Here is a 144,179-nt window from a genome sequence, read left to right as displayed (position 1 = left end):
TGGTTGTAGAATCAAATATTTCGATCCAAATGTATTGATTGAAGAGATCAGTTTTATGAAGTAGGATGTGAGAGGAGACAATGTTCCTAATATAACAGACTATACCACCAAAACCTCTCTTGGTGGGTTTCTTATTCTAGGAAAACCAAAGAGTGAACCCGTCAAGGTGAGGGACACTAGATTCGTCATGCTCCCAAGTTTCAACTAAAATAATAAGATCTATATCACTTGAGATCCAACTTAACATAGGACCTTTACACCATGGAAAACCATGGAAATTCCAGAAGAGGATATGGAGTGATGGTATTCCCTATTTATCACTCGTGTTTAGGACTCTGTCTCTAATAATAACTTTTCTATTCCTAATGATTGCCCATTGCCCTTATTTTTTTGCTTCCTTGACCATTTGTACTTCTTTCCTAGTTCAGCTTGGACTTCTCGAATGAGATCTTCATTTATAAAGATTCTCGTTCCTTTTAGGCTAGGGGATTTCCTGAGTATATCTAATTTATGGTCATTATAATTGACCTTGACACGGATTAGTCTATGTTTATGCTCAAGTATCTTTCCTACCTGATGAGCCCCAAAAATGGATAATTATATGGGCTCATTCAACCTCCTAATTCGACTTAATCCACCATTCTCATTAGTTTATTGCATGTTTTTTATTATATTTATGCTAATAGAGTGAATTGGGTTAGTCATTATGCCAACAAGTCTAATGGGTGCTTTGTGCAGTTTTTTGGTCAATTTTGAGACAAAATTAAAGGTTTTAATGAGCACTTGGCAGCCAAATTCGTGGAAGAACAAGGGAGAGGATTTGTAGGAAGGTGTCCCCCTCATTTATGGGCCCTTACCTCGAATTCTCCACCATCAGCTCGGAGTTCAAGGGCGACCACATCAATTATCACAAGGGCAGCCGAGCAAGGGCTAGTAAAGGTGTTGTTAACTACAAGTTTTGGCAGCCGAGTTCCTAAAGTTTAGGAGGGCTGTTGGGGTCCTCAATTTGTATAAATAAGAAGGCTTAGGGCCTCATTTCAGTTAGTCACTTTGTAGGCAGAAGTTAGCTAGTTTGTAGTTCGATTTTAGTCATTTTTTAAGCAGTAGGTTAGCTCTGCATTTCAGCACATTTTCAAGCTTTTCCTTGTGGACAGTTTTTGGGATGTAGCTATTCTTTTGATCAATAAAGATGAATCCAGCTTTGCACCAGCTCTAATCTCTCTTAGGAGGCTGTAGCTCTTAGGGTTGGGCCCAACCCAAGTTCCCAGTACCTCCTTTGTTTACTTTTATGTGTTTTTGTTGCATTCTTAGAATAAAATCTGCTATTTAGATTTAAATCTTGTTTTGTTATTTAGGTTGCTTTTGATGATTAAAAAGGCTTTTCATGTTCAGATTGATTTGAAAGGTTAATAACAGAGAAGATCTTCAGAAAAAGGCTATCAAGCACCTCTGATCTCACCTCTCCCTTAGTAGGACCATGAGCTGGGACCAAGGTGTCCTTGCTGCCACCAAAAAACACTGTCTTTGCTTCATCATGCAATTATTAGTGTTAGATTCTCATTTGCAGAAGTTGATACCAGTTGTGGTTACATGCTCAGGTTCATGATTGCTTAGTTTGCATAGCTATTTCACATGATTCCGTTGCAAATAAATTGTTGTTCATTTTCTTTGCTATTATTTAGATCAGATTAGGTTAAAGTAGCTAGGTCCTTGTTTTTCTGAGTCTTTGTTTGTTCAGTTTGAGAAATAACTTGCAGAGCACCTGTATTACCTCTCTATCTACCTTTCCTCCATCAGATAATCTGCTCCAACCCTTAATCCATGATTCCTACCTTTCATTTGCCATACTTTTCCCACCTTGCCCTAATTTCTACATTCTTGTGCATCATCGCTTCCTCCATCCTCGAACAAATCCAATCACTCCTTAGCCCCATTCACCAGGTCCTAGACCCCTTAACATCATTATCCAACCTCCATTTCCACTTTCCCACCATTTTTCCTCCATCAACCCTCCAAAATCCTCTTTTCGGAACATCCTGTAGAAATTACAGAACATCTTGTAGAACCCCTGTAGACTTCCTGTAGAAGCTCACGAAAGTGATTTCTTGAGATCCGATCACTGTGAAACTCTCTGGAAGGGTGCTAGGGACCCCTTAGGCCCTCTTCTAACCTTCCCAGCCTCCTGCAAGCATTTCCTTTTGCCAATCCACCTATGCACAGTCAAAAATAGTTAAAACACATGCATAATAATTCCGCCAACTTACTCAAAAAATACAAAAAGATGTTTCTTTTCAGATTTCACTTCAGAAGTAGCTTAGTCACATGCATTTTACCTTTCTAAGATTCAATGGCATTCCTTTCTGTAGCTTTCATCATTTTTCTTGCACCAGTAGGGTTAGTCGATAAAACTATGGTTTGCTAGGGTTTGCATTTCCTTTCCGCTTTTCGCTTCTTTCTGCAAGTAGATTAGCCTCCTTTGAGTTAGCTTTCATCCATTAGTTAAAAAGATTCTTCTAAGAGCTCATAGAAGTTGGCTTAAGCTCCTAGCAGACTTGTGCCAGCTGACCAAGTGACAGTCGCGGCAAGAGCTAGTACTTGTGCATACAGCACCATCGCTTCCAAGTTTGTTACGAACTACCGGGTTGATAAAAGTAAAGAAGGGAGTCCCAGGAGTTGCAGCATTATTGCTGCAATACTAGGGCCCACCACTACCCTTATTGCTTCCGTGAAATAATTTGTTTGAATTTGAGATTTTATCTTTAATTGTTCTTTAACTAATTCTAAAGTGTCTTCATTATTTTGTTCTTCTATACCAGCAATTATAAGGTGTAAGGCTCTTTTGTGGCACTCATGATCGAGTACAATTAATTTATTAATTTCTTCTTTTATGAGTTTAATATCTAATTTATTCTATGTGTTATTTAGGGTTGAGTTATTATGGAATTGTTCTTTTAGATTTCTAATCTCACTTTTTCAAAATGTCATTATGTCATTTTCTACATTATAAATTAAATTATTTGTGATTTTACCAATAAAAATAAAATTACAATAATAAATTGAATTTAATTGTTTTAACTCTTTTTATTACTGCAATATTCCATTCATTGTTGACTATTATAACATTTCCTCCATAATATGTAATGTGAATGGAGGGGATTCTTTTTTTTTTTTAATTTAGTATTAAATATAAGATCTTAATAATTTATTTGTTTGATTGTTTTTATTTAAGTGATTGGAAAAAGGATTGGCTTAGTTTGAATGGTTGGGAAAATCGTCTATTTTCTCTTTTATCCATGATAATTTTCATGAAGAATATGTTGACCCATTGAAGTTTTGAAGAGTAACCATAATTAGCCCAATCACATAAATTAAATGTTGGCAAAAAAAGATAGGCATCAATCCATAATAATTATCAAAGCACTTACTAACATTTACTACATAATACATCTCATGTTGTTAAAATTAGAAAAAACAATAAAAACTCACTAAATTATAGTTTTATATTATTATTATAATAACCCGCAAACTAGCAACCACATAAACTAAATGTTGGTAAAAGTAGATAGGCATAAATTGATAATAACCATCAAAGCACTTACTAACATTTACTACTTAATATATCTCATGTTGTTAAAATTAGAAAAAACAATAAAAACTCACTAAATTATAGTTTTATATTATTATTATTATTATAACCCCCAAACCATACCCAACAGGGCTAGTGAGAGTTGCCTCTCATGCGTTCACGGGGTTTGAACCATACCCAAGAGGGCTAGTTAGAGTTGCCTCTCATGGGCTCACCCACTGGGTTTGAACCAATGACCTTTACAAATGAGTGCTTTAATATAATAGGCAATCACCAACAATCCTGCTCCAAATGGACTTAAATTATTATTATTATTATGATTAAACAATAACAAGAATTAATATATAAGTTAAATATATATACATTTTAATAAACACATAGAACAAGATTCTTAATCATGGAGATTCTTAATTTCTAAATAAGTTTTGTTACAATATTATGGACAATATCATGAATTATCAACACCACATGCCAAAAAAACACCATAACTCAATTCATATATCATTTTGGATAATGAATCATTTTAATTAAAAAATAAAAAATAACATAACTATTTTGAAGATAAATCTCAACTTCTGATTTGTATATATTACTATGAATATTTTGAAATATACATTATACATCAACATAATAATTATTTACATGGAAACTTTATTTCAAAATAAACCTACCTTTCATTTAATTAAAAAAATACTATATTAATTATTCATAGTGGGCTGGATCCACGAACGCAGTACTTGACCGCAAGTCATCGCTGGATTCCATCGATATATTGTCATTTGAATGTCATAGTTGTTACGCTAGATTTCGTAGACTGTCATTTGAATGTCATAGTTGTTATAATCTTTGCAACTCAGGCCTACCTCGCTCATGTTATTGCAATATCATATTAACATCAATTCTACTTCCAACCCTTTCAAGTAAAGCCCAGAGCAGGACTCTGGTTTTACCCTCGTTCATTTCTGTGTGTTCAAGAAGAGAAATGGCAACCAAACGCTCTTGTTGTTGTTGTATCCCCTTCTCCTACTTTTTTTCATCTTCATCAGATAAAGAAGAGCAAGATCATTCCACTTCAGGCGCAGGTGCTGGGAGCTCGCCTTCTGCAACTGATAATACAATAGGTACAATTTTTTGATAGCACAAAAGGTCGAACGTTTTTATTTATGTTTCTGTATATTATTATGATACCTTCGTTTCACAGAGCTCAAGCTCTAATCCCGGGATCTTCTAATGTTGTAACTTCAATGAAAAATGAGATAGAACATGTTGATGCCAATATCAATGTTTCAGGAAGCCATCCGGGCGGCAAAGCTCCAGTCTCCGAATCTCTGCGGGAATCTGAGGGAAAAAACGTGAATGTCAATCTCAATGTACCAGAAGGCCCCCAGTGCAATGAACCTTCATCGTCTGCTCCATCCTCTGGATCTCCTAATGTTCCAGGGAAATCTGAGGGAGAAGGCGTGGATGCCAATCTTAATGTTTCGACAGCCCCCTTGAGCAATGAAACTCTCCCAGGAGCTCAAGCTCCAATCCCTGGATCTTCTAATGTTGTAACTCCAACGAAAAATGAGATAGAACATGTTGATGTCAATATCAATGTTTCAGGAACCCATCCGGGCGGCAAAGCTCCAGTCTCCGAATCTCTGCGGAAATCTGAGAGAAAAAAAGTGAACGTCAATCTCAATGTACCAGAAGCCCCCCAGTGCAATGAAGCTCCATCCTCTTCCTCTTCCACTTCCACTTACACTTACAGAGTTGCAACTAAATCAGATGACATTGACACCATAATACATAAAGACATTGTTCAAACCGATGGGAAAAATGTGGATGTCAATCTCGATGACCTTATGAAGCACATATCTGAGCTTTTGAAACAGAGAGAGAAGGTACATCACAATCTTTCATATCCATCCGAATTACAACATAATTAGATTGTGAACTATATCATTAGATAGTATTATAATTATTGTGTGATATCTGATTTGAATATGGTTTCATTTCTTGTTTCTTCTTAGGAAATGCGGGAAAGGAAAGAATTATCAAATCCCAGCAGCAAATTCTCTTGGCCTAACGTTCCAGGTTTCAAGAAATTAAAAGACATATTTTCATTGGACACCGACTTGAAGAGCTTAGAGGAGTTACTGTCATCAGGATTAGAATTTGATTCTGAATTGGTATGTATTAATCTCATTATAGAGAATTTCATCACTTGCAATTAAAACTGAAAGTCCAGTATAAATATATTAAATCTGAAAATTTCTCTTCTTTTTTATGTTGTTCAGAAAGATATTATATCTGGACCTGTTACAAAACTCTTGCAATTAAAACTGAAAGTCCAGTATAAATATATTAAATCTGAAAATTTCTCCTTTTTTATGTTGTTCAGAAAGATATTATATCTGGACCTGTTACAGAAGTCCTAAAGGGTATAGGCCAGGCAAGCGTTTTTACTGCAGGACTGCTGGTGGTCGCAAATACCTTGGAAAGATTTCACGATCTTTCCACGAACAAAGAAGAGTGTTGGGATCTGTTAAAAGAAATGAGTTATTTTGCTACTATTGTTAAAAGATTCACAGAAAGGCCCAGAGAAACGCAGAATGATGTAATCCAAGATGCAGTAACATTGATTGTTGAAGGGGCGATCTTGTGCTGTACTCATATGGAGCGTTCGGCCTGGAAAAGGTAAATACTCAACATTCTGTGGTTCATCTTATTTACCACGATGTGTATAAATAAAATACAGAGCTGTTTCATAGTGATCAAATCCGCAGAAAGCCCATGCTTTATACCCAAAGATAGAAAGAAGTGTTTTTCATGGAATTTCCTTGCTTGATTGCAGCTTCTTCTTAGCGTCCAAAGAGAAAGACGATCTGAGTGACATGAGAAAGAAGTTAGATGTCAAATACAAGCAAATTGATATCGAAATCGGTCTTCGTCTTTCAACTGACATTGAGCGTGTTTTTGCTGCCATGGCGGCGAGGAATCCCCCTCTGTCTAAAAAATATCCTGAACATGCTGGTAAAAATATTGTCAAATTAATTTATATTGAAATTTAAATTATTGTGAGTTTAATTTTATTGCTCACAACTTTAAATATGGATGTGGTGTTGAATATTGTTGCAACAGTCGGCATAAAGGAGTCAATTGAAGAGGTGATGGAGCTTTTGGAATGTGACAGTGAAAAGAATGTTGTCATAGTTATCCTCCATGGTTTCGGAGGAATCGGTAAGACCACCCTCGCAGATGCGGTCTTTTCAAAAGTTGAGGGTTGTAAATATTCTAAGGTTAAACTGTTTGAAGATATAGATTCTAAACCTGATATAGTGAAGTTACAAAAAGACATATTAAACGATTTGATGGAACCTGAAGAATCTGTAAAGATTCAAGGGTATGAGGATGGACAGACTGAGCTGGGGGAAATATTAAAAAAAAGGCAGGCCTTTATATACATTGATAACGTTTTAGATCGAGTTAAGCTTGAACATCTTTTGCCGAAAAATCTGCATGAAGCAAAGAAAGTAAGGTTTCTCCTTACTGCCCGTGACACAAATGTGGAGCGAGCATTCCCAAGATCTGCGTCTCCCCAAATCTATGATATGAAGGGCATTAAGAATCTACAAGCTGCACGGAGTATTTTAGAAGAGGGAACATCGACAGGATTAGCTTCTAGTCAACTCGATCAAATAATAGAAAAATGTGATGGAGTTCCCCTCATGTTGGAATTAGTAAAACGATTCATAGATTATGCCCCCAATAAAGGGGCCGCTTATAAGCAACTGATGGAAAATGAAGAAATATGGAACAAAGACGATTTTAAGGAGATGCGCATCAGCTTTGCCTACGACGCTCTTCCTGAAGAATGCAAGGATCCATTCCTAGACATCTGTTCGTATTTCAGAAGATGGGATTGGGACACAGTGGAAAATATTGTTGGAGAAGATGAACTGCAAAAGTTAGAAAGCAGAGCACTGGTGACTAAAGACACATTTACTGGGGTTGTAAATGTGCATGATGTGATCTTAGAACTTGGTTTCCATATGTCAAAAGGAAAGGAAGTGAGATTGACATTCAGCAGTGCAAGGGAACTGATGGCGTCCCTGGAAGAGAAAAAGGAGGTAACAAATCTATGAACTCAAAAAAAGGTTATATACATGTTTGTTTATAGAGTATCTGTTTTGATTTAATTATATTTTATAATGGCATGCAGGGTGCTGAAGGGATTAAGGGCATCTGGTTAAGTGGTAATAAGGATGTGCTGCAGATATCTGCATCAACACTCGACTCAATGCATAAGTCATTGAGAGTTCTTCAACTTGGAGATCTGAAAGAAGAGGTGGAGGGCAAGTGTAGTAAAATATTTGAAGAGTTGGTATTTTTTGAAGCGAAAGTTGGGCAGCTTCCGTTTCATGATATGTCAAACTTAAAGCAATTGAAATACCTCAGTTACACACCGAATGAGTTGAAGCTATCTAAGGCAAGTGATTCTATTTCTCCATTCAGTTTTGCCGAGAAAATTGGTTCTACCTAAGGAAATGTTTTATTACGTTTAATGGTTTCTTATGATTGTGACGTACCAATTACATTATTAACTTGCAGATGCCTCCAAGTTTGAGACACATGGAGTTTGATGGAAGTTCACATTCCCATGCTTTTCAAATCTCATCCAAGGATCTTCAACACCATAAAGATTTGAGAATACTAAGATTGGTCAACTTTTCAAAGTTGACCGAGTTGCCGGTCGACTTTGGATCGTTGAGTTCTCTGCAAGAACTCAATCTGGCTGGCTGCATAGAATTAAAAGCACTTCCAGATAGTATCGATAAACTTTCATCATTGAAAGTATTGAATTTATCAGATTGCAAGAAGCTTTTAAATCTCCCCAGTGGGTTAGGAAAGTTAACCTGCCTTGTTGAATTAAATATAGATTCTTGCGAGAGCCTAGAAAATATCCCAGAAAACATTGGAGAGTTGAAGCAATTGCGGGTCATGGATATGGAATTGTGTGGCAATCTAAAAGAACTACCTGATGGCTTTTGCAACCTCTCTTTTATCACACATCTTTCATTACCAGGTTGTAGTAGCCTAGAGAAGCTTCCAGATAGGTTTGGTCAATTAAAAAGTTTAAAAGTGCTGGACATGAGACGCTGTAAAACACTAGAGAAGCTTCCGGAAGGTTTTGGTCAACTGAAAAATTTGGAGAGGTTGGATCTTGAAGATTGCAGCCAGCTTAGAGAGTTGTGCAATGACTTCCACTGTCTTTCCTCGTTGCAACAATTAGATTTGACAGACTGCAAGAGCTTAGAGAAACTTCCCGAAGACTTCCATTTCCTAACCTCATTGCAAATATTATATTTGGCTAGATGCAAGAGATTAGAGAAACTCCCTGAATATTTCCATCGCCTAAACTCATTGCAAATGCTAGTTTTGAACGAGTGCCCCAAGCTAGAAGGGAAATCAATGGACCACGTGACAAAGATGAACACATTACAAGTTGTGAGCATCATAGAAAGCGATGAGTTGGTGCAGAGATGGGCAGAAATTCAAAGGGATGGCCATGGATCATCGTCTTTGTCAGTTGTTTCAGAGGTAAGCATATCGTCTATTCACATTTAGGATTTAAAAAATGTTATTGTTTTTATTATTTATAATTATTTTTTAAAAGTAAATTTGAGATTTAAAATGGATTTAAAAATATAATTTTTAAAATAATAAAATAGGAACAAAATAAAGTAATAAAAAATTAAATACAAAGTTTTTGTAAATGTTATATTATTTATTCAAATTTTTACATTATTAATTTTTGAAAATTTTATAAATAAATTATAAATATATTTTTCATATATTTTCAAATTTCTTTTATTAAAATATGTAAAATAAATGATTATTGAATCACAATTCAATATTACATCCAAAATATATAAATTTAAAATTGAAAACTAAATACATCTATATAAAAATAACTTCAAGATATAATTAAAACATAAAATTCCCTTATTTTATAAAAATATTCATTCTTATAATTAATATTAATATTTTGAATTCTATTATTTTTCTATAATTAATATTATTAATTTTTAATGTTATTATGTAATTTATACATATAAATCTTTGTTTTTTTCAAAATTTTCCTAATATTGTTTTCCAACAAACAATTATTTTACAGGAGAATAATAAAGAGAATATGAAAAACAGTGTTTTATCGGAACTGGATCGCCTGCTTACAAATGGACGAGGAGAGGCAGTCCATCTATCTGATCTTCTACCAAACACCTCCGCCCTTCTCATATTTGATTTGTACGATGATCCAGATAAGGACCGATTCCCGTGGCCCTTAATTGAGGAGACGGTCGATGATGGAATGCAAATAAAAATAATATATATTGGTCCACACTTTGAACAGTTGCCCAAGAAAGTTAAGGATACTATCTTTAAGGTCCATCTGTCGAAAGATGGTATTCTGGAAATTATTGTAAAACTGCTCGCGGCAATAGGATTTGGGGATGATGATGATGATGATTTTTTCTATCTTCTGATGGATACGAAGATGGTGAGGGATGGCAACAGCGATAACTATCGCCCTTGTTCCGGTTGGAGGTTTTTGTCAAAAGGTGAATTGGAGGAATTTGTGGTGTGTAACTCACGGAGATACCTACGGTTGAAGCAGCTCGCAGAAACAAATCAAGAGAGTAATATGGAATTGTTAATAGAATTGTTTGCACCTGAGGGGAACGAAACCACTCCAGTCTTTCAAAAGAATGAGTCATCACAAAAGGTACGAATACCTCAAAGGCTTTAGCCTTCCTTATACAGTTCCGCACATTCAGCCGTTAACTTTGGTCACCCTTTGAATGTCTCGAACTTACAATCTATTTAATTTGATTTTTTAATTAATTCTACTCACGTCTACTGAACAAAGCAATTTTTAACTTCAAACCGAATAACGCAATTTCTTACTTCGCTTAACAATTTTCAACTTTACTTAATTCATTGCGCCCGTTTATTTTGTTGGTGTGACTATTGTAGGATCCAACTGAAAAATTAGTTACTACTGGTCTATCTATCCAAAGCAATAATATCTTTTACTTCACTTAAAAATTGATCAAACTTCATTTTACTTATTGTGCTTGTTATACTATTGGCGTTGTGCTCGTTTGTTTTGTTGGCGTGACTTTTGTAGGATCCAACGGAAAATTCAGAACGGAAAACTACTTGTGGCGTTGACAAATTGGAAGGGAAAACTATTCTTGTAGAAATGTGGCCTTACAATTCATGGAGATGTGAAATTAACTATCCTTTTTGGAAGGAAATGCATTTTATGGAGAAAGAGAAAGTTGACCTTGAAATTATATCAATTCCTATGGTGTATCCAAGCAAGGAATGTGCTGTAATCGATCTGTATAAGCAGTTTTCAAGACAAGTTCCTTGGCTTGTACTCCAAAATTCATGGACAGTAATAACAAGAGCAGTCAAGTTCTTTTTTGAGAAACACTGTGGGTGGGAAGAGCCTCATGAATGTGAAAAATGGTATCCAAGTATAAATTGGATCATAGATCCAAACGGGAGAATTAGTGTGTATAGACCTTATATATTCCTTAAAGAAGAATGGGAACAACCAAAGAATATGTCGACTTTAGAGTTCCTTTTCAACCACTCGGAAAGTGTCTCAGCGCAGGTTAATAACTTTATTTAATTTTTTATTATATATTTGACATATAAAATGATGATGAATAAATAACTGGTCATTTTTTTTAATTATATTATTTTTGTTGTTTTTGGCCAGGTGCAAAAGTTAATGCTTCCAGGAAAATTGATATGCTTATATAGAGGAGGGCATCATAATAAACAGCTCATATATTCCATGTGGAATGCACTGGACCAGCAGCAGCGGGACCGCATTCACATTATTCATTTGGGACGTAGAGGAAAGCAAAGAATTAAATTCACTAACAGTATTAAGAAGGATTATTATTATCCTTTGAAAAATACAGCTGAGATCGAGGGGATGTCTTCGCTGAATTTATCGGAGAATGAAATTGTGAGATTTTCACTACGTCTATGCCATTTGGAAGAAGAAATTAATAGAATGGAGGATAGTGAACTGAAATTTCTGTTACATTCTTTTCAACCTTTACATTCTTTTCAAGATGACGAGGACTGGATGTACGGATCCATAGCCTTCATGGACGGGGGTGGGAAAGTGGTTGCAGCTTTAGGAGGAAAAAATCTGGAGTCAATATTCGACGGGAAATATGTTGCACAGCGCTTCATAAAGTCAATAATGAATGATATCGAAGGAGGAGGAAAAGAAATGCATGATGAGGACCCCGGCGTCTTCGACAGCCTTATTCAGAACCTGCAAACAACGGCCGCTGCAGCCGTTGAGCAACAAAATGTGGATGCCTATTTCGAGAGCTTGCGAGAGTACATATCTGAGTTTTGGGGAATGGAACTTTCTCGGGCTTTTAGATTCAACAAGGTTGATCGCTTTCTTTAGTACCTATCCTGAATTTTCTGAATCATATTATTTTTTATTCACATAATGATTTTTCCATTTCTTATTTTCTAATAGGAGGGGAAAAAGCGGTCTTTGCCAAGTGTGACTTGGCCAACTTCAAGAGGCTTCTGTAGGTTAAAGAATTTCCTATCAGAGGGAATAAGCGACGATTGGGTTGTGCGTATTAAGCCTCTCCATTTTTGCGACAACCATTAATTACTTTTTTGGTTCCAACATGAAATTCATTGTTGGATCATGTCCAACTTCTATGTCAAATATTTGATCTAAATTCTGTTTTTATGGTTTTCAGAAAGAAATCATTTCTCGTCATCCTGAAAAAGAAGATAAGCCTGCGATCGTCATTCACGGTTTGCTGAAGGATATAGAGGAGGCAGAATGGGCTGTTGCAGGTCTTCTTGCGGTGGCGGATATTTTGGAGAGATTCCAAACTATTTCTGCCAACCGAATGGAGTGTATGTTTCTCTTATGGGAGATGTTTAGACTGGCGCAACGTATTAAGCAGTTTGATCCAGAGCGTATGTTCTGGAGAGGGCTGAAGCGTTTAGCAACAGCAATAATAGTGGCATACTCCTTCCACTGCTGTTCTCAAATTGATCAGTCCAAATTTGCCTTGTGAGTACTTGACACTTTAATGTTAACTAACAATAGTGATGCTTAAAAAAAAAAATTATGTCATAGGTGGCTTGTCAAACGCTTACTTTTAGATAGAAAAGCTTATGAATTATGACTGTGTGCGGAGGCGGGCCTTCTATACAATCAAATAAATGTTTAGATCAAAGAAGCCTACGCGTTGATTTGTTTTGAAGGTGGAGCCCGGTGAAAATAAATTTCGAAAACTATGATTACTAAGTGGACTTTAAAAACAAATCTTAATGCAAGTTTTTACCATTGGCAGGTTCAGCAATAGCTGGGATTACGATGAAAAGCGGATAAAGAGAATTAACCAAATAATGCTCAACGCAATCACTTATGGTCGTTTTAATGATAGGAGGTCCTTCTCAGAGGAAATGTGCGACTGCGTCCCTGGTTTCCGCTTCTTCCTGGAAAGTGGAAATGAAGGTGGGCCATCTTGTGAAGGTGAAAGCGGCGTCTCTGCCGTCGAGGCTGGTTCCACAGGTATAGATGAAGGTGGGCCATCTTGTGAAGGTGAAAGCGGCGTCTCTGCCGTCGAGGCTGGTTCCACATGTATAGATGAAGGTGGGCCATCTTGTGAAGGTGAAAGCGACGTCTCTGCCGTCGAGGCTGGTTCCACAGGTATAGATGAAGGTGGGCCATCCTGTGAAGGTGAAAGCGACGTCTCTGCCGTCGAGGCTGGTTCCACAGGTATAGATGAAGGTGGGCCATCTTGTGAAGGTGAAAGCGACGCCTCTGCCGTCGAGGCTGGTTCCACAGCTACAACCGGAGAAGAAGAATAAAACGGAACATCATCTACTTCTTGTGTGGCAGCTTTCCTAACTCCAAAAGCCAGACATGACTGACGAATTTGCTTCCTTAGCCTCTTTTTATGTGGGGATAACAAAAAATTTCAAAAACTTAGTTTTTGAAGTATTTTTAGTGAAATAAGTATAATTAGTTTCAACGTTGTCCTTTTTTTTTCAAAACAATTTCACTAAATCTTTTCTGGATCCCTAGCTGGGTTATTGTGTTTTCAGTCGATTATAGTATTTAAGCTACTACATGTACAGGTTTATCCACAAATTTATCGTTGAAACAGAGAATAAACCGTCACATGAGCAGATTTAATGAGTGGAACTGGAGCAGATCAATGAGGACTGAACTTTAGTAGCTATTATATGATGTTCAATTTACTTAAAATTGTTATTATTATTTTTATTTAATTATTACTGGTAGTTTTTGTTTTTATGGAAAAATAGCATAGTATGATATTGAAGATAATATTTTATATCATGGATATAATATGATTTGAGAGATCAAATTTCTTTATGTGCAAATTTTAAAAGTGCAAAATATAATGTGTTATTTTTCATTGTTTAAATTGTATTTTTGAATACTAAATAGAATATATATAAAACCAAATAAAATTTTTAACCATAATTTTTTATATATTTTTTTAATAAATATAAAATTGAATTAGTTAACATAGATAGTTTATTTAAATCTCTTGTTAAAATATTTTTGAAAGTTATTTTACTTTTAATTATTTTACAACATATTCATGTTTCTTTTATTATAGTGGATATTAATTTTCTGTTAATAACATATTTTTTATTTATTTATTTTTATTTTTATTTTAAAAGGACATGGACCAACAAATTTACATATCCCTTCATACTGGTCTGTAGAATTAACCTCTAGACTCGATAAACTATGACCCAATTTAACTTGTCTTCACATGGTTCTTGAATTTCTATAAAGCATGACTCGATTTAACCTGTTTTCATATGGTTCTTGAATATTTCCTTAGTTGTTCGAGGGAAATAATAGAATAAAGATTTTAGAGAATCCATCAAGCCTATAAAAAGGAATAGGAGCTAGCCATTGGATCATTGGGGTTTTATCTATCTTGTTGTATTTTGAAATTGGCTTAGCCAATTCCAATTTGATCTGGGTGTTATCTTGTCTGGTGGAATCAACGAGGGTCCACGATTGTGCTTCAGTACATTTGTCTTCTCTTGGAATTGAGATTTATTGTATGGGCATGTACCATTTACAAATATTAATATAAATAAAGGTTGCATTTTCATATATGTTTTGTTTTCAGTGTTTTTATTGCAAAATTTTTAAAACATCTAGAGTGGACCAGATCTATTAGAAATTTTGGTGTTTAGGATATTACAAATTACTTGAAAATTAAAAGTTATAATAATTAGCTTGAAATTAAAAGTTATTAAATTTTAAAATAGTTAAAAATCAACAAAGAGTTTTATGAAACCCACTAGTCAGTTTCATCATAGTTGTGCAAAACTCAAGGGTATTGTTTGGATTTAGTACCTAATATTTTTATAAATTGGAAATTCATTATAATTTAGTTGTAAAATCGATTTTTTACAAAGTGAAAATTTATTATAATTTAGTTGTTAAATCAGTGGTGGAATAGTTTTTATTAATTATTATTGACCAATGCAGGTTGACTTATCATTTTCATTTAAGAAAAATTATGCTACTAAAAATTATCTCACTGGTAATTCCTAAAGGGCAAGCTTTCACTCATGTAAAATATATTTGAGTCATAAGCCATTAACCTATTTCCCAAAGTACAAAAAAACAAACTTTTAGCCAAATATTTATTTTTTTAACAAACTTATAATTTTTTTTTAACACACCACAAATAAATTCCTTAAACCATAATGCAAAGACATTTAGATTATTAAATAATTTTGTAAAAACTATTAAATTTAATTATTTTTATTTTATATTATTAAAAAAATAAAAATAAATTATATATATATATATATATATATATATATATATATATATATATATATATTAATTTAAAGTTTCACATTTGTATAACACAATCTCAAAACTCTTTTTCTAACCATTAATATTCAACCATATTTTATATAAAATTGCAGAGTCATATAAATAAGATGTGTTTTTAGGCCTTGTATTTTAATAACATGTTTGCAATATGATTAGTATCATGCATTTTGGATGGAAAGCGCACATGTAAGCTAAGATGAAAGGACTCTCTAACCTTCCAATTTGTCAAGAAATTAATAAGTTCATTATAATGAATTTATGTTATAAATATTTTAATTGAAAAGCAAGTCATCTCTTTTTATGCCCGCTAATAACAATAATCGAAAAACCAAAGAACGGATTCTTTGCAAATTGCAATCCTATTAGTAATAGATAAACAAACTAAAAACATGCAAGGCCGCATTTATCTTTGCAATGTCTCCATCCAGCGAATAATATGCAAATTTCCCTAAACTTTTTTTCCCATAAATGAATATTTCAAAAAATTAAAAAAATAATTTATAAAAAAGAAATAAAAAACAACTTAAAATGAAATTTTTCCGAGGAAAAAAATCATAAGCTTTTATAAATATAATTATAATTTTTTAATAATTTGTAAAAAAAAAATAAAAAAACAACTTAAAATGAAATTTTTTCCAGGAAAAAAAAAATCATAAGCTTTTATAAATATCATTATAATTTTTTTATTTATATTAATCCGCAAACATGAATTTATTTTTTAATCAATCTTTAACTTTTCAGCCCATTAGTTTACCTGGTATTTATATAATTAAAGCCTCTAAATGAAGAAAAACACAAGCCATAAAACTGAGCATAATTAACACATTCCAGAGCGACATAATTAATAGTATAGGTTTGGCTATCTCTTGATTCGGTAATTATTTTAATTTTTTTTTTCAAATGGGCATACTATTTATTACTGCTTATTATTATTAGATGTTTTAAGTACTAATCTAGATTCATTTTAATTTTGGATTTACCAAAGGAGAGATAAAATCTCTTTTCATTGTAAAAAAGAATTTGCATATCAAGAGATTTGATCCTCTCTGCACTTAATAGATCTAGAATTAAAATGAATCTAGACTAGTTTAATTTCCCCCTTTAAATAAACTACATTCCACATGAATACCATAAATTCTCAATACCATAAGTAAATACCATAAACCAATTTTATTTTTATTTTTATAAGATTATTTTTATTTTATTTTAATAAAATTAAAATGTTTACATTACAATACATTAATCTTTTTATTTAATTTTATATATATTTTAATTTGTTTAATTTTTTAATTTATTTAATTTTTAATTTTATATAATTTGATTTACTCATAATATTAAACATTATATTACAACATGATTACTATATATATTTTTATTCGAAATATTAATAAATTTAAATATAAATAATGTAGATTTATTTTAAAATAATACATACATAGTAAATTCCAGATTTTTTTTTACCATTAGACACCTTTCTCTATTCTAAAAATGGTATATAAGAGAAATTGTAGAATCTTCAAGGATTAGTAAAGGCTTAAAGTAATTATAACATACTCCATCAACTAAGTCTTAAATCTTAAAGCAGTTATAACATTAGACACCTTTCTTTATTCTAAAAATGGTATAACATTAGACACCTTTCTTTATTCTTAAATCTTCGAGGGTAAATAAAGGTTTAAAGTAATTATAACATACTCCACCATAAAGAATAAAGAATAATAAAGATGTTAGGCTGAGACCAAATCAAGTCAAATTTGTTAGTGTCCATGGTATTCACAACCCATGGTATTGGGACCATGGTATTATAATGAAATATTTGTACATATAAGGGTGTGAGTAAAAAAAAGGAAATGTATGGGTGAGAAAGAATGAAGTGAGTGAAATGTATAGATATTTTCATTGTGATAATAAAAATCTACTAAACCCTTTCCCCATGGTTTTTCCCCAAAATGGGGTTTTCCATGTAAATATGGTGTTTTGTGTTTGAGTTAATTTTATAGGTTATTTCTTGTTTCAATGCATGAAATTTATTTATTTTTCGGTTAAATAATTTTTCTGTTGTTGTTTATTAACAATTGGTATCAAAACAAGGTGGTTCTATATTTTTTTTTGGTGTATGCCAGGTTACTGTTGGGAAGAATTATGAGCATGGAGATCACCATATTAAGAGATGTGGAGAAATTAAATGGGACTAATTTTTCCCTATGGAAGGCGTAGATGGAGGACATATTGATTTTAAAGGATCAGTATCAATGACAGATGAAGAATGGAATAAGCTGGATAGAAAGACCATCGCCACAATTCATCAGTATTTGGAAAAGAATGTATACTTTAATGTCGTTAGAGAAAAGACAACATAAGGGTTGTGGAAAAAGTTGCATGATTTATATGAGAAGAACAAGGCATCGAACAAAGTCTTCTTGATGAAGAAGTTCTGTAGTCTCAAGATGAAGGAAGTTGCTTCAGTGGCAGAGCATTTGAACGAGTTTAATGTAATAACAAGTCACCTTGCCTCTATCAAAATTATTTTGGATGGAGAGATTAGAGCCATATTATTATTGTGCTCTATGTCAGATAAATGAGAGAATTTGATAGTAGCTATTAACACTTCAACACCTGCAGGGACCCTAAAGTTTGATGACATCAGTAACAGTTTAATGAACGAGGAGTTTCGTCACAAATCAATTGCGGAAAACCAAGGAGGAGAAGCTCTAGTCTTAGTTGATCGTGGAAAGAAAATTGAACATGTTAGTCAGGGGCATTCAAAATCAAGAGGTAGATCGAAATCAAGAACTAGAAGACTCACTTGTTTCCATTGTGGAAGAGCAAGATACAACAGAAAGGATTGTTGGTTTTGGAAGAAGGAACAAAAGGATAATTAAGAACAAAAATCAATCAACACAAATAAAAAATATAACAACATAAAGGAAGGTGAGACTACTTTTGTAGCTTTTGAAAGTGATGTTTTGCTTATTGTTTCAGTAGAATAAGCATTCTAGTAGTAGCATTGATTTGGTACTCAACTCAAGGGCATCTCACCATGTGACCCCATGTTAAAATAATTTTGTTACATATGAATATGTTGATCATGGTAAAGTACATTTAGGAAATAATTATTTTTGTAATATTGTTGGAGTGGGGGATGTCTAAATCAAGACACAGGATGGACAGGATGGACAAGGTATCTTGCTAAAATAGGTTAGGCATGTCCCAAAGATACGTATGATTTTAATCTCTATGAGACGATTCGATGATAAAGGTTGCTCCATAACCTTTGGGAAATGTGGCTGGGAAATTACTAAGGGTTCATTGGTGTTGGCTAAAGGATCCATGACAAGAACCTTGAATAGAATGAAGGCAACAACAAAGATATCAGATACACTTTCTATTGCAAAAGAAGAAAACTCAGTGGAGTTATGGCATAAGTGCTTGGGCCACATGAATGAAAAGGGGCTAAAATTTTTGTTGTTAAAAATCTACTTCCAGATTTGAAATCTTATGAACTTGATCTTTGAGAACATTGTATTTGTGGTAAGCAAAGAAGGGCTTCTTTTATCAGAGGTGGTCATGAAAGAAAAATAAATTTGTTAGAATTAATACACTCTGATGTGTTTGGACCACTGAATATTAAGTCTTTAGGAGGAGCTTCATATTTTGTTACATTCATAGATGATGCATATAGGAAGGTTTAGGCCTACCCTATGAAAAATAAAGGTGAGGCATTTGAGATATTTCAAAATTTTCATGTTGTTTTTGAAAGGGAGACTAATAAATTGCTCAAGTGTTTGAGAACAGATAATGGTGGGGAGTATTTCTCTAATGCATTCAAGGATTATTGTAATAAGTTTGACATTAAACATGAGAAGATTGTGCATGGTACTCCACAACAAATGGTCCTACAGAAAGGATGAAATGCACTATTATGGAGAAGGTGAGGAGTTCATTATAAAATTCTAAATTGGAAAATCATTTTTGGGCAGAAGCTACAAGGACAACTTGTTACCTCATCAATCACTCACCTTCTACAGTCTTAGTTGGTGGTATTCCTAAAGAAGTTGTGACCAGTAAAAGGGTAAATTATTCTCACCAATTTTTTATGGAAGTGAAGCATTTATGCATGTTCCCAAAGAGCATAGAAGCAAATTAGAGGATAAATCAAGAAAGTGCATTTTTATGGAATATGCAGATGGTGAGTTTGGTTACTGTCTATGGGATCCAATTAATCACAAAATTGTTAGAAGCAGGGATGTAATATTTAATGAATCTAAGATGTATAAAAGGCTTGCAAGTGAAACAAAGGTCAAGAAAATTGTTGATAGGTTTATAGAAAAACAAGAAAATATCCCACCATTGGTAGAATCTGAGCAACAAACTCAAGAATAGGATGTACAACAAGGAGAAGAAAACTTTCCGCAACCATTACAAGAGATTCAAGTGGAAAAAACACCACCATAGTTGGTTTGCTAGTCTACTATGCCTCAAAAGCAATCACAAAGGTATCCATCCTCAGATTGTATTTTTCTAACTGATGAAGGTGAACCTAATTGTTTTTAGGAAGCTTGTGAAGTGGAAAGTACTGAAAATTGGAAGAAAGCAATAGAGGAAGAAATGGACTCTTTGTTGAAAAATAAAACTTGGGATCTACTGAAGCTGCCAAAAGGAAGAAATACCCTACAAAATAAATGGGTATACATGATTAAACATGATGGTGAGGAAAATAACGAAAGATACAAATCAAGGCTAATGGTGAAGGGATTTGCATAAAAAGAAGGTATTAACTTTACAAAAAAAAAATCACCTATTGTTAAAATGTCTTCCATAAGATTTATTCTTGGTCTTACTGCTGCTTTAGACTTGGAATGTGAACAATTAGATGTGAAGACAACTTTTTTTCATGGAGAATTGAAGGAAGAAATTTGTATGGAATGGTCGGAAGGATTCAAGGTAAAAGGTAAACAAGACCTTGTCTGCAGATTGATCAATACATATATTAATCAATATATATTAAATCAATACTTAATATATAATAAATCAAGATATATTAAATCAATACTTAATATATAATAAATCAATATACATATGCATATATCTTAATACATTAAAACAATAAGCTTCAATACATATGCATATATCTTAATACATTAAATCAAAAATTAGTTTAATAAATAAAACAAATTATGTTAAAACATAATAAATATAAATAAATATACAAATAAAATAAAATAATATAGCCAAAAAAGATTTAAAAACATAATTTAAAATAATTAATTAATCAAATTAAAAATTAAAATTTTACCTAAACCTAGTTAATAAACCTCTCTTATCTAAATCTTGTCGGTCCTGCACGCTCCCTTTTCTTCACCTATTTATTCACCTTATCCCATCTCTGACTTCTTCAAATAAATCTCATCCTGATGATGAACCACAGAGGCTGGTTCGAAACGTCGATGCACTTAAACAACAGATGCGATGAATCCGGAAGACACAAACACACAATGAAAAGGAGCCTTTATGGGTTGAAACAGGCACCTAGCCAATGGTGTAAGAAATTTGATTCATTTATGTTGGAGCATGGCTTCAAAGGACTAGAGGTTGATTATTGTGTCTACATAAAGAGGTATGACAAAGAAAGGTATATTATACTATTGTTGTATGTGGATGATAAGCTAGTTGTTGAACATGATAAGAACATGATTAATAAGTTGAAGAAGGACTTCAATAATAAATTTGCAATGAAATATTTAGGTCCAGCATAACAAATATTGGGCATGAGGATGATACGTGATAGAAAGAAGAAAAAGTTGTGGTTGTCACAAGAAAAATATATTAAAAAGTTGTTATATAGGTTCAATATGAAGGATGCCAAACAAGTTGGTACACCCCTATTATCAAACTTCAAACTTAGTGTTGATTTGTGCTCTTATGATGACAATAATAAAGAGGAAATGAGTAAAATCCCTTATGCTTTAACCATTGGTAGCTTGATGTATTTCATGGTATATACTCGTCCAAATATTGCACATTTAGTGGGAGTAGTGAGCAGGTTCCTTGCAAATCCAAACCAACAACATTGGCAAGAAGTAAAGTGGATTTTGAGGTATCTCAAGGGTACTAGTACTAATTATTATTTATTTTTGGGTAATAACAATGTTGTTCTTGAAGGTTACATAGATTCAAACATGGCTGGAGATGTGAATACAAGAAAGCCCACCACTGGTTATTTATGTACTTTTGCAGGAGCAACAATATCCTGGATGTCTAGATTGCAGAAAGTAGTGGCCCTCTCCACAACATAAGAAGAATACATCGCTTCCACATAACCTTGCAAAGAGATGTTGTGGATGCAATTATTTTTAGGAGAGTTGGGAATAAAACAAGATAAATATTTGTTGTATTGTGATAGTCAGAGTGTTATTCATTTAGAAAAAAAACCCAGCATGTCATTTTAAGATAAAACACATTGATGTTTGATATCATTAGATCCATGAAGTGTTAAATGATGGGCTACTACAATTGGATAAAATACACACTACATAAAATCCAACTGATATGTTAACAAATACTTTTTCAAGGGATAGACAAAATCTTTGTAGAACCTTGGTTGGAGCAATGTAAACATGATAAAAATGCATCTTGGGAAAGGGTTTGTAGTGAGAAGAGAAATCAATGTCAAAAACATTCACTGAAGCTTCTATTTGGTCTCAAGTGGGAGATTGTTAGGCGTGAGACCAAATCAAGTCAAAGTTGTTAGTGCCCATGGTATTGGGTTGATCCAGGTAGATATTGGTGGCCACCCACCTATTCCACTTGGACCCCCCACCATTGTTTCTTTGTATTTTTCAGTTTCCTTATTTGTAGTACAATTTACTATTTTTGTCATTTTTTCGGATCCTGAACTTCTGGAGCATTTTTGAGGCCCTAAATGACGTTTTTTGGGAAAACTAGGACCAAACTGCAAACCATGTTGGTCATTCAAAAGTTTTATTCCTCAGATATATATTTCTAACGAAGTATTGTGCACATCAAACGAAGATTGTATGCCAAAGTTACAACCCCGGGAAGTTGATGTACCAATTTACCAAAACGAGACCCATAGTTTGGCGCTTCATCTCCTAGGGTTAGGTTTTTGGATGTTTAGGGTTTTACATTGTTGATCAATAATAAATAGGCCTTTGAGCCTCATTGTAACATAGTTCAGAGGCATGTAGCCACCACATCTCTTCTCGGAGATAAGCCACCATCGCCTGAGCTAGTCTTATTTCCATTCTGTTTGTAAGCATATTTCAGTATTTGATATTAATGAAATGAAGTGTTATTTTTGTTGCATCTCTGTATTTATGGTTATATCTATAATTTGTTGCATTCCTATTTAAATTTGTATTAGTGGTATCAGAGTGGGTCTGCTCTTTCTCTGTTTTTCTTTGCATGTCCCCAATGAGGTTGGGATATAAGGAGTTAAGGCTAGATCTAGTTGAACCTTTGCAAGATTAACCTCACAAACCCTGACGAACGCCCATGGGGGAAGGAAAGAAAGATGAGGGAGCAGGATATCCTATGAAAATATTGCTTGAGGAGGCCCTCGAGAAACAAAGGAATGCGATGATGGATAACTTTGCCTAGATCCTTCAACGGTTACCCACCAGCGATGCATCCACATCCAGCAACCACTCTGGGGGCTCCACTCCTTTTAAGGTACAAGTAAAATTTGACATTCCCATATTTGAGGGCCAAATAGATGCATACGCCGTAGATAAATGGTTAAATCTGCTAGAAGGATATTTTTTGTTCATGATTTTTCTAGCTAGGAAAAGATTACTTTTTCTCTTCTCAAAGTTTCCCCCCACGTCAAGGAGTGGTGGGAAAACTACTGTGAGAAGAAGGATGAAAGTACAACCTCATTGTTTTCAGCCACACCCACTTGGAATTCGTTTTGGGATGCCATCAAGGAGCAGTACTACCCTGTCGGGAGCTATGAGGGTAATTGCATAAAGTGGACCATGTTGCGGTAGGGAAGGGACCAAGATGTGCCGTAGTTTACCAATGCTTTTCATACCCTTGGCACGAAGTTGGGTATCAAGGATTATGAGAAATATTTGGTACTCAAGTATCACGGCTACCTACATAGGTACATCTAGGATGAGATGGAGTTCTTGGACATCTCCTCATTCAGCACGATGTACTGATACGATATCAAGATCGAGTAGAAGTTTAAACAGAAGAAGTGAGACTTTGGATTTGCGAATCTGAAGCAAGGGAAAGGTGCGCCCAAACCAAAGAAAAAAGTAAAAAGCCAAGGCGAGGTGGACCAGGACAACCCGCCAAAGCCACAAGCAAAGAACAACACTGTGAAGCCGAAGAAGGACATGGGAGGGTGGTGTGAGTTCCATAAGAGCTACACTCACAACACAAGTGAGTGTCAGGCTAAGTAGTCACTAGTGGCCAAGCTGAAGGCTTCAGAATCAGATGCATGTTCCGACTTTGAATCAGAACCCAACAAGGAGAATGACAAAGGGAAGCATATTATTAATGCAGAGCCCAACGCCACCGTTTCCACCACGAAGATCCAGAAGGAGGAACCCGAAGATCCAAAGGAGGAGGAGCGCCTCTTCCACTCCCAGATGTGGGTAAAGGGTTCCCTACTATAGTTCATTTTCAACAACAGGAGCCAAAAGAACCTCATTTCAACAGAGGTCATGAAGTGGTTGGGTTTACCGACCACAACACACCCACAAATGTACACCATTGAGTGGCTTCACCAAGGACGGGATCTTCGCGTGAGCCAACAGTGTCGCCTTCCATACAACATCAAGCCCTTCACGAATGAGGTATTATGTGACGTTGTTCCCTTTGACGTTTGTAATGTATTATTAGGCCAACCATACTTGTGGAAGCGACATGATGTGTATGAGTGAAGGCCTCTCTCTGTTATTGTTACCTTGGGAAATAAGTTGTACATGATACCGGAGGTAGCGTCGCCTATCGCCATCTCTTTGGTTACTGCAAAACAATGTAGTAAGTTCATTTCCAAAACCAGGAAATTTATTTTCCTGATGATACGCCCTCAGGGAAAAAATAAGACAATGGCCATGACCTCTCGACAGGGCCCCTCCGCATGAAAAAAATAGAGGACAAGGTCGTGGAGGATTACATCTTCACCTCCTCCGCAGGGGTGACTCTGCACTATTAGGTCAAGCACTCCATCAATATGACCCCTAGTGCATCGTTTCCCAATGGACCAATCTATCGACACTCCGTTTTGGAGAACGACGAAATCAAGAGGCAGATTCAAGAGATGTTGCAGAAAGGTCACATCCGACCAATTTCATCACCCTGCGGGAGCCCTATTGTGTTGGTACAGAAGAACGATGGGACTTGGAGACTCTGTATTGACTATCAGGCACTAAACAAGATCACTCTTCGGAATAGGTACCCGATCCCATAGATTGATGTCCTTCTGGACCAACTCAAGGGGGGGAACATTTCAACAAGATCAACATGAAGTTTGGATATCACCGGGCACCAATCGAACCCTCCAATGTGTGGAAGACTGCCTTCAAAGCCAAGGATGGTCGTTTCGAATGGTTAGTTATGCCTTTTGGGTTGACGAATGCACCTACAACCTTCATGAGGCTGATGGATGACATCTTGTGGCCATTCACCAACTCATTTGCAGTGGTATACTTGGATGACATCCTACTTTTCATCCAGAGTTGGGAAGAGCTCTTCCACCACATCCAACAGGTTCTCCAAACACTACAACAACACAAGCTATGTGCCAATTTGGAGAAATTCACTTTTGGCATGACCCATGTTCAGTATTTGGGATACATTATTAATGAATGAGGGGTGCATGTGAATCCATCCAAGATCTAAGTCATTCGGGATTGGCCATCCGTAACCACTCTGAAAGAGCTCTGTAACTTTCTAGGTCTTGCTAATTTCTACCATAGGTTCATGTTGGGGTTCTCTCATATCACTTAGCCCTTGAGTCAAGTCACCAAGGGAGGAGTGAAAGAAAAATTATTTTGGTATGAATCTCAACAGAAGGCATTGGAAGAGTTGAAACACTGCCTCTGTAATGCACCAATACTCACATTACCAGACTTGCAACAACCATTTGAGATCGAGACAGATGCGTCTGACTATGTTATTGTGGCAGTCCTTACTCAACTGGGGCATCCAATGGAATATCACAGTGAGACACTTTCATACACAGCTCGGAAGTATCCCACTTATGACAAAGAGATGTATTCCATTGTACAGGTGTGCCGACATGTTGACAGTGTTGGACCCACAAACATGTAAGGGTATCTCCCCAGTAAGAAGTCCCCTCATACCATTTTATGTAGGAGTCCCAAGAATGGATTGTACGGTAATGCCTTGAATGAGATTTCGCACAGAGGCAAGTAATATGTCCCTGTTGGTAGCAAGGGTGTGAAAGCTGCAGTAAGTCAAGGAAGGTGCATGAGAGGTTCTAACACACTGAGGGTGAAGTGAGTGTGCCAATTGGAAGCCTATAATAGTACGCGTCTTGAAAGGGAACTAATGCAGGAGCATTCAGCCCAAGGAAAATCATTGTAATTAAGTAGACATAGAGGGGTCATGTATTTTTAGGAAATAGTTTTCCTAAGTCTCAAATTAATGTAATATCTAGGCCTTTAAGTGATTTAATTAGATATGTGAGAGGAAATTGTAAGTACCCTCGAATAAATGAGGACATGAGTGGAAATAATAACAAAAGAGCCTAAAGTCAATTAGGACTCTTAGAACAGTTCATGATTCTAGGAGTGAGAGAGAGTTTTTAGGCATTAAATGGAGAATAGACTTGGACCATTGAGCTGAACAAGGGGACTTTTCTGTTTTAAAATAGAGCGAATGATGGAATGGATAAGTCTCTTGAAGACTTGTTATAAAATGTAATATCGCCACATATGTATTATGTAGTGAGCTTTAGGGCTTTAGTTGAGTGATTCAAGGAAAGGATGTGATCGGATCCTTCATAGTGATCCAATCCAATGTTTCCATATAAATATATGTGTGATGGACCTGCACGTCCAATAGGAGATATAGAGGGACATATAGAATATATGTAAACCTACGGGTAGTGTCAAAAGGAGAGGCCACTGGTAGCAGAAGATTCGGCTTGTGCGAGACCAAGGAGTCTCAAATATAATCTTGTGTTTATATATATATATATATATATATATATATATATATATATATATATATATATATATATATATATATACAAAGTTTTATCCTGACTGTGTCAGTATGTGTTGAAGAGTATTTCATAAATGAATTACTTGTGAATTCGTAGGCTCTGTACAGGTACAGGTAGAATTCTGAAGGACGCAGAGGAATGGAGTTGATTCAGAGGAATCATAGAAGGATCCTTGAATCAAATTGAGGAAAAGAGTGAAGGACTCTAAGAGAAGGAACACAAAGGAGGCTATGTGGATTCCTATTGAAGAATCGAGGAATCAAGAGGAGAATTGGTTCACTATACCAGTGGAGAAATTGAGTACTATTCGAATAGAACAACGAAGGGAAATTGGGCCAAAACAGAACCCAAGTGGAAGTAGAAGGCAGAGTTGAAGAGCTTTGTAAGGACATAGATCAAAGGAGAGTGAGGAGTTTAAGCTCAGAAGGAAGAGCGAGTTGCGAATGGGCAGAAGGCTAAAACCTTTAAAGAAGCCAAACCATGGAAGAACTGATGACTTAGCGTAAAAACTAAGTAAAGGGACGAACAGAGAAGCGTGAAGTGTTAGCGCTCAGTAGCCGTTGGATCTAGGTGATCAATGGCTACGATTGAAATCACAATTACATTTTGGAGGTGCCAAGGGACGGCGACAACCAAAATAGTGAACTCCAATGAGCAATGTGGCAATATCGCCGATAGACTGATCGACGATTGCGCAATCGAAGGTTTAGAGTGGAAGAAGCTAGGTGCGGTTGGAGAAGCGATATCTGATAGCAATAATCGGAGTATCGGAGCTCGGACCTATCAGAGTTCGGAGGAGTGGAAGCGTGGAGTGATTAGAGACCAGACCCGACGATAATCATAGTCGCGGGTCTATAATATTTGAAGTCTGTGTATGCGGTTCGGAGCGGAGTTTCCTTTGTATTTTCCGTTTCCAATGTTTTCCGAAAGGAACGAAGGACGGGTTATTAAGCGCTCCCGATAACTTTTGAGCCGACTGTGCGATCGCACATTGGAGTCGGAGGGAGACAAAGGCCTGTATGTGTTAATGACCCGAGGAGGAGCGAAACCTGATTTGCGATAAAGGAAAATCTTGGTAAGTGTGCAGAGGCCGTATAAAGGCCCAAAGGTATGTTATGCGTGTTAATCCTTTTATAAAGGATTAAGTGCCGATAGTGAAGTGCGATAGTGTTATTCCATTTCTCATGGAATAAAACCCAGCCGATAGTGTATTTGCATTAACGCATTCCTTTGAGAAAAGCATCGATAATGTATTATGTGATCCCTATGGAAAAGAGTTCTGATAGGTGGTTTACAATGGGGTGATTAAGTTCTGATAACAAAGGAACTGCTTATAAAGGGGCCTTGACCATTTATGGTCTGAATATTTGACTCCATTGTAGAGGAAAATACCTGGGACAGTTGTGTTATGTAGATTCTTACATACTGTGGGTATGTGCGGGTATTTTACCCTGCACCATTAGTGGTATCAGAGTAGATTTGTAATCTGTAAGAGGGAACTTTGAATTTCTTGGAAGACTGTAGTAGTTCCAGTAGAGGCTTGGAGTAAACAGGAACAAAGGATTCCTTGAAGGAAAGAGAAAGAAAGATTTCTTAATGAAAGTTCTGAAGGAAAGAGGACTTGGAAACCAACCATAGGACAAACCATTCAAAGTGCAGAAGAATGGGAGAGCAAGATCATGCATAGATCTTGGAGGTAAGACAATGTATTTTATCTCAAAGTTAAATTGAATATTGTTGGTTGCAGATGAAGCATCTCAACAAAGGACAACAAGAGAACCTATGAGAGGAGAAATAGATGTGTTCTTGAAGGCAGAGTAAGGAAAATGATCTGAAGGAGAAGTGGCAATTGTTGGAAACCTAATCCTCTAAGGGTTAGTGTGGAAGCCGAATAGACTAAGGAAGTCCAAGAGACCTTGGGATGTGGAACCCAACGGTCACACCATGTACTATAAATGTATATCATTTGTTAATAATAAATGCACTCTCATGTTTTATCTTTCATACTCTTTTTGCCATGTGTGTGTTTAACATTGTATCGGAGCTGCGGGTGATCTCCTGCCCTGCTCCAGTATGGGCCACTTGTTTATGTGAGCTTGTTGTTTTGTGGCCTTCCTTACATGTCAGTCCTGTAGCCAGATTTTGGGAGGAAGCTGGAACTCACCCAGGCATCACTGAACATAAATTCAAGTTAAAGAGCAAAAATAAATTAATATTTTGGGTCAGTAGTGGTTGTTGGCAGTGGTGAGACAGAGAATGGCTGAGGGCTGAACAGTTTGTGGGTTCAATGAAACAGAGGTAATCAATAAATCAGTTTACATTTAGAATTTTGAATATGCTGGGAGCTCAATATACTCTTCTGAATCACAAAAATTGAATGGTAAAAACTGTGCCTCATGTACTTTACTAACGAAAAGCACTATTACATTTTAAAAATTTATGGGGATTATGGGGATTAGTGAGGGGAACCTGACATAATTCCTTTGTGTTGGAATAAGCGCATTGAGTCTGAATCTAGAGCTTTGCCAAAACTGCTAGGAAGCGATTTGAAGCTCACACATTTCCACATGTCGAGTTTTTGCAAAGAATAGCGCAGTGGTTCACAATCTATATGCAACCACCTTAGATTACAACAATTATCTAATTTCAATATTCTTAAACTTGTAATCTGTGAAATGGATCTTGTTAGTTGCTTCATAGCTGTGCAATGTGATAGATTTAGTTCTTTCAAATTCTCTCTTAAATAGCCACCCCACTCTTCTGGCAGTTTTTCCAAATTTTGAAAATTAATCAATCTCAGGACTTGCAAAACTCGGAGCTGCTGAATATCACTGAGAGAGATTTGACAGATAGAATAGAGGCTTCCATGCAATTCTATGTGTTTGAGATTTGAGGAGGGTATCTCTTGAAGTAGCATCAAATTTTGTGGTCGATAACTCAAGAACCTGATGTTCTTTAACCACGACCATTTGAAAGGAAATTGCAGAGTTTCTCCTTTGTAAACAAGAAGTTTATCAAATGTCTTTTCACATTGTCCCTCCTCCAACGCCATTTTATGTCCAAAAAATCCTCAATGAATTATGCATTGAGTTCAATGAATCCATGGGTATTTTGCATGCTTAATTACTAAACCAAAGACCTTTGACCAACTTAAGGTATTCCATGTCCTTCTCGAAAACATCCTCAATTTGAAACCGAGTTTAACATCAGAAGGTTCACATTCAGAGTTATGGAAAAAGACGAATCTTGTTGCATCTGTTAGAGGCCACTTCAGGAAGCCAAGATTCACTACTAAAAAGATATATCAACTGTGGGTAGATTTATCATTTTGGGCATGAGTTCTGTATGGAAATTGTCGGCTAAACGTATACATATGTATCCTCCTTCTTGTGCTTGTAAGGAAAAACTGAGAGCCTCTCCTGGACATTCGTTGAAAGGAGCACAATACAAGATTAAGCTAGCCCATGCTAGAGGTTAACCAGACTATAGCCACACTTGTTCATTTCTGGGCCAACCCAAGTCTTCTTTTACACAGAATGGTCACCTGTAGCTTAATAATGATTGTTGCCACAACTGATTATTCCTAAACAGAGCTTGAAAGATTCTAGTAAGGTCTCTCTATTCATATGTTTGATGGAAAGCTTGAGGTGAGAAAAGCATCTGACTTCATCTGCAATGAGTTCAACTCCTGAATGCATTACATCCTTGCCATTCCATTAGTCATATGTAGCAAGTCAATGCCATGAGAAGTTGAAAAGGTACGAGAAAATGTTTATTTTATAATATTCAACTACTTGAATGCCACAATATGCCCCGAGGAGAAAGCAGGGTTGTAATGATTTTGAACAAGATTTTTTATCCTCACCATGATGCTGGACCGAGGTCTATGTAACCAGATTAGATAATGGCATATCTCTTGTTTTGAGTCTCATCATTTGGGAATGCACAATATACTTTTCCTTGTATATGAATGCAACCAACCATTGTTGTGTGTTGATTTGGAGAATAATTGTAGAGTTAAAATCTTACTTTTGGTCATTCCTCAAGGAAGAATATCACTTGATTGTTTTAGTTTTCTAGGAGAACAAAGTTTGAGAATACCTTGCAGTGACATTGGTTCATTGATTCGGATTTAAATAGGAATGCAACAAATTATAAAGATAACCATAAACACAAAGATGCAGCGGAAATAATACTTCATTTCATTAATGTAAAATACTGAAATATGCTTACAAACAGAAATGGAAATAAACCAGCTAGGGTGATGGTAGCTTATCTCTGAGAAGAGATGTGGTGGCTATATGCCTCTGAACTGTCTTACAATGAGCCTCAAGGAAATTTTATTATTGAACAATAAGAGAAAACCCTAAACAACCAAAACCCTAACCCGAGGAGATGTAACACCAAGAGTTTGTGGGCCCCGTTGGGGTGAGTTGGACAGCCAACTTCCCGGGGTCGCAAATTGGTCATATTATCTCCGTTTGACACGCATGATAGCCCGTTGGAAATATCTCTTCGAGGACTACGATGGAAAAGATGATTTTAGATAGAAAATGGCCGGTAGTAAATTTCCCAAAAAATGTCGTTTAGGGCCTCAAAACGACTCCAGAAGTTTAGGACCCAAGAAATTGCTAAAAATAGTAAATTGTGCTATAATTAAGGAAACTGAAAAACTGAAAGAAGCACTGGTGGGGATCCAAGTGGAATTAGCGGGTGGCCACCAATATCCACCTAGATCATTCCTCCCCCCTTAGGAAGCAATGGTCCCCATTGCGTTGAGTTCCTCCATGAGATGAGGGAACTTTTGCTGAACTTGGTCCCTGGTGAGCCACTTGCCCTGGTGAAGGAGTTGGCCTGCTTTGACAACTCGATACAGTTGGATATTCTGCTGGTGAGGGTGCTTGATCTATGTGTCCATGATCCGATCAGTTGCAGCTTGTTCCATGCAATTTGGATTTAACTCTGTGGGTGTGAGTTGTTCTGCAATGTTGGATGTGTGTAGTAATGGTGGAAAGTATGGCCAAAGGTGGTCCACATTGAAAACTGGGTGCAGGCCAAGAAATGGGGGAATGTTGAGCTCAAATGCATTATCTCCCATAGCCATGGTAATGGTGTAAGGACCATATTGGAGTGGTCTGAGTTTCCGATAGTCTTCGGTAAGGCGTTCCTTTTGAAAATGCAACCAAACTTTGTGGCCCACCTGAAACTTCTGTGGCACCCGATGTTGATCATATCACTACTTGTACTTGGCATTTGATTTCTCCATAATGTCATGGACCTACTGGTGAATATGTTGGATGTGCTCAATGAATTTGTTTGCCTTATCTGTTTAAAACTAGACTTGAGTCGAATCTGCTTGAGTAGCTGCAAATGTAATGGCCACATCGATGGGACATAGTGGCTGGAATCCCTAGTCCACCTAAAAAGGGTTGTGGCCAGTCAAGCTATGGAGGGCCCGGTTGTAGCTGTACTAAACATAGGGGAGGCTCTCGTCCCATGTGCATGGATGCTTTGAGTTGTACATGCGCAGAATGTGTACGATCATCCTGTTGACGACCTCTGTCTGGCCATCAGTTTGAGGATGGAAGGCTGTGGACTTAGTGAGTTTGGTGTCCAGCATCGACCAGAGACTGGACCAAAATGTACTGAGGAACCTGCTATCCCGATCTGAGATGATAGATTGTGGGATCCCAAAGTGTACCCACACTTGTTCAAAGAAGAGTTTAGCAGTGGCTTCTACTGTGATATTCTTCTTGCAGGCTGCCATAATGGCCATCTTCGAGAACCTGTCGACGACCACAAAAACATAGTAATTTCCATGCTTAGTGGAAGGAAGGCCTGACATGTAATCCATGGAGATGGATTCCCAAGGTCGACTAGGGGTAGGCAGCGGGGTATAGAGGCCTTGCTTCTTGATATTCGGTTTGGCAATGATGCAAGTAGTGCATGATCTGATGTACTTCCCGACATCCTGTCGAAGATTCGGCTAATAGAAATACTTCTGCAGTACTGCCACCGTTTTTTCAACCCCGAAATGCCCAATAGCTCGACTGTAGTGTGCTTCCCAAATCATCTTGGCATGCTCGCTTAAAGGAACACAAAGGTGACCCAGGTGGCATAACAGGTCATCCTGGAGGTGAAAATCTAGAACATGTTGACCCTCCAAGAGTGTCTGGTATGTGTGGCCGAATTCCAAGTCGCTTTTGTAGAGCGGTGGCCAACCAAAAGTCTCGTGCCCACAAGAGTTGAGCACGGTGGTTAACACCATGATCGGTGGTTGACTGAGGAAATCTGCAACATTATTGGTGCAACCCTTCTTATACTTGATATTCAAATGGAACTGTTGTAGGTATGTGGACCACTTCTGATGGTGGTCATTCTGCAATTTCCCTTGGGTCTGTATGAACTGCAGGGGTCGGTGGTCTGTGTGGATGATTGTTTCCTTCCCCAAAATGTAATGCTTCCATTATCGGTAGGCCTGCACAATGGAACACATCTCTTTGTCATAAGTGGGATACTTCCGGACTGTGTTTGAAAGTGTCTCACTGTGATATGCCACTGGATGCCCGTGTTGAGTGAGGACTGCCCCAATAACATAGTCAAAGGCATCTGTCTCGACCTGAAATGGTTGTTGCAAGTCTGGTAATGCAAGAATTGGTGCCGAGCAGAGGCGATCTTTCAACTCTATGAATGCCTTCTATTGAGATTCGGACCAAAAGATTTTTTCTTTCGCTCCTCCCTTGGTGACTTGACTCAAGGGCCAAGTGATATGAGAAAATCCCAACACGAACCTGCGGTAGAAGTTGGCAAGGCCTAGAAAGCTGCGAATCTCTGTCAGAGTGGTTGGAGATGGCCAATCCCGAATGACTTGGATCTTGGCTAGATCCACATGCACCCCCCGTTCATCAATAATGTATCCCAGATACTGAACCTGGGTCATGCCAAAAGTGCATTTCTCCAAATTGGCACATAACTTGTGTTGCCGCAGTGTTTGGAGAACCTATCGGATGTGGTGGAGGTGCTCTTCCCAACTCTGGATAAAGATCAAGATGTCATCCAAGTATACCACTACAAATGAGTTGGTGAATGGTCATAAGATGTCATCCATTAGCCTCATGAAGGTTGTAGGAGCATTCGTCAATCCGAAAGGCATAACCAACCATTCGAAAAGGCCCTCCTTGGCTTTGAAGGCAACCTTCCACACATCAGAGGGTTCGATTGGTACCTGGTGATATCCTGACTTCAAATCAATCTTGCTGAAATGTTTTGCCCCCTTTAGTTGGTCCAGGAGGTCATCAATCTGTGGGATTGGGTACCTATTATGGACAGTGACCTTGTTTAACACCCGATAGTCAATACAGAGTCTCCAATTCCCTTCCTTCTTCTGTACCAACACAATCAGGCTCCCACAAGGTGATGAACTCGGATGGATGTGACCTTTTTGCAGCAAATCCTGAATCTGCCTCTTGATTTCATCATTCTCCAAAACAGAGCGCCGATAGATTGGTCCATTGGGCAGTGGCGCACCTGGGGTCAGATCAATGGTGTGCTTGACCTGACAGTGCAGAGGAGCCCCTACGGGGGAGGTGAAGATGTCCTCGTACTCCTCCATGACCTTGTCCATCTGTAGTTGTCGTGCGGAGGGACCCTGTCTGGAGGTCATGGCCACCATCTTCTTCTTTTCTTGAGGATGTATTATCAGGAAAACAAATTTCCCAGTTTTGGAGATGAGCTTACTGCATTTTTTTGCAGTAACCAAAGAGATGGCGGTAGGCAATGCTACCTTTGATATCCTGTACAATTTATTTCCCAAAGTAACCATAATAGCACGGGGCCTTGATTCATACATAGCATGTCGCTTCCACAAGTATGGTTGTCCTAATAACACATCACAAAATTCAAGGGGAGCAATGTCACATAATACCTCATCTGTGAAGGGCTTGATGTTGTATGGAAGGTGACACTGTTGGCTCACGCGAAGATCCCATCCTTGGTGCAGCCACCCGATGGTGTATGGTTGTGGATGTGCTGTGGTCGGTAAGCCCAACCGCTTCACAACCTTTGCCGAAATGAAGTTCTTTTGGCTCCCGCTACGACAATGAATTGTAGCGGGGAGCCCTTTGCCCACTTCTGGGAGTGGAAGAGATGCTCCTCCTCCTATGGATCTTTGGGTTCCTCCTTTTGGATCTTCGTGGTGGAAACGGTGGTGTTGGGCTCTACATCAATAATCTGCTTCCCTTTCTCATTCCCCTTATCAAGTTCTGACTCAGAGTTAGAACATGCATCTGATTCTGAAACCTTTAGCTCGACCACCAGTGACTGCTTGTCCCGACAGTCACTTGTGTTGTGAGTGGAGCTCTTATGGAACTCACACCACTTTCCTGTGTCCTTTTTCGGCTTCGCGGTGCTATTCTTTGTTTGCAGCTTTGACAGGTTGTCTTGGGCCACCCCGCCTTGGCTTTGTCCTTTGTTCTACAGTTTGGGGGCACCTTTTGTTATAGACATTTTTGTGCCTTACAGCATTAAGCATGAAATGTCCATAATCTAAGGGATCCAAAGTCCCTAAACATGTTGTTCCTACCCCTAGAGGAACAAGGCCAATAAACCACAGCAATTCAGAGAAGTTCTCCACCAAAAACTGCTAAAAAACAAGTCAATTCAGGATCATTTCAGTGGCTACACTAGCTGTCTGTGCTGAATGTCAAAGCCAACACTGGCTACCTGCGCTGAATGTCAAAGGCAACACTGGCTACCTGCGCTGAGCGAGATTGGACAAATGGCAAGTTCATTTCTCAAGGTGTGAGAGTCCAGGAAGCTTCCAAAATGACACTTGCCACAGGGAATTTGAATGGTGATGAGTAAGAGGTTCCAAATCTCCAAGTGGAAGCAAGAACCTCCAAGTGGAATCAAGAACTGACAGAGGGAGAGGACACTAGTCACATCTCAAGCTGACTCATCCTCTCTCCAAACATCTATATATGGATCTCTCCCCCATGAGATCTAGAGGCTGGAATTTTGTGAATACAAAGAATTGCTGTTGGTTTAAGTTTAGAGCTATTGGGTGATTTGCTTTGAAGGAGGTGAAGAGGAGATTCCTTTCTGCTGGGAAGTTGATGCTGGATTGGGCCTCATATGGTTGTATCACTTCCTGAACTTTACTTCTTCATCAATAAAGCCATTTGAGTTTCTTCTATATGCATGTATCTCAATGATGTTTTGTTGTATTTGCATATTTAGTTTATTCTAATCCTTAAACTAGTTATGAATGTATGCTTCTTGTAGTTTCCCTCTCTTGCCATTTTGCAGGAACTTGGTGTAGCTGGGCCAGTGAAGGAGCAAGGAGCTGGAAGCAAGCAGCAAGGAGTGAGATTGGATCAACAAACTAGCGGAAGACATCGGTTAGTTACATCCTTCTCCTCTATTTACATTTCATAAAGAAGAACACTTAGATAGTTTTGTCTTGTTTGTTGCTGAGGTACTATCACTCCTTAGAGTGGGATATGGTCATTCCGTTTTGGATACTTTTCCCAACAACAAATTGGCGACTCCACTGGGGATCGTATCTTGTTGGTTTGTTTGTGTTTTTGCTATTCATTTCATAAACTCAAAGAGTGTTGAATCGAACTGCATTTGGATATTTCAAATGCAAAGTAGAGGGCAGCTACTCTAGTCCAATCACTGGGCCTATTTATGATCTGAAGAGCTGATCCAAAAGTGCTCTAACAACTCTTAGTGATAGATCTTCATCCTCCTTTGAATCATCCCTTAGATTGTACTTGATTGCTAGCTTTGATTTGGCCAAAAACTGTGATTTTAACTGCAAAGGGTAGCTCAAAACCCAGAAACATTTCTCGTTTCTGCTTTAGCGCAGAGCCAGTGAAGAGGTTCTGCATTTCAACGCAGGTCCCGTGAAGGCTACCTGCGCTGAATGTCAAAACCTCTGTGTTAGACCTGCGTTGAACAGTCCTTGCCTTGTGCAGCTGTGGTTCCCTGTGTCTTTTGCTCAGTTTTTATCCCTGTTTTTTGTAGCCTGTTATCAGTCAATGTACCTATCTGAAACCACCTTTCTTTGCCTCAATTCCGCCTCAGTTGTGTAAAGAAACTGTATTTGTTCTTTGTGTATTTCTTACATCATTTGCAGTTTCCCATTACGAAAGTAAACTAGCCTTACTGTGACCCTTAGATCTAGACCTGTCATAAGTGTCGTTTTGATCTTAGGAGTGAGTTTGTTTGCTGTTCACAGTTGATTTAGCTTTTACTTTCGTCATATGGTTTGAATTTATGCATTTCTAGTGTCGAAACAAGTAAATCATAAGGTGTCTTTTGATTTTGGAAAAAGAACTTGTTTGTGTTTTCACTTGAAATCGAATTCAAAGTTATACAACATCTTTCTTTATATAAACATCAATATTAAGAAAGAGAAAAGAAATACATGCATTTGTGCATTTGCATTTTGACAGCTTGCATGTTGATTTAGGAAAAAGTGCATTACTGTGTGCTCTATGCTCTGTGAGAAAAGATGATGTCTTTCTTTTCCCCTAGTAGCTAGGATTTTCATATGTTGAAAAGATAGAAAAAGCTTGCTTATCATCTTTAAACTGCATTTAGGAGTTGTACCATACATCTCGTGGTGATCCAAAAAGGAAAACTTCTAAATAAGATCAACCTAAAAGAAATTGAATGAACATAACAACGCTTTATAACATAACGCACAACATAGAGGTCTAGGCTAGAGACATGTTCCGGCGTCGTTAAGCCTGATATCTTACCGTCGAGTGGTTGGGTGATTCCTCCATGGTGAAGCGATAAGTATCAGTACGGATTGTGCTCCCACGTACCGTCGCGTATATATTGGGAGACCCCTATAGGAATAAATCCTTTATCCATAGGAAGCCGTGTCGGCCACCCTACTGATCGCAATGCACTGAACACAGCATTCAGGAAGATCGACCGCCCGTACCTTAAAAAGTATTCTGCGGTTTTGCGAAAAGTTTGGCACACCCTCTACCTAGAACTCCAGAGCAGTTCCTTTTGGCCTTTTTCAGACTCTATAATGGAAAAAGTCCATCCGAGCATTTGTCACTTCGGGCTCGTTAAAACATCGAAGGAGACTAGAGTCATCTTTAGCTTTTTCTCGACTCTTTAAAATTGAAAAAGCAAGTTGTGTCTAAAGCGTCGCTAAAATTTATTTTAAATGGAATATTCATCACCTTTCCCTCGTTGATCTTCGAAGTTAGTCTCCCTTCATCACAAGTTCTTGTGGAATCGCTAAAGAAATCTTTTGGATAGACTAGATATGTCTGAACAACCGTCGACATCTAGGACTGTGTCATCCGACACAGCAGCAGCAGAACCTTCTGCTGCTACTCCAATAATGTACGCCGGTATACCATCTGTCCCGGCAAGTTATCAACAACAAGCCGGAGTCCAATCAGGGACGACGACATGGTTAGTTCCTATTTCTTCATCCGGATTATCATCTGGTATTTCTTATGTTGAAACTCAACAAATTGATCCAATCTGTCTTCAAAGGCCAATCTACCCTTTAAGTACTGGATTTCCACCATATGGAGGGCAATATGCTCTTTCATTGTTCCCTCCCAGAGAACAACCATATGGGAGTTTACAACAAAGTTCAGGTCAAACTGGAATTACATCCAGCGGTTGGGTACCGATACTGCCTCAACAACCAGGGGTTGTATATTCAATGCAACCAGTACACCCTGTGTCGAATATTCCCACCATACCTGCTATAGTGAATGCGTCGAAAGTACAAGCTCCACCTGTTGTATGTCAACCCAATGTTTCTCAGGTTGCAATACAACAGCCTCTTGTCTCAACGACTCAATCACAATCTCAGGGTAGTGCCTCCTTATCTGGAGCGACTCAGGCTCAAACAAGTACTGTGACTCCTCATCTTGGTCAATCATCCAGTATTGGTCAACATCAAATGGTCCAACAACCAGAGCTGGTTCAATCTCAACAACCGCCATTCCAGCATTCATATCAAGGACCTGAGCAACAAGTCTTTGTAAGTAATGGGCAACCATACTATAATGGTTATGCCCATCAACCTTGTCAAAGTTGTTAGCATTATGCTGGTTTGCAAAGACCCATTGCTCAGGCGATCCCATCTTATCCTGGATATGCTTCGCCTAACTTGAATCAACAGTTGCCCTTTGTAGCAACTCTAGAATTACCAGATCTAAACCAGCTGACGAATGATCCAATTGCTTATGCCCCTTGGTGGCTAGCGATTCCGCATAAACTTCCGTCAGATATTCCTAAATTTAATGGAAATCCGGATGAAGATCCGTCGAATCATGTGATGACATTCCATCTATGGTGTTCATCAAACACCCTGAATGATGATTCGATAAGAGTTCGCCTCTTTCAGAGGATGTTAACGGGTCCAGCGGCAAAATGGTACATTGAATTGCCTAGAGCTTCGTTCGACAACTTTAGTACCTTAGCCACGACTTTCTTAACCCATTTTCAATTACCGATAAGGTATGAAATGGGAACAGAACTCCTAACCAACTTCAAACAGAAAACGGCCACTCACATATCTAATCATATACATGAGTGGCGACGTCATCGTAGGATGGTAAAAACGTACGTTCCCGATCAGCTATTAGCTGAATGGTTTATCAAGTCGTTACTTCCCGCTATAACGGAATATGTGGCAAAGGGAGAAGTCGTAATGGAAGAGCAAGTTATCGCTCGCGCGCAATATCTAGACTTGGTCTATACTCAGTCTGGCACGCTCTACGACAAAATACCTTACGCCCCTAGACCGGAATTCTCAATTCCTCCTCCTCCTAAATCAAACAATGACTCTCATGCCGGTGATGGCGTGATTGGCAAAACAGATACGAAATTGACAAAGGCTACATCTAAAAAGGCTTGTAAGATTTCTAGTCAAAATGCAAATGAGGAACTTCTTGCCTCGGAAGTAAATGCCATGTCGACTGACAAGGGAAAACAACTGAAGCAACCAGGGGGCAAGAAGAAAAAGAAAGGGAGAAAAAGGAAACCCCCTGCAGGGTGTCATATATGCGATGAGGGTCATTGGATGAGAGATTGTCCACATATACCTGAAGTTAAGAAACTCTTTAAGAGTTCAAAAACCCCAGCAGTATTGACTGATCCGTTTCCAAGCCCAGGAACCAAACTGGTTGCTAGTCAAAATGCTTCCCAATCCCAAGTGCTTATGTTGTCTATCTCAAAGCAGCAAAATGATGCTTTGACAAGGAATAAAGATTATGGGAATCCACAGCTGTCGAATAACAAGGCTAATGAACAACCTAGTAGTTCGACGACAACTTTGACCAAAGTTGTGCCACCCATCATTCCTGAACAAATGATAAAGTCGCCAAAGGGAGTAGTACACAAATCGACATTTAATCCTCGTGCAAAATAGCACAGAATTATAATATAATAGAGGACCTGGCCCAATCGTCATCCGCTATGTCGACACTTGAGGTACCGCAAAATTGCCCCTCCCAAGAGCAAGCTTTATTATCAGCAATAGGTGGGATTGGCCCATTGGATTCCAATATTGTGGCCTTTGATCATAAAGGATATGACCCTCAGTTACTAGCTCAACTAGCTTTCCTTATTCAAGTGAAAGCCCTCAACAAAACTGTTCATCGAACAATTATTGATGAGGGGGCATCTACGTGTATTATGTCGATGAGTTGCTGGAAAAATTTAGGCTCACCACCCTTGTCGAGATCGTCAACGACGTTAAAAGCATTTGATGGACGATCATACACTCCATTCGGGATTTTAAGTAACTTTCAAGTTGAACTGGGGGGAAAAACAATAGAAGTTGATGTTGAAGTAATCGACGGAAACCTCGATTAAAACATCCTACTGGGAAGGCCCTGGATATATGCCATGGCCGTAGTCGTGTCGACCTACTTCAGGAAGATTGCATTTCCCTTTCAAGGAAGAATTACAATCGTCGACCAACAAACATTTCTCCCCAACAGTTCACAAGTTACGGGAAGCATCCCAATGATCCATGGAATCGATCATTCCCTTCAAAATATTGGGGTAGGCCTCCTAAAAGACCCTGCCTTAATGGGTACTTTTTCCCTATCGCTTGCAAGTAATCTGGCGGAAGTGGCCACAGTGGAAACCTACAATATGAAATCTTCTATATCTAATGGATTCGGAAGATTCCTAAATATTTTGTCGGCATGGATCATCGCCCTAATAGAAATACTGTAAATACAGTGGGCTCCGAGGACGGTTCTTATCTCGTGTCAACCTCGTTAAAAAATGAAACAAAGAGTCATGAGGATAGTTCTTTTACTGTGTCAACCTCATTAAAAAATGAAACAATCGCCTTTCCAAATCTCAAAGGTAAACCTTCATTCCAACCACCAAGTTGAATGCAATGAAGCTTGGGGGGGCATGCACCTCGATTTGCATTATTATGCTGGGGGCATGCAAAATTATCATCGAGTAGTTTTAGCATAGAGTTCATGCTCGTTAAAAAATAAACGCAAGATTCGAACAGTTTTAATGCGGAATTTATGCTCGTTAAAAAATAGAAAAGCGATTGTGAGCAAGCTTTCCCCTAGAGTTCAAGCTCATCCAGAAAAAATGAACCGGTAAATAACCATTGTGATCGTAAATTCATCAACCATTAAAAGCCTTGGTCGTGTTTGCACCGTCACCTCCACTTTTCATTTGGCCGATCATTCACCTCCATTTGATTGTTTACCCATTTTGAGGAACAGCTGCGAAGAGTGATTTCATCTAGCCATCCTTGTGACACTGTCGTGATTGGAAAATTCCAACCTGTACCTGGAATCAGCTGCTATCCCTGTTCATCACTCGTTCCTCAAAAGACGAGTCTTCTTTGAGCTATTTTCATCTGACTCGTAAAATATGAAAAGTTTGCCGAGTTTTGGCCTTCCAGCTCGTTAAAGCGACCGGAAGAGCTATCCCTCCTCTAGATTTTAATCTTTTTGGACCTGAGGGATTATTGCACAAAATGATCGAGCGCTTGTTTAGTTCGGATCGTTAAAACTATCGAAAATTCATCCCTTCTGTATTGTTTTATACTTTTTCGGACTTAAGGGATTAGATGACGAAAAAGGACCTTTGGAGTTAACTTTACGTACCTTTTCAGACTCTCTAAAAATGAAAAGGACCGAGTTGTCTTTGTCGCTAGACTCGTTAAATGCATTAAATAGCGACAAACTTGTCTTTAGACGAGAACGAGTTTCCCTATCGCTAGGCTCGTTAAAACATAGCGATGGGCTTGCCCGAAGGGCAGGTTATAGAACAAGCATATGTTATCCTCCTCAAGCTTGACAAAAATAAAGAGGTACTCGTCAGCAATGACTGGGGAAAAATTGGGAGAAGCTCAAAGAAATTTTGATGGTAGCAAGTCGCTCTTGAATATGAGACTTTTCCTCCGTACCACAATCGGGTTGGGTTGTTTCATTCATCGGTCACATCACCATGGTATCGCCATACCATCCATATTTGGGGTAATGCTACCAATCCATTGCATTAGTGTCGCTATATGTTCAAGAGATGTCGTTCAGAAAGAGCCAAACGTGTCCCATCCACTGCCATACCTTATCCTTCATCCTTTCATGACCGCCACCCTGAATCATATGTCACAGATCGTTTTCACCTCCATCACAATCATTAGCTCCGTTCCGTGTCACTGATGTGGGATTCATTAAGGACCTCCTTTGACGGATCGCTTCTTGTCGACATCAGCTCATTATCCAAGAAGTTGATCTAGGAACACCCCCTTCAGTAATTTGAAGCTTGCATGCCTCAATGGCAAGTTTCTCACTTCCGGTGACAGGTATACATCAATGACCTTCGACCGAAAGATTTTGCATGGTGTTCGACGCCAAGTCCTTTATTCACACCACGTGAATTGTATTGCAGTACCTTGAGGATCATCATCATTATCGGTGATTCCTCTCGCGCTTGTTAACAGTTTACATCATTGACTGGTAATCAAGCGATGTCTTTCCGTGTTTGACTTCAAAACATTCTCACATGGATCGACTTGTACTTAGAGTGAAGATCAGACGAGATTGAAGACCCCGGATCTAGTTTCATCCATCTGGACTGCGATATATATTCAGGAAATAAAGACATTGACATGTACAGCAGATGATCATCCTACCCAAAGGATGATAATTTCATCAAAAATTATCAGTCTACCATCAGACGATTGTCTGTTCTATGTACAGAAAAATGAATTTATAAAGCTGAGCATGGGAATGCCTGCCTCAGCTAGATCATGAAAGCAGTATGAAAAATAATGTATTGTATTGTATCTTATTACAGGTCTCCTCCCAGCATTGGATGAACTTCGGATCCTCCTCATAAAGCATTTCACCCGATAAACGGCCTCATACTTTAGGGGGCAACTGTTATAGACATTTTTGTGCCTTACAGCATTAAGCATGAAATGTCCATAATCTAAGAGATCCAAAGTCCCTAAACATGTTGTTCCTACCCCTAGAGGAACAAGGCCAATAAACCACAGCAATTCAGAGAAGTTCTCCACCAAAAACTGCTCAAAAACAAGTCAATTCAGGATCATTTCAGTGGCTACACTAGCTGTCTGCGCTGAATGTCAAAGCCAACACTGGCTACCTACGCTGAATGTCAAAGGAAACACTGGCTACCTGCACTGAGAGAGATTGGACAAATGGCAAGTTCATTTCTCAAGGTGTCAGAGTCCAGGAAGCTTCCAAAATGACACTTGCCTCAGGGAATTCGACTGGTGTGAGTAAGAGGTTCCAAATCTCCAAGTGGAAGCAAGAACCTCCAAGTGGAATCAAGAAATGACAGAGGGAGAGGACACTAGTCACATCTCAAGCTGACTCATCCTCTCTCCAAACATCTATATATGGATCTCTCCCCCATGAGATCTAGAGGCTGGAATTTTGTGAATGCAAAGAATTGTTGTTGGTTTGAGTTTAGAGCTATTGGGTGATTTGCTTTGAAGGAGGTGAAGAGGAGATTCCTTTCTGCTGGGAAGGTGATGCTGGATTGGGCCTCATATGGTTGTATCACTTCCTGAACTTTACTTCTTCATCAATAAAGCCATTTGAGTTTCTTCTATATGCATGTATCTCAATGATGTTTTGTTGTATTTGCATATTTAGTTTATTCTAATCCTTAAACTAGTTATGAATGTATGCTTCTTGTAGTTTCCCTCTCTTGCCATTTTGCAGGAACTTGGTGTAGCTGGGCCAGTGAAGGAGCAAGGAGCTGGAAGCAAGCAGCAAGGAGTGAGATTGGATCAACAAACTAGCGGAAGACATCGGTTAGTTACATCCTTCTCCTCTATTTACATTTCATAAAGAAGAACACTTAGATAGTTTTATCTTGTTTGTTGCTGAGGTACTATCACTCCTTAGAGTGGGATAGGGTCATTCCGTATTGGATACTTTTCCCAACAACACCTTTCCCTTGTTTCAGATTCATAGACCCAAAGTCTCGCTTCTTCTGTTTAAACTTTTTCTCGACCTTGATGGCATATCGATATGCCATGCCGAGCGAGGAGATGTTCAGGAATTCTATTTCTTCCTAGATGTACTTGTGTAGGCAACCACAATATTTGAGTACCAAATGTTGCTCTGTATCCTTAATACCCAACTTTGTGTGAAGGGTATGGAAAATATTGGTAAACTCCGGTATGTCTTGGTCCCTTCCCTGCCGCAACATGGTCCACTTTATGTATTGATCCTCATAGCTTCCGACAGGGTAGTACTACTCCTTGATGGCATCCCGGAATGAATTCCAAGTCAGTGCGACTGAAAATAGTGAGCCTGTACTTTCATCCTTCTGCTCGCAGTAGGTTTCCCACCAATCCTTGACGTGGGGGGCTGCTTTGAGAAGAGCGTAAATAATATTTTCCTGACTAGAAAAATCATGAACAAAAAAATAACCCTCTAGCACATTTAACCACTTATCGACAGCATCTGCGTCTATCTGACCCTCGAATATGGGGATTTCAAAATTAACTTGTACCTTAAATGGTGTGGCGTTTCCAGAGTTGCTATTGGAAGCCGATGCGTCGCCCCTGGGTAGCCGCTGAAAGATCTCGGCAAAGTTGTCCATCATCACATTCCTTTGTCGCTCAAGGGCTTCTTTGAGCAAGATTTTGATAAGATCTCCTGCCCCCTCATCTTTCTTTTCATCCGCCATGGGAGGTCGTCATGATTTGCGAGGCTGGTCTTGCAAAGGTTCGACCAGTTCAAGCCCTAACTCCTTATATCCCAACCTCGTTAGGGACATGCAAAGAAAAAAAGAGAAGAAAAGCAGACCCCTCTGATACCATTGATCCGGATTTAAACAGGAACACAACAAATTATAGAGATAACCATAAACACAGAGATGCATCAGAAATAATACTTCATTTCATTAATGTAAAATATTGAAATATGCTTACAAATAGGAATGGAAATAAACTAGCTATGGCGATGGTAGCTTATCTCTGAGAAGAGATGTGGTGGCTATATGCCTCTGAACTGTCTTACAATGAGCCTCAAGGGCTTTTTTATTATTGAAAAATAAGAGAAAACCCTAAACAACCAAAACTCTAACCTGAGGAGATGTAACACCAAGAGTTTGTGGGCCCCGTTGGGGTGAGTTGGACAGCCAACTTCCTGGGGTCGCGAATCGGTCATAGTATCTCCGTTTGACACGCATGATAGCCTGTTGGAAAGATCTCTCCAAGGACTACGATAAAAAAGACGGTTTTAGACACAAAATCACCGGTGGTATATTTCCCAAAGAAAACGTCATTTAGGGCCTGAAAACAACTCCAGAAGTTTAGGACCCGAAAAACTGCTAAAAATAGTAAACTATGCTATAATTAAGGAAACTAAAAAATTGAAAGAAGAGCTGGTGGGGATCCAAGTGGAATTAGCGGGTGGCCACCAATATCCACCTAGATCATTCATAGCTGTGAACAAATTTTAAAGTGTAAGTTTGACATTGGAGAAAATGACTCAAATTACTGAAGTATTAGAATTCTTGAAAACTTTGATGCATTCTACTGATCATGATACAGTGAAAATCAGCAAGAACACTCTCTGTGATATTTAAACCTATCTGTAGTATACATAAGAAAAGGTAGAATTTTTGGAGCTTGAATCTCAGCTACAACAAGAAGAATTACAACAATGGAGTCGTCATTCTGAACCTGTTTTTGTTTAGAACATTGAGACAGCAACCCATCAGTAGCAAGTCAATAATGTTACAGTTCATTCAGATTTAGTACCCAATAAGTAGCATATTGTATGCAGACACATAAATTTAGACAACACTTTCCAAGCCCATCATCAGACCTTGGGAAGAGCTCTTCCATAGCAATCACAGAACTAGTCTTGGATATGACAAGGATGTTTCCTTTCATATTCCAGATTACTCAAAGCACATCCAGTTTCAGAGTGCTGGATTCTTTCATGACAGTTCACCTCCAGTTGTTCTAGATTCTTCCCCTCTTCCATAGCAACAACAACAGATTGTGAAATGCCAACACTGTGACTGAGTTGGCCATATGAAAGATCATTGTTTTGATCTTCATCCATGTAAGCACTGTCATAAAACTAGTCATTATTCAAACAGATGCTTCAGAAAAAAACCTCTTACAAGAACAAAGATTCATCTTGGATGGATCACTTCTTGCCAATGGGCATCAATAGCCAAGAAGATATTCTAGTCACATGTCAGAACTTGTTCTAGAGTATTGAATAATCTTGTAGTTGAGTTTTCTCCATCATCTCACCTTGTATATGACAGGGGGGAAAATGATGGTCATCTACAAGCTTCAAAGCCACATCAAGTGAGTTTGAGCCACAACCTGCCATACCAAATTCAGAGTTGTAGCCAGAGACAAAGATTCCCCTGAGCATGCCTTTAGTTGATAATTTGGGACACTTCCTCTAGCAGAAGACTTCAGCGTCTTTCCACTTTCGGAAGAGTTCCAGGAATAGAATTGGTGACACTTCCTCTAGTAGAAGACTTCAGCTTCTTGCCAGTTTTGGAAGAGTTCCAGGAATTGCATTAAGCATTCTAGAGTTAGTGGTAATCCTTAAACCATCACAGGTTGGGACCTCCCTTTTTAGGTTGAGATTCTCCCTTTTATGTGGGGTGAGACCTCCCTTTCATGGTTGAAGGTTTCCCTATTCAAAACATCAAAAGCACTTTCTCTAGCAGAAGACTTGAGCTTCATGCCAGACATGGAAGAGTTTTGGGAACTGCACTAAGTGTTCCAGTGTTGGTGGTCATCCTTAAACCACCACCCTTTATACCAACATTTCAGAGAGCATATTCAGCCTAGTGCTGCCATGCATTTTTTCACATTTTGTATTACAACTCTCTTCTTGGACTCATACATAACCTTCGAATTAAGGGAGGAATGTTGGACACCTAATCCTCTAAGGGTTAGTGTGGAAGCTGAATAGACTAAGGAAGTCCAAGAGACCTTGGGATGTGGAACCCAACAGTCACACCATGTACTATAAATGTATATCATTTGTTAATAATAAATGCACTCTCATGTTTTATCTTTCTTACTCTTTTTGTCATGTGTGTGTTTAACAACAATGAACTTGAAGAATCCAAAAAGTGATTGGACAAAGAGGACAACTGAAGTGTTCTCAAGAGAGAGTGGGAGATTGCAAAAGCCCAGAAGGAGAAAAGGTGTTTCTCAAAAGGAGGTTCCAGGCAGAGGACCATGCTTACCAAAATACTGAGTGAGGAGAGCTTAGTGAGGTAAGATTATAGCGAGGAGAACTAGCTGTTGCAGAGGCTTGTTGCAAAGGGGCTCATGAAGAAAGAAGAGAAGAAGATGGCTGCTGATAGTCATAGCAGAGGTTCAAAAAGAAGCCATAGTAGAAGAAAGATGAAGAAAGGGGATGCCAAAGTAGATGGCAAGAAGATGAGTCAAGAGGAGATTGACAAAGAGATTGCAGAGTTAAAAGAACAACTCGATGCATTGAGGATAATGCTTGAGGAAAGCTAGAGACTAGGTTGGGCCTTAAGGAAGAAGCCAGTGAAATGGCATGAGATGCAGAGAAGGCTACAACAAAAGCAAGTGAAGTGGCTGATGGAAAAACTCAAGGAAGCTGAGTTGGAAATGGAAATGGAAGAGTACATTTGTGAACCAGAACAAGGAGAAATTCTGGGAGAGACTGAAGATGAAAACTTGAAGATTGAAAATTCAAGTGAGGCCAAAGGGTCACATGGGTTTAAAACTGACAATTTTTGTATGTATGCAGGTGAAACATGTAAAGAAGGAAAATTGGCTAATATTTTCATGAAGAAGGAAGAAGACTAGCAGAATCTAAATTATGTTCTAGAAAAAGATGAGATAGATAGATCTCATATACAGCTGGAGGAAGATATCAAGCAACCAAGTGAAGGGCTTGAAGAGATTGAAAAACAGACCATCGAAGAATTTCTGAATCATATGAAGGATTTATATCAACAAGGAGATATGATGGCTAAACCATCAAGTGGGACCATAGAGTCTTATGTTTCTAAAATTGATAGTTTGTGTATGATGGTAGATATTTCAGGAGAAAAGCAGCATTTTGAAGATATCTTGAGAGGAGATGAAGATATGGAAATGAAAGGTGACAAAGAAAATTTTTTAGAAGAGGAGGAATTTGACTGCATACATAAGGAAAAATCTATGGATGAGTCTATAGAAGCTGTCATGGAGGAGAATGTTAATGAAGATGACACCGGGATAACTCTGGGAGAAGAGTTACAAAGGGATAGCAAGGAAAAATGTACTGAAGAAGAAGAAACTATGTTATCTGAAAACATAGTAAAGGATCATAAATTCACCATGATGATAGTTATAGTGGAAATAGCCATGAAAGCTGTTCAGATAGTCAGTAGAAAAGAAGAACATCTACTGAAATATGTTAAGGAAGAAGAAGTCTATGGGAAATACTTAGAAAAGGGAGAAAGGACATCTAATGATCTATCCATAACAAAGGAAGGTATGGAGAACTGTGTAAAATTTCCAAAATCTACTCCAATTTAAATTGTTGAGTTATATAGAAAATTGGATTTTCAAAGAAGGGAGTTGGAAAAATAGAGAATGGATGTTCAAAACAGACTGTTGAAAAGGGAAGACAAAGGCATTGTCATGAATGTCATTGACAAGAGAAAGGAGGTGATAATGAGAATTCAGTAGATTGACACTGCAAAACAAGGAGTTCACTACAGTGGACAAAAGCAGAGAGATATCATTGAAGAAGATGGTATGGAAGAGAGACTAGTTGACAGTCTCAGGAATTCTTTTGAGAGTTCAAATCAACATACTGATGTGTTGACAGAAGAGGAAGAAACAATGCAACAAACTAAAGTGTTGCCAACGGAAAATAAGGCAAAACAACCTTGTATTTTTAATTTTAACAAGTTTTTTGAGTGTGCAGGTTTTGTTGCAGGTGCTAGAGGAGTTTTGGCACAGGTGAACAACCAAATAAAGATGAGAGAAGAAGAGAATTCTATGGAAGAACTCAATCCATGGAATAGAGAAGTTAAATTGCTGGAGAAAGTGTTGAACAGTCATGATTCAATCATGAAAGAGGGTAAGGATGATAGGTAGGCAACAAGTAAAAGAGAAGTCAACATAGGAGTCACAACAAGCGTTGAAGCAAGAGCAAGAAAACCAAAAGTTGGAGCAAGCAAAGAAAAATTCAGCATAGAAGACAACAACAACAACCTAAAACAAAGAGAAGGAGACAGAAATATGAAGCAAAAGATGGACCAGCCCAAAGATGTACTGGAGACAGAGATTGAAGAAATGTGGGAGCTGATGATGAAGCAGTCCAAATGGAGGAAAATGGTAGCAGCAGCAAGCAAGATCAATTAAAAGTTGAACCTGATTGATAAGAAGAAGAAAATGGGGCAAAAGATAGCAAAAGTGCAGTAGCAACAAGGGAACAAAGCATGTGGACAGTTACAGAATAAAGTGTGGGATACAGGAAGACAAAGATCAGAAGACACATGATCAAGAGATCATGAATATTTTCTACTTTGGGTGTCTGATACAAGAGCATTCAGCCCAAGGAAAACCATTGTAATTAAGTAGACATAGAGGGGTTATGTATTTTTAGGAAATAGTTTTCCTAAGTCTCAAATTAATGTAATATCTAGGCCTTTAAGTGATTTAATTAGATATGTGAGAGGAAATTGTAAGTACCCTCGAATAAATGAGGACATGAGTGGAAATAATAAAAAAAGAGCCTAAAGTCAATTAGGACTCTTAGAACAGTTCATGATTCTAGGAGTGAGAGAGAGTTTTTAGGCATTAAATGGAGAATAGATGTGGACCATTGAGCTGAATAAGGGGATTTTTCTGTTTTAAAATAGAGCAAATGATGGAATGGATAAGTCTCTTGAAGACTTGTTATAAAATGCAATACAGCCACATATGTATTCTGTACCGAGATTTAGGGCTTTAGATGAGTGATTCAAGGAAAGGATGTGATCAGATCCTTCACAGTGATTCGATCCAATGTTTCCATATAAATATATGTGTGATGGACGTCCAATAGGAGATATAGAGGGATAGATAGAATATATGTAGGCCTATGGGCAGTGTCAAAAGGAGAGGCCACTGATAGTAGAAGATCCGGCCTGTGTGAGACCGAGGAGTCTCGAATTTAATCTTTTGTTTATATATATATATATATATATATATATATATATATATATATATATATATATATATATATATATATATATACACACACACACACACACATAGTTTTATCCTGAATGTGTGAGTACGTGTTGAAGAGTATTTCATAAATTAATGACTTGTGAATTTGTAGGATCTGTACAGGTACAGGTAGAATTCCGAAGGATGTAGAGGAATAGAGTTGATTCAGAGGAATCGTAGAAGGATCCTTGAATCAAATTGAGGAAAAGAGTGGAGGACTCTGAGAGAAGGAACACAGAGGAGGTTGTGTGGATTCCTATTGAAGAATCGAGGAATCAAGAGGAGAATTGGTTCACTATACCAGTGGAGAAATTGAGTATTGTTCGAACAGAACAGCGAAGGGAAATTGGGCCAAAACAAAACCCAAGTGGAAGAATAAGGCAGAGTTGAAGAGCTCTGCAAGGACAGAGATCAAAGGAGAGTGAGGAGTTTAAGCTCAAAAGGAAGAGTGAGCTGCGAATGGGTTGAAGGCCAAAACCTTTAAAGAAGCCAAACCACAGAAGAACTGATGACATAGTGTAAAAACTAAGTAAAGGGATGAACAAAGAAGCGTGAAGTGTTAGTGCTCAACAGCTGTTGGATATGGGTGATCAACGGCTACGATTGAAATTGCAATCGCATTTCGGAGGTGCCAAGGGATGGCAACAACCGAAATAGTGAACTCCGACGAGCAATGTGGTAATATCACCGATAGACCGATCGACGATCATGTAATCGGAGGTTTAAAGCGGAAGAAGCCAGGTGCAGCTGGAGAAGCGATATTTGATAGCGATAATCAGAGTATCAGAGCTCGGACCTATCGGAGTTCGGAGGAGCGGATGCGTGGAGTGATTAGAGACCGGACCTGACGATAATCATAGTCGTGGGTCTATAATATTTGAAATCTGTGTATGTAGTTCGGAGCGGAGTTTCCTTTGTATTTTCCGTTTCCAATGTTTTCCAAAAGGAACGAAGGACATATGATTAAGTTCTCCTGATAACTTTTGAGCTAATTGTGCAATTGCACATCGGAGTTGGAGGGAGACAAAGGCCTGTATCTGTTAATGACCCAAGGAGGAGAAAAACTTGATTTGCGATAAAGGAAAATCTCGGTAAGTGTGCAGAGGCTGTATAAAGGCCCAAAGGTATGTTATGCATGTTAATCCTTTTATAAAGGATTAAGTACCAATAGTGAAGTGCGATAGTGTTATTCCATTTCTCATGGAATAAAACCCCGCCGATAGTGTATTTGCGTTAATGCATTCCTTTGAGAAAAGTGCTGATAATGTATTATGTGATCCCTATGGAAAAGAGTTCTGATAGGTGATTTACAGCAGGGTGATTAAGTTCCGATAACAAAGGAACTGCTTATAAAGGGGTATTAACCATTTATGGTCTGAAGATTTGACTCCATTGTAGATTCAAATACCTGGTACAGTTGTGTTATGCAGATTCTTGCATACTGTGGGTATGTGTAGGTATTTTACCCTGCACCAGGAACACACGAGCGAAGATGCATCACAAGATGGAAATCAAGTTAGCGAGCAATACAAAGTGATGGTTAAACCAACAACACATTTCAGAAAGATTCATACAGATTCATATAGAATAATCCATACATGCATGTGTAAGCAAACAAATACATATATCATTTAGAGTAAACCAGATAGCATAGAATACAATACAACATATGCATGAAATGTGATGGCTCTATTATATTAAGAAGTGTAAGTTCTAGTCATACAATACATCCATGTCCAACCACTAGTTCCAACAGCGGAACATTACAACCACAACCACCTGCTTCTCCAAAGAGATATACTAGCTCTGCACAGTGGAGAAGCCAAGGCTCATTACAATACTGTCCAAACTTTCTCTAAGATAGTCCTATCGGAAGCTTGGTTGACCAAAATCCTTTACAATGAGTTATGCAATTCTATTTATAGCAAAGGGTGGGGTGATCATTGACATTCACCTTTGTGACAGTTCATCTACCCTCATGACTCTTCATCTACTCTATGACTATTACATCCAACTATCGACACTTGAACTTCCACTTGACAAGACGTTACATTACAATGCACATGTGCCCATGTGAGACAAAATGGCTTGAGAAATCCATGCAAGATATCACTGACACTCAGTCCATTATTGTGAGATCAACTCTTTGACATGCTTGTGATGGTGAAGGTGGTGAGATGATGTCAATATTGGTCATCCATGATGGTGTGCATGTGCTCCATGGTGACATCTTACTGAAGTGAACTCTTTCCTCCGTTGCATCTGGGTGCATTGGTGTGGCTCCTCCATCTAACTTGTACGCTAGCATGTGCATGGTCTCCTTGGGTGCGGATGAACCAGAAACACATTGATGCATAATGTCCATGTTGATCTTCCAGTGTGTGCTAGTGGTCATGTGCATCAACTGTCAACTTCATGTTCAGCTCTAGTCAGACTTGCTTCTTGTCTTTGCCTCGGTGAGTGTGTTGAATGGGTGGGATCGCATGCGTGCACACAATGACATGCATGTTGCTGAATTCCTTTGCATGCGATCAACAACACTGCTCACCATGTCTACTCTGTGCCAATTGCTGGGATGGATCTATAACTTGAACGGGCGTAGTTTCATCCGTGAGTGCATGTTGCACCGGCTACTGTACCTATTCCTACTGCAACTCATTCTCTCGTCTATGCAACTCTGGTTCTTCCTTGAGTTGCTGCTTTAACACGTGGAACTCCTTCTCTGTTCTTTTCTCTGTCTTCATGTGATCTTCATGTCGCGTCGACACCTCATAGCCTGAGTCTCCGAAGTTGATTTCATCACAGGTATATCTGCTTGAGTTTACAACTTTGTTCTGCCTCTATGTTGTCAACAACCTTCCTCTTGCATTCATTGTATCCGGTGTGCTGCCTTCAACTATTGTTCATGGTGCTACAGCTATGATGTTGTTGTTGTCATATCTTGATGTCCTTGTCTACGAAGAACTTGATGTCTTCATGGGTAGGAAGTTCATAGACACTTGATTGACTGCATCCCCAAGTGTGCCCTAAATGGTGTCTTCAACTCTGCTCTCGTGGAAACCATTGTACCTGTGCTACTGAGAGGCAGATGAATGCTTGAGATACCTAGAGACATGGAAACACTCATGGCAAGAAATTTGTCAATCGAAAACCAAAACGAACTTGAGAACTGACTTGCAACATACCTGTGTGATTGATCATGAAGGTCACGCAATTTCCGCCATGAGGTTGAGAGAATGACTACCAAAACTGCGCAAGGCATAGCCCAACTATTAGGAGGTTGAATGACTACTGGAACTGCACAACTCACAGTCCAACCTAGCTTGCTAAGGACTGAAACTGTGTAATATGCAATTTCTGTCAACAATGACATGCAACCAGCAAACTGCATTGCGCAGTTTCTGGGGCCAACAAGACACTACCTCTAAGAATTGTGCAATGAAAGCCTAGAGGTTAGTGACTGGCTAGACTTGGGAAATTTCTGGAGGGAAGGCAGAGTCTTCTCTTCCGAAAATGCGTAGTGGTAGTGGGCAAGGCACGATCCAGGCCAAGGCAGCCCAGTCTAACCGACGGGTGACTGAAAACATGAGAAGTGTGAATACAACATCAAATGAGTGCAAACAAGAGTGAATGATCGTTCATGCAAACAACAAGTGTAGGATTCTAGAAACGGGAAGGCATGCATGTGTTTGAAGCAAGTCACCACAACGACGACTGTCCGTGCAAAAATAGTTTCATGCATGCGACAGCAGTGAGATGTTAACAAAAACTGAAACGATGCTAGTAGAAGCTAGTATGTATCAAAATGACAACAAGAGCTCACTGAAATCAAGAAGACAACATTCATACAAAACAAAACACAAAACAAATTCTAGAAACGTAGTGCGAGACATGAAAAGCGAGTTTACCCAAAAACAACTGAGCTAAATGTGCTGACAACTCCTAGATGCAATGTGGAATGTTAGAGATAAAAAATCGATGTGAGGAATGAGCTCTGCAACATCTAGTTGATGAGTTTTGATAAAATCGAGGTTATGACGTGCATTCCACAAATATAGGGAAAGTGACACTTGGTGGGAGTTTTCTGAAATGATCTTTGCATGTAACCTCCAACTACTAAAAATAGATCCCTGAAACAAGGGATGCCTTTGTATGTTGCCTTGGGAGGAGTAGCCCATGCATGCAAAATAGTTTTTCTCGGTCCCGGAGGGAACCGATCAACTCAACTACACATGCAACAATCTACTCAGCTGGGAGGAAAAAATGCACATTTCTGTGAGGGAGCTGGGCTGGCTTCCCAAAGGGATTGTGTAATTTTTGGGCAAAGCAGCTGACTGCTGCCCAAGATTGCGCAATTCTGGGCTGAGAAGTCCTGCTGGGAGGAATTGCACAATTTTTCCAATCAAAAGTGACAGGAAGATTTGCGCAATTCTGGAGCCCAACAGGCTGCCAGACATAATTGCACAATTTCTGGAGGGAAGGCTAGTTGCCCTCCAGAATTGCACAATTTCTTGAGGGAGCTACTCAGCCTGCAGCTAGACCAAGTTTGGTGAAATAGCCTATGAGGGGGATGCAACAAGATTTGATGGACAGGTTGTCATTTTGTAAGAAAATCACTGAAGCTTATGTACTTGACAAGACAAGACATACTGCTATGAAAGGTTGGTAGGGAGGCTCCAAAACGAAGCTAAGGCAAAATTTTGGAGGGTGGTTGTAGACGCTACAACATGACAATGGAAGAATTACATTTTTGGGAAGGAAATGGTCATCCACACAGACCACGGACCCCTGCAGTTCATACAGATGCAAGGGAAGTTGCAAAATGATTGCCATCAAAAGTGGTCCACATACCTGCAACAGTTCTATTTGAATATCAAGTAGAAGAAGGGAAGCACCAATAATGTTACAGACTATCTCAGCCGACCACCAGTCATGGTGTTAACCACCGTGCTCAACTCTTGTGGGCAAGCGACTTTAGATTGGCCACTCCTGTACAAAAGTGACCTAGAATTTGGCCACACATACCAGACACTCTTGGAGGGCCATGTTGACATGGAAAATTTTCTCTATACCAACAAGGGGAACTAACCTGATCACAGACCCCAATTAGATCTACTTTTGTTTAAAGTGGCTAGCTCCAATGGGTTTTAAAGGACCCCGTTAACTGTTAAAGGTGTTGAGAGATAGCTTCTTGGAGGAAGGCTTCAATTAAATCGACAAAAGGAAACATCTAACCTATATGTATCAAATCCTATCTAAACTACTTAAGCTAGTCCTAACTATCCTAATCGATTCTGTAGGATCAAAACAAAAGGAGGTTAAACATCATATATAAATCCCAAGTCCAAATGAATCAATTACTGGTCCACATAAGAACAAGGTTGTATTAAATCCTAATCGCAATCCAATTACTTATATGAGAATATACATTTCTTTCCATACAAATAACACTTGCAACTGATGTTTAACAATGTCATGAATCAACAACCTTTCATGAATTATCAATGCTATTGAATTACATTCGAATAACCAGGAATAACTATGAACTGCTAGTTGTCAATATGCACAAAGCAAATCACATTTGTCTTTATACTAGCAACAACACACTGATTCTAAACATATGAGAGAAAAGGGAAATAAATATGAAACAATAGGCTCCTTCTTGAACCAAACAGTATTCTTTATTCACAATAACTCAAATTTGTTCTCTTCAAACAAAAATCCCTCCTCTCATCTTCAGAGGTAATACTTATGCAACCGGGAATTATTCTCAATCTTCCCCCTATTCTTTTCAATATACAGATCAGAATACATAGATGTAGAACAATTGGTGTCACTGCTGACACGTAGAAGGCATTTCCTGTCACTGGAGTGCTTCATTTCCTGGGGAAATGAATAGGTGTTGATTAGAAGAGGATGACTGTGTGTCATCTCTTCATGATGAAACCTGGGGCAATTTCACTTTCAGAATACACAGGAAATGCATGGATCTCGACCAAAAACGCCTACGGATGCCTCTTTAAACGACACATCCGCATATATGGATTCGCCGGATCCGCTTATGCGTATTTTACTCCTTGCCTACAGAGAAAATTTTTACTTAGCTATGATTATGGGAAATATGCCAAACATACTTCTAAACAAACCTTGCATTCAACCACCATTTCTATTAATCTCACAATGCAAAGAAATCATGATTATTAAGCCATTGAACCTATTATAACCTCTATTCCCGTTGCCTATAATATTCATTATTATTCAAGAATCCATTGACAACGCTTCCATAGGCAGACCATTCACTTTACCTAATTTTCTTTTAAAAATCGGGACCATAACATTTCATCGAATATGCAGGAAAACACAGGAAAACCCTCAGTCAGGCCATAAGGCCGGACTTCAAAATTTATGAAAACGGCCCTATAATTATCGCCAGGTCCGCCATATCACTCGTTTGCATGTTGCATAACCCCAGGCTCTGCCGATTGCGATAAGTGATTGAGGAAAGCGGACCCAATATATATATATATAGATATATATGTATGTATGTATATTTGTTAATACTTCCAACGGGTCCGCCGTATCATAAATTACTTTATGTATAAACAATGAACTCTGTCAATTGTGACAAGTGATTGGGGGCAGGGGGAGTGGACCTGAAATATATGCCTTATGTTTAATGATCTCGGCGGGTCCGCAATGTAAGACTTCGCTTGAAAAACCCTGACCTCAATACTTTTCGAAAAACCCAAGAATATAAGGGAAAACCCGTGGTCGGACTTGAAATATTATATACCAAGATTCATAGTTGTCGGCAGGTCCAAAATATCATAGCGTGCCTTATATATAGCTCTTGGGTTCCGCCGATTACGACATGCGATTGGGGCTTTAGACCTATATATATATATATATATATATATATATATATATATATATATATATATATATATATATATATATATATATTGCGGTTAATAAAGTCATCAAGTCTGAAAGACAAGTGCGCTATATATATATATATAATAAAGCCATCGGGTCCGAAAGACAGGTGCGCTATATATATATATATATATAATATATATATATATATATATATATATATATATATATATATATATATATATATATATATATATATATATATATATATATATATATATATATAGCCTTGGAATCCCACTGATTGCGATATGCGATATGGTTCCGGACCCGATATATATATAAAATATGGTTAATAATGTCATCGAGTCCAGAGTATAGCGGTGAACCTCATGCCTTAGTGTTGATTGTGATATGCAAAAAGGGGTGATTTATGCATGTTTGTGAAGGATTTCCATTGTAAAGAGTTATAATGGAGATAAAGGTGTGATGGAAGGTTTTTGAGGGTTGAAAAGGTGCCAATAGAGGATGTGAATGAAGGGCTATAAAGGGTTATAAATGGATCACACGGCAGATATTTAAAGAGGGGGGCTTAACCATTAGGAATTGAAGATTTGACTCGGCAACAAGTTAAAGTCTCTGGGATAAAATAGATCATTCGGAGAGCTGAAAGATCAACTTTTAGGGGACCCATTCAAAATTGCTACCAAGGCAGGTTTTAATAGGGTGGTGGTTGTGGCCACAACAAATGGCGAACCACTGGGCGAACCAATTATCTCTGTTTCCAAATAAACCTTGGATCAATAGAACATCAGGGTGTTAAGATAAACTTGAAATGCAAACTATATAGATGAACAAGCATGGGTTCCACTTCAACATTAATTGCTTCAGGTGGGATAAAGACAAATAGCTTCTACTTACTGATAGGGTTATTGACCCTCCTTTACCTATTTTCTACCTTCAAGAATCCTTTCGGGGCCATCATTGTTCTGTCAATATCTGTTTAGGTGTGTACCTCAGCTCTTTATTGCTCATCAAACTTGATGTAGATATGTTTATCTGCACTTTATATAAGAATTTCAATGCTATATTTTCATATGATTGATTGGGGTGCAGTCATGGAGCATGCCATATTTTTAAACCACTTAAGAAAGGTTGGGCTTGCTGTATCAACCGGTACTCTGAGCCCAGAAATAGTCCCTAGTCTAATCGGCTTCCCAAACAATATGTCCTTCTAGATTGGCACAAGGACTTGATATTTCATTTTCTTTTAAATAAGTCCTTCCATTTTTAGGCACAAGGAATAGAGCACAATTGGATTTGCCATGGAGTATATGACATTGAGCTTAGCCCATGAAAGGAGGTATACTTGTAGTTGACAAGTATTGGAGAATTCAGTGTGGTGGATGGGACCAATGGAGAATAACTGCAAACCTTATAGGCAAGTATAGGCTAGGTCTAAGTGGGATTTATTTAAAATGCAACATTCCTCCATGCTAGTCCAGCTGTAGTTACACATTTTTTTGTTTTATAAAGATGCCCCTATATGCTCTAGGTATCCAAGTTATCAACAGATCTCGCCTAGTTCCCAACAGATGCTAATGAGTGGCTTCGGTTTGAATTCCACCTCTGATTTCTAGTTCTCATGGGCTCATTGAAAATTTGTTTGATTTGCAAGGTAATGATGGATTTAGGATCAACAGACTCATCAACAGGTTAATGAAGGAGGAAAAAGTTGAAGGAGGGGAATGGGGAAATCTGAAAAAGGTAAAACAAGACTAGGGGACCGAAATCAGTCGGCTGAAAAGGAGTGTAATTCAAAATAGAAGGAAAATAAACTTTGCAGAAAAACAAGAAAGGAAAAGATGGAAATGTAACTAAACTAACAACAAAAATAAAATGAATTCTAACCTACTCAGGAAGTAACCACCATGTGGTGGCTACTGGAAGTGTCTCTTAATAGGTTGGTCATTAACAGGGAGTTTCTCAGTGTCTCCCTATAAGGTTTTTGATCTGTAAGTTCCCTGACCAATTTCTTCCTCAACTTGGAACGGGCCCAGCCATAAGTGTTGAAGTTTCATGTGCTTACCCTTTGGGGTGACCCTATCAGCCTAGAGAGCATTTGTTAGAGCATTGTGCCACTTCCTCTAGTTGTCGGTGACAAATGCATGGATTACGCAGATGAGGTTTTTATTTGAGGACTTTGCAACTCCATTTTCCTGGGGGTAATAGCTTGATGCATGCCTTATGTGAATTGATTTATCAATAGCAAATTCGGTCAACTTTAGTGATGAAAAATAAGAAGCGTTATTAAACATGAGAATGTCAGGGATGCCAAACCTGTTGATGATAAATTTCTCCATGAAAGATATTACCTCGTCTTCACTCTCATTCACAAGCCTGTCATGCTCTTTTTCATCAATGAGTGCATTTTTTAATGTCCTCTTGCAATGCAGGAGCTTAAGGATTTGATCATCACCTTCGAATGTCTGCCAATTTGAGATGTTATCAGGTATGGAAGGTATGAAAATCAATTCAACATAGCATTTATTCTTCTTTAATATAAAATCAGGCAAAATTTTTGCAACCATACCATCCATCAAGTCGGCATCATGGTTTTACTCTCGAGGCATGTATGTGATATTAAAAGAATCAAAATTGTCAATTAAGCTCCACACCTCATGCTGGTACCTTACTTGGTGTGGTGCATTGCAGTGTATCTTTTTCCTTACTTGGTCCACAATTATCTATGAATCACCAAAAACTTTAAGATTTTTTACCTTCATATCAATGGCTTTTTTCAGGCTCTACAGTAAGCCTTCATATTTTTCCATGTTGTTGGTGCACGCGAGCTCCAACCAGATAGCCATCAGATGTTGGTTCCCTTGTGGATCAATAAGAATGCTCCCAACACCTACACCTTCAAGGCAGTTAGAGCCATCAAAATAGAGTGTCCAAAATATAGAGTCTAATGTTACATCAATTGAATTGCTTCCTACGAAACTAGTTCTATCATCTACTATATTACAGGGTGGTTTGCCAGTTGGACTATGGGGGAGAGCTTCCAACCATGTGTTTATTGCAGTTTCTTCAATTGTTTCTGCATGGAATTCTCCAAAATAGGTTTCCGTGGCATAAACATTGAAACTATAATTCCCAAGGATAGAGTTGGTAAACATTACAGGTTCATTGGAGCCGTTTAATTCTGTCACCACATACTTCATGTATCTTTCACGATCAACTCTTAGCATATCACCCTTTCCCTTCTAAGGCTGCAAGAGATGGGATCAATCAGTTGAGAAATATCCATTGAATTTTCCTGACCATTCCCTACTAAGTAGCATTCCATAAGCCTCAGGTATATCAACTACCACTATATCAATGAATTTTGTGTATTGTGGTTTAGCAGCCATACGAATCAACACATCTTTCAATTCTCCAATTACTTTCACATTTGTCCTGTCCAATTGCATAATTCGAGTCCCAGTTTTCTTGGGTATTGCATGCAGTCTTTTAGCAACAACATAAGGCATAATAGTGGATGAGGCACCGAAATCTACCAAGCAACTGTGTATGTTCATGTTGAGGATTTCAAATGTGATAAGGAAAGGTGGAGTCACATATTTTGATTTTCTCCCTATCATGGCTACACTGACATCTTGGGGGTTTCGATTCATTTTGGACAGAGTGGCTTCCATAGCTAATGGCATTTGGGTTGTAACGGATGTGTTGACAGGTCTAGACACTGACTTATTGGTTTGGCTATTTGGGATGGTGGGAATTTTGCAGTTCTACTCATTCATAGCTCTTAGGAGCAGATCTCTTTGCTGCGTTAATTTTAGCAAATCAAAGTATGTGATATTAGTCCTAGATTTTTTAAGATCATCCACAATATTGTAATAAATGTTATAAATAGGATAGGGTAGAGTAAACATACCAGTTTTTCTATTCTTAGGTGGGAGTTTACCATTTTGAGTCGCCTTCGTTACAGTGGGGGATGTATTATCTTTGTCTGGATGGTTTGCAACTGGGCTATTCCTGGGCTGACCACTAGGCCTACCCTTCTCAACAGGAACTTTGGGAGCGGGTGCCTTCAAAGGGTGAACATCTTTCTTTGTCTAGTCTATAGGCTTCATCACACCTGCAAGTGGCCCCTTACTTTGTGTATGTATTTCATTAGTGTGGATTTCTGCCATACTGCCTCCTTCATCATCATCATTCTCATTTTTATAGAAATACCACAATACATTGATTTGGGATTCTTCATCCAAGGGATCTTCTACTTGATATTCTTCCTTATTTTCTTGTTCTGGCTCCAGACTATAGGTTCTTCTTTGTTAAGGAGCAATCCAATAAGAGCCAGCTCTTCCATATTTAAATTCCCTTCATTGGGTGGAGCAGGTAACGCAAGTTGACCTTGACCACCTTCTGTCTTCTTATGATAGAAAGGTTTGAATGGTTTTCTATTGTAATACTCTCCTCCATTCCCACTAGTACTCTCTCCAGAATTCCTTTTCATATCGATGACTATGTTTGTCAGTTTCTAAATGATCCGATGCAAACCTTCCACATCTGTGGTGTCCCTCTCTTTTCCCTCATCCACTTTTTTATTGTTATGAAACTAGGTCACAAAAGGATGGAAAAGAAAGATAAATGCCTTAGAATTCATCCTCTTCGAGGGGGAAACCTCCTTTACATTACACAAATGAACAATCCATGGACGATACAAATGACAAAACCTCCTTTCTATATATAGGAGTCTAAGGGGTCACAATATAACCAAGTCGGCCTAAAAATAATAATATAAAGGCACAAAAATAACAATAGAGGGATTCTATGGGGCACAATAATAACAATATGGGGTCAATAGGGGCACAACAATATTAATAAGGGATACAACTACAATAGTAATGGGGGAATCACTAGTATTATAGGGACCTAACATGCCCCTCTCCTTAAAAAAAGTGTTGTCCTCAATGCTTAAGTAGTTCTGGATGCTTCTATATAAAATTTTCATCCTCCCATGTGGAATCTTTAGTGGATAAGTTCTTCCACTTGATGAGATACTTCGAAATGGATCAATTTCGTAGCTATCGAGTTCTTGTTTCTGTGACTGCTTTCAATTCCAATATAATTTTTCCTTCTCATCAAGTTCTGCCAATATTGTTTGAACTGGGAGCTTGTCACCTATAACCTTCTTTAAACATGAAACATGGAAAACTAGGTGCATTCGAGAAGCTGCAGGAAGCTCCAATTTGTATGCCATAGTACCAATCTTTTGCAACACCTTGTATGGACCATAATACTTTGGTGATAATTTATTATCCTTCTTAGCTTGCTTGAGGGACAATTGTTTATATGGTTGTAGCTGTAGGAATACCCAATCACCTACATCAAAACTTCTTTCGCTGCGATGTTGATCTACCTGTTGTTTCATTCTATTCTCTGCCAACACAAGGTTATCCTTTAAGAGTTGGAGAACTTGTTGTTGATGCTCAATGTGATGTTCCACTGCTTGAACCTTAGAATTTTCTCTTAAATATGATGTGATGGATGGTGGCTGATATCCATAAAGTGCCATAAATGGGGTCATTTTTGTTGCAGTATGGAAGGAAGTGTTATACCACCATTCAGCTAGAGGCAACCATTTGACCCATTGTGTCTGTTTATCAGATACAAAGCAACGAAGATATCCTTCCAAACATTTATTTACTCTCTCAGTTTGCCCATCAGATTGAGGATGATAAGATGAGTTATGAGCTAACTGAGTATCAAGACAAGAAAATAATTTTGACCAAAAATTTCGAGTAAAAATGAGATCTCTATCACTTACAATAATCTTTTGGTTTCCATGTAGCTTTTGAATTGCTTCCATAAATGCAGTAGAAACTGTATTGGCTTTAAATGGATGTGATAATGCACAAAAGTGTGCATACTTGGTAAGTCTGTCAACTACCACCATGATGACACTCTTTCCCTCAGACTTGGGTAAACCTGTGATAAAATCCATTGAAACCACCTCCCAATGTTGGCTTGGAATGGATAAAGGTTGTAATAGACCTGGTGTCTTAATTGTTTCAACTTTATTTTGTTGGCACACCAAATATTCCGCCACAAACTTTTGAATATTCGATTTAAGGCCATCCCAAAAAAATTCCTTCTTAAACCTATGGTAAGTTTTTAAAAATCCTGAGTGCCCTCCTAAGGGAGAAGTGTGCAATTCCAGAAGAATATTTTGTGTGAGTTGGGAATTCTTACAGAGGTATAAGTGATCTTTGTACCATAACGAATCATTTTTCCAGCTAAATGTATCAGATGTACTGGAATCTTGTTGTAAATTTCGAATAAGTGCCCACAATTCTTCGTCATTCTTCCATTCCTCCCTTATTTCATTTATCCAATCTGGTTGGATAATAGAAATGGTGCACAACAATGCTTCCACATCCTCATCCTTTCTTGAGAGTGCATATGCCACAACATTTTTCTTCCCTTTTTTGTAGATGATTTCAAAGTCATAACCCAACATCTTTGTGACCCATTTTTGTTGCTCTTCAGAGGATAATCTTTGTTCTAAAAAGTATTTAAGGCTATCATGATCTTTTTTTACCTTGAAGTGTCTTCCCATTAGGTAAGGTCGCCATTTCTTAAGTGCATGTAGTATTGCCAACATTTCCTTCTCATAAATAGCTTTGTGCACATACTTTCCCTTGATTGGACGACTTTCGAAAGCAACGAGTCTTTCATCTTGCATTAAAACAACACCAATTCCATTTCTTGAAGCATCACATTCCACAATAAAGGTTTGTGTGAAGTCCGGTGTAGCTAAGACTGGTGCTTGGCACATTGCCTCTTTAAGATGTTCAAAGGCCTTTGTTGCTTCTGGAGTCAATGAAAATGCATCTTTCTTCAATAATGTTGTTAGAGGTGCTACTATTTTCCCATAATTCTTAACAAACTTGTGATAATACCTTGTCAACTCGAGAAATCCTTGTGGATGCTTTATGGATGTGGGGATTTTCCATTCCTTAATGGCTTTAATTTTTCTAGGGTCTACCTTAACTCCTTCATGAGATACAATATGACCCAAATATTCCACCTCTTGTACTCCAAAGAAACATTTGGATCTTTTTGCATATAATTGTTTCTCCTCCAATAGTTGTAGCAACCTATCAACATGTTCAACATGATCCTTCCAAGACTAGCTGTAGATTAGTATATCATCAAAAAATACTAACACAAATTTTCTAAGGAAGGTTTTGAAAATGGAATTCATCAAACCTTGAAATGTAGAAGGTGCATTGGTAACACCAAAAGGCATGACCAAAAATTCATAGTGACCCTCATGAGTTCTAAATGCTATTTTTGAAATGTCTTCAGTCTTCATTCTGATTTGACGATATCCTAAACGAAGATCCAACTTGGTGAAGTAAATTGATCCATGCAATTCATCCAATAATTCATCAATGATAGGAATGGGAAACTTATCTTTGATAGTGAGCTTTTTGAGCTCCCTATAATCCAGACACGTGCGCCATGATCCATCCTTCTTGTGCACCAATACTACTGGAGCAGAAAAAGAACTTTGGCTAGGTTGAACTATACCAGCCTCTAGCATTTTTACAACCATACGTTTAATTTCACTCTTTTGGGCATAGGGATATCTATACGGCCTGATGTTTGGAGGAAAACTTCTTGGATCAAATGAATAGCATGATCATGATCACGAATAGGTGGGAGACCTTTGGGAGTCTCAAATACCTTGGAATGATTGTCCAAGACTTTTTGGAGATCTGGAGAAATAGATGATTTCAATGTGGAAACATCTAGTGAACATAATTTTGCAATTACACCTCGTTGTTCCTTTTTTATAAGTTTTGTCATACCGTTAGAGTTTATTATCTTTCCCGGTTTCCCTGCAATACCCCTTAATTCAACTTCATTTCCTTCCGCAGAAAATTTCATGAAACTTTCTTGAAAGCTAAAAGCTATTGTACCCAAGGATTGTAGCCATTGGACTCCTACTACAACATCAGCACCTCCCATTGGAATGGAAAGCATTGGGCTATTCAATACATATTCTCCCTTGGATAGCTTGATATTATGGCACTTTCCAGAGAAATTTATGGTTCCTCCACTTGCAACCATCACTTGACACTCTAGTGCGGAATATAGGAAGCAATTCAATTCTTTTGCTATCTTACAATGAATAAAATTGTGGGTACTTCCTGAATCAACAACACTATTACTTTTTTATTCTTGATATGTCCTTCTATCTTGATGGTTTTAGGAGTGGTAATTCCAGCCAATGCCTTACAAGATATGGTCAGATTCATTTCTTCTTTATCTAGGGTTTGTTCCTGGAGTATATCCTCTTCTTTTGACCTTTCTTATTCCTTTTCTTCCTCCTATTCACAATCTATGTAGAATAATTTCTTCTCAACACACTTATGACCTTTAGTGTATTTGTTATCACCACTGTAACAAAGCCCTTTTACTCTTTTTTCTTCGAATTGTTGTGGTGTCAACAATATAGGTTGTGGAAGGCTAGGGGCAACAACTCTTCCATCTTATAGTTGTGAGTGGTAGGCTTCCTGGTTGCAATAATTTTGCTTTCCATTTTTCTTGCTAACCTGAATGCCTTCTCCAATGAATCAGGTTTCCAAAGGCAAACCTCATGTTGGATATTATCCTTTAAATTCCATATGAACACATCAATCCTATGCTCCTTTGGATATCTTTTACCCTTATGTTCAATTTTTGGAAGTCCTCAATTTGCTCCATCATTGAACCCTTTTGTTTGAGACTTATCAATTTGCTAAAAAAAGTGTTTCTTTTTGTATCCTCATAATGTGCTGTCATTTTTTCCGTAAAAATTTCCCAAGTGACAATTTGTTTATGAGAGAAAAGCCATCGATACCATAAAAACTGATTTGGTTCCAAATATAAAGTTGCAATACGTATCTTTTGTGTGTTTTTCACATTATGGAGATCGAAAAATTGCTCCATCTATAGTATCCATGTTGCGAGATCCTTGCCATCAAACATCCTCATATCGATTTTTGGAATATAGTGGGTCTTCAATCCAACATTAGAGTCTATGAAATCATGATTAACATTTCTTTTGTTCTCATCATGAGTTCCCTTTACTACCCTTTCACCATTAGTGACCATTTCTTGTAGCAACTTATTCAAATTTATCTTCAATTCTTCCATCTTATCGTCCATACCATCCATCTTAGCGTCCATGACATTCATCTTAGCTTCCATGCCATTCATATTAGCTTCTACGCCTTTCTTTAAACCATCCATATTAGCTTCCACGCCATACATATTAGCTTCTACATCTTTCTTTAAACCATCCATCCTAGATTCTGTTACTTTTTGTGCGAGTTACATTTGTTGCACTTGGTCTCATAATTTTGATATATCATGTTGCATTTCTTCCTCTTATTCATGAGTCATGTTAGAGCTTTCAGGTTGCTTACTAGGTGTTTTCATTTTATTTCCTCGGGGCATCAATTACTGATAATAATGCTTTACTATGCCCTTTGAATTCCTTCAAACTAATTTTTCAAACCAAGCTTATGCAAAAATTTAAAAAAACTACACACCTTTTTTCACTTTGTAGGAGCTCGATATTGAATCTAATGTATCTCTGTAATTTTGGATCATCCAGTTCTGAAATTGCGACCTGCAGTAGCCCTATGTGTCCTCTTTCCAATGCCACTAGTCTGATAGAATTTAGATTCTCCAAGAAAGAGTTATGCACAATCTCCCAAGATGACCTGATTATAGACCTTTTCAAAAGAGCGAACTTGTATGAAGTTCCACGTTTCACTGTTTTGTCCTTCGGATTTGTTTGGAATGAAATTCGGGAGTCTGCAAAATAGCCAACTTCCTCAGATCATATCTCCACAAAAATAGCGCGAAAATCTCTGAAATTTGGACTCGAGGTTCACAACGATTTTGACCCAAATGGGTTTTTTGTTTAGTATCTGAAACATCATAGAAAAAAAAGTTTTAGCGAAAATTCCACGATGGCCTGTTTTGAGTAGAGAAACCCTAGAATCCAAAGCTCTAATACCAAATGTTATGAAACCAGCTCACAAAAGGATAGAAAAGAGAGATAAACACCTTAGAATTCAGCCTCTTCGAGGGGGAAACCTCCTTTACATTACACAAATGAACAATTCTTGGATGATACAAATGCCAAAACCTCCTTTCTATATATAGGAGTCTAAGGGGTCACAATATAACCAAGCCGACCTAACAATAATAATATAAAGACACAAAAATAACAATAGAGGGATTTTGTGGGGCACAGTAATAACAATATGGGGACAATAGGGGCACAACGATATTAATAAGGGATACAACTGTAATAGTAATGGGGGAATCGCTAGTATTATAGGGACCTAATAGTTATCACTCCCATTATTCTTCTTGGATGACTGAGAGACTTTCTTCCCTTCGGTTGTATGATGACATGTTGTGAGACTGATCATTTCATTCTTGACTTTTATTGCTTCATCGATAACACCTTGTAAGATTTGTGCATTACTTCTCTTGACCCACATCACAGTAGGGACAGGGAGAGTGGTGATGTATAATTCCATGAGCACCTCATCAATAGGTCTAGCGTTAGCTGAGATTCTATTGAACAAAGTGTTGAACCAAATGTTGAAATCCTTGACATTTTCTTTGGCTTCCATCTTTAAACGAGATAGTTCTAAAACTAAGGTCGCAGATGTTTTGTCATCGCCAAACTTGTCTAAGAAGGCCTGCTGAAAAGCAGCCCATGAGGTGATCGATCTTATTCTTAAGATAAAGTACCATGTGGAGGCCGCACCAATCAGAGTGAAAGGGAATAAGCGACATACCACATCCTCATCGGCTACCCCTAACATGCGCACAGCTAGGAAGAAAGAGTGAATATGGTTATCAGCAATGTCTCCTCGCTCAGGGTTGAATTTAGGCAATACTCTTTCTGCATTCTTGGGTAAGGCATGCTGCTGCCCAGGTATTGCTACGGCATCCTGTGAAAGCTAGGGAGGGAGTGAGCCTGGAGGAGGTGGGGGTTGATTCCCACCTAGAGGAGGTGGTGGAGGCTGATTCCCACCCAGAGGGGGAAGTAGAGGTTGATTCCCATCTGGAGGAGGAATGTTAGCCATGTTATGGATATGGAGGTTCTGGTTGAGGGTTTCTTTGAGGCATTCTTTGCTAGAATTTCCCAAATCTAACCAGGGATTACCTCCAGAGGGGGAATTCTCAGGAATTTCTTCCCAACGAGTGTCGATACTTTGCAAAGAGTCTAGCACAATATCTGCAAGAGAAGAGGTTACAGTTGTCTCTTCGCTTATGGGAAGGATCCTTGGCTTTCTTTTAGCTGTCAGAGGTAAATAATGGAAGATGGGAAGCTGAGATAGGGAGCGATCATAGGCATGAGTAAGCACTCTGACTGGTTGTTCTTGAGTGATAGGATACTCCCATAGTCTATCTTCTTTGGGTGACCCAGACACAGGACTGAGATTTCCTTACTCTGCTTCTTCAAAATGAGGCTTTTCCAAATGGGAGGAGGGATCTTTTAGACCTTTACGAACTATGCATTAATATTTTTGAATCCATGTGTGACATTTATAGATGAAATCTTGAAAGCTGTGGACAGCAGTTCAGGTCTTCCTTTTAGTGCCAATTTGTTGACATGGTGAATTTTTGCTATACCAACAAGGGGAACTAACCTGATCACAGACCCCAATTAAAGTTGCTTTCATTTGGGGTGACTAGCTCCAACGGGTCTTAAAGGATCCCGTTAACTATTAAAGGTGTTGAGGGATAGCTTCCTGGAGGAAGGCTTCAATTAAATAAAAAAAAGGAAACAACTAACCTATATGTATCAAATCCTATCTAAACTACTTAAGCTAGTCCTAACTATCATAATCTATCTAGCAGGAGCAAAACAAAAGGAGGTTAAACATCATATATAATTGCCAAGTACAAATGAATCAATTACTGGTCCACATAAGAACAAGGTTGTATTAAATCATAATCGCAATCCAATTACTTATACAAGAATATACATTCCTTCCCATACATATAACACTTGCAACTGATGTTTAACAAAGTCTTGAATCAACAACCTTTTTAATGAATTATCAATGCTATTGAATTACATTCAAATAACCAGGAATAACGATGAACTGCTAGTTGTCAATATGCACAAAGCAAATCACATTTGTTTTTATACCAGCAACAACACACTGATTCTAAACATATGAGAGAAAAGGGAAATAAGTTTGAAACAACAGGCTCCTTCTTGAACCAAACAGTCTTCTTTATTCACAATAAATCAAAGCTATTATCTTCAAACAAAAAGCCCTCCTCTCATCTTCGGAGGTAATACTTATGCAGGTGGGAATGACTCTCGGTTTTTCCCCCTGTTCTTTTCAATATACAGATTAGAATACACAGATGTAGAACAATCGGTGTCACTACTGACACGTTGAAGGCATTTTCTATCACTGGAGCGCTTCATTTCCTAGGGAAATGAATAGATGTTGATTAGAAGAGGATGACTGTGTGCCATCTCTTCATGATCAAACCCGGGGCAATTTCACTTTCAGAATACATAGGAAACGCATGGATCTCGACCGAAAACACCTAAGGTTACCTCTTTAAACGATACATCCGCATATATGGATTCACCAGATCTGCTTATGTGTCTTTTACTCCTTGCCTGTGGAGAAAATTCTTATTTAGCTATGATTATGGGAAATATGCCAAACATGCTTCTAAACAAACCTTGCATTCAGCCACCATTTCTATTAATCTCACAATGCAGATCAATCATGATTATTAAGCCATTGAACCTATTATAACCTCTATTCATGTTGCCCATAATATTCATTATTATTCAAGAATCCATTGACAATGCTTCCATAGGCAAACCATTCATTTTACATAATTTTCTTTTACAAATCGAGACTGCAACATTTCATTGAATACAAAAGAAAACACAGGAAAACCCCCGGTTGGGCCGTAAGGCCGAACTTCAAAATTTATGGACACAGGTGTATAATTATTGTCGAGTCTGCCATATCGCTCCTTTGCATATTGCATAACCCCCGGGCTCTGCCGATTACGATAAGCGATTGGGGAAAGCGGACCCGAAATATATATATATATATATATATATATATATATATATATATATATATATATATATATATATATATACATACATACATATACTGCTGGCAGGTCTGCCGTATCACATCGCAATGTTTAATAGCAGGTGAATGGGCCTTGGGTTTCATTTAAGCCCGATTGCGATATGTGATGGGGCTCTGGACCCGAAATATATACATGCTACACTTAATAGTCCGGACGGGTCCACAATGTATGACTTCCCTTTGAAAAACCCCGACCTCAATGCTTTTTGAAAAACCCAAGAATATACGAGAAAACTCGCATCGTGCCATAAGGCCAGACTTGAAATATTATATACCCGAATTCATAGTTGTCGGCGGGTTCGAAATATCACAGTGCGTCTTATATATAGCTCTTGGGTTCCGCCGATTGCGACATGCGATTGGGGCTCTGAACTCGATAATATATATATATATATATATATATATATATATATATATATAGATATATATATATATATATATATATATATATATATATATATATATATATCTATATCTATATATATATATATATATATATATAGATATATATATATATATATATATATATATATATATATATATATATATATATATATATATATATATAGATATTGCGGTTAATAAAGCCAAATGGTCCGGAATATAGGTGCGCTATATATATATATATAGCCTTGGAATCCCACTGATTGCGATATGCCATATGGTTCCAGACTCGATATATATCTATATATATATATATATATATATATATATATATATATATATAAAATATGGTTAATAATGTCATCAGGTCTGAAGTATAGCGGTGAACCTCATGCCTTAATGTTGATTGCGATATGTGAAAAGGGGTGATTTATGCATGTTTGTGAAGGATTTCCATTATAAAGAGTTATAATGGAGATAAAGGTGCGATGGAAGGTTTTTGAGGGTTGAAAAGGTGTCGATGGAGGATATGAATGAAGGGCTATAAAGGGTTATAAATGGATCATGCGGCAGATATTGAAAGAGGGGGGCTTAACCATTAGGAATTGAAGATTTGACTCGGCAGCAAGTTAAAGTCTCTGGCATAACACAGATCATTCAGAGAGCTGAAAGATCAAATTTTAGGGAACCCATTCAAAATTGCTACCAAGGTAGATTTTAATAGGGTGGTGGTTATTGTTATGCTCTTAACCTGCAAAGCAATACCCAAACATAGAATTTGCGAAGAAAAGATACCGAGAACACAGAATATGCGAAGAAAATATACCCAGAACACATAATAGCAATGATTTTATTATTCAGAGGGAAATGTTCACAGGCCTCTTCGAGGGGGCAACCTCCAATAGAGAAGAGCTCGATTACAAAACAAGACACGATGCTCCTCGCAGGGAGTCTCTATCCTTTATATATGACTCATACATGCAATACCACGGGCCAATATCGTGGGTTTTATTAATACCATCTATCTAATGCTACCGCCCATTTACCATCTATCTAATACTACCGCTCATTTGCAACTAACTGTGGTCCCGTCATTAATTGCGGGTTAACCACTTACAAATATTAATATGGGCTTTATTGACTCTTGACTATGACGTGATCCCCTGACATAAATAAGGGGGTTAGGGTGGGACCCTAACATGCCCTCCCCCTTAAGACTAGCCTTGTCCTCAAGGCTGAAGCTGCGGAAACTGCTGAAGAATAGTGGCTGGTTCCCAAGTTGCATCTTCCGGAGAGGTGTCTTTCCATTTGACAAGGAGCTCCTTAATCATGCGGCCGCGCAGGTGCTTGTCTCGTGTATCTAGAACCTGTTCAGGTTGAAGCCAGATTGACCCTTCTTCGTCCAATTCAGGTAGACTGGTTTGAACTCGGCAATTGTTCCCAATCACTTTCTTGAGGCACGATACATGGAAAACTGGGTGGATTTTTGCTGTAGGTGGCAAAGCCAACTTGTAAGCCACTTCTCCAATGCGCTGAAGTACTTGGTATGGTCCGTAGAATTTTGGAGAGAGCTTTTGACAACCCTTGTCTTTGAGTGATGTTTGCTTATATGGTTGCAGCCTCAAAAAGACCTGATCCCCTTCTTGAAATTGGCGCTCTGAGCGATGTTGGTCAGCCTGTTGCTTCATACAGTTCCGAGCTTGATGAAGATTCTCGCGCAGATGGGCAAGCATGGTTGCGCGGTGTTGTAGGAGTTGATCCATGGCTTGTACTTTGGAGCACCCCGTGAGATAAGAAGTAGGGGAAGGCGGAAGTTGTCCATAGACTGCTTCATAGGGAGTCATTTTGGTGGTGGCATGATAGTTTGTGTTATACCACCATTCCGCCAGAGGTAACCACTGTACCCAAAGGTGTTGCTTTTCTGAAGTGAAACACCTAAGGTAGGTTTCTAGACATTTGTTGACGGCTTCGGTTTGACCATCTGTTTGCGGATGATATGAAGTACTGAGTTTGAGTTGAGTGCCTTGTATTCTGAAGAGCTCCTGCCAAAACTTACTGGTGAAGATTGGGTCGCGGTCGGACACAATAGAAGTGGGCATGCCATGCAATTTGAAGATCTGATCCATGAAAGTTTGAGCAACCAAAGTTGGTGTGAATGGTTGGGGTAGGGCGCAGAAATGAGCATACTTCGACAGTCGGTCCACAACCACCATGATGACTGACTTGTTCCCAGACTTTGGAAGACCTGTAATGAAATCCATGGAGACCTCCGTCCAAATTGACGCCGGAATGGGCAATGGTTGTAATGTGCCTGGTGTGTTGACGGTTTCCCCTTTGTGGCGTTGACAGATGTCACATTCTGCTACGAAAGTAAGGATGTCCTGTTTCATGCCGGCCCAAAAAAATGATCTTCTGGTGCGATCATACGTCTTCTGAAAGCCCGAATGTCCTGCAATGGGAGATGAGTGCAATTCTGCCAAAATGCGACTTTTGAGGGCGGATGTTGGTGATATTACGACTCTGTCCTTGTAGCGAAGAATATCATTCTGCCACGAGTAGCCCTTGCTGGAATTAGGATCTACCTGCAATTGAGAAATGAGTTGGGAGAGCCCGGGATGTGAAAACCATTCCCTGCGAGCCTCTTCAATCCAGTCTGGAATGGGGAGGGAAATTGCGAGCAGAGTACTTTTCTCCTCAAATTGGCGCGACAATGCATCTGCTACCTTGTTGTCTTTCCCTTTCTTGTAAATGATCTCATAATCATATCCCAACATTTTGGCTAACCATTTATTTTGTTGTGGGGAAGATAGGCATTGCTCCAAAAAATATTTAAGACTGTGATGATCTGTGCGGATTTGGAAACGTCGCCCCAACAAGTAAGGTCGCCAGGTCTCGACTGCATGTAAGATGGCCATCATTTCCTTCTCGTAGGTAGATTGGCCCAGATTCCTCCCACTTAGTTGTTGGCTGGTGAAGGCCAATGGTCGCCCTTCCTGCATAAAGACCGCTCCAATACCTATTCCTGAAGCATCACATTCAATGAAAAATGATTTGGTGAAGTCCGGTAGTGCTAAGACATGAGTGGAACACATGGCGGTTTTGAGAGCGGTAAATGCCTGTTGTGCTTCCTCATTCCAGAAGAAGGAATTTTTCTTTAGGAGTTGCGTTAGGGGCTCCGCTATGTGGCCATAGTTGCAGACAAATTTATGATAATAGCCTGTGAGACCCAAAAATCCTCTCAAGCTTTTCAAGGTCTTAGGTTGAGGCCATTCTTGCATTGCCTAGATCTTTTTGGGGTCCACCTTGACACCTTCACGCCCCACAATGTGGCCCAAATACTCAAATTCTTCCATGCCCCCAAAAAAGAGTCTTCCTGTTCAAAGCGACTGCGAAGAGTTTTGGCAAATTGGTGCCCAATTCTGAAAATGTCCATTGCAACGCTGATGCCATTCCCACCATAAGCTTAGTCCCCTCATCTATGATATGATTCAATTGGAAATACTGCTCCATTTGTGCTAGCCATGCGGACGTGTGAGAACCGTCAAATTTATGCATATCCAACTTGGGAGGTCGCTGACTGGGTGGTGGATGGGTGTGCCAGAAGTGAGGAGAGTGGCTAGACTCACCCTCATGGTATTCATGGCCATTATACGCCTCCTCGTGGGTTGGCTCCTTGCCCTTTGGGAGTGCATCATGTATCACATCATGTATCTGGTTACTTATTCCTTTAAGCTCAAGTTCGATATTCTTCACTGCAATTTGGAGGGAGTGCACATGGTCTTCAATTTTTTCGATCCTTTCATTGGCCATCGCTTGAGCGCGAGTTTCTACCATACACCAACCTGATGAAAAATTGGGACCGCCTAAAATTTTTTTGCTAAGAAATTGGATGGTACCACCTTGCTCAGCTTGTCGTCCTGATTCTGATGGGCTAGGTCACAAATAAGCGCCCCGGAAGATCTCAGACTCCTTTTTTTTTTTTTTTGGGAAAATTCCTAACGGAGTTTTACTCCTTCCTAATCAATACTGCAGTTGCCAAATACTCAAAATGTCAATGCCGCCAAAAGTCCTGCGAAAAGTATATCCACGTACAGGAACCCTTCACAACTACTCCGATTTGGTGGATCTGAGAGATCTGAATGGTGGAACAACTGCTGCTGCTGATTTGGAATACCGATATGGTGGATCTGAGAGATCTGAATGGTGGAACAACTGCTGCTGCTGATATGGAATATCCGATCTGGTGGATCTGAGAGATCTGAATGGTGGAACAACTGCTGCTGCTGATCTGGAATAGATGATGTGTGATCCCCTGATAGAAACGGAACTATGGTCTTGAGGAGTGTCAGGTGCTACAGATCGCAATATACATAAGGGTCTGACAGTAGTACTCGGCCCAATGTTTCAGGGCTCTAACTAAGGAGGATCGACCGTACCCTTAGCCGTACAACCCGACTACCCTATCGTACGGGCGAGTAATCTCTCCGAGTGCTGTTCTCGGTGTACTGTAGCCACAAGACGGCCGAAGGTTTATCTATGGTGAGGTTTCAAGGGAGCTAGGGGGCTTCCTATATACCCAGAGGGTACGTGGAAGACAGTCCGTGCGCGGTTCTGTCTAATGTGCTAGTACTCGAAGGGGTACCCACAGGGGTTACAAGGGAGTCCAACAGACGTGACCACCTCTTGTATTTCCTGCGTGCATGCCTCCCAAAATCCGCAGGTTTATGCGCTTAACGACAGATCCCGTGGTTTAAAGACGTCGGAACACGTCTCTAGCCAAAAAAAGTTTTTGCTAAAATTTGGAGATCCCACCGAGCCCTGGAAAGTGCTCTGATACCACTTGTTATGCTCTTAACCTACAAAGCAATACCCAAACATAGAATTTGCGAAGAAAAGATACCGAGAACACAGAATATGCGAAGAAAATATACCCAGAACACAGAATAGCAATGATTTTATTATTCAGAGAGAAATGTTCACAGGCCTCTTCGAGGGGGCAACCTCCAATAGAGCATAGCTCAATTACAAAACAAGACACGATGCTCCTCGCAGGGAGTCTCTATCCTTTATATATGACTCATACATGCAATACCACTGGCCAAGATCGTGGGTTTTATTAATACCATCTATCTAATACTACCGCCCATTTACCATCTATCTAATACTACCGCCCATTTGCAACTAACTGTGGTCCCGTCATTAATTGCGGGTTAACCACTTACAAATATTAATATGGGCTTTATTGACTCTTGACTATGACGTGATCCCCTGACATAAATAAGGGGGTTAGGGTGGGACCCTAACAGTTATGGCCACAACATGTTGGTAAGTTCCATATTTTCACCTCTAGGATGCCCTGTTATGCCACCTAAGACACTTTTGTGTTCTTCAAGTGAGCGTACCAAGATGATTTTGGAAGCACACTACAGTCGAGCCGCTGGGCATTTTGGGGTTGAGAAAACGGTGGTAGTACTGTAGAAATATTTTTATTGGCCGGATATTTGACAAGATGTTAGGAAGTACATCAAATCCTGTACTGCCTGCGTCATTGCCAAACCAACCATTAAGAAGCAAGGCCTCTATACTCTGTTGCCTACCCCTAGTCGACCTTGGGAATCCATCTCCATGGATTATATATAGGACCTTGCTTCTACTAAGCATGGCAACAATTTTGTTTTTGTTTTCATCGAAAAATTCTCAAATATGGCCATTATGGCAGCCTACAAGAAGAATATCACAATAGAAGCCATTTCTAAACTCTTCTTTGAACAAGTGTGGGTACACTTTGGGATCCCACAGTCTATCATCTCATACCAGGATAGCAGGCTCCTCAGTACATTTTGGTCTAGTCTCTGGTCAATGCTAGACACCAAGATCACTAGGTCCACAACGCTCCATCCCAAAATTGATGGCCAGACAGAGGTTGTCAATAGGATGATTGTACACATTCTACACATGTACAACTCAAAGCTTCCACACACATGGGATGAGAGCCTCCCCTATGTCCAGCACAGCTATAACTAGGCTCTTCACAACTCAGCTGGCCACAACACGTTTTAGGTGGGCTTGGGATTCCAGCCACTACGTTGTATTTATGTGGTCATACCATTTACGACTACTCAGAAAGATTCTGTTAATGTCTAGTACGAAGCCGATAAGGCAAACAACTTCTTTGAGAACATCCAACATATCTTCCTGTAGGTTGATGACACTATGGAGAAATCAAATGCCAAGTACAAGTAGCGACATGATCAACATCGGGTGCCACACAAGTTTCAGGTGCGCGATAAAGTCTGGTTGCATTTGCAGAAAGGACGCCTTACTGGAAACCACTCCGATATGATCCTTACACCATTACCAAGGCTATGGGAGACAATGCATTTGAGCTCAGCATTCCCTCATTCCTTGGCTTGCACCCAGTGTTCAATGTGGACCGCCTTCAACCATACTTCCCACCATTACTGGACACATTAGACATTGTAGAACAACTCACACTTACAAAGTTAAATCCAGACTGCATGGAACAAGACACAACTGATCGGATCATGGACACGCAGATCAATAAAAATAGACAGTAAATGATCCAACTATATCGATTCATCAAAGCAGGCCAACTCCTTCACCAAGGGAGGTGGCTCACTAGGGACCAAGTTCAGCAGAAGTTTCCTCATCTCATGGAGGAACTCAACGCAATGGGGGCCATTTCTTCCTAAGGGAGGAGGAACAATCCAGGTGGATAATGGTGGCCACCCGCCTATTCCACTTGGACCCCCCACCATTATTTCTTTCATTTTTTTAGTTTCCTTATTTGTAGCACAATTTACTATTTTTGGCAGTTTTTCGGGTCTCAACTTCTGGAGCCGTTTTTAGGCCCTAAATGACATTTTTTGGGAAAACTAGGACCAACATGGGTCTTACATTGATGTTGGTCATTCAAAAGTTGTAGTCCTCTGATAGATCTTTCTAATGAGGTATTGTTCGTGTCAAACAGAGATCGTATGCCAAAGTTACGACCCAGGGAAGTTGATGTACCAATTTAACCAAACGGGGCCCATATTGGCGCTTCATCTCCTAGGGTTAGGTTTTTGGATGTTTAGGATTTCCATTTTTTCTCAATAATAAATATGCCTTTGAGCCTCATTATAACATAGTTCAAAGGCATGTAGCCACCACATCTCTTCTGAGAGATAAGCTACCATCGCCAGAGCTAGTCTCATTTCCATTATATTTGTAAGCATATTTCAGTATTTGATATTAATGAAATGAAGTGTTATTTCTGCTGCATCTTTGTATTTATGGTTATATATGTAATTTGTTGCATTCCTGTTTAAATCCGGATCATGGTCCCATGGTATTATAATGAAATATTTGTATATATAGGGGTGCGAGTAAAAAAAAGGGAAATATATGGGTGAGAAAGAATGAAGTGAGTGAAATGTATAAATATTTTCATTGTGATAATAAAAATATACTAAACCCTTTCCTCATGGTTTTTCCCCAAAATGAGGTTTTCCACGTAAATCTAGTGTTCTATGTTTGAGTAAATTTTCTAGGTTATTTCTTGTTTTAGTGCATGATTTTTTTTTATTTTTTTCGGTTAAATAATTTTTCTGATGTCTTTTATTAAGAAATGATTCTCACTAAAGATGCAATAACTAGTCTAAAATGATAACAATTCTTGATGTTAAAGTGAAGATGAAAAAACCACAAAACTACAAACCTTCAACTTCTATAAACGAAATTAGATCAAACTAGATTAGTTTATGTTAGACATACTATATTGGAAACCAACTCAACTATATTAAGAATTGATGTCAAATAATGATATACACAATGTATATATAAATACATGAAAAAATTGTTGATTTACTTTATGGTCTTCTTGGACTCTAATAACCACTCACCATAACACAAACCTAATCCCGAGCATTAGTTGTCTAACATTCCCCCCTTAATCCGAAGGAATGTATCAAAGTCCAAGAATGAGAGCTCAAAATGTAAAAAGTGCATCTCAGCCAAGAGCTGAATGTCTCTCATAAATGGTTTTTAAGGATGACAACAAACCAAGGATGGTGGTTTTTAAGAGAAAACCACAAAGGATACCCACATCTAAAACCTTCATAATAGTTCTCAGATCAATAAAAAATGTAAACTCTAGAACCATCAATGTAGTTCCTCAAACAATTCTGAATATGGAAGTGCTCGTTCACAAACAACTCATTCAGAGAAAACTAAAGTCTTTCTCGCTACAACTCGAGCTCCTACTAGTATAGTTTGTGGCTCATGCTCACTTGTGGATCTTTGACTCAGGCAAACTGCTGGATTTAGTTTCTAGGTTCCTTGAACTTCAATAACTAATCACCCTAATACATTAGAACCCAAATCAAAACTCAAGGATTAGGTGTCTAACAATTTATACATTAATACATCAAGAAAAGTTATGATGTGCAAATATTGTTAGCTTAGTTTAAAGGAAGGAAGACATCAATGACTCTTGAAGTTTGAAAGATACTCCATTGATGTATTAATGAATCAAATCAATCAATAACTCAACTCAATCAATAAATCAGGAAGCAAGATAACACATAAAAAATAATCACAGTTAATTTGTCAAGTCAAAAGAATGACATCCTTTATAATGAAAATCACGGAATCAAATCACAAAGACTCTAATTGTAGTAATGCCCAAAATCTATATCATTCTTAGAATTCAAATTACTAAATAATGATACAATTGATATAAAGCACGAGTTAACAAAATTTAAAGGAAATGCAAGATAATCTACTATTCGTCCATGGAATCAAATTACCGAACAAAAATAAACAACCATCACAAAACTTTAAGAGATAAAACTACAAAAAAACTTTGATAAGGGAACATTAAAATGATCATGAAAAAAATTATGAGCTTGCATTAATCGAGTAAAATAAAAAACCCACTTCCTTACAAATTGTCTCCATAATCGTTCAAACACAAAGTTTCCTTCCTCCTACATTAAAGATTGATCCTCCTATTCTACAAATTACAAATTTGTTTCCTTATACTACCACCAATATTATTTCTAATGCTAACTTGTCCCCCTTTAGTTTATTTCCTTTATAAGCTTGGAAGATTTTCTCTTCATGGTTTGGATTTGATTTTCCTCCATATCTTTAAGACCTCAAATCTTCCATTTTTACCTGCGAAACAAATCACAAGATATTATTAGCTAAAAAATATTTAAAAGATCAAACTTAACAATAATCTACATCTAATAAAATAACAAATTAAAATAATATTAATATAAAGCTAGCCAAGATAAAACTATATATATATATATATATATATATATATATATATATATTATTATTAAAACTAAAATTGTTATATTTATACTAAACATAATTATATAACAACTAGCCAATATAACCTTAATTGTATCTTAAATGAAATAAAAAATTACAAGTTTCAAATTAAATAAAAATGTATCATTTAAAACTATAATGAAGCCATAAAAATAAAAATAAAAAATGATTTCAAAATAGTTATGTTGTAACAAGGAACGTATGTCCAAAAATGGATACCAAGGAACCACGAGGATCTCCCAATCGGCACATCAAATCCTAAATATTTTTCACAGGGAAACTAATTGGGCCAATTGCCGAAAAGATCCATGTTCCATATTTTGGAGATTCGTCCTCATTTGGCCAGGATCTGAGTTGGAAAATGATCGTTTTTTACAATTTCACCGCAATTCGTTTTCCTATTGCTTGTCAAAAATTCAGTCAAAGATCATACCTACAACAAGGAGAAAGGGAAATCAGTACTCAGGATCACGAATCAAACAAATAAAACAATTTGCAATAGTTTCAAGGTAGAAAAACTATGAAAAAGAACCATATTTTCCCTATTCTCGCAACTTCAAGTTTTGCAACAACATTATAAATTTCATTAGTTTTCTAGCAAACTGGAAAAATGGTGACACACAATCTAATTCTAAATTGCCTCCAACTCACCTACAATCACAAACCAAACCAAAATAGTCGAAAATGGTAGATCTAATATTAAAGAATCTCGTGGAAAGATCAATTTTGGATTTTCGAGAGTCACTGTTGTAAAACACATGAAACTGGGAACCAAAGCAAATGTATATTAATTGATCTCAAACAATGATGTACAATGTGTACATATGAATACATATAGGAAACAATTGAATTAGTTCGTGGGAGTTCTTGGACTCCACTAATTATGCAAACTGACCCAAGATTAATACTAAGGATTAGCTATCTAAAAGTACCCTCTTAATCCGAAGGGATATACCAAAGTCTAAGAACGAGAGTTCAAAATGAAAAAATGCATCTCAACCAAGAGCTGAATGTCTCTCAAGAAATGGTTTTTAAGGATAACCACAAACCAAGATGGGAGAACTCAAGGTCTCAAACAACACCAATTTTGGAACCTTCATAGCAGCAGAACAATAAAAAATGTGGTTTTAAAGTAACCACAAAATCTGGAACTATCATAACAGTTCTGCGAACAATTCCAAACATGGAAGTGTTCAATCAATTCAATCAACTCAAATATGACTCAGGCTCACTTGACATCTCGAACTCAAACTTGTAGCACACCATCAACAATTCCCCCTTGTCAGATACAAGGTGAGAAGTACTCTTCATCACTACGCAACTGGTCATCACTCTGGAATGTATTTTTCGATATGCCCTGTAAATCTTCTTAGTTATTTTCGTCCAATCCTAAGAGGCAATCCATCTGAAATTTACCTTCTTTCTTACAGTAGTCTTCTTTCTAGAACATCTATTTGTGTGATGATTTCGCTTTCCACAATGATCACATGGGTGAAGATCAAAACATCAGTCTTTCACATGTCCAACTTTGTTATACAGTTGGAATCTATCAACTTGTTCTGAAAAACACCGTCCAAAAATCTAGCACTTCATAATTCTATAGGTTTAGTGAAATTTGGAATGTGAAAAGATACATCCAGAATATCTTCCCATGGTCTTATGAAATTTTTGGGAATAACATGCTTCTCATAATAATTTTCAGTTGCATCCAAATTTTCTTTTGAAATCACTGCATTACTCTGATCATTTTCTGACTGGTGATCGAGCTCAAACAAATTGTTATTCTGAACAAGAATAGGTTCAAAATTCTTCTTTTGCAGTTCTTCTCGCTGAAACTGGGACTCTAGCTCCAAGAATTCAAATTTTCTTTTCACATTTTGCAAATATATTTGGATGTCAAAGAGTGTGTCCTTGCTGATTTGGACACTGTTATGAACACTGGATGACATTAAACTATGTAATAACTGCAACAAATCATCGACTTTGGCCATTTTCTTCAGCAATCAACTTTGAAAAAGGGGTGTCGGCTACCACAAAAAATGCACCCAATACAAATAAATTTATGATAACTAGGTGTTGGGTTCAACCGATCATGCACCCATCTACAACATAACTTTAACTTCGAATCTTCAATTCAGACTTTGACTTTTCAACTTTAACAAATTTTGTGGTAAAAAAACAAAAGAAAAAATTATTTGTCAAGTTCAACTTTCACTTTACAACTTTAAAATTTTTTGTGATAAAGCACAAAAAAGTTCTAAAATTATCTTGTCAAAGATTTAAACCTGTGACCTTCAATCCACCAAATAACTATATAAATTTCAACAACCACAACACCTTCTCTACAACTTCAATTTCAAACCCGAATATCCATTTCCCAAATATTCACCACATATCCCAAATATCCATAAACTTCATATCGAAAAAATAACTACGCATAGTAACTCTTATGCTTTCCACTCTTTGAAATTTCAAATTTATTTGGATTTTCTTAAGCTCTCAGGCAACATGTATTTGTGAGAAAGATTGGTCAACGTGTATTTGTGAGAAATATGAAGACGTGCCTTAAATCCTGCATGCCATGAAATATTCGAAACATAAATCTCACATTGATAACAGATCCAACAAAGCATGTGCACGCTTATTCCAATGAATATTTTTTTTAGTTAGAAATTATACCTCTTATGCTCTCAGGAAATTACAAGCCTGTGACTTTGGCATTACGGACTTCAACACACTTCCAGAAGGAATTCATACTCTAAAAACAACATTTCTCAGTCTTTATCATAGTGGCAAATCTTCCTTTTTGATGTTATTGTTCTTATACGCCACAGAAGATGTAAAAAATGAACTCTGAGACGCTTCACTGCCAGTCAATGAATTTCATCAAGGCTTCTCCAAAGTTTTGGACTCTCAATTCTTTAAAGCACTGCAAACTTTTATTGACAAGTCAGTGACGTTGATCATTCACTCTTCGTTTTTGCAGTTACCATCCTTGAAAATGTTTGACAAATCCACTGTTTATTGGTTCTTCTATGACAACATTGGTCTCTTTACATAAATATTACGGTGTTTCTATTATATATCTATGAGAGAAGTTCTCGCTCGGAAAGTCATGTTCTTCCTTCCTTTCTTCAACTAGATCTATGCTCTCACACCAACATGATTAGAAGTTCAGGTAGTAATATCAATCAAAGTATGAAAACTCTATGATTTGCTACAGTGTGATTAATAACGAAAGAAACCAGGTCATATGAAAAAAATGAATAGAAAATTCCTCCAGGGAGACGTCGAGGCAACGACCCCCTTCAAATGTTAAATATTCAAATATATCTATAAGTACTTCTTACAAGCGCAACATGATGGAGGTCTTTTAACAAGCTTTATGTTATCCCAATAGACACACTACAAACCTCTGGTACATAAAATCCAATACTGATGGTCTCACCACGTTCGCCAGGCTCCAACACTCTTGGTGGGTTAGAGGATCTCCGTCAAGTTCATAACTCATCCACCATCTCTTTATCTCGGTTATAACAGTGCACATAACCATCACTCTCAGTAACATCGTCCTAAAAAAAAGATACTAATTTACTTGCCAAATGATCTGATTCACTTGCCAGAAGATCTTTTGCATTGAGGTGGAACTTAGGTAAAATTCTCCTCTTAGGTAAACTTCTCCTCTTGCCCAATACTCTAGATGGCCACAAAACTAGTGGTTCACATTCAACAGAGCAGATCAACCATGCTCTGATACCACTATAAAACACATGAAACTAGAAACCAAATCAAATGTATATTAATTGATCTCAAACAATAATGTACATATTAATACATACAGGAAACAATTGAATAAGTTCAGAGAGTTATTTGACTCCAATAACTACCGAAACTGACCCAAGGTTAATCCCAAGGATTAGCTATCTAATAACAATTAAATTAGTTCCAGAAGAACCGGGATTTTCTCCCAATTGGCCCAACAATTCGCTGAAATCTCACGAGTGAACCTAATTGGGGGCGTTGGGAGAAAAACTCGTGTTTCAGATTCGTGAAATTCGCCCTCAATCGGCTGAGAACAAAGGCTGAAAATCAGGTGGTGTTTTTCAATTAGTTTTCTGGTTCATTTGTTAAAGAAAAAATATTTGCATGCTTGGGAATAAATCCCACATATAGTGCATGGAATAACTCAAAGTTATTTTTAAAAGTTGGTGGTTAGGCTTTAAATGAAGTAACATTGTGTTAACTATTGACCCTGAGACACAGAAATGGCGATATATTTGTTGGCTTAATGGCTTGGTTGATAAATTACAATGTAAATTATATACAATATAAAACACTTTCAAAAATATTATAAATACAACATAATACACAAAAGTATATATATATATTTTCTCATTTATTTTATTAAATTTTATATTGACATAATATATATTGTTTCAAAGAAATATATACATATATATATTACCTTACCAAACCAAAAAGTAAATTTTTTTTTTATAAAATACAACATAATACACAAAGGTAAAAATATTTTTTATAAATACAATATAATACACAGAAATATATATATATATATATATATATATATTACCAAGACAAGCCAAACCAAAAAGATAAATAGAAGAAGGAAATGGTTAAACCTCGAAAATGTCATAGTCTCATCAATCAAGAAAAGTCAACAAACCACCATGAGAAAAGCAATCAAAGCCAAAATTCCAATGATAAAAGAATTGCAAGAAATCATGACCAAAACTCGAAAGGGCAAAGTATAATAATCAATAATGAGGGGAAAACCATGAATCACATTAGGACTCATAATTTGATCAAGGCATATGAATGATAGTGTTCATAAAGACCTTACGGTATGTGAAAGGTATCATAGAGGTCTACTACATAATGAAAGATTATGTAGCAGACCTTTACACTTTCAAATTCCCATTCACAAATTATTTACAATAACCCCAAGAAACATGACCATGATGATGCAATTGAATGAAAAATTGATGAATGGAATCAAGCAGCCACTATAAGAAAATCGCTCAGATACCTTGAAGTCCATAATCCACCAATAAAACTTGTCCATTAAGCTCATTCTATTCAAATCCAAACAATTGGAAAAATAGTAAAAATTTCAAAGAGGGGCCCTTCATTTTTCTATAAAAGATCAAGGGAGTAGGCTGGTGTGCCAACAATACCTATGCCATAAAACCTTGCATTTCACTTCTCTAAATAACATTCAAATCAACAATAAGAAGATTGGCATATATAGCATCCTCACCTTGGCAACATAACCATGACTTTTTTGTATTTTACAACATTCGTTTACTATGCAAGCCTAATTTTTTTTGTAAAATTAGTTGATCCAAGAAACATCATATGCATCATTTGTAAATCCTTTCAAAACTAGGATTGGTTGTTGGACGAGTTGAACTAAGGGTTCTCACCATTAGTTTCATTTTACACAATGATATGATAATATGGAAAGAATGTTGTGCCTTGCATTGTTTCTCAAACTCTCGATGAAGGTAAATCCTAGTCCTATCGGAAAGATCCAAGCAACAACTACTAGGAAATCCACTCACTTTCACCTCAGTGGCATTTCATCTCACTTCTAGGTTGATAGGAATATGTCCTAGACCTATGGCAGAAATCCATTAGAGAATTTTTGAGGTTTAAAATGGGCCTCCTAAGGAATATTATAAAATAATAGTGGAAACAATAAAATAAGATTAGATTACATCATCAAATTTTAGAGGGAAAAAAAGAAAAATACTTTTTGAACTCATATTTTCAACTTATCTCCCTACAATTTTACTCAAATTTCGAGCTGGAATGCTTGTTGGATGCAAAATTTAATTCTACACCCAAAGAGTACCCATGTTGCATACTTTCTATGGACCCTGCTACATGAAAAATGAGAAATACATGAGAAAACATGATTGCAATCACGTTTTTCATGTATTTCTCATTTTTCATATAGAAAGGTCCATCAAAAGTATGCAACATGGGTACTCCTTGGATGATGAATCAATTTTCGCATCCAAGGAGTGCACTTGCTCGAACTTTGAGTAAAACCATGGGGAGGTAAGTGGAAAATACGAGTTGAAAAAGTAGTTTTTTTATTATTTTTTAATATTTTCACTTTTTTACTCTAAAAATGGTGAATCATCCCCATTGGTTGGCATCATCATATTTAATCCTACTGGTTCTTATAAAGTTGATTTTGGTTGTATATTTTTATTTGGGACCCGTATTTTACGTCAAAATTTCTCTAATAACTAAATAGTTAAACTAGGTCAAAGTCTCTTTGGAGACACAAAGGGAAATAGAGATTCATCTAGGCTTACAAACAACGAAGTTAATCCAAAACCCAAAGGCAAAGGAATATAGAGAGAAGGTGAGAAAGATAAACATGTTGCAAATATTTCTTATTCCACATAAATTATACTATAACAAGCCTAGATCCATCTAACACCAGACCTATCATGCGCCAACAAGGATCAAATCCCTGAGGTGAAAACTTTTTTTTTTATAGTGTAAAACTGTTGAAAAATGCAACAAGAAAATCCTAATTTAATTTTGTCCTTGAATTAAATTAGGAATTAAGTTGTAATTCTAATTCTCATAACAACTTGTAATAGTTAACTAAGTTAATTTTACTTAGTTGGCTCAGTTAATTCGAGTTGGGAGTCTATTTAGAGTCATGTAGATTGGTTCCTAAATTTTAGGGGCCCAAGTTGAGTTATTTTGAGTTGTAATTATTTAATTAAGTTTAATTGAGTTAAATTCAATTAAACTAGTTCCAACTGATGGAGGAATTAGTGGGAGCTCTAGTAGTGGGGTGCAACTAGCATTGCTCAACCAGAAAACTGAAGATTCACTCATAATTAACTCATGCATTCCATAACATAGAAATACCCAGTTGAGATTGGAGTTCAGGGATAGTGTACTATCTGTTGTAAAATCATATAAATTAAATTGATGGTGCATGCAATTAGAGGAAGGCCTATTGATGGATTGCATAGTTAAGGATGAGGAATTTCCCAATTAAAATATAGGCTAATTCCCTAGGAAATTACGCAAGGAAATAGGAGCTTGGAAGTTAACATATTTGGATAAGTATTGGCTAGAGCTTTTTTGTGAAGTAGTGAGATAGATTGAGATGGTGCAAATGTTGCTCGGGCTTGAGTAAAGAATTGTAATTTTCTTAGATTTTTTGATTATTGCAATATATAGATAGTAGGGGTTTTTAGTTGTGGCTTTCCCTAGAAAATTATTGTGTTATGTGTGATTAAATTATTTTGTTTTTATGCTTCGTGAGTTCATCAATCGTTTATTATTTCTGCTGATGAGCATAGTAGATTCAAGTCAAATGTTTTAGCATATTACAATCTGTAGTTTGAATCTACAAGGAAGTTATACATGGTATTAGAGCTGAAATCACTATAGAAGAGGAGAATACAAGCTTCTCTTTTGCAGGAGAAATCTAATTTGCAGTATCTATGAGGCTCCCTCCTAGGGTCCTCTAACATAACTAAATTCTCTAATTTCAAATACAATAAAATAGGAAATAATTTATTTTTAACTAAACATTTAAAATTTATTTCTTACAATTAAATAGTGAGCATTTCATTTCAATCACTTACATGAGTAATCTATAAATAGAGGAATACATGTCCCGATAGCTTGGTTGAGATGCCCCTAAGCTCCTAATCCTGGTGGAATGCTCCTCTTGACCACCGATTGGATTTACCTCTCATCCAAATAAGAAGTATTTCCTAATGCAGGAAACCTCCATAGGTTCCCTAGCCCTCCGAACCCAAGTCCAACCAGATGTAGTGTGTCCAAGATAAACAGTACTCTCCTTCTCTCCCTCCTCTCTTCCCCACCTTACTCTCAAACAAATCCTCCAAAACCACAACCAAACCAAAACCAAAAGCAAGACCAAGGATCCCCCCTCTCCACCCCTCATCCTTCCCCTTTTATGCCCCTTTCTCTTCTCCACCTCAACCACCTCTCATTAATATCATAACTACCCCCTCATCTTTACATTTGACTTATCTTTTCCCAAGTAAATTTTAGAGGACATTTTGGGGATGAGATATGAATATATAATTTGGTAATTAATCGGAGAGGACCATCTCTTCTCCCAAGTAAATATGAGAGGACATTTTGGGGATGAGATATGAATATATAATTTGGTAATTAATTGGAGAGGACCATGTCTTCTCCCAAGTAAGTTTGAGAGGACATTGTGGGGATGAGATATGAATATATAATTTGGTAATTAATTGGAGAGGACCATGTATTCTCCCAAGTAAATTTGAGAAGACATTTTGAGGATGTAGGTTTTAACCCCGTACAAAAATTACCTGCATACGAATTCTAAAACACAGAAAATAAACAATGCGAGAGCATAACACATAAAACACATATACATAAAGATTTCCCCTGGATCCCAAAACCGGGACTACCAGATTGATTTTTCATTACGTTCTTTTCAATGTTATAATACATATTTATACATGCCGAAACATCCAATACCATGGACCGAAAACCATCGCGTCCAAAAAACATGTGCGAAAATCATGCACAAAACCATAGGTGGGTCCGCCCAACCTAACATAGGGTCCAAAACAAAAATTTCCCGGGGCATTGCGGACCCCATAAAGTGGGTTTACGGGTACACCTCAAAACCCCTATGATCCCCCCCCGCTACACAATCAGCGCAATGAGGGGGGGATCCGCCCCCCCTTTAACTACGTGGGCTAGTCGTGGAAAGAATATAACACAACCTAACATTCTCCCACTTGTTGTTTTCTTTCCACAGGGGGCCACAAGAGAGCTTAGTCATTTTTCCAGCCCTGAAATGCCCATTGTCTCTCTACACCAAGAGAACTTCTTAGAGCTCACAAATTTTGTCAATGCATCTACAATATTCTTCAAAGTGTCCACCTTTACCAACAACACCTTTTTGTCATCTATCATATCCCTCAAAAAGTGATACTGAACATCAATGTGCTTTGTCTTTGAATGATATGCGGGGTTCTTTGCCAAGAAAATTGCACTTTGGTTGTCATAGTCTATCCTTATAGCTCCCTGTACTAACCCCATACTTGAACACAATCTCTGCAACCAAACTGCTTCCTTGCTTGCATGAGTGGCTGCCATGTATTCTGCCTCTATAGTTGATAGTGCCACTACATATTGTTTCTTACTCATCCAACTGATTGCACCTCCAAATAGGTTAAACACATACCCACTTGTAGATCTTCTCTAATCCAGATCTCCAACCCAGTCTGCATCAACAAAGCCACGAATATCTAACACTCTATCCAATCCTGGTCTTACTTGGTAGCACAAAACATAATCACTAGTGCCACGCAAATAGCTAAAAACCCACTTCACTATTGTCTAGTGCTCCTTCCCTAGTTTTGACATAAACCTGCTCAATACTCCCACTAGATGTGCAATGTCTGGTCCAGTACAAACCATTGCATAAATCAGACTACCGACTACACTTTCATATGGAACACGGGACATGTCCTCTTCCTCTTCTTGTGTCTTGGGACACTAATCAGCAGTTAACCTCACACTTATAGGAATAGGAACCTTCACCGGTTTACTATCCTGCATATTAAACCTCTACAGTATTGTCTCGACATACTTCCTCTAGTTTAACTAGAGATTCCTCTTTTCCCGATTTCTTTTAATTTCCATGCCCAAAATATAGTTTGTAGCATCGAGATCTTTCATGTCGAATTTAGAGGACAACTGGGTCTTCAAATCCTGGATAATTTCTTTTTCATTTCCAACTAGCAACATATCATCCACATACAAGACCAAATAAATAACACGGTCACCAATTAATTTAAAATACACATAGTGATCTGCTTTGCTTCTGGTGAAGCCAAGTCCCCGTATAAATGTATCAAATTTCTGATACCACATCCTTGGTGATTGTTTTAACCCATACATAGACTTCTTTAACTTGCATACCAATTCTTTCTTACCCTTCACCACAAAGCCTTCAGGTTGCTTCATGTATATTTCCTCTTCCAGATCCTCGTGAAGAAACGATGTCTTCACATCCATCTGTTCTACCTCAAAATCAAAAGCAACAACAACAGATAAAAGTAATCTAATATAAGTTACCTTGGCAACAGGAGAAAAAATATCAATTCAATTCCCGACACTTGGGAATAACCTTTTGCTACCAACCAAGCTTTGTATTTCTCCACCTTTCCTTCTGCATTTGTCTTCTTCTAGAACACCCATTTGCTGCTAATGGGTTTCCTTTCAGCTGGCAACTCCACCAAATCCCAAGCCTCATTTTTGTGCAAAGATGCCATTTCATCAACCATGGCCTCTTTCCAGAGTTTTCCATCCTCTGAATCCACTGCTTCCTTCACAGTTCTGGGATCATCATCAGTAACAGACAAAGCAAAATTTGAACAGAAAGTAGATGGACTATACCTTTCTGGCTACCTTCTTTCTTGAACTGATCTTCTCATAGCTGGAGTTTGTGGCTCTTCATCTTATGATTCCTCCTCTCCTGTAGAGTCTACTTCTTCCTCCTTTAGCTCAAACTCTATCTTCTCAGGTTCCTTTGGTTGGATTTCATGTTTAATAACATCTTTTACCTCTCTGAACACCACATCTTGGCTTTACACAACCTTCCTTGTTACAGGGTTCCAAAGCTTATAACCCTTTAAACCATCCTTATACCCAATAAAGATGCACTTTTCAGATTTACTATCCAAATTGGTTCTTTTCTCCTTCGGAACATACACATTTGCATCACATCCAAATACCCTCAGATGTGAAAGAGAGGGTTTCTTACTAGTCCATACCCCTTGTGGAGTCTTATCCTCCAACGCTGATGAAGGTGATCTGTTGACCAGGTAACATGCTGTCTCCACTGCCTCTACCCAAAATTCCTATCCTAACCTGGCACCACTGAGCATGCTTCTTGCCCTTTCCATCAATGTCTTGTTCATTCTTTCTGCAACTCCATTTTGCTGAGGTGTATATGGAGTAGTCTTCTGCCGTGCTATACCACACTTCTTACAAAATTCTTCAAATTCCTTACTACAAAACTCTCCACCGTTATCTGTCCTCAACCCCTTTATCTTCTTCTCTGTCTGGTTTTCCATCAGAGGCTTAAATTCTTTAAACCTGTCAAAGACTTCAGATTTCTTCTTAAGGAAATATATCCATGTGTTCCTTGAGAAGTCATCTATAAATGATACATAGTACACAGACTTATCCAGTGATGGAACCTTCACAGGTCCAAACACATCACTGTGCACAAGCTCTAATATCTGTTTTGCCCTCTTCCCACCAGAGGGGAAACTCAGCCGATTCTGCTTCCCATATACACAATTTTCACAGAAATCAAAGTCCAGAGAGCTATTACTCATACCTTCTACCATACCTTTACCATGAAGTATTCGAAGGTCATTCTCTCCAATATGTCCAAGCCTTTGATGCCACAACATGGTCTTCTCTCCAGAGACCACTAGATTTTCTGCTCCACTTTCAGGAACCACAGAACTATTGCACCCATCAATAACAGTGCTACCTTGTAGCTTGTACAAAGTTCCAATTCGAACTCCCCACATCAATACTAATGCTCCCCGAACCATTTTGTAGGTATCCTTCTCGAACACTGTTTTTACACCTGCATCATCCAACTTGCTTACAGAAATCATATTTCTGGCCAATGCAGGAATATGCAAAACACTTGGAAGTGTTCTAACCCTTCCACCTTGCAGCTTCAACTTTACTTTTCTGTGACCAACAATTCTATCCTTCCTTTCATCCCTTAAGAAGACATCACCACCATCGTATTTCTCATAATCGCAGAACCACTCTCTATGGGGAGTGAAGTGAAAGGATGCACCTGAGTCAATTAACCATGCCTCATGATCTACTTGTGTACTTGAAGAAGTCATGTACACATCCCCACCTTCATCTGAGGTGGTTTTCGCCTCTGCAGAAGAAGCCTCATCAGATCTCTTTCCTTTGTCAGGAGCTTTAGATTTACAATCCCTTTTAAAGTGGCCTTCTTTTTCGCATTTCCAGCACACCACCTTTACAGGTTTTCCTGGAGATTTAGATCTCCCTCTATATTTAAATCTCCCACTCGATGACTTATTTTTGTTTCTGTTCAGGGACCTTCCTCATGCAGACAAGGCATCACCATTCTGGCTCTATTTTTTCGTCTCATCTCCTCTGTCAACAAGATTGAGACTATTTCATCAAACTGCAAGGCAGTTGCATTGCTACCTATTGCAATAACCAGACTATCCCACGAATCTGGTAGAGAACACAACAAACTGATGCACTTATATTCATCCGAAATTTTAATATCAACAGATGCTAACTGAATTACCATAGTATTAAATGTGTTCAGATGCTCTGTCACTAAGTCTCCATCTTTCATCCTCAGGTTATACAGTTTTTTCCACAGGAACAATCTATTCACCAGAGGCTTAGATTGGTTCAAAGTCCATAACTTGTCCCACAAAGCCTTCATGTAGCTTCCCATGATACATTCAGCAATACTGAATCTGAGACACACAATCGTATTGTGCTCTTTGCCTTTCGATCCAACTTCTTCCATTCTTCATCGGACACTCCCGTTGGTTTAGTACCTGGATCTACCGCGATCCACTGCTCTTTATCCACCAACAGATCCTCCATCTTGAGTTTCCACAACTCAAAACTCTGACCATTAAATTTCTCGATCTCTATCTTACCACTGTTCGCCATCTTCTTTCACCACCAGAATCGATCTCGTAGATCTCCCACTGAACAGGGTCTACCACAGGCCCGAGCGAAACCCCTCAGCAACAAAGCCATCCCCTTGAAGCCAAAACAGCTCTGATACCAAATGTAGGTTTTAACCCCATACATAAATTACCTGCATACGAATTCTAAAACACAGAAAATAAACAATGCAAGAGCATAACACATAAAACACATATACACAAAGATATCCCTTGGATCCCAAAACTGAGACTACCAGATTGATTTTTCATTATGTTCCTTTCAATGTTATAATACATATTTATACATGCCGAAGCATCCAATACCATGGAACGAAAACCATCGCGTCAAAAAAACATGTGTGAAAATCATGCACAAAACCTTAGGTGGGTCCGCCCAACCTAACATAGGGTCCAAAACCAAAATTTTCTGAACCGCTGCAGACCCCATAAAGTGGGGTTACGGGTACATCTCAAACCCCCTGTGATCCCCCCCGCTACACAATCAATGCAATGAAGGGGGGCTCCTTCCCCCCTTTAACCCCCCGGTTAACTACGTGGGCTAGTCGTGGAAAGAATATAACACAACCCAACAGAGGATGAGATATGAATATATAATTTGGTAATTAATTGGAGAGGACCATGTCTCCTCCCAAGTAAATTTGAGAGGACATTTTGGGGATGAGATATGAATATTTAAATTGGAATAAATGGAAGGAGACCATATCCTATCAAAATTCAAAGTTGAGGAGGTAAGTTGGGAATTGAATAATAACAAAATTTATTTTAGTAATAAATTTACAGTTTCACCAATGTAGGTATGTACCAATATTTCTTGATAATTATAAGTCAATATTCTAAGGTAATTTAAACACTAGTAAAATTTGCATGATAAGACTAATTAGGTTATTACATACTCTCCTACTTTAGAAAACTTCGTCCTGAAGTTAGAGTGTAAAATATACAAGGAGTTTAAAGAAGTTTGGCAATAAGGCATAACAAAATAGAGAGAGAGAGAGTTATAGTAGTAAAATTCGATAAGTTAGACAATGACATCACGTTCCATCAAGAGTCTCCAACTGATCTATATCCTCCTATCCTTCTTGACCTACTTCCGTTCCCACCCTATCCATCCTCTACTGCTATATATGGTGGCATCAGATATAACAATCTAACCACTGATAAAACCAATATGGCGGAAGCGTCGACTATATCGACCTAACTTCCCTAGTAGGCAACTAGCAATCGTCATCACATGTCTAGGGGAGCGTGTCCACCACTACCCTCCCACTATTCTAGGTTTGGAGGTTACACGGTGGGAAATACCTCCACCCCTCCTCACAACTAGGGTCAACACCCTAATATGGACCACACTACAATGTTGGTTGGATACTTGTCATCGAATAATTCAGTCAGGTAGTCTTGTCACCTATCATTCACATTTTACCCATGTCATAAGAGTGCATATCTAGTAGATACAAAATGTAATAGAACAATGTACATTATACCTTTCCTCATGAGATGTCTCAAACTTTCCCCAATGGAAGAGTAGATCTTGGCTATCATATAGTTCTTTCCAATCTGTGGGTTAGCTCTCATTCATGCATTTATATAACAACAAGATATATATAGATAAGTGATCTTTAAACATCATGTTATTAAGTCTAGTATCCACGTGTCAATCTTGCAATTCATACTAGAAATAAATCATAATTTCACTAAGTCATTCATTAAATAAATCATATCCACTTGAGCAATACATGAAACAACAATAATTCTGATAAGTCACGCACTAGATAATTCATCACTAAGTGAGTCATACATTAGGCCATACATCAAAGATTTCCATTATCAATACCAAATCCATTAAATGATTTATACAAGTAGTTTCATGTGTCCAACTAAATGCATCAATATTACATAATGTTCATAAATAAATAACATGGAACTGCAAAATAGAACCTTAGCATAGGTAGTTGTCTAAGTAAAAAATGGGCATCACAAATGCTCAAAAAGTGAGGGGTAGTCACGACATATAGTTTCTGCATCCTCCCAAGTAGCATATCTTGGGCTATACTTGTCCCACTGGACCTTAACTTGGTACACCGTGCGACGTCTGAGCTGTCGAACCCTACGGTCCAATATGCGTAATGGTTCCACTGCTATGGTTCCCATGTATGAGACCTACAATTACCTCCAATACAATTTGTGAGATTCATCAGAAACATAATGTCGTAAAATAGATAAATGAAAAATATCATGAGTTTTATGCAAATGGGGTGGCAGTATAAGATTATAGGCAATTGGTCCAATCTTCCCCTTGATCCTAAAAGGCCCTACGAATCGAGGTGACAAATTCGTCCCCTTCCCAAACCAAATAGTGCTTTTGTTGGGTCGGATACAAATAAAAACTTAGTCCCCTACTTCATAACTGCGATCAATCCTATGTGAATCAGCATAACTCTTATCTCTATCTTGTACTTCCTTTAACCTTCGTCGAATCTGCTTTACCTGTTCCTCCATTTCTTGAACTAATTCTGGCCCAACTATTACTCGGTCCTCCAACTTTTCCCAACTCAACAATGTCCTACATGGCCTTCAATATGGAGCTTGATAAGGGGGCATCCCGATTGAACTGTGGTAATTGTTATTTTAGGCAAACTCTACCAATGGTAAGTGTTGGCATTATGATTCTGGTATGGCTCTATGATTCATGTGTTGTACTTGATGGCAACTCATACAGGTGGCAAAACTCTGATCAGGCTCTCAAAACGATAAAAATTAAGAGGTTCGCATGTGCTCAGTGAAAAGCGTGCATACCCGCAGGTACGCCGTGCAGGAGCTGCAGCCATACACACAGGTCACCCGTTCAGAAGGTGCGGACCCCCAGCTCACTTACTTCAAGGCAGAGAAACATGCTCACTAGGGGTTTCTTATGTTTTGGCCCGTGGTATTTAGCCTGCCGTTCTTGATCCTATGGTTTTGGCCCGTGGTATAGGATCTATTTTAGCCCCGGTTTGGATCCCTTGTATTGGTCATTGATGGTGTTGTCCCATGGTGTGAATAAGGGCTTGAATATACATAGGGAAGGAGATCACTTGGCTAAGGTATCTTTTGCAAATTGAATATCTTAAGATCTGAAATATTGGGTTATCGGTTTAAAAGCTTGATCTATATAAAAGAAAAGTTGAAAGTGAATCTATGAAGTGTGATCTCTCGAGCGCATGATCAGATCTGGGCATCTGACTATCTGTGGTACACTGGTGGACTACCAATTCGGCCCTAATCAAAGGTTCGCAGGTGATTAACAGTGCAAGTGCGGGGGTACGCACAGCAGAAGAAGACGTAGTGCATGGGTACGCACATCAGAAGAAGGCGCAGTGCGTGGGTACGCAGAGCAGAAGAAGGCACAGTGCGTGTGTATGCAGCGCAACAGAAGCCGCAGGTGTGGAGACACAGTGAAAGTACGCGGCGCGATAGAAGCAGTAACTGCGGAGGCACAATGAAAGTATGCGGCAAGATAGAAGCAGTGGGTGCGGGGGCACAGTATAGGTACGCGACGCATTTAAAGGAACAATGCGTGGATACGCAGTGCAGTTCAAGCCTCTCTGCGGGGATACGCAGAGGTGCAGAAGGTGAAGTGCATAGCAACGCATGCCAGATAAAGAAAAATTGTGGATCTGTATTAAGGCATTTATTTGACTGACTGATAAGGTGTTCTGGGTTTAGTTTACTGTTACTATTGATCTGGTTACTGCAGTTGACTGGGTGATTTACTTGTACTTGATGATCATTTGATGTTCATGGATCCGTTTGAAAATTTATGAAAAGTGATCCTTGAAAGAAAAGAAGTAGGGGGTTGTAGCTCCCTTCCAGGAGAGACTGGAAAACGAGAGAGAGTTGTAGCTCTCTGCAGGTTGCAGCCTGCGTACTGGTAAAGGACTGCACCAGTACAAAATCATTGTAAAAGGAGTTTCTAATTTGAAAGAAGATAGAGACATATTGCAGCAGGTGGTTTTCACCCACATTGGGTTTCCACCTTATATCTGGTGTTCTTTGGTGTGACTATCTGTTTTTCTTGTTCATGCTCATACAAAAATAATTCAAAGAATAAATAAGGAAGATTGATTAAAAGAGCTTGATAATACTGATTCACCCCCCCTCTCAGTATTATTTCCAACAATTGGTATCAGAGCAGGTTCTTCAGAGAAGCTTGATCGCTTGAAGGAAGATCACTCATCATGAGCAACTACGAGAGGGAAGCATCAATCAGGCCACCAATTTTTGATGGGACAAACTTCAATTATTGGAAGGTAAGAGTTACTGCCTATCTTCAATCTCTTGGTACAGAAGTTTGGGATATCATAGATACAGGCTACACTTTTCCTTCAGCTACTCCTACAGATCCGGCCGAAAAGAAGAAATATGAAACAAATGCTAAAGCAGTCAATACTCTGCTGGGATGCTTATCTCAAACAGAATTCGTGAAGGTTATGCAATATAAATCCGCAAAAGAAATATGGGACAAGATTGTCTTGAGCTACGAAGGAGATGAACAGGTAAAGCGTGCTAAACTTCAAACCCTCAGGATTCAGTATGAGAATCTCAGAATGTATAATGATGAAAGTGTGGCTAACTATTTCCTTCGGGTAGACGAGATTGTTAATTGCATGAAAAACTTGGGTGAAGAAATAAAAGAAGCTATTGTGGTTGAAAAAGTTCTAAGATCATTGTCCCCCAAGTTTGAATCTAAAGTGTCTACAATAGAAGAAAAGGAAAATCTACGAACTCTTACTATGTCTCAGCTACACGGAATTCTAACTGCTTATGAAATGAGAAAGGTAGGTCCATCAGACAGGAGAGAAGCTGCTTTCAAGGCTTCAGGCAAAGGAGACTACTATGAAGCAAGTCATGTGCCAGAAGAAGAAGAAGAATCAAATTTTGTCAGAAATCTTCAACGGGGTACTGGAAGGTTCAAAGGTAAGTTACCTTTTAAATGTTTTTCTTGTGGAAGAGTAGGTCATTATGCTGCGAAATGTCCTCATAAGGATAAGATTGAGAAAGGAAAGGAACCTGCTAGATGGAACAAGAAACAAAATGCAAATAAGAAAAGCTACTACACTCATGAAAGTGATGGTCTATCAAATAGTGATGAAGATGAATGAGGTAATGACTATAAACTTTTAATGGCATTTGAAGATGATGATTACATGGATGCTATAGATGTGGATAACTTTTATGAAGAAATTTCTAGACTCAAGACATGTATAGAAGAAAAGAATATGATCATTGATACCCTACAATATCAAATTGATGAAAAAGAAAAATATCTTGAAAAATTAGAAGGTGAAATTGTTGGTCTTAGAAAAGAGATTGAGAAAACAAAGGCTATTAATATTAAGTTTGTCAAAGGATTTGAAACTCTGGATGAGATCATCAATGTACAGCGTTCTCCTCTAAACAAGACAGGTCTCGGCTATAATGGAGAAACTTCTCAACCATCCACCTCAAAGAGTTATCTTGATGCAGCAAGAAGGAATGAGCAAAAGCACAATGGAGATCACCAGGTAAAGCACGGACGAATTACATCAAGAGCAAACAAAGACTATCAGGTAAACCAGGGGCAATCTGTCCTAAGGATGAACAAAAGCTACAACCAGCCACAGGTAAAATCCTCTCAATTTGCTTCAAGAATGGATGACAATAGAAATTACAATCATTTGGCCGGAAGATTTGATAACCGCAGAAGTTTCTTCAGTGGACAATGCTTCTCTTGCCATAACTTTGGTCACAAAGCAGCTCAATGTGTTGCATATAAAACAATCATGACTAGAGAAGCTCAAAAACAAAGAAGTATGACCGGGATTACAAAAAGGACCTATAACAACATTTTGGCTCTTGAAGATGAAGTTGAATGTTCTATTTGCAATAACTTTGGTCATGAAGATTCTGAATGCAGGAGCAGGTTTCAGCAGACAAAGGAACAAGCCTCAAGCACCAAAACATGGAGAATAAAGGAACCACAAACAGAAAGATGTGGGATAGCATTTTATGCAGAGGGACAGGAAAATCTATGGTACATTGACAGTGGATGTTCGAAGCATATGACAGGTGATAAAGAAAAACTTGAATCATATTCTGCTTTAGAAAAGGGAAAGAAATTTTCTTTTGGAAATGATACTCCTGCAGCTATAAAAGGAAAAGGCACTTCTCAGTTAAAAGAAAAGGTAAAAGCTGGAAATGTTTTGTATGTTGATGGATTGAAGCATAATCTTCTGAGTGTCAGCCAGATGTGTGATCAAGGAACCGAGGTGATATTTAGATCAAATTGATGCCTTGTTCGTGATCTTGATACAGGTAAAACAGTGATCAAAGGTGAAAGAACTCCAAATAATCTATACATATTTGAAGAAGGACAACAACAATGCTATCTAAGCAAGGATGATGAACACTGGTTATGGCACTGAAGGTTGGGGCATCTAAGCTTTTCACAAATAAGGAAAGCATGCAAGTATCAGGCAGTTCGCGGTCTTCCAGATATCAAAATTCCAGAAAACACCATATGCAAATCATGTCAGTTTGGAAAGCAAACCAGAACTAACTTTCCAGAGAAGGAAGGATTTGCTAGCATGCCTCTTGAGCTAGTACATACAGATGTATGTGGTCCATTCAGGAAAAGGACACCTCGAGGAGAAGAATACTTGATATTATTCATTGACGATTTCTCCAGGTTTGTCTGGTTAGGACTTATGAAGCACAAAGATGAAGCATTCGAAAAATTCAAATCCTTTAAAGCCTTGGTTGAAAATGAATCCGGATACAAAATTAAGTGCCTCAGATCCGACAGAGGTGGGGAGTTTACCTCAAATGAATTTTTCGATTTATTTGAAGAATATGGGATAAGAAGAGAATTCGCTACAGCTAGAACTCCTCAGCAAAATGGAGTGGTGGAAAGAATTAACAGAACAGTCCAACAAATGGCTCGTGCTATGCTTGATGAGTCTGGAACTCCCGCAACTTTCTGGGGTGAAGCTGCATATGCTACGGTTGTTATTCTCAACAAAACAAATGTCCGGGTGAACAACACTCAAACCCCTCATGAGCTCTGGTATGGTGAGACTCCTTCGGTAAAGCACTTCAAAATATTTGGAAGCAAATGCTATATTAAGAATACTGATGAGAAACTTGGCAAACTTGAACCTAGAGCAGATGAAGGCATTCTTCTTGGTTATTCTCCACACAAAAAAGCATACAAGTGCTACAATAAAAGACTCGAAGAATTGTTGACAGCATTGATGTAGTGGTTGATGAGAAGGGATACATTCCTAGGCAAGTAAATCATGAAGATATCGAAGAAGATGAAGACTACCCTCAAAGATAGAATGATGAAGAAGAAGAACCTCAAGAAGAACAAGAGGAGCAGATAAGGATAGAAGAGAAGACTCCATCCAGATATGTTCAGAAGAATCATCCAGAAACTCAGATTTTGGGGCAGAAAGAAGCAGGTGTACAAACAAGAAGGACAATTGCAGAAGCTTCAAGCTATTTGGCATTACTCTCTTCCACTGAACCACAAAATGTGAAAGAGGCATGCAAAGATGAATGTTGGGTCAAAGCAATGGATGAAGAACTTGAGCAGATCGAAAAGAACAACACTTGGGAGTTGGTTCCTAGACCAAAGGATAAGAATGTTATAGGGACAAAATGGGTCTTCAAAAATAAATTTAATGAAAATGGAGAAGTAATTAGAAGCAAGGCCAGACTTGTTTGTAAAGGGTATGGGCAGCAAGAAGGAATAGATTTTGAAGAAACTTTTGCTCCTGTTGCAAGACTTGAGGCCATCTAAATGTTCCTTGCTCTCTCAAGCTTTCAAAACTTCAAAGTATTTCAAATGGACGTGAAATCAACCTTTCTGAATGGAGACTTGGAAGAAGAAGTATACATTGAGCAGCCAGATGGATTCATTCTTGGAAATGATCCAAATCTTGTATGCAGATTGAAAAAGGCTCTCTATGGTCTCAAACAAGCTCCAAGGGCTTGGTACTATCGTTTGGACAAATATCTTCATCAACAAGGTTTTTCAAAAGGATCAGCAGATAGAAATCTTTATATAAAAGTTGAAAATGACAAATTGCTAATACTTGTTGTGTATGTAGATGACATTATCTTTGGCAGCAATGAAGAAGCTATGAGTCAAAGCTTTGCCTTGGTAATGCAGAAAGAATTCGAAATGTCCTTGCTGGGAGAACTGACATATTTTCTTGGTTTGCAAATCCAACAAAAAGAAGGAGGGATATTTTTGTCTCAAACCAAGTATCTCAAGCAGATTTTGAAGAAATATGGCATGGAAGATGCAAAACCAGTATGTACACCCATGGTCATAGGATGTAGCCTCAGTGCAAATGATGAATCAGCAGCAGTGTATCAACCAACCTACAGATATATGATTGGAAGTCTACTTTATTTGACAGGTACCCGGCCAGACATAATGCATGCAGTAGGAATAGTTGGAAGATTTCAGGCAAATTCAAAGGAAACTCATCTTCAGGAAGTAAAGAGAATCTTCAAATATCTCCAAGGAACTAAAAACTATGGCTTATGGTATCCTAGAGATACATATCTCACACTTCATGCTTATACAGATGTAGATTGGGCCGGAAGCGTGGATGACAGGAAGAGCACAAGTGGTGGTGCATTCTTTATGGGTTCCAGATTAGTATCTTGGTTCAGCAAGAAACAGAGTTCGATTGCCTTGTCTACAGCTGAAGCGGAATATGTTGCTGTTGCATCTTGCTGCACTCAACTCCTTTGGATGATGCAAACCTTGCAGGATTTTCAAATCACTTGTATACCACCCATCTCCATCTTATGTGATAATACAAGTGCAATCAGCATTTCAAAGAACCCAGTCATGCATTCAAAGACCAAGCACATACCGATCAAGTATCATTTTCTACGGGAACAAGTACTTGAACAAAAGGTCAAGTTGGAGTATGTTCCTTCTAAGGAACAAGTTGTTGATATACTCACCAAACCATTGCCCAGGGAGACCTTTGAATACCTCAGGCAAAAGCTGGGGGTTGTTGATGCATCATCTTGTTGTTGAATCCCTTTTGATGGTTGGTTGTACGCAAGGCTCATCTGGGGTATATGCGTACATGTGTTGGGTTGTGGATTGGTCGAAGATCGAATGGAACAGGTTCAGGGTGGAGAATATAATGCATTGTTGGCATTATGGAGGAAGTACAGAAGGAGATCATGGATGCTGGTTTGAATATTGCTGCAATATGTCTCTATATCTTTCATGGTCATTTATGGTGTTTGGTGGATTATGGTTCTTCTTTGCAGATCTGGTTTATAGTCAGGGGGAGCATGTTCTTAGGGGGAGTATAACCCTTTTCCCTTGATGTCAAAGGGGGAGAATGACTTTGAAGATCTTGAGGTTGCCATCAAGTCCAAAGGGGGAGATTGTTGGCATTATGATTCTGGTATGGCTCTATGATTCATGTGTTGTACTTGATGGCAACTCATACAGGTGGCAAAACTTTGATCAGGCTCTCAAAATGATAAAAATTAAGAGGTCCGCATGTGCTCAGTGAAAAGCATGTGTACCCGCAGGTACGCCGTGCAGGAGCTGCGGCTATACACGCAGGTCACCCATTCAGAAGGTGCAGACCCCCAACTGACTTACGTCAAGGCAGAGAAACGCGCTCAATAGGGGTTTCTTATGTTTTGGCCCGTGGTATTTAGCCCGCCGTTCTTGATCCTATGGTTTTGGCCCATGGTATAGGATCTATTTTAGCCCCGGTTTGGATCCCTTGTATTGGTCATTGATGGTTTTGTCCCATGGTGTGAATAAGGGCTTGACTATATATAGGGAAGGAGATCACTTGGCTAAGGTATCCTTTGCAACTTGAATATCTTAAGATCTGAAATATTGGGTTATCGGTTTAAAATCTTGATATATATAAAAGAGAAGTTGAAAGTGAATCTATGAAGTGTGATCTCTCGGGCGCATGATCAGATCTGGGCATCTGACTATCTGTGGCACATTGGTGGACTGCCAATTCGGCCCTAACCAGAGGTTCGCAGGTGATTAACAGTGCAAGTGCAGGGGTACGCATAGTAGAAGAAGACGCAGTGCGTGGGTACACACAGCAGAAGAAGGCGCAGTGCGTGGGTATGCAGAGCAGAAGAAGGCGCAGTGTGTGTGTACGCAGCGCGACAGAAGCCGCAGGTGCAGAGACACAGTGAAAGTACGCGGCGTGATAGAAGCAGTAACTGCAGAGGCACAGTGAAAGTACGCGGCGCGATAGAAGCAGTGGGTGTGGGGGCACAATATAGGTACGCGACGCATTTAAAGGAACAGTGCGTGGATATGCAGTGCAGTTCAAGCCTCTCTGTGGGGATACGCAGAGGTGCAGAAGGTGAAGTGCGTAGCAACGCATGCCAGATAAAGAAAAATTGCAGATCTGTATTAAGGCATTTATTTGACTGACTTTTCTCTGTTGATAAGGTGTTCTGGGTTTAGTTTACTGTTACTATTGATCTGGTTACTGCAGTTGACTGGGTGATTTACTTGTACTTGATGATCATTTGATGTTCATGGATCTAGTTTGAAAATTTATGAAAAGTGATCCTTGAAAGAAAAGAAGTAGGGGGTTGTAGCTCCCTTCCAGGAGAGACTAGAAAACGAGAGAGAGTTGTAGCTCTCTGCAGGTTGCAGCCTGCGTACTGGTAAAGGACTGCACCAGTATAAAATCATTGTAAAAGGAGTTTCTAATTTAAAAGAAGATAGAGACATATTGCAGTAGTTGGTTTTCACCCACATTGGGTTTCCACCTTATATCTGGTGTTCTTTGGTGTGACTATCTATTTTTCTTGTTCATGCTCATACAAAAATAATTCAAAGAATAAATAAGGAATATTTATTAAAAGAACTTGATAATACTGATTCACCCCCCCTCTCAGTATTATTTCCAACAGTAAGTACCTTTCCCACTGAGTCTAATTATCCATGAAGTACATCCTAAGCATGTCTTCCATAACCTAATTTACTATTTCAGTCTGCCCATTTGTTTCAAGATGATATGCAGTGCTCAGGTTCAACTGAGTCCCTAGTGCTGACTGCAAACTTATCCAAAACCTAGATGTAAATGGAGAGTCTCTATCATAAATGATCTTTGTGGGTAACCCGTGTAGTCGAATAACTTCACTTATAAACACTCATGCCACATTAGTAACATCATAAGTGTCTCTTACTGGAATGAAATGGGCACTTTTGTTCAATTTATCAACTATAACCAATATAGCAGTGTGCCTCTGTGAAGTGATTGGAAAACCCACAACAAAATCCATGGAAATTACCTCCCATTTAGACATAGGGATGTCATGAGGTTCTAGGAGTCCTGCTGGATGGCAATGATCAGCCTTCACTCATTGACATTCAAGACATTTGGTGACAAACTGGACTATGTCGTGCTTCATGCCTGCCCAAAACAAGAGTTTCTTCGTATCCGCGTACATCTTCTTTACTCCAGGATGTGCACAATATAGTTCTCTATGTGACTCTTCGAGGATGGTCCTTCTTATACCCCCTTCCTTAGGTATGTACATTCTCCCTTGAAATCTCAATAGCCCATCTGGTTCAAGGACATATCCCTCAAACTTTGGTTCTATCTGCTTCCAAATCTAGAGTGTTGAGATGACCTTTAGATAACAACTATCTTCAAATAGTTTCTCCAACACACCTTCCCTTAAATTTACCTTTAATGCTACTAGGGAGAAGGTTCGTGGTCTCCTGCTTAGTGCATCAGCCACCACATTCTCCTTTCCCTTGATGTATGAGATCTCAAAATCATACTCACTCATGAATTCGCTCCACTACCTTTGTCTAACATTCAAATCCCTTTGAGTGAAGAGATGCTTCAGGCTTTGATGATCTGTCCTTAACTCAAATGTTCTCCCAACGAGGTAGTGTCTCCACAGTTTTAAGGCTAACATCACTGCTGCTAATTCTAGGTCATGGGTAGCATACAACTCTTCATGTTTCTTCAATTTTCTAGATGTGTAAGCTATTACTCTGCCTTGTTGCATCAATACTGCACCCAATCCTTGCATCAAAGCATCGGTGTAGACAGTGAAATATTTTCCCATGTCCAGTACTCGAAGGATCGATGCACTAGTTAGTAACCTCTTTAGTTCTGTGAATGCAGTGTCACATTCATATGCCCATTCATACCTGACCCCCTTTCACTGTAATGTGGTGATGGGTTTTTCAATCCCTGAAAAACCTTCCACAAACATGCGATAATAACCGACTAGCCCCATAAAAGTATGTACCTCATAAGCATTTTTCAGTACTGGTCAATCCATTATGGCCTTCACATTTTCTGGGTCAACTGAAATCCCTTTCCTAAAATGATGTGCCCAAGTGATCCAAATGGAAAATGGCATCAACCCATGGTATTCATCCACCCTTGTTATTCATCCACCGATGGAATTTACCCATGGTATTGTAAGTGGCATCCACTCATCATATTTATTCACCCATAGTATTGTAAGTGACATCCATCCATGGTATTCATTCACCCATGGTATTTGCCCATGGTATTGTGACATCCACCTATGGTATTCATTCACCCATGGAATTGACCCATGGTATTGTGACATCCACCCATGGTATTGTGACATCCACCCAAGGTATTCATCCACCCATGGAATTGACCCATGGTATTGTAACCAAAAAATACTATAAGTAACAATTCACATTTTTTAAAAGGACAGTTTCTCCGCCACAATCTAGATTTTATGGTTGTTCTCTATTTTAATAATAAAAAATTATTTGTGGTTTTATTCATTGGGCATTCTCCTCTTTTTCTTCTGGTAATTCAAGTTTTTAGATCTTGGGGGTCTCTCCCCCCAAGATCCATTTCAATTTTTTAGATCTTGGGGACCTCCCCCCAAGATCCAGATCAGTGGTATCAGAGCAGGTTACGATTCCATGGGAATGAGGGTTTCATGCATATTTCAGTTTCAAAATTTTGCAACAATATTCAACAAACTTTAGGAATGCATCGCGACCTCCATAGAGAACTTTCTTGGGCCAAGCAGGAAGAATTTTTCTTTTTCATTTTTTTGCAGGAATGTTTTTTTGGGCGACGAGTTTTCAGATCAAATATAAACAATTTGGTACAATATTTACAAAAAGAAATAACATATCTAGGTTCCTTGTGAAAAAATACCAAAATTAAAAAAAAAAAAATCAGCCAAATCAGAGTTTGGATGAGAGAGATATCGCTGATTTAAAATCAGTTATGTTGTAGAATTTTTTTCTGACGACAACTAGTGGATGATGACTCTCCTATCATTTTTTGAAGTTTTTCTATAGAATTTCAGAAAAATGATTGTAGATTTGAGCTCCTCTTGAAAAATCACCCAATTTAAAAAAAATGGGTCTAATCCGACTTCGTATGTGGGAGATATCGCTCATTTAAAATCAACTATTTTTTCAAAACTTTTGTGACGATGGAAAACATTGCAGCATGCATCGAAGATTCTAGAGTGTCTAGATAAGGATTTCCAACACATGGGAAGATGAAAAATGGTCCTTATGCTTCCAAAAACAGGTTATAATAAATATTCTGAGTTATATTCACAGACTTATGTCCATTTTAATTCTACAGCAACATTCAAAGCGTGTTCCCATTGGAGACATAACCTCCTACGCCACTTTAGTAGGCACTTGCTTCACATTCATCAGTTTCAACATAGCAGTATTCGGCTTGCGTTATTTGGAGACGTGCCCTCCCACCCCAAGCTATGTAGGAACCTGCTACTTCATCAACAACCAACATCATGGTTATGGGTCAATTGCACAAAATCCTTGTCATCGAAATCCATTACTAGGCTGCACACTATTAGTATCACAGTTGGTCACAAGCATTATAGGGTATCTCTATCCTTGGATCTTCATTTTTCATGGTTATGGGTCATCCACAAACCCACACTTCATTGAAGTCCATTTGATAGGCCGCACACTGATCTGAAAATCACTCGTGAGTGATCTCAGTTAATTAATTAATAAATGAAGGTATTACAGACTCAATTTTTGGTGTGTGTCTATGTTATTTTAGGCAACGGATCGATCAGATTGCAAAATACACAGACACTTGAAAAATGGAAAATAGTAAGAGAAACACAATAAGCAAATACAAGAACATAAAAAATTAATAAGGAGTTCACTCTATCCTCCAGGGCTACGTCTCTGGTCCAGCTTTCAGTGGCAGCCTTCTTTTATTGTTTCTTTAAAGCAGAGATTTATAGTGAGGAGCTCAATTTGAGTCTCTTGAAACAGACAATGGTTGTCAGTGTGGTTCTTGGATTCCCCAAGCCACTAGAGTGCACAGACTCTTTCCTTACCAAATATTGACCTCTCTGGTCTTTAATGGGAGGAGCCCAATGTGGTACTCAATTTCCGACAGATCCTCACAAGGATTGCTTGAACCTCTCAAGCCTTCTGTCTGCTCGACGCTGCCTTAGGTCAGCTCGGCTCTCTATTTTCTACTTCTTGCTTCACTGTCTTTTCTTCGCTCTCGCTCCCTCTATCTTCGTGTTCTGTTCTCTGTCTGTTCATGGCTTAAAGCCAATTTGTCCTTGACTGTTCGCTTCCTCTTCCGTCCTTTCGGATTGCCTACTTCTATTCGCTTGGAGTTCCCTGCCTTTGCATTATCGCCAACGTCTCATAGGGAATGGCCACTTGTCCTCTCATGAACTAGGTTAGCTCATCCTCAATGGTTCGGTATTTCAGTTACACTGTGGAATGACTCATCTGCCAACTTAGCGGTCAAATCAAACTTCAAACTTTTATGTGCCGCGACTTAGTTCCCCCATCAAATTTGGTTTCCGATCGGGTGCAATCTCCGTCGTTAGATCTGGAGCCCCCAAATCCTACGATGTTTGCTCATTTCATGCGGTTGACTTGCTCTACCATTAGCCCGCGATGAGAGGTGGTTTTCTCTCTCATCTGCTGGACACACGTCATGCAATGTATGGAATTTCTTGTTTTCTACCAAAACCGCTTACCGCCCAAGGATGCCTCTGATATTCTGCCGGTTTTGGAGTGCGGGACCTGCCTTTCACCTTAGCACCTTCCCTATAGTTTCCCGGCTTCCCATGTGACCGAGCGCTTTGGGGCTTTTCCTTCTCGAGGGGTTTTTCCCAACGATGTGCGATTAGCGCTAAGAAATGGCCTCCGTTTCCCGATTCGGGCTTCCCAACTACTAGTTTTACCTCCTACGTAGTCTCCATGGGCCTCGATCAGCGCACTTTGATGAAGATCCTCGTCATTTCTTGCTGGCTAAAAATTGCCACTGTCCAGAGGTTTTCCTAATAGCTCTTTTTTAATAGATTTGAAGTTTGTCCTGATTTGATACAGTCATGGCTCTTTATTAATTTTCATGGATCCAATTCGGATCACACACTATCAGTATCACAATTGGTCACAAGCATTATAGGGTATCTCTATGCTTGGATCTTCGTTCATCATGGTTATGGGTCATCCACAAACCCAAAATTCATCGAAGTCCATTTTCTAGGCCGCACACTATTAGTATCACAGTTGGTCACAAGAATTATAGTGTATCTATATCCTCAGATCTTCGTTCATCATGGTTATGGTTAACTACATAAAACCCTTCTCTTTAGTGGCTCTTCATATTCAACAAAGGCTTTGCAGGAAGGAACTTCATGCAATGGGGACCATTGCCTCTTAAGGAGGGAGGAATGATCCAAATGGAAAATGGCATCAACCCATGGTATTCATCCCCTCATGTTATTCCTCCACCCATGGAATTTACCCATGGTATTGTAAGTGGCATCCACTCATGATATTTATCCATCCATGGTATTGTAAGTGACATCCACCCATGGTATTCATTCACCCATGGTATTTTCCCATGGTATTGTGACATCCACCTATGGTATTCATTCACCCATGGAATTGACCCATGGTATTGTGACATCCACCCATGGTATTCATTCACCCATGGTATTGTGACATCCACCCATGGTATTCATCCACCCATGGAATTGACCTATGATATTGTGACATCTACCTATGGTATTCATTCACCCATGGAATTGACCCATGGTATTGTAACTGAAAAATATTATAAGTAACAAGTCACATTTTTTAAAAGGCCAGATGGTCTGCCACAATGTAGCCTTTATAGTGATTATCGATTTTAATAAAAAATTTCTTTGTGGTTCTATTTACTGTGTGTTCTATCATTTTATTTCTAGCATTGAAATTATTCATATCTTAGGGGCCTCCCCCACAAGATCCATTTCAATCTTTTAGATCTTGGGGGCCTCCCCCTAAGATCCAAATGGAAAATGGCATCAACCCATGGTATTCATCCACCCATGTTATTCATCCACCCATGGAATTTACCCATGGTATTGTAAGTGGCATCCACTCATGGTATTTATCCGCCCATGGTATTGTAAGTGACATCCACCTATGGTATTCATTCACCCATGGTATTGTGACATCCACCTATGGTATTCATTCACCCATGGAATTGAGCCATGGTATTGTGACACCCACCCATGGTATTGTGACATCCACCCATGGTATTCATCCACCCATGGAATTGACCCGTGGTATTGTGACTTCCACCCATGGTATTCATTCACCCATGGAATTGACCCATGGTATTGTAACCAAAAAATACTATAAGTAACAAGTTGAATTTTGTAAAATGATAGATGGTCCACCACAATGTAGCCTTTATAGTTATTATCAGTTTTAATAAAAAGTTTCTTTGCGGTTTTATTTACTGTGTGTTCTGTCATTTTATTTCTAGCATTGCAATTCTAGAAAGAAAATGACAGAACACACAGTAAATAAAACCACAAAGAATTTTTTTATTAAAACCGATAATAACTATAAAGGCTACATTGTGGCAGCCATCTGTCCTTTTACAAAATGCGACTTGTTACTTATAGTATTTTTCGATTACAATACCACGGGTCAATTCCATGGGTGAATGAATACCATGGGTGGATGTCACAATACCACGGGTCAATTCCATGGGTGGATGAATACCATGGGTGGATGTCACAATACCATGGGTGAATGAATACCATGGGTGGATGTCATAATACCATGGGTCAATTCCATGGGTGAATGAATACCATAGGTGGATGTCACAATACCATGGGTGGATGTCACTTACAATACCATGGGTGGATAAATACCATGAGTGGATGCCACTTACAATACCATGGGTAAATTCCATGGGTGGATGAATAACATGGGTGGATGAATACCATGGGTTGATGCCATTTTCCATTTGGATCACCAAGGCAATGAACTTTCTTCTGAAATAAGGAACATTTTGACAATTTTCCATACAATTAATTTTCCCTTAAGAAAGTCAATACAACCCTTAGGTGCTTTTCATGCTCCTTTTCATTCTTGGAATACACAAGAATGTTGTCTACAAAGACTTGCACCAATTGGTCCAAATACTTCCTGAACACACCATTCATGAGGCTCATGAATACTGTTAGTGCATTGGTCAAACCAAATGGAACAAATACGAACTCATACTGACCAAACTGAGTTCGAAATGCAGTTTTTGAGATGTCCTCTTCCTTAATCCTCAATTGGTGGTATCCAGATCGTAGATTGATCTTTGAGAAAACCGCTGCTCTTTTCAAATAGGTCATCTATTCGAGGTATTGAATACCTATTCTTTATTGTGGCTCTATTCAAGCCCCTATAATCTATGCATATCTGCAAGGAACCATCCTTCTTCTTGACAAAAATCATTGGTGCACCCTAAGGTGAAATACTAGGTCTGATAAATCCCAAGTCTAAGAGATCTTTCAACTGCATCTGCAACTCACAAAGTTTTGGAGTTGTTGTCCTATAGGGTGTCTTAGATATTGGTTCTACACTAGGTTTTCGGTTGATTGTGAAATCAACTCCCTTACAGGAGGTAATCCAGGTAATTTGTTAGGAAAAACATCGTTGAATTCTGACAAAATTGGGTGTTGATCTAGGAAGGGTCCTTCCTCATCACTTATAGCCTTGACCACATATAGCTTGCAACCTTGTCAGAGACAACGTTTTAACTTCATCATGGATATGAATCATAGTGACACTCCTCTCTTGATTCCAAAAATCTCAATTGGCCTACCTTCATCATCTAAAGAAATCACCTTCTTCTTGAAATAGTCTACCAAAGCTCGATGAGATTCTAACCAGTCCATTCCAATAATTACATCATACGTCCCCAATGTTGTGGCATATGCCTTCAACTTAGTCATACACACCCCGAGGTTTACCTGAAATTTGTCAACACTAGGTCCTACTGCTTGTTTTATCCCAGAAGCCATCTCAACTTTCTTAAAGTCATCATGCTCATAGGTTGCCAACCCACATTTTTCTAATGCAATTGGTGAAATGAAACTATTTTTAGCACCAGAATCAAACACAATTTTAAATTTTACTTTGTTTATCATACCTGAGATTTCTACCACGGCAGAATAGTGTTCAAATTTCTATTTATCAACTGTTGCATAGATTCGATGGTGGCTACGTGCCCCCCCCCCCCATTAGTGTTTTTCCTTCTCTACATTGTTACCAACTTGTAACTTAGGGCGGTCATGTTGGTAATAAGACCCCCTGCATCCCAACAAGTGATGCGCGGTAGACCTTGAACTGAATGTTGGGGAGTTCTTTTGAAAGCGTTACTTCCCTTGGGACCCCTGGCCCAACTTGTTGCTCCTCGGGTATGACCTTGATTTGCATGCGCCCTTGAAGCTGCGGGTGAATCTATACTAGTAAACATTGAAATCCCCACTGTCGGTGCTCTAGGTACCACCTTGTTTCCATATGGTGGTGGCCTCAAACTTCCTCCCTTGTGGAAGGTACGAGGGGCCTTCCCCATAAATCTTGGTTGGCATGGAAAAATGGTTTTGTTTCCACTCTTTAAGTCTAAGTGTCCTTCGACACAACGAGCCTGTTCCATAGCTTTTGCAACTGAGGATGGCTTCCACATCCGAGCCATTGCCCTAATATTAGGGTTCAATCCATAAATAAAATGATTTGCTTGGCACTAGTCAGTATCCATGTAGGAGACATACTTGACCAATTCCATGAATCTAATTTCATATTCTTCTACCATACGATTTCCTTGTACCAGGGCATGGAAGGCTCCTACCTGTTGTTCTTCATAATATGCTGGTAGGTAATTTTTCCTAAATCTCTCCTCAAATAATTCCCAAGTAACTTTGTCTGGAGTGAGGTGTAGTTGACTCTCTAAGCTACCCCACCAATTCATAGCACTATCTCTGAGTTGGAATATTGCTATTTTAGATTTTGAATTGGAATTATAATCCCTTAGTGCAAAGCACCTTCTCATTCCTTCTAACCAGGCTTCTGCATGTTCACTGACATGACCTCCAACAAACTCCAGGAGCTTAATATTTTGGAGCTCCATAGTAATGTCCTCGATTGGAGGTCCTCTATCAGAGTCTCTTGATCCCTCGAGATTTCCTAACCCTGAGGGAGGGTGCTCCACTTCCACTTCATTTGTTTGGCACCCTTTTAAAGTCTCATTAATTGCTTCTAGGGAACGCAAGATGAGAGTCAATTCCAGTGAAGGTAATGGGTTATTTGTAGGAGGTCCTTATGATGAATATCCCTTACCTTGATTTCTTCGTGTCCTCACCATTTTGAATTGTCCAAATATCTGCATGATGCGCAAGACTCATTAATCCCTCTTAGGACTTATCCCTCTTAGCTGACTCACATACATGTGTATAACGATAGTCATAAGTTTTCCTTTTACTATGCTCGTAAACAAGCATTATTAGTACTGAGAAGATTCCCAAGGATCTACCAAATCCTCTCATGTGTAAGTTCTACATAACTTACAAATTTTTTCTTGAGACTCGCTAGGGTACTAGTGAAATGTACTTGTAAGTCACACTCTAACACAAATTGTTTTCTTTAGTACCATAGCTATAATTTAATATTGAGCTAATTAATAACTTGGTTTAATATATTCAAATAATTAAGTGAAATACTAATGTGAATAATAGCCTTTTTAGTCATGTCTTCCTTTTGTGGCCATTAGTTGTTCCTTCCCACCCTTTTAAATTATGTTTTTAAAATCCTTTATGTCCATTTTATGAATCTTGGGACCCCCTATAGGACATATAAACAATTAGTCTCATCTCTTGAAGAGGCAGTGTCTTTGAAGCAAGGTTCCTAAGAAATTATCCACACACACATACACACACAAGAAAAATTGCATTGCCAAAATAAATGTGACTTCTTACTAGCTTCATGGAAAAAATCTAAAACACTGTGGGATGAAAGAATGCCACTTTGTGATATTAATAGAATGGAGAATGAAAATTGATATCACTTATATACTTTCAAAACACATAAATCTCAATTTCAAAATGTATTTAACATATAATTTTCATAACTTCTTAACTCATCAAACTAACGGAATTCAGAGAAGCTTTTAGGTCAATATTTGCGATTTAATTTCTGTAGATTTAGAGATTTTATTTTTATTTTTATTTTTTTGAGATGGTTGTGAGGTTGCAAGATTGAGCCATATCTTGAATGAGTGGTGTAGCTTTGTTATTCACAAAATGAGTTTAATCCATGCCTAGAGAAATGTGTTTCATACCCAAACATTATCAGACATGTTTTCAATCTTCAAGGATCGAAGTCTTCAAAGACTCAGAAACATAGAAGGTCGTTTTGTGAAAGTAAAAAAAAAATAACAACGAAGACCAAAAGAGGCCTGCGCAGATTCGAATATTCCAAGGGATGGCTAGTTAAAGACTCTTTCAAAACACTGGAAATATTGTTTTCCACCCAACAAAATCATTCTGATGAGAAAAGTGCAGAAATAAAATCTGCTATGGAGTCTATTTTTCCATACGAACTTATTTAATAAATTCTAGATAATCAACCTAAAAAGGTATAACTTGAGATATGAACTTTAATACTTACATGGAAAAGCTCACCATTTTTTTAGATGATATAAATATGCTCACAAATGGTATATATATATATATATATATATATATATATATATATATATATATATATATATATATATATATATATATATATATATATATATATATATATATATATATATATATATATATATATATATATATATATATATATATATATATATATATATATATATATATATATATTAGATAATTTTATCTAATATTATAAATTAATATACATTTTATAATAAAAATATTTTATATTGCTTTTTTATATATAAATGAGAGAATTTTATCTATAGACAAATGTTGTGATTTAGGAATAGGAAAATTACACAGTGGAAGTTTGTAAAAAAACTTCTAGTTATGATTGCTTAACTAGAACTTAGTTGTTTAAAAGAATGAGAATAATTTTTTTTTAATGAAAAGACCAAATTTCATTAAATTATGTGGCCATGGTGAGGAGGCACTGGAACTGTTTTGCAAAATTAATGAAATTAGGAAAGTGGAAAAGCACTAAATAAGACGATGCAATTAGATTGAAGGCAAGTGATAGGAAAGTTTAAGAAAATTTAAAGCCAAAATTTATGAAAATGGTAGGTAAGCTTCTACTGCAAATCAATTTTAGATTTGTATCAGATAGTCTTGAAAGCTAATGTAGAAAGAGCGTGCAGAGGTTACATAGTAAAGTAAGATAGGATATGGAAGATGGTTTCTATGATATCATAATCAAATTGTTTTATTTCAAAGCACTTTTGATTCATTCTCTTGGATATAAATGTAAAGTAGACACCAACAAAGTTGTTTCAAATAACTAAATCAGATAAATCATACTTCAATATCTTTCCTAGCATCGTAATATCAATAATTTGAAGTGACAGGGTGGTGGTTAGTAGAGAGGTTTCCAGGAAACGACGTGCAAGTTTAAGGCCCGTCAACTGTCCTCTCCATTTTTAAAGTTTTTGCATAGACAATTGCAGTTCAAATAATATGCTTTTCTCCCCTCTTTTTGTACTACGCTGACCAAGAGAGAGGACTAATGGCTCGCTGGCTCATTACTCAGTTCCAAAATATATCCTTATATCAGTCCCTAATTTCGTTTTCTCTCCATTTGTCATCATCCAAAAGTTGTTAAAGCTTCGGAAAATCCCTCAACTTCTAACCGATTATGGTAATTGGGAATAGACAAGAACCCAAATTAGTGAGTCCATCCGTAACTTCTGAGTTTCCAGACTCGCTGTCTGTTTCCACATTAGGGTTGACGGAAAAATAAATAAAGGTTTTCATATTAATAAAATGTAGGGTTTTAAATTTGAATGATGCCCAGATGTTAAACCAATCTAATATTTCAAAATAATCATGACTGTCGAGTCTAGAACTACATAACATTTTTTTTCTTGGCATCTATTGTTGATTGTTTTGAGAAGATATATCATGTAGGTTAAGCACCCTATCTCAGCCTAGTAACATCATTTTTCTTGTAGAGATGAGCATTATTTTTCATCATGTTTAATGGAGATAAATAGGCCTCCATTGGTCTGGCTAACAAAGAAGGCACTTACAGCCTCTCGGATCAGTTTTATGTTTACATGGATAGAGATATTTCGAAACATTGTTGTATTAATATAGATGCCAGGTTGAAATGTATTCACTTTAAACATTTGTGATTTATACTGCCGCAACTGTTAAACTAACCTGAAACCTGTAGTGGATCTCATGAGCAGCAACAAGTCAAATGATTGTAAATGCCTCAAATTTTAACATTCAAGGATGAAAAATCGATTTCACATCTAATCCGCTCATCATTTTTGTCAATCATACAAACTTTGTCATTAAACACAAATAAGAACTTGTGGAGCAAAAAAAATAAGCAGAGAAAGAGTAGAGGAGACAAAAGGATCAGAAACCTCGACTTCCTGAGAGAATTGGAAACAACCAAGAGACGTGAAAGGCCTATTGTCTCTCCTATTTAGAACAAGGGATACAATTTCATGGCAATATTATTCACTCTGGATTTGAATTGAACGTCTTTGTAGGCAACGCACTTATGGACATGTATGTCAAGTGCAGTAGCATAGAGGATGCCTGCAAACTATTTGATCAAATGCCAAAGCGCGGTGAGGTTTCATGGAATGTGATGGTCATAGGGTATTTGTGGGATGGGCAGGTTGAGGAATCCTTGAATCCTTTTCAGCAATCACAGAGCATATCTTTTGATTTGTCTCAATTTGCATTTTCGAGCATTCTCAGTGCTTGCGCCAGCTTACAGGCTTTCGAGCAGGGGAAACAGCTTCATGCTCTGGTTATCAGAGCTGTTGTCGAGTCAAATGGCATTGTTGGGAATTCTCTTATCGACATGTATGCTAAATGTGCTAGCATAGAGGATGCATATCAGATGTTTGACAAAATTCCCAACAGAAACCCGATTTCCTGGACTGCTATAATCACAGGATATTCGCAGGCGGGATGTGGCGAGGGAGCTTTGGATTTGTTTTCTCAAATGCAGAAGACAGTTGTGAATCCCCATCAAGCAACCTTTGCTAGTGTTCTCAGAGCTTGTGCAAGCCTAGCAGCACTGGAACAGGGCAAGCAAATCCATGACTACATGATTAAAACTGGTTATGAGTCGAGCATTTTTTTTTCTTCAGCAAGTGCTCTATTGGACATGTATGCCAAATGTGGAAGCATAGATGATGCTGATAAATTTTTCGGTGTGATGCCTGAGTGGAATTTAGTCTCATGGAATGCCATGATATCAGCATATGCCCAAAATGGTTATGCCATGGAGGCACTTCAACTCTTTGAACAAATGCTACAGGAAGGCACAAGTCCAGATCATGTCAGCTTAATTTGATTGCATGACAAAAGATTATTGTGTTACGCCGAGAGCAGAACACTATTCTTGCATGGTTGACCTTCTTGCTCACGCGGGCACTTGAATGATGCAGAAAAATTCATCAATAATATCCCCCTCGAACCTAATGCTAGAATGTGGATGGCTTTGCTCGGTGCTTGTAGAACCTATGGAAATATAGAGCTAGGAGAACACGCAACAAAACGCCTTTTGAATTGGAACCAGAGATGCTATGACATATGTGGTTATGTCAACCATCTACACTGTAGCTGGCAAGTGGGATGATGCTGCAAGGATTAAGAAGATGATGAAAGACAAAAGAATTAAAAAGGAGCCCGACTACAACTGGATCGAGGTAAATAACAGGTCATATGCATTTGTTGCTGATGATAGATCACATGCTCAAACAGAGGAAATTTATACAACATTGGAGAAACTAGTTGAACAGATGAAGATAGCAGGGTATGTACCAGATACAAACTTTGACCTACATGACGCGTTGAATAGACCACCGACCCCACTATGGGATCTTCTTTGGATGTGTCGGGTTTAGGTTATGCATAATACTTTAATAATGGAATAACTGACGATTATGACTGTAGATATTATATATCACATAAATTCTCATTTTCTGGAATAGCCAAGGGCACTTAATATAGTGTAGGACGTTTGTATATATTTTTGAAAATAGCAGGAAATATTAGGGCAATATAATTTTATATATTTCCACAATTTGAGAACTCTGGTGCAGTAATGTTTCCACAATCCACTTTACTGTTTTCTATCGTGCAACTGAATTCAGAATTTAATGATTGAGTACAGTCATATGGACAGCCAAAACATATGCAGAGCCCATAAGGTCCCAAAGAGTGTAAACCTGCTCTGATACCACGTGTGAGGCTCCCTCCTAGGGTCCTCTAATAGAACTAAATTCTCTAATTTCAAATACAATAAAACGGGAAAAAGTTTATTTCTAACTAAACATTTAAAATTTATTTCTTACAAATAAATAGTGAGCATTTCATTTCAATCACTTACATGAGTAATCTATAAATAGAGGAACACATGTCCCGGTAGCTTGGTTGAGATTCCCCTGAGCTCCTGATCCTAATGGAATGCTCCTCTTGACCACCGACTGGATTTACCTCCCAGCCAACTAGGAAGTATTTCCTAGCCCAGGAAACCTCCACAGGTTCCCTAGCCCTCCAATCCCAAGTCCAACAAAATGTAGTGTGTTAAAGATAAACATTACTCTCCTTCTCTCCCTCCTCTCTTCCCCACCTTATTCTCAAATAAATACTCCAAAACCACAACCAAACCAAAACCAAAAGAAAGACCAAGGATCCTCCCTCTCCTCCCCTCATCCTTCCCCTTTAATGCCCCTTTCTCTTTTCCACCTCAACCACCTCTCATTAATGTCATAACTACCCCCACATCCTTACACTTGACTTATCTTCTCCCGATTAAATTTGAGAGGACATCTTGGGGATAAGATATGAATATATAATTTGGTAATTAATTGGAGAGGACCACGTCTTCTCCCAAGTAAATTTGAGAGGACATTTTGGGGATGAGATATGAATATATAATTTGGTAATTAATTGGAGAGGACCATGTCTTCTGCCAAGCAAACTTGAGAGGACATTTTGGTGATGATATATGGATATATAATTTGGTAATTAATTGGAGAGGACCATGTCTTCTCCCAAGTAAATTTGAGAGGACATTTTGGGGATGAGATATGAATATTTAAATTGGAATAAATGGAAGGAGACCATATCCTATCAAAATCCAAATTTGAGGAGGTAATTTGGGAATAATAACAAAATTTATATCAGTAATAAATTTACAGTTTCACCAATGTAGGTATGTACCAATATTTCTTGGTAATTATAAATCAATATTCTAAGGTAATTTAAACACTAGTAAAATTTGCATGATAATATTAAGTACGACATTACAGTATCATACTTCAGAACTAGTAGGATGTCATTCTATGGATTGAGACTCGAATATGCCCTTGATGGTAGTTCAAACTATATTTCTTTGAAAGACAAGATGGAGGCATTGTTGGAAGACAATGAGATTAAGGAATTCATAGACAATGATATTCCTAATCCAGTTGATGCTCAGGATTTGGTAGAGTGGAGAAAGTGTGTGGAAAAGGTGAGAAGTATTATCCTAGAAGGAGTTCAAGATCATATTGTCTCAAACCTCCATGGTAAGGAAACTCCATTTGCAATGTTGAAGGCCTTGAAGGACCTGTTTCAAAATAACAGTCACCACAAGAATTTGGCACTAAAGGACAAGATCAAAAATATCAATATGGAGAAGGGCGACACAATACCAAAGTACTTGACCAAGTTCACCCAATGTTGAGATGAGCTTGGAAGTGTTAGTGTTATGGTTACTTAAGACAATATGGTGATCCTAGCACTTCTATGACTTCCCAGGAGCTCGCACAGCTACTAAGACTTAGTTAATGGGAGGGAGAATCTACCAGAGTGGGAGTGATTATGTTCTAACTTGGTACAAGAAGAGATTCAACAAAACACCAGGGATGGATCCTCATCCAAGCATGATGATGAGGATAAATATACCTTAGATGGAAAGGTGAAGAAAGGGAAGGGGAAGTCAGCCCATTCCAAATTAGATTCCAGTTAGGGTGGCAAGAAGAAGGACATATAAAATATTAAATGTTTTCACCATCACAAGTTGGGACACTATGCCACAAAGTTCCTGCACAAGAAGGTTGGTAAGAAACCCTAAGGAGGAGTGGCAAGTGAATTTCTTGCTTCACAATTCGATCTGGATTTCACCCTCATCGCTTGCATGGTGACATCAGTGATGGGTAGTTTGTGGTACCTGGATAATGGAGCCTCATTCCATATGACCGACAAAGAATATTTCTTTAGCAACTTGGAGGAGAAGAACTTCTAGATGCACATCGATATGGGAGATGATAGGATGTATAGTGCGACCAACATCAATATTGTTACCTTTCAGAGGGATTCTGGTACTCCTCTCACATTAAAAGATGTCATGTATGTTCTAGGCTTGAAGAAGAATTTGGTTTCAATTTCCATGTTGGAGGACCGTGGCTATGATGTGATATTTAGCAAGAGAAATGATTTCCTTCATCATATAGCCTCAGAATAGGTGAAGCAGATTGAGGGTCGAGTGAAGAACCTCTACAAATTAGATGTAGAAGACTGCATTGCTTTGACCACTAAAGCAGAGAAGGTTCAGAGCCGAGACATCGGTGAGTTGTGGCATAGAAGATTGGGTCACTTGCACCGTGAAGCTTTGAAGATCATGCAAAAAAATTCTACAGTAATTCCCAAGCGTACATTAGAGCAGAGAGACACATACAAAGGTGTACATTGGGGAAGTACACAAAAACTTCTATTCATGATAAATACAGTCGAGTGCAAGTGATCCTTGATAGAGTTCACTTAGATGTGTGTGGACCGTTCTCGACAACATCCACGACCAAGCACAAGTATTATGTAATATTTGTTGATGATTTTTCTCGCAAGTGCTAAATTTTATTCATGCAAAAGAAAGATTAGATGTTTGCTAAATTTTATGAATTTAAAGCACTTGTCAAGAAATATACTGGTAGGAAAGTTAAAGATATCAGAAGTGATAACGATGGAGAATATGTGTCGAATGAGTTCAAGAAATTTTGTGCATTAGAAAGCATTCAACGAGAGTTAATTGCACCTCATAACCCACAACAAAATGGGGTAGCTGAAAGGAATAATAGAAGTATTGTGGGAGTGGCATGAGCGATGTTACATTATGAGGGCCTAGTATTGCACTTGTGGGTTGAAGCATGCAACACAACTGTTTATTTGTAGAACAAAAGCCCTCATCGAATTCTCAAGATGACTACACCAGAAGAAGCTTTTTTCAGGTAAGAAACTAGATGTGGCAAACTTTAGGATCTTTGGATCATCAGTCTACTATTATGCTACAAAGGGAACAAGAAAAAGATAGAGCCAACACTTGAGTTTGGCATATTTTTGGGGTACACTGATACACATCACAACTATCGGGTGTACCTTCCATCCAACAGGATGATAGTGGTTCATAGATAATTTTTCAATGAAGAGAAGGCCATGAGATTTTTCCTTGAGAGGGAGCTTCAGTTACATGTAGATGAGGATATTTTAGCTCCAAAGGAGGAACCTCAGGATGATGTGGAGCAGCCACATGTAGAGGAGCAGAGATTGGAAGCACCCACTGATGCAAAGACTTCCAGAGATGGAAGGAAGTACATCATAGAGGCTGACATATCGATGCATGATGCCAGAGAGAATGTGGGAGCACCCACATCATAATGCAGACAAAGGAGGTCACCAAATCGGTACACCGGCTACATGGCTTTGATGAGCGAGAGGGTAGAGGTTGAGCCATCCTCATTCAAGGAAACAATGTAGCAACCAATATGGGTTGATGTCATGGTTGAGGAGTATGACTCAATTATCAGAAAAATGTTTGGGAAGTGGTCCCAAGACCAACAGGCAAGTCATTGGTGAGTTCTAGATGGCTTTACAAGGTAAATCAAGCAACATATGGGAGTATGGATAAAAACAAGGCCATATTTGTGGCCAGATGGTTCTCTCGAGTGAAGGGAGTTGATTATGATGAGACCTTTCCTCCAGTAGCAAGGTACTCATCAATCAGATATATTTTAGCACTTTTAGTGCAGATGGGATGGAGGATACATTAGATGGATGTGAAGACAACATTCCTCAATGACATGATAGAGGAAGCAATGTATATTGAGTAGTCGGAAGTATTTGAGACCTTCAACAGAGAATCACATGTGTGCAGACTCAAGCAAGTGCAATATGGACTGAAACAAGCACCTTGTGCTTGGTACACCAGGATTGATAGCTATTTCACCGGGTTGGGCTTCACCAAAAGTGAAGTAGATGTGAACCTTTACTGTATTGTGGTTGAAGGTAAATTTTTTATTATAGTATTATATGTCGATGATTTGATTCTAACAGGTGATGAGAAGTTGGTAAAATATTTCAAACAGGATCTTGCAAGAGAATTCGAGATGAAGGACCTGGGGTTGAGTCATTACTTTCTTGGTATGGAAGTATGGCAAGGAGATGAGGAACTGTTTGTCTCTTAGGGAAAGTATTCCAATGAGATATTGAAGAAGTTCCACATAGAGAGCATAAAACCCATGGAGACTCCTCTTGCAGGAAATTTGAGGAAGGAAGATGTTACTTCAGGTGAAGTAGTGGAGACTACTTTTTATAGACATCTTATGGGTTCACTTTTGTATTTGGTGAACACATGATCAGACATGTGTTTTGTATTTAACCAACTTAGTCAAGCCATGGTTAAACCAACCAAACTTTATTGGAAGGAAACTAAACATGTGTTGAGATACATCAGAGGCACCACTCAGTTTGGTCTTTGGTACAAAAGGACAAAGGGAGTGAAGCTTCAAGGCTTCACAAAAGACGATTGAGCAGGGAGTCCATCCGATAGGAAGAGCACATTAGGGGAAATCTTCAGTATTGGGTCAGTGACAGTTTTTTGGTACAATAGGAAGTAGAGATCAGTTGCACTCAATTCAACAAAAGTAGAGTACATAACTACTAGTCAATCATATTGTGAGGCTATCTAGATGAGAAAGATCCTTGTTGGGTTATTTGGTTAGCAAATGGATCCTATAGTGATTTATTGTGACAATAAGATTTATATCAAACTCTTTGAGAATCCAATTTTTCATGATCGATCCAAGCATATCGACATCTGGTATCACCATCTACGAGATTGTGTTCAGAGGAGAATCATGTTGTTGGAGTACATTCCTACAGAGGAGTAAGATGCATATATTTTGACAAAGGCATTATCAAGATGCAAATTCGAGTTTCAAAGAGGAAGGATGAGGGTAGTGTTGTGGTCACCAACAACCCCCCTCTTCGTTTGATATTAGTAATAACATCAAGCAAAGGGGGACCCTTAGCCAAAATCCAAAAAATATTTTTGTTTGAAAATTCTTTTGTATCAGCTCCCTAAAAGCTATATCGCGTCGCAACGGAAAAAGGAGCGCTTGCCAAAAACACATAAATACACTAAAAAAAAGAGCGACGCGAGAACCCATCGCATCGCGCGCATTAAGAGCGTTTGAAAAAGGAGAACCTAAAGAAACGCCGACGGCCGATATGCGACGTCGCACGTCGCAATGCCACGCAAGCAGCACAAAATGACAAAGTGAAAACCTTGCGATGTTGCAATCTGCGATCTACGACCATGCAAAGCTGCGATCTGCGATATCAGCGATCTGTGATCTGCGATATTTGCGATCTGCGACAACACTTAATAACATTGCAGCCATCGATACTGTGATACCAATCGCAGAAAAAACTCATCGCAAGAATTCTCCGACATACACTGTAGATCCAAAAATGAAAGCGCGCCTTAAGGGAAATTAATGACCGCATGCCCGAATATCCAGAAATGATTGCATCGCATTTATCAAAGAGTCAAGTTATGATGAATGTCATTAATTTCGCATTCATTAGAATTTAATGCTTTCATGCCAATCTTTTCGTCATTTCCCTTCTTCTTTGCGTAAACTGCAAGACATGCAACTTATATAAATATATATGCAGGAAACATCTAAGGAGAAGTGAAGAGCGCCAATAAGACAACAGAGAGAAGATGCCTCCGCAATTGGATGCCGCATGCAGCAGAACCGCGGATTCCAGAGTATCGCCCAACAGGCACTGATGAAAATAGACTGTCCAAGATTCAGAGTCAAAAGTGCACAAAAGCATCATGTTTAGAAAAGATCCTGAAGCTCAGACTTGGTAAAGAAGAGAAAGAAGCGCAAGAGAAGAAAGACGCTCCAGAAAAGCTTGGAACAAAGAACGGAAACAGTTCTCAAAACAGGGGATTGTCCATACAGCGCGACTTCTAACTCATTGAGTCATTTGCACGACCGGAAACCGAAATAGAAACAGCAAAATCAGTTCGAAAAGAAACTGGGTTGTACTAAGTGTGCGCACAGTGAATACACCCAGCTAGAGAAAGGTTTTCGAAAATATCTACTAATCTAACAGAAAGAGGTGTCAGCGCTTGTTGTTTCTAATTTTCAAGCTCGAACAAAAGGAAAGGACAACCAGCCGACTCTTTCAGGGCGAACAGCGCATTGCTTACAGCACTAAGGAGCAGATACAGAAACGGTTAGAAATTAGATTCAATTTTTAGTAATAAATTTATTTTTAGTAAAAGGGCGGTCATTTGAAGCCGTTCCCTGAATTTGTGTAAAGTAAAATTAGTCGGTTACTAGTATTTAACCCTTCTCCTTGCATTGGAGAAGGGTCTGAAATTTTTTCAAAAAACTTGTCCTCAGAACATGCACTTTTGCACCCTCGGAGGGGGTTTTTGATGAATGGACGGATCAAGATTTATTTATGTTTGCATTTTAATACCTGCTACTGATGTTGCACTTCTGTACTCTTAGTAGGCATTAGAAGCAAGTAGAAATAGATCATTATTGCTTAAGGTCTGTAAGTTTAAAATCAGTCATAAATGGTACTTTTATCTCTTGACTAGTTTCTGCTTGCATTCTTAGAGTAATATACAACTGATGTTATTTATATGTTAACGTATGAATGAGTGGACTACCATTTGGCACTTTTGTACGGTGGAGTCATTGATTTGTGCTTAATACATGAATCGCTGATTATGCAATATGCTGTTCACAACCGTTTTGCTTAACTTCTTACGCAAGATGGTTCATCTTAATTGATTTATATTCTCATAATAGCTGAATAATCTTCATTACCAGTTATTCTGTGAAATCTTTCTAGATTGCATAATGGAAAAATTCTGTCCCGGGTTAGTGTAGATTAGATGTATTGTTTTTGTTAGATTAAAGTAGTATAAAGTCATTTCAGAATTTAGAATTAGATTAGTTAAGGAATAATTACAGATTTTCTACTATCATTTTCCACACACACACATCACCATTTTCTACACACACACACACGCCTTAGAACGGGAAGCTGGTCCTGTCATCCCCAGTCGGACCCGCTACACCAAACGGGCACGAAGCCGCCAACCAGGTTCCCGATCGGGTGGGTATCCCCCTTGTTGTTGACCCGATTTTGGGGCCCTCAACATATTTTGGCGCTAGAAGGAGGGCACGAACTATGAATGGCACCTAAAGCAATATCCGAATACCATTCTGAGAGTAATACACCCTCATCAACTCCCTCGACTTCTCCAACACGGTTAAACCCGGAATTTGAAGTCGCTCGAGTATCCACCACTGCTACATATGCGAATATATCAAACCGATCTATTATTGAACCCCCTGAAATTCAAACTTTGATTCGTAAACTCCAGGGATTCTCCATTTTTAACCAGAAATCTGATAAATCTAAAAGCAGCGTGACTTCACAGTACAACCCTGCTCATCCCCTTACCAGATTAAAGAGTGAAAAATTTGGCATACAACCAAGTGAACTCCCTCTTCCTACCAGAAAAAGAGCAAGGAAAACACCTCAAGAGTCTGACGGAGAGACTCTCTCATCCACTTCGTCCATATCAACTCCCTCACCGCGAAGGCAACCACCCACTTTTCCTTTCCAACTCACTCACCCATCTTCCACAGACCTTCCTCTTCGAACATCAAAGATCCTGATTTCTTCACCTTCTCAGCATCAGGGGTTAGTTTTTGCACTTCCATTAGCTAGCAGCTCCACGATGGCCCAGTCTCCATGGAACAATCCTGGGGCGGTTTTAATGCCTCCACCCCTGAGCCCTATACCGGCCCATCCAGAGAAGTGGCTACCTAAATTCAACCCAGAAGCAGGTATGCTAGCCGAAGAACATATCAATAATTTCATGCTTTCTGTTAATCTCAACGGAGTTACTAACGAAGACACTGTTGTCCAGCTCTTCCCTTATACAATGCAAGGAACGGCCGGGTCATGGTACTTTTCGTTACCTTCCGGATCCATCACAAGCTGGGACATTTTTCAAAGTCAGTTCCTCACTAAGTTTGGTGATGACCGATCTACGGCGACATTGATTAATGACCTATCTTATCTTAAGGCTGAGGCTAGAGAACCCATTAAAGACTTTAACTTACGGTTCAATAAGATCCTCAACAAAATCCCCGCTGCTTCACAACCCAGCGAGGAAGTAAGATGTGAATGGTACATCACGGCTTTACCTCCAAACTTGGCTATCTTCGTAGATAGGGCAAACAAGACCACATTAGTTGACAACTTGACAGAAGCGTTAGCAGTGGAAAGACGCGTGGTAGCCCTAGAAACGAGATCTGCTATAGAAGAACGCAAATCAAAGAAGGTCTCTTTCAAAGAAGACACCAAGAAGAAGCAAACGAAAGATCCTTTCGATTTGGAAGGGTTACAAAAAGTGTTGAAAGCCATGTCCAATGAGATGGTCGATATCAAGAAACAAGTAGCAGAGACTTCTTCGAAAAAGCCCTTTAGGACTTTTAAAAGAAATCCTCCCATGGACGTAAAACCACCTAGTATCGTCTCAAACGTTGAGTCTGAAGAAGACAAAGAAGAAGAGAATACCACTGAAGGGAAGAACGACGAGGAAGAAGTTGTAGAACTTCAAGGAATGTGGGATTTCATCCTTCCACAGGAAGAGGATCAAGAAGCATTTCCTGTTATCACGAGAAGCAAAAATCAGCTTGATCCTCCCCAAACTACCCCAAAACAAAAGGGCGCAAGCCCTGCAGCAAAAGACAGGGTCGTAAGCAAAAAGACAATTGCTAAAGCGACCCAGTTTAGCCCAGTCCAATCTGAACAAGCACCTCCATCAAGAACACTAATAGTGTCGGATGAAATGGATTATAACATCATCGACGACATGAAGAAGACTAGGGCTAATATCACTCTGTATGAATTGAGTAAACTGAAACACCAACAGAAAATCATGATGAAAGAATTACATGTTGTGCCTACTACATCTTTACCTACAGCTGTGGCTTCCCACAATCTGGGAAGACCTCCAACCAATACGATAAATAAAATTGATCCAAATGACATCGCCTTGATTGGAGGAAAATCAAGGTCTCATATGCCTCCTTTCCTGCTCATATATGAAATCTTCAACAAAAACGTGCACAATTGCTTGGTCGATTCTGGTGCTTCAACGAATATTTTACCCAGGTCAATATGTGTCAAATTGAATGTGCAACCTCAAAAATCTGCAGTACGTATAGTTCAACTTGATCGATCCCAGGTCGAAGTGATTGGTGAACTTAATCAGGTGACCATAAGATTGTCAACTAACCCAAAAGTGTGTCAGGTTATCGACATCCTGGTAGCTGATATCCCTGAGTTTTATGGCTTGATTCTTAGCAGGGATTGGTCAGAGAAACTCCACGGATATTTCTCAACCGACTGGTCGCACATGTGGTTACCATACAATGGTAAACCAAATCAGATAAAGGTTGAACGAGAGTTGCACCAAAAATACATAGTGACAGAACTAGAAGGAGAAAATGAAGCCATCACATACAATAGCAACATTGTAGGCAATTACGCAATAGATTCTTTCCTAGGCAATTTCAGTGCTCATATTTCACCATACTTAGAGAATTCAGTTTTATCCCAAGTTGAAAATTTCTCCCAAACTGATGACTCAAAATGTTTTAGTTTTTTAGATAATTCTGTAAATACTTCTTTATTTTGGAAATTATATTTTGACGGATCTAAATCCAACGAGGGGGCAAGAGCAGGATGCGTTCTGATCAACCCAGACGGGAACAAGATTATGCTCACATGCAGACTTGAGTTCAATTGCACGAACAATACAGCGGAGTACGAAGCCTTGGTTCAAGGCCTATACAAAGCAATCAGATTGAATGTTAAGTATCTTCAAGTCTTTGGAGATTCTGAGATCGTCGTAAAACAGGTACGTAACACCATACATTGCCTGTCTAGTCATTTAAAGCATTATCAATCGTTAGTGCAAGATCTCACTACACATTTCATAGCATTTAACATCTCGTCAATTCCAAGAATTCAAAACGCAAGCGCAGACCTGTTAGCTAACGTAGCCTCTCGGCTTATCCCTTCCGAAGATTTTAGTCCTGATAGGTTTTCAATAGAATTAATTTTTAAACCTTCCATTCCTGACAATATCACCAACTGGAGAGTGTTCAACGACGACCCAGACATCGTAAGTTTCCTCACCTCTAAAGGATCCTACACAAACCAGATAATTGACGAAGACTGTCATGATCACCAGATACAACAAAGTAGCACTGATAACGCTATACCCAAATCGGTGGTCAAATTAGAAGACTTATATGACTTGAAAAGTCGGTTCAAAAGGTCGGCTAATGCCAAGCTTTATAGTTCAACTCTGAACTACGAATCAGTCAACCTAGGAACTGACGAAAAGCCGCAAAACGTTAATCTAGGCCAGGGCTTAGCCCCTGAAGAAAATCAGCATATATCCGCCTTTTGAGACAGTACAAAAACGTTTTTGCCTGGAACTACGATGAGCTGAAGACTTACAACACTTCCATCATTCAGCATGTTATCCCTATGACTGACAATGAGAAACCTGTCCAGCAGAAGCTCAGGAAAATACACCCTAACCTAGAAAACCAGATAAAAACTGAGCTTAATAAGTTGTTGAGAGCCAGAATAATCTTCCCCGTTAGGCATTCCAAATGGGTATCCAATATGGTGCCCGTTAGGAAGAAAAACGGAGACATTAGAATCTGTATCGACTTCCGAAATCTCAACAAAGCCTGCCAGAAAGATAACTTTCCCCTCCCACCTATGGAGCAAATTCTACAGGCAGTAGCAGGCTCGGAATTAATGTCATTCCTGGATGGATTTTCAGGATACAATCAAGTACTGGTGCATCCCGATGATCAGTTAAAGACTACGTTCTGAACCAAATGGGGCACTTATGCATATCGGAAGATGCCATTTTGTCTGATCAACGCCGTAGCTACCTTTCAGAGAGCCATGGACATCGCGTTTAAAGGATTGGTCAATAAATCAGTAGTGATTTATCTGGATGATATAACAGTGTACTCCAGAAAACGAAACAACCATCTCCAAGATTTGAAGCAAATCTTTCAAAGATGCTTGAGGTATGGGATTTCGCTCAATCCAAAGAAATATTTCTTTGCATTAAGCGAAGGGAAATTGCTCAGATTCATAGTATCTAAATCTGGTATTCACATAGAACCCGACAGAATCAAGGAAATTTCCGAAATATCCATACCTCATAACAAGAAAGCCATGCAATCCTTCCTTGGACAGATCAATTTTGTCAAAATATTTATCCCGGATTTTTCATGTATTATTTCACCCTTACAAAATATGATAAAAAAGAATTCAAATTTCAAATGGGGTCTAGATGAGCACGAAGCGTTCAACTTAATCAAACAAGCCATCCTCAATGCTCCATCTTTAGCTACCCCAAATTTTTCAGAACCTTTCATCTTATACACATTTGCCTCAGAAAAATCTTATGCTGCGATTTTAACTCAAGAAAATCACGAAAAGGTAGAGGCCCCAATCGCATTCTTTAGCTCGAACTTACAAGGTGCTGAACTCAATTATTCTGACGTCGAGAAACATGCATATGCCGTTTTCAAAGCAATCAAATATTTCAGACCTTTCTTGCTAAAAGCCCATACCAAAGTCATAGTACCGTTTCCAGTGGTAAGAAACCTCCTGATACAGAAGGATGTGGGCGAGAAAAGAGCGAATTGGATCACCGCCTTACAAGAATACGACCTTGAGATCAAACCGGCACACATTGTAAGAGGCCAAGGCTTCTGCAAGATGTTAGCTGGAGCATCACAAATCCCTGAGAACTCGTCTGAAGAGGTACACGCGTATGAGGTAAGACTAAACGACTCAGAATCATTATATGCTGACACCATTTATTTTCTTAAGAACGGGTATGCTCCATCACGTCTGGATCATACCAAGAAAAGAGCTCTGAGATTAAAAGCTAAGCAATACCTGCTCATAAATGATGTCCTGTTTAAAAGGAATTATGATTCTGTACTTCTTAGGTGCCTTGAGAAAACTGAAGCCGAGAAGGTTTTGCAGGAACTTCATGATGGACCAGCAGGTGGACACTATGCCGGAGATGCGACTGCACACAAAATCTTGCGTGCAAGATATTATTGGCCCACGTTGTTCAAAGACTCATACAATCACGTAAGGAAATGCCAAGTCTGCCAGACTGCTGCAGGAAAACAAAGGAAACCGTCCATGCCGCTACAACCGGTCAACATCGACCAACCATTTAGTCAATGGGTCTTGGACATAATAGGTGAGATCGTTCCTCACTCTTCTAAGCAGCATAAGTATATCCTTACAGCAACTGATTATTTTACCAAATGGGTAGAAGCAGTTCCTCTCAAGACAGTTCATTCTGAAAACATTATTGAATTCATAGACCAATTTATCATAACTAGGTTTGGATTGCCAACGGCCTTAATTTTTGATAACACTTCATATTTTTCTGGAAATGCTATGACTGAGTTTGCGCTCAAAAGAGGGTTCAAACTAAAATATTATGCCAACTACTATCCGCAAGGTAATGGATTGGCTGAATCAACAAACAAGAACCTAATCAGAATTATCAAAAGAACAGTCGACCAAAACCAAAAGAATTGGCACGAAGCGCTGGTAAATGCTTTATGGGCTGATAGAATCACAAAGAAAGCTTCGATCGGCACTTCTCCCTTTAATTTAGTTTACGGGCGGGAAGTGGTTCTTCCGACTCACTTAGTCATTCCCTCTTTGTATTTAGTGCAGTACATCGATGAAGTACCTACTTCCTCATTACAATTAAGACAAATGGAAATAATCAAACTAGAAGAACAAAGAGAACAAGCTAGGAAAACCCATGCGCATCACCAAGCGCTAATAAAATCTTCTTTTGACTCAAGCATCATAACCAGAAAAAACTTTCAGATGGGTGATTTAGTTTTGAAATGGGATAAGGCACATGAAGAAAAGGGCAAACATACGAAATTCCAGAAGCTTTGGCTTGGCCCTTTTTAGATTGTAGAAGTCGTAGGCCCGTCCACATTCGTGTTGCAGGATTTGGCAGGTAGGAGAGATTCTTTACCTGTCAATGGATTGATTCTTAAATTATATTTTCCATAGAAGAGAAATTCTTCTAATTTTTGTAGGATAGATTTAGTTTTTTTTTTTTTTTTTTTCTCTTTTTGATGAATAAAACCCATTGTAGATGATCATGTGAAAAGGATTCATGAAAAGAGGACGACAATTCTCTATCATATTTTGATTTCGCTTGTACAAATAGCAAAATTTTTAAAAAATATGAATTTTATTATTAACAAATAGAGTTAACTTCACCTTGACTATGATGTTAGTTTCAACCTCAAAGAACTTTGACGAAGGCAACCTTTGGTGAAAAAATTGTTTTGTATCAGAACCATGAAAGGTATCATCAATAATAAAATAAGTACTCTCTGCAAAGCTGTTGTTTTCAAAAAACTCTATTATTGTCGTCCAGAGATTTCTTAAGGAAAAACAATGACTTCCTCCCTGCTAAAAGGGAATTGCAGCATTCAGAGAAATAATCCAAGCAAAACACTATATCTCAAAGAATAAGAGGTCTCATCACGAGCCGGCTTATCATGATCACAGATATTATAACTTGTTGACTTTGCCAATATTGTCTATCAAAACAGGGCAACGACTTAAGATTGTTGCAATCAAAAGACAAGAGGTCTCATCACGAGCCGGCTTGTTCAGCAAAAGTGTAAATCAAGTGAATGACTGTGTCATAATTTGGCCACCAAACCAAGACATTGTTCTTTAGAGAATTAAAAAACGAAAAGTGTGTCAAAAAGGATTTTTCTCTGGAATGTTGCGAGTAACCTCAAGCAGGAAAAAGGATCATTTCTAGATAACATGGTAACCCTGTCGAGGCTATGGACGGTTGCGGGAAGCAGAGGCTCTACCTACGACAAATGAGTATACTTTTAAGCCAGTATGCAGAGAAGACCTTATTTTATCTTTAATCAGGACCAAGTCATGTCTGGTGTGAATGCAAGAAAAAGCCTGAGGAAGCAAGCAATTGAGATTAAAAAGGTTGAGACAAAGTATCGTTGACAAGGTGAGGAGGTCTACTCTATCTGTTCATAACAAAATTTAGACATATAGGAATTTTGTTGTTTCGGAAGTGAACGGTCAATAGAAATGCAGAGATAACTGGTTCTTCACAGTGAATCGCCATTGTTGTGGTCACCAACAACCCCCCTCTTCGTTTGATATTAGTAATAACATCAAGCAAAGGGGGACCCTTAGCCAAAATCCAAAAAATATTTTTGTTTGAAAATTCTTTTGTATCAGCTCCCTAAAAGCTATATCGCGTCGCAACGGAAAAAGGAGCGCTTGCCCAAAACGCATAAATACACTAAAAAAAAGAGCGACGCGAGAACCCATCGCATTGTGCGCATTAAGAGCGTTTGAAAAAGGAGAACCTAAAGAAATGCCGACGACCGATATGCGACGTCGCACGTCGCAATGCCACGCGAGCAGCACAAAATGACAAAGTGAAAACCTTGCGATGTTGCAATCTGCGATTTGCGACCATGCAAAGCTGCGATCTGCGATATCAGCGATCTGCGATATCAGCGATCTGCGATATCTGCGATCTGCGACAACACTTAATAACGTCGCAGCCATCGATACTGTGATACCAATCACAGAAAAAACTCATCACAAGAATTCTCCGACATACACGGTAGATCCAAAAATGAAAGCGTGCTTTAAGGGAAATTAATGACCGCATGCCCGAATATCCAGAAATGATTGCATCACATTTATCAAAGATTCAAGTTATGATGAATGTCATTAATTTCGCATTCATTAGAATGTAATGCTTTCATGTCAATCTTTTCATCATTTCCCTTCTTCTTTGCGTAAACTGCAAGACATGCAACTTATATAAATCTATATGCAGGAAACATCTAAGGAGAAGTGAAGAGCACCAATAAGACAACAAAGAGAAGATGCCTCCGCAATTGGATGCCGCATGCAGCAAAACCGCGGATTCCAGAGTATCGCCCAACAGGCACTGATGAAAATAGACTGTCCAAGATTCAGAGTCAAAAGCGCACAAAAGCAACGTGTTTACAAAAGATCCTGAAGCTCAAACTTGGTAAAGCAGAGAAAGAAGCGCAAGATAAGAAAGGCGCTCCAGAAAAGCTTGGAACAAAGAACGGAAACACTTCTCGAAACAGGGGATTGTCCATACAGCGCGACTTCTAACTCATTGAGTCATTTGCACGACCAGAAACCAAAATAGCAACAACAAAATCAGTTCGAAAAGAAACTGGGTTGTACTAAGTGTGCGCACAACGAATACACCCAGCTAGAGAAGGTTTTCGAAAATATCTACTAATCTAACAGAAAGAGCTTCCAGCGCTTGTTGTTTCTAATTTTCAAGCTCGAACAAAAGGAAAGGACAACCAGCCGACTCTTTCAGGGTGAACAACGCATTTCTTACAGCACTAAGGAGCAGATACAAAAACGGTTAGAAATTAGATTCAATTTTTAGTAATAAATTTATTTTTAGTAAAAGGCCGGTCATTTGAAGCCGTTCCCTGAATTTGTGTAAAGTAAAATTAGTCGGTTACTAGTATTTAACCCTTCTCCTTGCATTGGAGAAGGGTCCAAAATTTTGTCAAAAAACTTGTCCTCAGAACATGCATTTTTGCACCCTCGGAGGGGGTTTTTGATGAATGGACGGATCAAGATTTATTTATGTTTGCATTTTAATACCTGCTACTGATGTTGCACTTCTGTACTCTTAGTAGGCATTAGAAGCAAGTAGAAATAGATCATTATTGCTTAAGGTCTGTAAGTTTAAAATCAGTCATAAATGGTACTTTTATCTCTTGACTAGTTTCTGCTTGCATTCTTAGAGTAATATACAGCTGATGTTATTTATATGTTAACGTATGAATGAGTGGACTACCATTTGGCACTTTTGTACGGTGGAGTCATTGATTTGTGCTTAATACAAGAATAGCTGATTATGAAATATGATGTTCACAACTGTTTTGCTTAACTTCTTACGCAAGATGGTTCATCTTAATTGATTTATATTCTCATAATAGCTAAATAATCTTCATTACCAGTTATTCTGTGAAATCTTTCTAGATTGCATAATGGAAAAATCTGTCCCGGGTTAGTGTAGATTAGATGTATTGTTTTTGTTAGATTAAAGTAGTATAAAGTCATTTCAGAATTTAGAATTAGATAAGTTAAGGAATAATTACAGATTTTCTACTATCATTTTCCACACACACACATCACCATTTTCTACACACACACACACCCCTTAGAACGGGAAGCTGGTCCCGTCATCCCCAGTCGGACTCGCTACACCAAACGGGCACGGAGCCGCCAACCAGGTTCCCGACCGGGTGGGTATCCCCCTTGTTGTTGACCCGATTTCGGGGCCCTCAACAGGTAGTAGATAATCCCTTTCTTGTTGAGAGGGAGTGTTGAAAAATCCAACAAGAAATCCTAATTTATTTTTGTCCTTGAATTAAATTAGGAATTAAATTGTAATTCTAATTCTCATAACAATTTGTAATAGTTAACTAAGTTAATTTGACTTAGTTGGCTCAGTTAATTTGAGTTGAGAGTGTATCTAGAGTCATGTAGAGTGGCTCCTAAATTTTAGGGGCCCAGGTTGAGTTCTTTTGAGTTGTAATTATTTAATTTAGTTTAATTGAGTTAAATTCATTTAAACTAGTTCCAACTGATGGATGAATTAGTGGGAGGTCCAGTAGTGGGGTTTAACTAACACTGCTCAACCAGTAAACTGAAGATTCACTCATAATTAACTAATGCATGTCAGATCAGAGAAAGACCTAGTTGAGATTGGAGTTCAGAGATAGTGTACTATCAGTTGTAAAATAATCTAAATTAAACTGATGGTGCATGCAATCAGAGGAAGGCCTATTAATGGATTGCACAATTATGGATGATGAATTTTCCAATTAAATACGAGCTAATTCCCTAGGAAACTGTGCAAGTAAATATGAGCTTGCCAAGTTGCAGATTTGGCTAAGTATTGGCTGGAGCTTGTTTGTGAAGCAGTGAGATAGATTGAGATAGTGCAGAGGTTGCTCGGGCTTGAGAAAAGCATTGTAATCCTCTCAGATTTTCTAATTAATGTAATATACAAATAGCAAGGGGTTTTAGATGTGGCTTTCTCCATAAAATTATTGTGTTATATGTGATTGAATTCTTTCTCTTTTCTGCTTCATGATTGCATTGACTGTTTATTGTTTCTGCTGATGAGTAGAGTATATTCAAGTCAATTTTTTTAGCATATTACAATCTGCAGTTTGAATCTACAAGGAATTTCTACAAAAACTCGAGGAAAGGTGCACCTCAAGGGATTTGATCCCTCTCAGCGCATGATAGATCTGGTGTTAGATGAATCTAGGCTAGTTTCAATCGTGCACAATCACATATAATTTGTTGAACATCTAATTATTCTGTCCATTTTAAATGTGCTAAATATGTCTGAGATTAATTTGGTCATTTTAATTTTAAATTTTCTCAGTTACCTCAATTTGTTGAGATGATAGATATTGTTAATAACATTAATGATGAAAAATGATGAAATGGAATTTTTGAATGAGAATGTAGCCAATTATAAATAATCTTCATTGTGATCAATGCCCAATTATTTTCTTCCACTATTTTTATTGTCACCCCTATTACTTTTGCCATCTTTTCATATTGATTATATGAAAAATGAAGTTGAAAACATAAACCATTTAAATATTTAACTCGACCTATTGTAGTAAAAACCATTCCTTGCCTCTCTTGCTCTCCAATATTAATAGGTTGAATTACTATAACATAAAAATCAATGCACATTGTCAATCATTTGTGCTTACATTGAAACAAATGCACATTGTTAATCTAATCGCTTTAAAATTAATGTACAATCATACATCTTATTACATCAAATAAAAAATCAACATCTACACTCAAATCGATGCTTCTAATGCAAGCAAACAAATAAGATTAGAAAACATATCCACTGAGATCAATGCATATAGTGCAAGAAATCAAATAGGATTAGAAATCAACATCTATAGTCAAATCAATGCATCTAGTGCAAGCAATCAAATACAATTAGAAATCAACATCTACAATAAATCAATGCATCTAATGCAAGAAATCAAATATAATTAGAAGTCCACATCTATATCAAAATCAATGCATCTAGTGCAAGCAATCAAATAGGATTAGAAAACAACATATACATTGAAATCAATGCATCTAGTGAAAGCAATCAAATAAGATATTAGAAATCAACATCTACACTAAAATTAATGCATCTATTGCAAGAAATCGTCTTCCCTCTCTTGGCCCTCCATCTATATCTATATCTCCCTTCATATCTCCTTCTTTATCTCATTATCTCACCTCCCCAAACATACACATTGTCTCTCTCTCCATATCTATCTATCCCTCCCTCTCTATATCTCTCACTTCTTCCCTCTCTTCACCTTCCATCTATATCTCTATATCCCTTTGTCTCTCCTTTATCTCTCTATATCACCCACAAAACATACACACTCTTTCTCCATATCTATTTATCTCTTTGTCCCTTTTCCTCCCCCTCTCTCTATCTTCCCCTTCTCTCCCTCTCTTCCCCCTTATATCTCTCGTCCCTCCTACTCTCCTCTCTCCCTCTCACTCCATGTCCCTTATCACTTCCTCTCTTTATCCACCTTTCTCTCTCTATATCTTTATTATTACCTCCGTCTACCTACCCCCCGCCCCTCCAACTCTCTGTCTCTTTCTTTTCCCTCCAACTCTATCTCTATATCCCTCCCTCTCTCCTCCTCTCTCTTTCTCTCCCCCCTTCTCTTCATCTCTTCTTCTTTTCTCTCTCCATCTCGCCCCAAACACACACTCTCTCTCCATCTCTCCCAAGTGTTACTCCTCTTTCTCTCCACTTTTCTCTCATTATGTCTTTCTTCTCCCCTCCCTCTCTCCCCTTAGAACTCCATCTCTTTGTCCCCTGCTCTCTTCTCCTCTTTGGTCCTCCCTCTCTCTCCTCCTCTCCCCTCTCTTTCAGTTTATCTACATCTCTCCCTTGCCACTCCCTCTATCTCTCCACCTTTATCACTCTATGCCTTTGTTCTCTCCTCCCATATATATGTAGAGTTAATATATATCGTGATATATATATATATATATATATATATATATATAATATAACAAATTTAATATTATATTAAAGTTAGTATTATATTAATCGAAAGTTATTAGATTTAATAATATTATTATTTTTCTAATATTAGAATTATACTTAATGATATTTTTTTTTTAACTTCACATGATAACAAAATTATAATAAAACTACATCAAATTAATATTTTCAAATATTACAACTTTGACATGGAAATATTTATGCCTTTAAAGATCTTAATATATCCATAGGGTATGGTTTTTTTTAAAGATTCATTTTACAAATTTTTAATTAAAAGAAACATTAAAAGACTTTGGAGTAAGATTTTCCATTCTTTGTGTTGAATTAACTTTTTCCCCTTTTATTTAAAATATGATAATCGAGTAAATATATTTATGTAGTAAAAAATTTTGTTGAAGATAAATTTATAATCCATTTGTATTTAAAGAACAATTATATATATACTTACTCTCAAGAAATAACTAAAATTTTTAAAATACATATATATACTCTTAAAAAAAAATCAGTTATTTCTATTTTTCTTAATAAAATTATTTTTCAAAATTAAAAAGTAAGTTAGTCATTACAAAGAATCTATTACTCCCTTGCTTTTATATTAACATCTATTATTCATGCAATTATCATCCATGAATGAAAACAACTGGAACTTATAATGAATTTATGATAATAGAAGTTCTTATAATAATAAGTGTGAATTACATATAATGACATCAAAACACTTATGAGTAAAAGCTTGTTCTTATTATAATGAGTGTATGATGTTATTTACTTCCAATTATACTTCTAATTCAGTTCATTGTTCTAACAAAAAATTTACCCAAATATACCTTTTATGTATCACGTTTGATTTAACTAAAATATAATAGTTGACAATTGTTTATTAATTGATATGATCAGCCATTTATTGTAGTGGACAACTATATCTTGAACACTAAGGGAAGGTCAATCCAACATGATAAATGTTAATTGTGATCTATTAATTATGAAGGTGACAAGTATTAGTTAATGTACACGAACAACTCTAATATGAACATACAAATGTCAAATATTAAACGTATGACTAATCATTTGTTAACATTGTGACAAGATATGAGCCTTACACAAATGTCAAGTACTAGTTATAGGTTCTGGTATTCGTTACCGTTAGTAAAGGAACCGGAAGTCAACAATATGAACGGTTAGATTTTCCAGATGAACTCACTTAGCGAACGTGTTTGTAGCGGAGGAGTTAAAAATTATTACTCGATAACACTGCAAGTGTCTGTCCAGCAAGTTTAACGATTAGAGTTTTAGATTCCACTCACATCTGGATAGGGGTGTAAGGGAAGAGGTGTAAACTGAATTGAACGTATCTAAACAGGCAAGATTGAAGTGGAAATTGTATGTAAATGATATAATTATAATTGTTGAATTCCCTTGATGAAGTCATTGAATTTCGATTATTGCATTATTGCAATTCATTTCATTCGCGGCTAACTTTAGGAATCAATTATATGTTGACCAAAGTGTTTATTTTTCCTTTGAACTATCTTACTAAATTGTGAACAAAAGGACCAGTAAGTTCATGTTCTATTTGTTAATTTGTTGGGACTGTAATATTTACCTGGAATAAATATTAATATTGAGATTGATGTCATTGTTTAGTTGTAGGTTTGTTTTATCATTTCCGGTACTGCTTCAATGCAAATATATTTAAGATCTATGGAATCTAATTGATTCTCAAATCAATAATGTTGTTTCATTATTGTTTTGGAGAAAGGTTGTAATATTGTGGATCTTGAACTCGAACTATGCCTTAAAGGTTGTCTCTAACTATTTATTCTCACTATTCATGAATTAGGGGTTAAGATCTAGTTTAAATGTGCAATTTTTTCATTCATATGGTTAACAAAAATTTTGCGAGTTCGTTGGAAGTTAATCTAAATTCAAATGCTAGATAACTTTGCTCTAACTGGAGAGCACGAATGCAACGAATGAAAGCCAACACATATCCAACAATTGAGAAAGAACATAATATCAACGAACTCAATTTGTTGTGCTATTCGATTTTTAATTCTTTATTTATATAGTTATTTAAATTTTTGTTTAAGTCGACATAGTTATATGGTTATTTTTATTTTTATTTTTATTTTAGCTGACAATAGCAAAAATTTAACTTTGAGCACGGACATACTTACACATGGTCATACTAGGTTGTAGAATGCGCCTCTTAACACAACAAGCTCTTTTTCCAAAAGAAAAAAAATGTTTATATTCATGAGGATGAATATACTTGTCACACTCCATGGAGGGACTATATAGGAGCCTAACCCATATTGTAAACAAAAAAATTGATTCATGCTATATCAAAATAGAGATCACCTATAACAGTCCTTTCAAGACTTACAACTATACATGCAATACTTGTAGATTACAAGCAACCGTCGAGCTATTACAATGACCATATTATGATAAAACTAGATATAAATGAAGAGAACTGTGAGGAGAGGAAGGGGGGTTAGAAAAATAACTCCATGGGGTTTAGAACAACACCTCCACAACTTCAAAAATGTTGAAAGTCTCAGTATGGAAAAAAAGTGCTTCTTTAGAGAGCTTGTATACCTTGGTGTTGAGGTCTCTTAGATATGTTGAAATGAAAACCATTCAAAAGTGGACATTGTCTCTTTTAAATTTGTGTCAAGATAGGCTATAGAGACAAATTTTCAACTAACAATTTTATGTTATCCCAATTAATGACCAATTTAGAACCTCCCAGAACCTATAGCATTTTCACACATATTTCAACCTTTCCATAGAAGGAAGGGTCTTGCAATGAATCATAAAGGGAATTTTGAGGTACAAAATGGGCCTCAAAAAATAATGTACTAACAAAATTAACTTTAAGGGAACCAATAGGATTCAAGATGATAATATCATCTTCAGGGATAAATATATTGGAGGGAAAAGAAGGAAACTAATTTTTTATTGTATTTTTGGCTCATCTCTTTATAGGTTTACTCAAATGTCAAGTGTAGGCACTTGTTGGGTGCATCATTAAATTCCACATCCAATGAATACCCACTATGCAAACCTCTAAATAGACCCACATTAACAAATAATAATAATAATAAAATAAAAAAATGTTGAATGAAATTTTTTTTTCATGTATTTTCAATTTATTTATTTATTTTTATGTATTTTCAACATTTTTTTATTATGTATTTTCAATTTGTGGATCTATCTACTAAGAAGTATTTAGAGTGGGTAATCATTGGATGTGGAATTTAATTCTACATCCAACTGGTGTCTACACTTGATATTTGAGTAAAGCTATAAGGAGATAAGCCAAAAATATAATTAGAAAAGTAGTTTCATTTCTTTTTCTTAACATTCAGAACCCTTAAATTATATTTTAACTATTATTTTATTATTTTCCTTAGGATGCTCATTTTAGACCTCAAAATTCCCCTAATATCAGCATGATTGTTTGATCTTGTACCTTGGGCATAACGAATATGAAGAGAGTGATTTTGATTCAAATGAAGGACATGGTCAATGATTGACAATCAACAAGTCTAGAATCAATAGGAATTTTATTCAACAGAGATAAAAACCTTTGATTGAAATCTTTAATTGATCCATTTGGATTCATCTTAATATGTGAATTTTCGATTACCAGAGATGTTGGGGATTTGTCTTCACCAATTTTTTTAAGAAATTTAGTTTGAAAAATATACTCGTTGTTAGAACCATCTAGTAAAGAAAAATACCAAGTAGATGTTTTGTCCCTCAAAAGTGTAAGAGAAAATCTTACAAACAATATCCTCATGTTGAAATCCCCAAAATTTTAAAGAAAGCAAGAATTTCTTTATGTGTTCTTCTAGGGATATTGGACCTTCAAAATTATACTTAGGTAGAAATATTTCATGATGTTTAGGAAGATCATGCTAATCTCATTGAACATTAATGACACCGGCAAATAACCAAGTTTATTTTTCCATGGTGATGATAGGAGATTGAGGAGGTGGTATTGGTAAAATTATAGGTTGAATGATTTGAGTGGAAGAAGATGTAGGTGTTTGAAGTTAAGTAGTTTGAACAATAGTACTTATTGGTAGCAGTGGTTGGGTAGAAACTACCTTATAATCCCAACCAATATCTTCAAAAGAAAATAGAGGATTTGTAACTGATGAAAATTTTGATTATGGTTCTAGATTTGCTTGATATGAAGAAGCAAAATGAGTTAGTGTTTCCTTTTTAGTCCCTATTTTTTAAGATAAAGTAAATAGAATTGGGGATAAACCAAAACGTTTAATTTGAGATTATATGGAAGCTCTAGAAAGTTGTAATTGAGGGTCAATGGGTGTAGAAATAGCCTCAAAAGAGGATGCTTTTAATGTGATTGGATATTCTACAGTCAAAGACGATTCAGAGACGTATTATTGTGGAATATGTAGTTTGTGGTTAACCTTGGTGAACAAACATGGGAGGCATAAGGTAATAAGTTGATATGTGTAGAATATTAATGTTTGAATATTTCTCATCCATACATATTCATGCTCTCTGAGCGCAAAATTGTTGACAGGAAGAAAATCCCCTTTCAATAAGGGAGTTATCACCTAATCATGGTTGTTCATTTCTAGTAGCATTGTATGTGCTCTAAGTCTCAAATTTTGCATGGAGGCTTGGGAACATGTATTCCAAAGAACCCAGAAAGAGTTTTGGGAAATTCCACCCAAAAATAATTTTATTAAAATAATTAATTATTTTTAAGGGGAACCTTAGGAAAATGAAATAATTAAAGGGTATTATTATAAATTGTGGGTGTAACTTCTAGAAGAAGACGAGGAGAAAGCATAAATTATCTTAGCCATTGATTAGATTATAATCTGGGTCATTGAATATCAACAAGGATATTACTTAAGGAGACTTGAAGGTCACTTGGAAGACATGTAGAGAGTTCAGAAGTTCGATTTTCTGAAGCAGAGCAATTGTTGGGAGAATTTCAATAGTGAGTTGTTGCATAGAGGAAAAAGAGAGTTTTGGCTAGAGAATCTTCTCCGTAGCCAAGAATACTTAGCAGAGAGGTAGAGAGACACACAAAGGAGGCAACACAGAGGGTAGAGAGGGTGACATAGAGCTAGAAAGGGCTCACTATGATGTAGGAAATGTTCTCTCTGTGGACAAAGCCAACCCCTCTATCCCTAGAGTGGGTCTAGTCACAACAAGACAAAACAACTAATTTCCTTAAACAGACATTGTTGAAATAGCCTACCTCAAACCGGTGTTCGAAGGATCTTTCATTGCGCCGCTTCAGCTATCATTTCCTTCTCCTCGTTGAGCAATTCACAACAACACAAGAAAACAACAGAACATGTAACAGAGTACAACAATGATCTATTTACTTACAGAGTCAAGGAACCATAAGCTATCAAGCATATTTTACACAAGACATAGGAAATCATCATTGATTGTATTAAAATGAATAAAAACAAAGCTTACAACCAAGCCTTGATGTCGCAAGCTTCCTCGAAGGGTCGAGCTAGTATGTTTCTTCAAGAATTCACTCTCAAAAAGGGTCTTCCAAGTAGATGATAACTCTCTCTCTCACTCACAAGCACTAATACAAGGCTAAGGCAATCCACAACCAGTTTCTAGACTATCAGCAATTCACACTGCAAACTATTAAACTCACACCATAGCTAGCTAATTTTCTCAATCCCAAAAAAACTAGCTGATCATAGCAATAGGGAGTGCTTTTATAAGAGGAGGATCCTCCTTAAAATGAGGGAGAGGGAGCTTATCCTCAAGGGAGGTTTCTCAAAAGGTGGAACCACCATCCCAGAGGAGGAAAGGCGAACTCCCTTGACACAACAACCAATTCTAAAACCACCCAAAAGCATTATGTTTGAACTAATTCGCCATATCTGGATCGTCACAAGTCATACACCAGGGCTCAGCGACGACGTCGCAAGGAAGCAATGTATTCAAAGCCACCGTCGTAAGAAATATCTTGAGTACTTGCGTCGAGCCCCAAAATTCGACTGTCGCATGGAACAGATGTACCCCTATGACGACGTCACACCATTATAGTTCATCACATAGAATCATCGCAGGCAGAATGGGGTTTACTTGTGATAATGAAGAAACATGGGTAAAAGGGTCAAACTTTAGGATTAAAGAGCACTTGTTAATCTTCTTGAATGATTGGGAAGATGTGGACACATTTATTTGATGTATGGCACAACGGAGATGTCGCTCAGAGAATGAATTTATCCGAGATTAGGGGATATGAAGCCAGTGACAAATTACTGTGTAAGAGATGTCCCCTAAAGCATGAAGGCCAAGAGAGTGGGAGGGGTGAAATTCTTTACGAAATCGTAACCGAATCGGAATACCATCGCTGAGACCCTACAGGCACAAGTAAAACTAATATCGTTGACATTGAAATACATGTAGTCTAGGCATGGGTGCAGCCATCCAGAAGACAGATAAAACTTGGTCTGTGGTGTCGACACAATCACCCAGTCGAGAAGACCATAAAAAGATAGAGGTATGGTCGCAGCCATCCAGAAAGACTCAGGTATGGTCACAACCACCCAATAAAAGAGTCATGTATTGCAATCATGAAACAATCCATGCAACCCGAACTTATGTAATCTTAGCCCAGGGTCTTGAATCCCAACCGATCATAGTACAATTTCTAATATGCGAATACATTTGCTGAAGTCGAGCATACTAGAAAATCACCTGATTACCGATCAATGATGTAAACTATTGACAAGCACGAGAGAGACCACTAGTAATGTCAATGGCTCTCAAGGTACTGCCAGTATAATCCAAAAAGTGTGAAGAATGATCTG

The 144,179-nt window shown here is 38.1% G+C and overlaps 3 protein-coding genes across 3 annotated transcripts; all 3 read left to right on the top strand.

Moving 5' to 3' along the window:
* The first annotated feature begins 4,333 nt into the window (after positions 1-4,333).
* Positions 4,334-8,124, top strand: LOC149198787 (uncharacterized). The gene is made up of 7 exons (XM_089400361.1): positions 4,334-4,707; positions 4,877-5,472; positions 5,602-5,760; positions 5,973-6,268; positions 6,426-6,604; positions 6,713-7,701; positions 7,794-8,124. The coding sequence occupies exons 1-7, from the start codon at positions 4,569-4,571 to the stop codon at positions 8,112-8,114; spliced, it is 2,679 nt and encodes an 892-aa protein (XP_089256487.1). The 5' UTR covers positions 4,334-4,568; the 3' UTR covers positions 8,115-8,124.
* Positions 8,125-9,755: 1,631 nt separating this feature from the next.
* Positions 9,756-13,875, top strand: LOC149198786 (uncharacterized). Its single transcript, XM_089402159.1, has 6 exons — positions 9,756-10,358; positions 10,764-11,258; positions 11,367-12,062; positions 12,156-12,257; positions 12,391-12,713; positions 12,997-13,875. The coding sequence occupies exons 1-6, from the start codon at positions 9,768-9,770 to the stop codon at positions 13,514-13,516; spliced, it is 2,727 nt and encodes a 908-aa protein (XP_089258285.1). The 5' UTR covers positions 9,756-9,767; the 3' UTR covers positions 13,517-13,875.
* A 34,465-nt stretch (positions 13,876-48,340) lies between these two features.
* LOC149198785 (putative pentatricopeptide repeat-containing protein At2g01510) lies at positions 48,341-117,039 on the top strand. Its single transcript, XM_089400360.1, has 3 exons — positions 48,341-48,572; positions 49,227-49,382; positions 116,222-117,039. Exons 1-3 carry the CDS (start codon positions 48,341-48,343, stop codon positions 117,037-117,039), a joined length of 1,206 nt encoding a protein of 401 aa, XP_089256486.1.
* The last annotated feature ends 27,140 nt before the right edge of the window (positions 117,040-144,179 follow it).

This window comes from Pinus tabuliformis, chromosome 2_1 (assembly GCF_031772625.1).
Source record: "Pinus tabuliformis cultivar Carrire ecotype Pingquan chromosome 2_1, CPIR1, whole genome shotgun sequence".
NCBI classification, from domain to species: domain Eukaryota; kingdom Viridiplantae; phylum Streptophyta; class Pinopsida; order Pinales; family Pinaceae; genus Pinus; species Pinus tabuliformis.
The sequence above is the reverse complement of the archived record's forward strand: the minus strand, read 5'-3'. Positions and strand labels throughout refer to the sequence as shown.

Coding starts and splice junctions, on each gene's coding strand:
- LOC149198787 (XM_089400361.1), top strand. CDS start 4,569: ATGGCAACCAAACGCTCTTGTTGTTGTTGTATCCCCTTCTCCTACTTT. Junction 6,269..6,425: donor GAGCGTTCGGCCTGGAAAAG/GTAAATACTCAA, acceptor GCTTGATTGCAG/CTTCTTCTTAGCGTCCAAAG. Junction 6,605..6,712: donor AAAATATCCTGAACATGCTG/GTAAAAATATTG, acceptor TTGTTGCAACAG/TCGGCATAAAGGAGTCAATT.
- LOC149198786 (XM_089402159.1), top strand. CDS start 9,768: ATGAAAAACAGTGTTTTATCGGAACTGGATCGCCTGCTTACAAATGGA. Junction 10,359..10,763: donor AGAATGAGTCATCACAAAAG/GTACGAATACCT, acceptor TGACTTTTGTAG/GATCCAACGGAAAATTCAGA. Junction 12,258..12,390: donor GAATAAGCGACGATTGGGTT/GTGCGTATTAAG, acceptor TATGGTTTTCAG/AAAGAAATCATTTCTCGTCA.
- LOC149198785 (XM_089400360.1), top strand. CDS start 48,341: ATGGTAGATATTTCAGGAGAAAAGCAGCATTTTGAAGATATCTTGAGA. Junction 48,573..49,226: donor AAGGGATAGCAAGGAAAAAT/GTACTGAAGAAG, acceptor TTGAGTGTGCAG/GTTTTGTTGCAGGTGCTAGA. Junction 49,383..116,221: donor TGATTCAATCATGAAAGAGG/GTAAGGATGATA, acceptor ACGTCTTTGTAG/GCAACGCACTTATGGACATG.